Genomic DNA, 137,144 nt, shown 5'->3' on the forward strand with positions numbered 1-137,144 from the left:
CTTTGCTTTCAGAGCATTTTGTCAGATCATGTCTCAGTCTGGATTGTGAGTGCTGGGGCTGAGACCTTGACAAAGTCTCAGGCATGAAGACCCCATCATTTGGGCAGGCCCTCCTGGCTGTCACCCTGGGCTGGGCAGCTGTCCCCAGGGCTGGCCAGGCTCACCTCAGTGGGAGCTGAGCAGGGTGAAAACAGCTGGTGGGCCTCTGTAAAAATAGTTGGCTTGGGTGAAATTACCCTGTAGATCTAGGGAAATCATAACCGAGCTTTAGACACTTCAAACTTGCAGCAGGAATCTGCCTGCCTCCTTTTGCCATCGTCATCAGTAAAGGGCTGTACTAATGCCTTATATTTAAAGGACCTGGGAGGAAGCTGTGTCTCCCTGTCTGTTCCCTCCCACTACCCCCCGAAGGTTATTCTGCTATTATGTCTTAAAACTTTAAATGAAAACAAAAGCTGTACTACTGTGGGTAGTATCACAAACTCTCTTGCCAAAAAGGGACTCCATGTATATCATTTTTTTAATCCCCAAACTTGAAAAAAAAAAACAAAAACTAAAATGAATATGCACAATAGATAAGGAGCTCCATCTTATGTCCATGTGCACTCAGGCACTTTCCTTTGATTTTAGTGGAAATTTTAGGTGCATGAGGACTGGTGATAGGAAAGATGAGCGAGTCAGGCAATTTTGATCTGTGAAACTACAGTTCTGTTGCCTGTATTCTGATTCTGCTCAAGTTCATCAGGAAAGATTAACTTTGGCAGCTTATTCAGTGACTAAATCTTGATATTTTTGTAGCTTAATTCATAACATAACTGTAAGCTATTGCCCTGTGTTTATATTTCCCATCCATTTCTCACATTTCCAAAGCATAGTGATATGTGATCCTGGCAATTTAGCTACCATAATTGGCATTTTTCTAGGGCCAAAAGGAAACAAATTCCTTATCCTCCATACTTCTTTAATTTCTGAAAAACAACAAGTAACATGGTTAATCCTCTTTTTGATCTTTTTCCCCCCCTTTGAGTTTTTCTTATGGTCTTTTCCTTTTAATCTTTTACTTTCTTTTTAATCTTCACTCATTGTCCCCCCACATTTGAAGAATTTTGTGTACTTACATCTCTAAAAAGAACTGGACCACTTTATGGAAATAGCTCTTTAGGATCTTGTTCAAAGCACCATTATGTACTTATAGCTGTTAGGGGGAGGGTGAAAAGAAAGGAGAGAAAAAAGCAACTCTAAAGCAGTGTTTGTTTGCGTAGCCTAACAGAACATCAATTTGTTCAACTAAACACAAAAACAGTACACAGATCACCCTAAGTTACAATGAAACTAGATTGTATTAGAGGAGCAGACCAGTGAATGAACATTTCCCTGTAATTGGGGTTGGGTCATGTAATCTGTCTCCTGATACAGGTGTGTTTGGGCAAGAGCACTTCCGGAAGAGCAAACCTCAGGGCAGCACAGCTGAGTTCTATCAGCCTTTTGCAAACTGCTCTCATCTGCAAGCTCTTCTGAAGCAGCAAGGAATAAGCTATGCTGTGGTGCATAATACTTCCTAAGGCTGTTGGGAGTGCTGTTGAGGCTCTAATGCCTGGAGGCCATATCTAAACCTTTGAGCTTGGAGGCAGAAGAGTTTGTCTGCTATGGTATGTGTATTCCTTGGTTTGTAATGGTCTTGTACATGTGTATGCAGAGCCTTTAAACCTTGCCTAAAGTGGGCAGTGTTAAGGTTGCAAGTCTTCCTTTGTGTGTCATCATTTGTTACATTATGTGGAGACTTACACCATGAGTAGTTACGTGGAAACTGGTAAAATGTAGTATTGATTATGATGGGCTTGCTGTGACCTAAAGTAGTTCCACTTGTGGGGGAGACCTGAATATCCTGCAGTATGTCTGAAAAGGAAGGTATAGAACTGAGTTTATTGTACCTGGATTCTGAGTTAGAAAGCTACCTCTGGAAAGCCTACATATTCAGATTTGTGATCTAGTATTAGCACAGTAATCTTGGTTCCAGGCTCAGGCTAGTGTGGATCTGACCCTGTAAAACATGAGGAGAGAAAGTACAAATTTCTGTGCTGCTCTGTTAAGAAGCATAGGCAACTGCTTAGATATGTGGAACAGTCAGTTCACTGAATAGGGTAGTATGAATTAAAACGCTTCAAGAAATAAGCACTGTGCACCTCAAGAAGTAGGGTGCTGCGGCTCTGAAGGAGCACGGTGAAGTGTAGGCATAGCACTACTCACTCATGGTAAACCCAAAAATGTCAATGCAAATCCACAGGTGTGATTCTTGTCACTTGTTTCTCTACGCAGTTGCAGCATCCTATTGTCTGTCTGTCCTCTTCTCCCCCCCCCCCCCCCCCATTTGTTTACCTATTATTGCTCGTACTAGAAAGCCCAATAAACTTGGCAAACAGAGGTCGTGGGTTTTTCAAGCAAGCAAGAAATTTACAGGGATTAGCTTGTGTCCAATTTAATTTATGTAGAATCTCATGCTCCTTTTACTGAAGCGAATTCTTTAAAAAACAAACAAACAATGAGAGTTTACAGAGTTCTGGAAAAGTTGCAAAACCTAAATGAAAATCCTTTTCCAGTTACATGAATATAAATTGGGCATAGTTCCCCTGAAGTTCTTATACTAGTTTAATAAATGCATTTTGTTTGTAGTTAAACTGACCATAATGCTTTTCTTCTCTGTCCTCAAAACACTATTAGGTCCTCTAAATCTGTTCTCCTTCACGAACGAGAATAGGTGAATAAGATCTCTCCCAATAACTTGGCTCTAACCAAGAACAGGATTTGGCATTGCTCTTTATAAGGATTTTTTTTTCTTTCTTTCTTTCCTTCTTTTTTTTCTTCTTTTAGGCTGATCTTAAAACAAATAGTTAAAATGTGGAGCTGAACATTTCTTCTAGAAGTTGCATATTCTAAATGTACTTATACCATAGTCTGCTACTCATATAAAATTACAGACTTCACTTTCATCTTTCTTTTTACAAGAAACCCTTAATGACAAATGCAGGCTGTTTAGTGATACCGATATACTGCAATCTTAGCATGTGAATTAGTCATCATACAATCAGTTCAGGGGGTCAGGCCTAAAGAAACAGTTCAGAGTTGGCAAACTGCTAGTCGGGTGATGTGCTCTCCACTTCAAAGTCATGGTGCTTACTCTCCAGAATTCAGATCACAGAAAGAAACAGCTGGCATTGTCGTTTGTGGCAGTAAGGACTTTTTTTTTGTAGCAAGATAAGGTTTCACTACTTTGTAAAACAACAATTTACTTTAGAGTGACCTAGCCTGTAAAACACAATAGGAAGCAGGAATCTGCAGAGCACTGCTCTGCTATTATCATGCAAGGAGACATGACCTGTGACAAACCACACTGAAGAAGATTTAACCCCCTTACTCCTTGCCTGAAAATATTCAGTGTAGTCCACTTGTCCGTGACAGTCAAGGTTTTCATTTTCCAGAACAACTTTACAGGCTGTTCTTTCCTGTTTGGGTATTATTCTCTTACATTTTTCCAGTGTGGTCCATATCTGTGGCAACATGCAGTTACAGACTACCAGCCCTAATGCTCACACAGACGTTATTCAACTTCCTGCTTGAGCTCTGAGGCTGTCATATTTCAGCGCAGAGTTAAAATTTCATGTTTAATTTACTGATGGCATCTGGCTGAAAACAACATTATCAGTACTTAAATTGAAAACCCTTTCTTATCCTGAATGCTGGTGTTCGCGCAACAGGCAATGTGTTTTGATGGACTTTCTCTAGGGACTGCGTGGAAGGGTGTCAGACTCTGGGCCGTCTTGCACAGCCTGCCAACTGTGATGCCGAGAGATTGCACCTGAGAAGGGCAGTTAGAGATGCTTGTCTGCAAATGTGTGTGACTTGTTTACATGCGTCAAATGAGAGACAGACTTAAGCACCTTCCTTCACTGAGGGTGTGTTTTGTTTCTGGGTTGCGTTTTGTTTTATTTTATTTTTTCCGCCAGACCTCTACGATATTCAGCTAGAGCTTTTTAAATGTTTTCACTCAGTGACCTGAGCAGATCTGTTCACCAAATATGGTGAGGGGGAAAGGAAAGAAAAAATCCCACGTTTAAAACTGCCTGGCAGATGTACGTCTCAAGGATTTGTTATTGTTCCATTATTGTTATTATTAATAGACTTCACTTCACAGGCAAGGCAGGCTTATCAGCCAAATGCCTTATTATCAAATGACTGAGACCCAATAAGTGCTTAACAGCATTCCTTACCAAAAGAGGAAATGATTAGAGGCCAGATCCAAGTCCTGTTAAAGCGAGTGGATAGATTCCCACTTCAATGAAGCATTGCTTGGGGCCCCTCGGCGCTCGTTCTCCTCCGTGTTTTCTTACATGCTTTTTAATTCACCAACATGAACCAAACAGCTCTAGCTTCTCTCATCTCACAATGTGTTCTGCAACTTTTGGAAAGGAACCTGGACACAAGGAAAAATGCTACAGAACAAAAAGAGCCACAATACAAACCATATGACAATGCCTATTTCTTCATCCTCTTTGTCATGTTGTTTTACTCTTTCCTGGCATTAACTGTCTTTTTTGGCTATGTACGCTCGAAGAAAGCTATTTCAAAGAAAGATCCTTACCAGGAGTTCATCGAGGATAGGAATCGAAATAAGAAGTGGAACATGACCCGGCCAGTGGTGGTGAAATTTGACTTTGAAGAAGAAAGTATTCTTTGAACTGCTTAAACCAAAATACTCTGCAAATGCACTGGACTGTCTCTCCTGCCTACATTTCAAGTGAAGATCTACACATATATCTTGTTCGTCTGTCCCCCTTGCAATAAGTCAAAGCATTGCTTAAAATAGGTAATGGAAAAAGATTTTTTTTTCTTTTAATTCATTTGTTGCTGAAATGTAGCTTTTCTAAATATTGGAAAATTCTTTTAAATTTTAAAACGGCAGTGAAAAGTGGCCATTTTTAGCTTTTGCTTCCAGCTGTGTGGAACAAGAATGGGAATCCATCGTACATCAAGACTCCAAATTTGCTTAAGACAGAGGACTAGTTTGTGTATGCACGTACCTACACAAGGGGAATGCTGTCACTGCTGAGTTACTGAGACCTGGAAATCAGTGGGTAGTGTCCCTGGAAAGTGCTGCCCTGGAACAGCAGAACGCTTTTTACCATGCCTAGACCAGCAAATACTATTTAACATGTAAATATAGTAAAGCTTCTCTTGCATTCCCTCCCCTCAAAAATTAATTTCACATGCTGTGGCAAAAGATTCAAAAAAACATCTGCAAAATGTAATTAAAATGCATCTTGTGGAAAAACAGGTTATGTATTCAGTGAGTTTGGAGTTCTTGCCTTTTCCATCTCTCAGATGTGTTTATTCTTTGCCAGCTTCTCATTTGAAATGTATGTTTCAGTCCTAACAAAGTCCTAACTACAACCGATCACAAACCTAACAGAGAAACTGCCTCTATCTGCAATAAATGTCTAACTGTTAAAATGTTGCACAGACTTCATTCAGAGTTGTGCTGAGTACGTGAGATTTGCTATCTAATTTATTGATTTTTCTATTTAATAAATATTACAGAACTATGACATAGAACGCATAGCTGTACTTACTGTAAAAGAACAGTGCTTATTGCTTTGTGGTACCATGCATGTGATGTTGCACTGCTTAGTGATAGCACACTGTCTTCTAAGACTTTCATTTGTTTGCATTCGTATCTAGGGTCTCTCAATTTATGGTCTTTACTTGTTATAGAACCTCTTAGGTACATTACATATATCTGCATTACAGATGCAGTTGATCCTCAGAGGGCTCTCCGAGCATAGTATGCACTTTCAGGTGAAAGTTAGGCTCTGATTTTCCTTAACATGCATATGAAAATAGAGCAAATTTTCATGAATATATTAGCTTTTCTTTTTCTGCTAGTGGAATTGCAATGCCAAGAATTTGATTTCAAGTGTGTTCATGGTTACTTGTTGACTATTTTAGGGATGTTTGGATTTTTTTTTAATTCTTTCAATATTTAGAAAAAGTTCTTCTATGTATTCAGCCTGGGCTGAGTGATCAGATGTTGTTGTTCCTGTTTCCTCATGGGATATGTTAAGTGTTTCTGGTGTGTATGTGCGCGCGCGGGCAGGGAGGTTGATGTTACGCATAACCCTCTTCACATGAATCTAAAATTTGCTTCCCACTTACCAGCATGAATGTTTGTAGAAATAGCCACGTTGGCTCAGACTGCAGTGCTCTGTCTCCGACAGCTGTGCCAGGGGAAGATAATAAGAATAAGGTGTTACTTTCTCAGTTGTACTTGCCCAGCCTCCAAGGATTTGTTGCTGGGGGGCCATCTGAGCCAGAGGCCACTCCTTTTGTCTAAATGTGAGGGTGGGATACGTGCAGAATACTGATGTGGAAGTGTATGAACGTAAGCATTTTAACAGGCCAAAAAAATGTTCACAGATGTATTTTTGCTGGATTCATCCAGCTCTAATTTAGATGGTTTTGACTATAGAAACAAGACCAGCGTTGCAGACGAAACACTGATTTGTGTAAGATCTATGTTTTACGTGCCCTGGCTCCTTCATCTAGATAGTTTGGGGAGAAAAAATGAAAGTTCAAGTCATGTGTTCACATTGTGCTCACGCCTTTGGACTGTATTAAACAAAAATTGCTCTTAGTTGGGTGTCTTACGATGGATCGGAGCAAGTGGGAAGACTTGCTCTTTTGAACACGGAGTTCTCGATGGCTGTTCTCTGAATGTGCACGTAAACACTGATTTGTTCTCCTGATGGAAAAGCCTTTCCATTTTCATATCGTAGTCAGTGGTTTTTTTTTTTTTGGTTCTGTGTGGTGTATGCTATGTCATCTTAAAAATTAAAGATCAGCTTTTCTGAAACCTCTCTCAAACTGATGTCCTTTACTTCTGTAAGCTGTTTCTGCTTTTGTCTTACTAGGCAATTATCAGATCAGCCTAAGCCCCTTAAACATTCTTTAGCAATGTGCTGCCATTGTCTGGTGTTTAGGCTTTTTGGAAATATTCACAACTCGTTTAACAACAAGACCACAAGCTCTTCAAACAATTTTGAACAGTGTGCGCCTGTGTGTGCGTGCATGCGTGTGTATGCCAACAAGAGGAGGCTTTTTCCCTTCCTTTCTCCATGCAGCAGTAAAAATGTCTCTTTGTAAATGTTAGCCACAGGGTGTACGTTATTGGTGACATTATTAGGCTCCCTTCTACTGTATATTAAAGCCTGCTTGTCCCTGCCCAGGAGATCTTACTTATTAGTGACAAATTAGAGGGGACACTTGATTACTGCAGCCCCCTGGGCACGACCTCAGCCATTACGGTGTTTCTGTAACCTCAGAGCACGCAGGTTGATCTGCACCTCCTGCCTTCTGAAATGGTAAGCCAGGTAGAGCTAGGTTCTAGGTTTGGAGGTGTGGTCCAAGCCATATGCATGTCCTTGGGAGTTGAATTCCCACTTGAAAGAACAAGGAAGACCTCTAATGGACACATTGGTGTCTAGAGAGAACAAGGGGAAAAAGACATGTCTTTCTCTCGGCAGAAGGAAATGTGGCAAAGAACTGTAATTTTTGCTCTCTGTAGCGTGATGCGTTGCCTGCCTGCGCTGGGAACAGAAGGCGACGAGGGCAGAGCGTGTAGGGCTAAATGGCACGCGCGCTGTGATGTGATGCTGCAGAGGCAATTGACTCATTGTTTAGAATGTGAGACTTGTCCACCTCATTTTCTGTCTTCTGTGTATGAAACTGATATTTGTATGGCGCTTCCAGAGCACGCGGAAGCCTGGGATCTGTAACCTTGTCCGTCTCCTTTATGGCTGCTTATGGCTTTCTGTATGTGGGGTGCGGAACATTAATAGGAGAGCCAGAATAATCCCATCCATGGTGTGCTGTGGGCTGCAGAGTGTGATTTACACCCCTGGGATGGCCAGCCCGCTCCAGACTAAGGAGCACTGGCAGCGCAAGGCACTGTAACCCAAGCTTAGCCCAGGCAAGGAACTGCAGGAACAGTATTTCCATCTGCAAGACTCTGTTCTGCGTGCTACTAAGTGCCTTTAGCTTCAGAAAGTTTAGAATCGTAGCAAGAGAAGGTATTCGTTAATTGTCTGTTTTGTATTGTTGTTTCCTATCTCTGCTTACTGCTATTCTGAATTAATATTATTAATCTCTTGATGTGACTAGAACAAGAAGCTGCTTTCCTCCTTGCTAGTAAAAAGCAGGCTAAGACAAAGTAGATCACAGATTGTTTTAGCTCGCTTGCCTTTTGCTGTTTACCGTGGTTCTCTGTAACATGCTGCGGCTGATTTGTGTGGGCTTTTACTTTTTTAGATGGGGTGTCCACTTCGAGCTCAGTTTACAGATTGAGATACTCTGTTAAAGGCTTTACTAAAATACAGACATATTGTAGTTTTCACTTAGCCTTGTGAATTAATATTTTATCTCTCAGACTGGTCTGTAATAAGTAGACCTTCTGATCAAACCCATGCTGATATATATTAGGTTATCTAGTTTTATATGCATAGGTGCATGTACATTCTAGCATGTTAAAATCTCTTCTTCCTTGAATGCCAGAAGTATGACAGACAAGCAGGACGAGCTAAAATGGTAGTTATTTTGGACTGCCACTCATGCTAGTGTAAATCTGGATTAAGCTGTTTTGGCTGTTTAAGTTCTGGTGTTTCCAGGTACGTGAGTTATGTCTTGAACCGAACCTTACATTATAGGTCCGTTTTGATTACACACTGCTCTGATTTCTGCCAATGAAACTTCCTGTTTCCATGGGAAGTGTAAAATACGTGTTGTATATGAGCAAGTTTTCCTGGAGCCTGCAGGCAGCTGTAGACACTGAGCGTTATTTTGCTGTAGTTATTCATGCATGGGAAACTTAACGGCAGCGACTGCTGTTGCATTCCAGAAAAATGAAGTGTGCCTGAATTAAAGCAGGCCTGATGCTCTGCGTGTCTCTTACCTTCTCTTCTAACTTGCACGTCAGGTGCTGCAAACTTTCGTCACTTTGTCTGTCACATACTTGCATGTATTGACGGAGCCTGATATTTTGAAAGAAAGTCTTTTTTTTCTCGTCAGATGAGCATCTAAAATGACTTTATGGAGCTGTTCAAGTATCCTGGCCTGGATTCAGAGGAGCACACCAGTGTATACTGAAGTCTTTAGTCAGCCATGTGCATGAGTGCAGTGGGATGTGGAAAGCACATGCTTGAAATTAAACATATGCTGCAATGTTTTCTCGAGTAAGCATGCTTCCCGAACTTGGAACCTCACTAAGTGCAGCAGTATGTCATACAAACTTAAAGTAAGCAGCTGAAATAGGCTGCTTTTTTTTTTCCCCTTTCCTTTTGGTGTGGGATGTGTAACAGCAAATCCTTTGCTGTGTAAGCAAGCTTAGTGAATTAACAGAGCTCATGCTACTGGGAATAAGTGAATCCTGTGGGCTTGTTTCTAATGAAATGAATGTGAACCCTCCAAAAACTTTTTCCCCCCATAATAGAATGGTGCACTTAGAGGAAGCCTTCCAACTCTTCTAGTTATTCTGAACAAATTGGAAGCCACAGTAAGAAGTGATTGACAGCTGCGTGTAGTGTGACTGTACGCTGCCTTCAACTGGTGGTTTTTCTTTCTTAAGTCCTAGCAACAGAGCCTTCTTTTCAGTCTGGGAATGCTATGTGACCCAGCACATGAAATTGCATTAAATATAGATGACCTTTGGCAGTGACCCTTCCCCTCCATCGATTTGCTTTCATCCCACAAGCAGAAGGAGAACTGAGTGGTCATAAAATTAACACAAAGATAAAGGATTCTGACAAGTGAGGTTACATACCTAGGTATCCTTGCATATATAAGAAGATACTCAGTGAATGTTCAACCATACAAAAGAAAATTGTAATTTCTCTGGCTAGTTTTGAAACCTGTGGTCAGGCCCAGTGTGCTTGTGCTGGAGTAGCTGTCCTTTTCTGTCCTTAGCAAAGCACTCCTTAGCAAGTGGCAACAGATGCATGCAAATGACATTGTTTCCACTGCCTGTGCCCTGGTGAAGACTGCTGTTGGCTGCAGTTTTGTTGGCACAACTATCAAAAGCTTAGAGTGATCACTTTGCCCTTTGCCTTGAGTCCCCAGGATGTCCCAATGTGATAATATTTTAAACCTGTATTTACTTTGTGGTCTGACTCCCCATGGTATGAGTATGACTACTCATAGCTATTACAATAGGATCAAGTACAGATTGTTTTATAGATAGATTTGGAAAAATCTGAATTTGGGATTTGAAAAGGGTGTGATGATAGGGGTAACAGCGTATTGAAACAGAACCCAGCTTCATAGTTTGCTGAGCACTGTCCCTGATCTAGCAAAGCTTGTATGTGATGTGGTGCTTGGTGATCCTGACAGACCAACGATTCTCACACTGTATTTTTGGGAGGGGGAGGAGGGAGGCGGTGTTTTTTTTCTTTCCTGACATAATGCTGAAACTGTAGCTTCCTTCCCCGTCTTTAAGCAAAGCAGAATCAGTTTGATTTCCAGCAGAGCATTTTTATTAATTAAGCCTATGAAACATGTTGATGTGCAGAATCATTAAGTAATCACATAAATGACTTTGACATGCAGTACCACGTGACATGGTTTAAATATAGGGTCAGAAGTATTGGTGAAACTTCTGTCTCTTCTTTTCTCCGTCTCTGTATTTGCTGATTGATGTAAATGGCTGTGTTTTGAGGGAATGAGTTAATTGCAGTGGAGTGCTACTGTCAGAGCCTCTCCTGGGTTCTCACGTTTGCTTATTGGTGTTAATCCTGATGGGTTTGGGGGAGATGGAGCATAATCTGCCCTCAGCAGCGAGTGCTATTAGCTGGCCTGGCAGGGTTCCTGGCTTTCACAGGCGCTTTCTAGAAAATGGCAATTCTTTTTTTTGTGGTAGTTTTAAATAAAACTGCCCTACTGAATTGTGATGTTTGGCTCCAGTCTTGGAATCACAAACAAAACAGAATTCCTGTTTTGCCTCTAATTGCCCTCTCAAGTCATCTCATCTTCTTTTTAAAGAGACTTTTCAGCTTTCATTTGTATGCTTTGATCCTGCATCCTTGTGCTTGTACAGAGCTTTGGTTTCATTGCTACAAGATCAGGATGCGGAGGATGTAAAATGACTTTTCTCTTCTTGCTGGCTTCACATTTGATATCAGCTTGTGTGCACAACTCAGCTCCGAAGGATGCTGATCGTTTCAGCCTGCCGTGGGGAGGCTGTTTGCAGCCGCCAGCTTCGGGCAGCAAGCGGCGTTGATGGGTGTGAGGCTTCCTGTGGGGCTGGGTGGGCTGCAGCTCTCACCCCCTGGACAAACCTTTCTCTCCCAGCGTCCGTACCGGATAAGGACACCAAACCTCCTAATTTCCATCTCTAGGTGGGGGCCTAACCTTCAATGCATTCCTTCTAGTATACAGATATGGTGTCTTTCATTAAACTTTTGTAATCACATGTTGATTGTTTTTGTGTTTAAAAATGATGCTCTAAAAATGATTTGCATCCTGCTTTGTGATATACTATTAGCTGCCTAGTTACACATAGTTATTCTGTATCGGTGGGTTTAATTTAAAACAGACAAACAAAACAAGCAACTCGGCAGCAAAAGAATCTCAGGGCACCCAAGCGTTCCAGACTCTCATTCTTGAAACTGTTTGCCATCAACTGAGCAAAATGAAATGTTCTTCATTTCAAAAGACCATGCCATGTAAAGCACTGTGTTTGGAGTGTCGCCAGTGTTTTAAGCGTATAAGTGAAAGTTATCATGAAAATGTCATCCCAGGTCTGAATTGCAACAATGTCTAATGCAGGAAAAAAATATTCTTTCTAAAGAGAATTCAGTAACTGGAATCTTATAGGGTGAAGAGAGGTATTGCACATGTATTGCTTGCGACCTGTGTGACGATACAATCAAATTAAGAGAGGGCACGAAAATCTCAACACCTCTGCTGATATTCTCAGTGATTCTTAAAAGCTGTTTAAACACTGGGCATCTTTTACTTTTGTGTTGTCCTGGCATGATCCACGGTTAAAATTCTGTAATTCTGACTGGACAAGACCCTTGCCTTTCTGTGTGTGACACACCATGGGATTTCAGGTTTGTGCTTCCATAATTCTGCTGGTAAGTTATTTTTTCTCAGACTTGAGTTACTTCAGGTCCTCTCCTTTATTTGGAGTACAGAGGTCTTAAAAAACAGTGGTTATTTGTGACAAAGCCAATAATCGTGCTGTTATGGCTTCCCTGTGCATTTGCCAGGATTCTGTGCAAGTTCAAGGTCAAGATTTGTTCCTGGGCTTCCTCTACCCACTTTGCTCTGTAAAGCATGGGCTGGAATGAAAGCTTATTGTTCCAGTTGTCCCCTACCTTCTGACTGGTTGTTGCAACTCATCTTTTACAGGTGTAAGGATTTCTTTTTTGGTTTTCCACTTTTATCCACTGGAGCTGGATTGGCAATTGCATTGGCTCGGGAAGCTAAGCTCATGAGCCTGCCTTTCCTGTGCCCCTGCCTGGGACCCGAGCGCTTTGTGGATGTTTTACTGTCATGAGTATGCTTGTCCTTTGTGCACAGCGGCAGTATCCATTTGGGTAGCTTGTACACCGTAAGTACGCATGAAAATCAACTCTGGATTTAAACTTCTGCCCTATGTAGTGCTTTTACATTGGGCAGGCAGGTGAGCCCTATTGTAGTTGTACTGCAACAATCTTAACTCTCACTGCAACCTCTTCACCATTTTGTGATTTTTTTTTTTTGAGTGCCAAGATACCTTACTGGAGCCTTGTACACTTGAAAACAAATTTGCAGGATTAGTCACACTTTCTGGAAAAAACGAATGTATTCACGATGCTCCTGGTACTTCACTATTTTGTGCAGGGCATGACACCAACACTGATCTAGGTGTTTTACAAAGAAATTGCGCTGTCCGTTCAAAATGCTGAGTTGGGATGTGCTTGTCTAAATTGGTTATTCTTGCCATTTGCCAATATTCCTTATTTGTAATCCAAACAAAAAATAATTTTCTGTGGTTGCTGAGTGCTTTCAGGACTCAAAGTACTTTTTTTTTTTCTTAACATTTCTTGCTTTTCAGTTGAACCTTTCAACAGTTCTAATCTCATGGATCGGGTGAGCTCAGGAGGGGTCATCATTGTCTGATTTGCTTATGTTGCAGTTAGTAGAGAGTTAGCATTTTGTACTGTTTTTACAAAATTTTCTGTACTTTTCAGTGGGACGAGATGTGGAATTACACGTCAGGCAGCATGGGAGCTCCGAATCCTGAGCATTCATCATCTCAGCTAACGGAGTGTGACCGAGGGAGGAATTTGATCCATGATTTTTGTGTCTATGCCAGATCCATTTCTGACCATTACATTGGTATCGGTATTGACCCAAAATGACATCCTTTTTAAATGTCTACTACAGGAATTTTTCCAAAATCAATTTCTTAGAGGTGTATATCCATTATTATTTTAGAGGAGGTCTCTCGCTTACTCAGATCTACGCATGCTGTAAACCAGTTTCCTTTCCTGGGACCTGATGTTCCTTCGTTGGTTTACGTGGACTGAGCATCTACCCTGTGTTCCGTCTGTGTGCTTGTAAGGAGTTTCCTTCAGTTCCTTTTAATTTAATTCAATTATTTTGTATAGGGTTGAATTCTGTAAACTGTATGTCACCTTTGAGGAAAGAAAAATGAAAACATCAGGTAATGTTTTTGTGATTCACTCTTATTTTCACCAAATTTCTTGCAAAAGCAAATGTGATCCTTTATGCTTGTATCTGAATCATTTTCTGCCATTGCTAGAAGGTAATTGTTGCTGGTTTTTATTTAATAAAAAAAAAAAGACACCCGCCCCTTCCTCCCCCCCACCATCCCTTTTCATTTTTTAACATAAATTTGAAAATCCTTTTTGAGTCAGTAAGCAGGACACCTGTCAGCCAACTGTGTGCTGAATTTCTATAACTTACAGAAAGACTGGTCATAAAGTGCTTAAAGCTCTGGGGACTTGGGTACCACCCAGTGCAGAACGGATTAATTTCACGGTGTTTTTCTGCATTTGCACAAATTAAAAATGAGAGTCTGTGCTTTGTTTGTTTGAATTTCTTGAATTAAATTTCTTCAATTAGTTTTGTGCTCAGGTTTGGTAACTCAGCATTTTCCAGAAGTCTCCAAATTCCTACAAGTTTAATGCCAGTCAGATCTGCAGACCTGCTTTTGTCCCGTTAGTACCTGGAGCAAAAGGATTTGTTTCTGTAGTCTCTGTTCATCACTAGTTTTCTCCACTTGGATGTCACCCTTGCTCATACGTCTCAGACCTAATGTTCCTACGTTATCATGTCACCTACAACATGTAATCTCGGGCCTTAATTTCACCACATCCTCAAACAGTTTTGGTGCTTCATGTTGGAATCGGTGTTTATAGAGATTGAACAATGGCTTCAGCAATATCTTATGGTTGTTTTGTGGCAATCGTGCTTTGATTAACAATGGGAGATTCTTGGTGATTCCATGTAATATAATTAAACTCGGTTTAACTTTAGCCAAGATTGTCCAGATCTTTTGGAAATTTGCTTTTCTTCTTTCTAATGAGATCTGGTAAGTCTTTTCTTTCCCTCCTTTTTGTTCTTGCAGAAAGCTGCTATGAAAACAATACCTTTTAAACCTGTTGAAAAATGGAAAACCCACAAATGGAAAATTCTGGGTCAGAAAAAATTGCAACAACAATAGTTTGGTGACTCAGAACTTCTTGAGTCACATCTTCCTCTAGGGTTTAGATGTCCCTGGATGGGGTTAGGCTGCAAATTTGTAGCAAGCTTTGCCAATTATAAAATGTCTCCTTGCAGTTTCCATGATTTTACATAAAATCTAGCAGAAATTGTTCTGAGTTAAAAGGATCTCCCTATTGCAGGGACTACACAGGAAATGACCTGACTGTCTTGTTGATGATTGAGCTATAGCTTCGGTGTTCTCCTCACAACTTTGCCTCTAATACCTGTGTGTGTGTGTGTGTGTGTTTTGCTCTTCAGTCAAGTAGGATGAATCTTTTTCTGCTCTGTATTTAGGAGTCTAATCAGAGCCAGCCAGCATAGGTACCTTCTGTGGTTTCTGAAGTGAAATTGTGAGTGTTCCTTAGAGTATTTAAACTCACTTTTAAATCATTTATTTTAAGACTGATGAATCAGCTTCTGGGGTCTCTGTCTACTAATTTGTCCTCTCATCAACCTGATGAAAATGAATTCTATGCATGAAAAAAAGCAATATTTAACACTTTGCTCCTATTTGCTCTTCTAGAATTGCTCCATAATAATAATATATTCCTTTCTGTGCTGAACTGAATCACCATAGTGATTACTTGGGGCATGGAGGAGTATTTTTCTTTTCTGACATCTGAAATGCTGGTTTGTGTCTGCTTAGTTCCTGAGGGCTGGTGAAGCATCCTTAATACAAGCTTGCTAAATATCTAGTACCTGTTGCCTCGTTTCATGCCTCGTCATTCCACCGAAGGATAACTTGGCAAATTGAAGTGTACCTCAAACTTATGACTAGTTTTGTTCAAATAAGAGCCAGTCTGTCGTGGGATCGAGGCCAAAGCAGACAGTGTAAGTTCTCTGTTTCCTGCTGACATAAATCACTTAAATAGATCAGCCCTGCCATGCTTGGGCCATGTAAAGGCAACTTGGAATGACCTACGTTGCATAAACATCTTGAAGACTTCTGAAATTGGGAAATAACTATTTTGCTCTTCATGCCTGTTTAAAAATCACTGCAATTACACCGCTCTTTGAATTAATAGAGAATGAGAAGGTAAAGGTGCCATAGAACACCAGTCTATTTTTAGTGTCTACAAAACCCAATCTGCCTTTTCTGTGCTTGTCCCATAAGGAAAGGCTGTTCTACAACAGTGTTTTTTCCAGAGATCGTGCCTGACTCGCAAATACAACTTCACCATTCTAGAACTAATTAGTTTTGGTTGAGTAACTCATCAACATGAAGTAACAATAAGAATCACATTTCCAGGAACACTTTCCTTGTTATAGAAAATTGGAATCAACTGTGGAAGTGTGGTACTGAATCTAGTTACTTTTCACAGAGCATTCTTTTTAAAGACATAAGAAAAAAGGGCTTCCTGTTATGATACAAAGTGTTTAAATACAGCTGGTTGGACAACTGGATTACAGGTTAAGTTTTAGCCTTCTTTGAATGTAAACCTTCATTGTGCTTTCTTTTTTAACAGGAAGATTTACATGTTCTGAAAAACTTAGCCATCTGAGGGATAGTTCAGGTAGCAAGGGAAGCTTTAAGAAACCTCTTCTCTGGTGCCTGTTAATCACAGGTTAGTTAAACGCTGGCCCTGGGTAGACCAGCACTGGGGGTAGACAAGCACTGGGGGCAGACCGCTGGGAATCCTTCCAGTTTCACACTTGCTGTGAGCCATGTAATCAGGTTAGTCCATTTATGTTACCCAGACTTGCAGTTGGTTTCAGTTATGAAAGTTTTCTTTACCCTGACAGGGGCTTCGATCTTCAATTTATGGGCAAATTCTATCACTGAAGAACCACATACAGTGCCCCTTTCCCTGCAAATCAGCCTGGAGTCTAGTTTTTCATCATCCAAGCATCTAGCTAATTTCTACCACCTGCTGCTCCCTCTGAAGAGATTTCAGCCCTTCTTTTTTTACCTGTTCCCTTTCACTCTCAGTGCCGCAGGATGCCTGTCTCCTGCTAGTTTGCACCTCCCTGCAGGCTGCTTGCCTTCGTCTCCTTTTCACATCTATTGCTGACCTGCTTCTCAGGAGTGTGCAATGATCTGCTTCTGTCCCAAGGTCTGAATTTTGGGGTGTTTGATCGCTCTTGGGTGAATGATTTCTACATATTCTGCCTTTTCTCTCTCTCGAGTCTACTTCCCTTCTGTTTTGATTTCACACTCTGTCCATTTACAGTCAGACAAGACTTCACCAAAATAAATTGATTCCCCTGATGCATGCTGTGGGACATGTTTCTTTTCAATGGTGTCATGTTCTTTGTGACTTGTTTTTTCATTACTCGGAGAAGAAGGGAGAAAGGTGAAGACCTTAGGAGACAACTGAGAAATATAAAAGCCTTACTTTTCATTTCAACTTTTACCTCTTGTCTTTCATCATTATACCACCCAAATGTGCTTAGGTCAAAACTAAGTGCTTTGCCCTTCCATGTTTTACATTCAGGTTTTGCAGAATCCACAGCTCATCGCATTCCCATCAACCTCATGACAAGAGAAATCTATTGAGGAGCCAATGAGCCACATCAGACTTTTTTGTTTTCCTTTGTTGCTTTGACTGTCTGATATTGTTAGTTTACATACCAGGAGAATGTGTACAAGATGAGAGGAGCTTATTGACCTATTGAGGCCTGCCCTTATTAACCCTGAAAAAATCTAATCAGCCAATCCATCACCACTGTGAACTTACAAGTTCACTTGGTGGCTGCAGCTTCTGGTTTCTTCCACAAACAAGGCCCCAAGTCTCTTTTGAACTCACCACCCTTGTTTACTTTCATTGCTGCGTGCGTTGATCTGTTGCACATCTCAGCTACCTGATGGGTGGATAGATTTTCTGTGTGTTACAGCACCATCTTTGACTTTGTATTTTCTTCTTTATAGTGCTAACTTAATTAAAGCAGCTTACTGATGTAAATGTCAGCTTCCTTTAGTGCACGTATAGCACTACTCGCACTGAGAAGCTGTGTTCCCTTCCTGGAGTGATTTTGGTATGCATGAAAATAAATTTTCTCTGCAGCGTTAACCTGAGTTAGCCACACTCATGTGACACCCCTGTCAGCCCAGCAAGTGCGAGCAGTCGCAGTGGCAGGTAGCATGCAAGCTGAGCACAATGGTTTTATTAGCAGCTATTGTCTTGGGCTCTTAGTGCAGATCCAGTCAAAATGGGCTTGGACGCTCATGTCTGAGTTTGAGGTGGTTGTGCTGTGCTGTGCTCATTCCACCTGGTATAGCTCCAGGGAAGGTGTGGGTCAGTTCTCCCCCTGACTTGGCAATGCCTGATGCCTTCCTTAATGTGCAGAGCCTACAGGAGCTGTGCTTGCTGGGGGAGGCTGTCACGGACACAGTAAACGAGTGAGCTTTTCCAAGGAAAGGCAGAGGGAAGAGCTGCATAGCTTTAACCTTCTTATAGCGCTACAAAACTTTACTGCTGTACTGGAACAGAAGTCTCACGAGCGTGAGTTGCCTTAAATCCGGGATAATGTATTGATATACATAAACTCCTGTTACCTCTGGCTGCTGTATGGATGCACTGTGGATCGCAGTCTTCATTTCAGCTGGCGTTGAGAAAATCTTCTTGGGAAAGAAGAAAGAATAATAATTAAAAAAGGAAAGAAAGAAAGAAAGGGAGGGGGCAGGGGGAGATGTTGCAAACATAGACCAGTGATTTCACTGGGCATCATAGGTTTCCAGTACTGCCTAAGATTAGTCATGCCTTATCTGTGCTTACATCTGGGCCAAATTTTTAGCTCATGTAAAAAGGGCATAGCTGCATGGTGCCAAAGTAGCTAGGCTAATAAGATCCAAGTAAGGACCTGACTGCTGGATTTCACTTGTGCTGGTTACTGTGTGTTGCATTTCATGTATTTCAGACAATATGTTTCCTATTTGCATAGCTGTTTATATTTTAAACAATCCTATCTCAGAGCAACAATGTGTACTTGCTTTTTAAAATATTTGTCTTGATATGTTTCCCAATTTCTGGTCCTGGCACATCAAACTTAATAGAACATATTCTAGTTTTGGGAAGATGAAATCAGCCAGTGATGTAATCTGTGTAACTGATGTCTTTCTTTCCTTCATGGCTCCATTGAAGCTGCTGCCTTTTATCTCTTAAACTCTATGATAAAGGGAAGCTAATAAAAGTAAGTTTGGGATTTTAGGCCCTCACTGTGGTTAATGTTTGTAAACATTGGTAAGAAAATCATATAAGTGACTTAGCTAGGATATAAGTCAGTAAGAAACAGAGATAGAAGGAACAACCACTACACTCAATGTCTGTCAGTCAGCAGAGGTGTATTTATCTTTAAATTGGGAAGGAACTCTTTCTTTAAAGAGCTGTTTTGTGAACATCCTATTTTAAATTAACTGCAATATTAGCCATGCACCACTATCAGGAACATCCCTTGGCGTAAGGGTGCTTCAGGGGATGCAAGAATTGCCTGGTGCACAGATATTTCAGGTTGAACAAAGCTGTTCTCTAGTGAATGACCTTTTTGAAATTGATATGCCTTAGGAATAGGTAAAACAAAGGTTATCATACAGTGGCTGTTTTGTTTTGGTGCTGGTGGGTCAAGTTCTGTGGATTGTTATTCTGTGTTATTGCCATTGAATTCACAGCTGATGCTCCCCGTTTTTTTGGCACGCCCTGTCAGAAAAGCGAAGGAGCGTAGAAAGTCCTGCCCAAAGCGATACCTCCAAGAAACAGTAAGCTTGGGCTCTTTGTGGTGTTGGTGAAATCCTGAGTGTTTGTTTCATCTCCTTAAGCACCAAAGCAAGGTGTTGGCAACCTTGAGATGACCAGCTCTCTGTGTGCTAAACACGGCAGATGCAGAAACTTCAGATTGACAATGATGATCGTACAAAAAGATGTGCCAGTGCATCCATAATGAAATATATTTTGGGGGGGAGAAAAAGAAGAAAAAAAGGTGTGTTTTTTCTATTATCAAACGATTGTTCCATTGCATATGTTTGATAAATCTGTTCAGCAAGCTCCTTTTTGCTTATTATTAATTCCCTTATTAATTCTCTTTTACTGTTGGCATGCTGTAATGTAGTGTTTTTGTGCTCTTAATGCCAGTAAGGGCCAATCCTAAGATATCAAAAACATGTTGGTGATTATTGAATCATTTGATTATGCAAAATCAACTCTACCATTGGAAATGTGGACTTCCTCTTGCTCGTTTCAGAAAAAAGACCCTAATCAAGAAAAGTGTCAAGACAATAGAACTTTTCTACTGTAAATGTTTCTACCACTGTTTCCTTCAGAAAGAACTGCCATTGAATTTTGCCATTTTAAATCGTCATGCTTATATACGCATGTCAAAAGCAGAGCAATTCCTTTCCTGCAAGGAGCAAACATCACCTCTGAGGCAACAGGCATATTCTGTGATGCTCAAAGTGATACTTTAATAGCCTAGTATTTTATAGGAAATGACGAAAAATGTGTGCTGTTGTTTTTCTTAAATAAGAGTCAGCAATACAGCTTTTCTAATTAGTTGGAAGTCAATAGAACAGATGTCAGAATTTTCTTTTCCTTTATTTTCCTTAAAAATAATAATAAAAAATCCTAATGTACTCTCATTTAAAAAAAAAAAGTTAAAGAAACAAAAGTAGTATTTGGGCCAAAAGTCAGCAAACCTCTTTGTTTAGAGTGTCCCAAGTTGGTGGAAAATATAAGACACTGCAGAAGGAAACCTGAATTGTCAGAGGCTGTATTAAGAATGGGAGAGCAGCAATTGGTTAGTGATGGCTGAATAGACACCATTCAAATAGATGTCTTACAATTCACAGCCACAAAATGTGGACAAAAATTGGTGTATGACAAATGCAAACCAATTATGTCATTTTGACCCCAGTAATAAGCAAGGTAAATGATTTCAGTCATAGGTGAATGGCCACAGGCGGCTTCTGTGGACTTCAGTGGAACTTCTGCAGGAGCTTCTGGGATCAGCATTTGGTTTGGTGTGTTCGTGGGAGTATGGAGTCTGGGTTTTCTGCCTTGTATTGGTCTGGAGACCACAAGAAGAAGAAAGGGGAAAAAAGAAGAAACTCTTCCAATCGTGGCCTGAGAAAAAGCCACAGAAATATATTCCAAAGCTACAACAATATCCAAGGTCAAGTACAGCAATGATATGACAGATGGAAATGAATGCAGGAAAAGGAATGTGGTCTGGAGACCAAATACATTGTATAAATTTAGATTACAATTCAAATGATAATTTCCAGCAGTCACAGCAATTCCATAATCTATAAGGCTTTTTTATAACAAAAACTTGAATTTAGTCTTAACAGCATTTTTCTGTAATGCTACAGGAATGATACATAGAAAATAAGAATCAGATTTACAGTTGCACTTAGATATTGACAAAAAAGCAACACAGATGCACTGATCCTCACCATGGCAAGCTGTACAGTCTGTGGGCTCTTGTGAAATGGGATCTGCAACAGCTCACGTTTTTCCCCCTTTTGTTGTTGCTGTTGTTGCAGGCTTTGAAAACAAATGCTTGTGCTATGAGGTCAAAAAATCTTTTGAGTAGACCATATACACTAGGTGTAACTCAAGAATGACTTTAGTATGCTTCCTAACCCTTCTCCATCTGGTCCTGGCACCTGATTTATTGCAGCACACAGGTCAAACTTGTCTCTGCTGTTTGACTGGTCATAAACTCCTTTTTGTACAAGGAGGAGAAGAGGAAAGTATTAGCACTCAATAAATTACAAGGTGCAAGACTACTGCTGTTACTAGCTGTAACAACAGCACTGATTTTTGTCTGTCTTTGAAACTCCATGGTAGGCAGAAGAAGTGCAAGTATTTTATTTTTTTTTACCTTGAGAAATGTGAGGCTGCCTGGAGTCCTGAGGTTTCCCGGACTTCATCTGAATGTGGGTGAGCACTCCGCTGGTTGTTTTCACAAAGCAAGAGAGGAAAGAGTCAAGCAATCAGGAATTACATTTCCTCTATCAACAAGACCAACTGCTGTTGCGGTGTATTTAGATACTGAAGCTGGCTTCTTTCAGAAGTGGCCTTTGAGCTTCCAGTGACGCAAGCTGTCAACGCTTCTTTTGGACTTCAATATGGGATTTTCAGAAGAAGTCCACGTAGGCCCAGCTCTGGTCCCCTGAATGTGTTAGTGGTGATGCTTATATTGATTTTCATGGGAAGTACTTCTGCTGACCTCAAAAATGTTAGCGTCTTTGTGGATTTAGGAAGACAAAACAGGGGTGTAAAATGTTGGTATTTGTCTCTCGCTTTGGTGATCTGGTGAGGTGTTTATTTTCAGTTTATTTTCTCATTGGAGGGGTAACTGATTTTTTTCTCAAGCTGTCATGACACAAGCTGAATAAATAGAGCCACAGAGAGCTTTATCCTGAGTCTTTTTCACAATGCGGAAGAAAACTGATAGACTTAGGAGCAGATGCAAAGCAGGGAGAAGTCAGTGGGAGCACTTCTGTTGTTTTCACTAAAATTTGGATTCAGATGGTTCTTGTAAAAACTATAAAAACTTCCTGAACAAAAATTCCATCAAAGTAATGTTCGCTTTGGTTGAGTATCAGATTTTCCTGAAGTGTAATAAAACCAGAAAATCATAGTGATTTTTTGAATGATAGAAAGGGATCAGATTCAGTGGTTAATTCATTTTTCACTTCATCCTCATTCCTATTAAAATCTGGAAGCATTGCATTGCTCTTTAATGTGAAATTTGAAGATAAAAGGTTGCATAACAGAACCAAGACGATGACTCTTACCAAGACACTGAGAAAAGAGTGGATGCTGTTAATTCTGGTTGTTGAGCTGGATGACTATTTTGTGTTTGTATAGCTGTGTTGGCTGGCTGTACTCATTTAAAATAAATAATTATTTAAAAAAAACACTCAAAAAATATGTGGCTGGAAGAGGATTTGATGCTAATTTATACTCTCTTCTCTAAAGGCACTTAAGATTTTCAGATAGATACTCTATATGATAATAAACCAAGCTCATGGAGATGAGTTCTCAGCTAAAAATGCACTTGCAAATACTGCACTGTTGTTCTGCATACGCTGGGCTCTGCCTCGGAGGGCAGAAGCGTAACTGCTCTTGCTGGTGTCCCGTTCACTTTACCACAGCTTGGAAGAGCTTGTTCCAAACTCCGGCTTTACTTGTGCAGCTCCAATGAGAATTTTTTCTTAGGTCAATTTTGGTGATAAAACAAGAAACAGGGTGAGTTTTGTGTCGGGGACTCAAATTTTCTGGGTCTGCATTGCCAACAAGAGGAAAAACCCATAAACCCCTGCATTTGCAGTAAGCAAGGCAGAGCCGTCTTGCTCTTAGGGATTAAATCCTTTTCCAAAGCAGCAGTAGGATTTTAGGCGCTCTCTAAAGAGACTGTGTTTGTGCTGTATGGTACAACTTGCATCTGCTTGAGAGGTGATCTGAAAGTCAGTTGCCCATCTGAGGTATCAGCAAGTTGCAGTAGTATGATGTAGCACGTGGTTTTAAATGATGCAGTGAAGTTGCAGCAAAGTCTGTTTCACTCATAAGCCTGGGCAGTTTTTTTTTTTCCCTCCTGTCTTAGACATTGGAACCAAACATACAGTTATAGAGGCTAAGCAAATCACCGCCACCAGAAAAATCTCCTCTGTTTCCTTCAGTATGAGATGAGGTAGAACACATTCACTTTATTTCATTGCTGGAAGTTGGGCACCAGCTTTGCTGGCAAGAGACCACCGAAGGTACCAGAACTGAGCTGCATTTGGGCTAGGGTTGGTGCTCTCATCTAACTGAAATAACATCCTCTTAAACCTGTGCTTAAACCTATCTAAACCTATACAAACACTTGAAAATATAATGTAGCAGTTTAAGTTGAATGAGTATTCCAAGTTGCACTGGAAATGTGTTTTGGAAATTGTTAACATTTTTCAAAGTAACTGTCCCAGTGGTCGTTTTACTACTTGCTGGACACCAGACCTCAGAAAGGCGAGGTGGGCACTGCGAGATCGCCGTGCAGGGCAGCCACTATTTATGAACCAACACGGCTTGTCACTTCAAATGACGTTTTTGCAGAAAAATATCTGTGTGGACAACATGACTTAATTTTTTGCCAGAATTTTATTTCTGGTAGAATTGCAACATATAATCGTGAGCTGCTGGAGAAACAGCACTTTTACACCTCTGGAATAAAGAGGTTAGCATGTAGCCTTGGTTAAAGGAGGTACCAGACAGATTTCTTCTGTCCTGCTCCTTGACATCCCATTTGAACATGCAACTTCCCTACTTCTTCTCCCTTTCGTAGGGAAAGCAGTGCGCTCAATGTAAAGCTGTGGGTGATGCCCGTGGGCACTGGAGCCTTTCACTCACAGAGAAGCATCCTCTGGTTTTGGGGTGGAAGTCTACGGTTAATGCACAGCTCTGTAATCACGAATGCTTCCCTGAACAAGCTCTGGTGCAGCTTCTCAGTAAACCCTTATCGGAGCTGACAAGGGCACAAGGGCTCAGGTCTTCTGCTGGCTGGAGGAATTACGGGAGCCTTTAATCACTGCAGGGCTGAGGCGCAGCACGTAATTTCTTTGCCGTAAAGCCGTTGCATGCAAGGTGCTACTTCTGCACTAGCTGGGTGCAGTCTCATTAGCTTTTTCAATGGCTGTCCTGACTCCTTGTGGCCACTAAAGACACTTGTCTCATACACAATCTAGTTTCCTCAAAGAGGACACTGCTTTTTTTGTGTTAAGTGATGCTGCATGGGGCAGTGCTTATTGCATTTACTTATTACTTGATCTGCAGCCATTGCCAGTTCTTCAGCTCTGCAGAAGTCTCCATGTACCTAACTAGAGATCGTTGACAGGAGGAGTTGTGTGTATTTTTTTAACTAATGAAGTTTGGCTTGCCCTGAATGGTTTTACAGTGAGTGTGTCAGTCAGCAAAAAGTGTTAGAGCAGTTACCCTCACCTGTCTTGTGTGCTGCTTACACCCCGTGTAGCTGAGCGTCCTCCAGCGGCAGCAGGCACAGCAGGATTGGGATGAGAAGCACCTGAGAGATCTTTGCCTGGAAAGCTCCGAGATAAGAGAATGTACCTATGCTTACGTAGGCTCAAGTTTTCCACTCGTGCACTCTCATTTGATGTTAGTTTGAATGTGGTTGGCTTATTAGCAGCACTCTGAAATTTGGTAGGAGGGAAATGCTCCTTTATCCGTGTAATGCTGAACATTGCTTCTCCTTTCTTTCCTGGATTACTCAGTAGTGGTAGGTGGGTTGTTTGTTTTTCTTCTGGCTTCCTGGCTGTATAGCAACAGTCTGCAAATATTCTGACAGACCCAACTCCTCAAAGCAGCCCCAGCAACAGGCTCTGCCTAACAGTTCTTGAAAATTTCTTAATGAAGCAATGGGGAGAGGATCTGCAAGTACCGCATCTGGAAGTTGCCCCTACCCTTTTGGATGTGTTTGTGAGCTCCTCTGGGAAGAACAGGGGGCAAAGAAAAGATAAAGAGATCTTGGCCACGTTCATTTGATTAAATCTTACTTTCAGCAGTGTGGGGATGGCAGCCCTGTTTTATTTCTGCTATAACGTGGGTTGTTTTTTTTTTCTGTTGTTGACTGTCAAAACCGGTCCTGGATAAAAACTTAATATTCAAAAGCTGCTGATAGCAGTGAGTTACTTGTGTGTCTGCAATAGGATTTACTGTTACTTTAACTTGCCCCAGGTAAATATACGTAAAATATCAGTCTTTATTTACCGTCACATGATTTCTCCTATTTCCTCAGAGAGGCTTAATGTAGCAATTTATGAGAGTTCAGCCTAAATTTGGCATTTTACACTTTTTTGACTCTTATGGGTGTGATTTGTGAACTAAATAGTATTGAGACGTCATTTTTTGTATACTTTCTGAATGCAAGGTGGTGACTGCCACAGATAAATACTTTCTAGCCCACTTGTTTCTGCTGAGGTCCTCCTTCACAGGTATAAAAATGCATGCAATTATAATAGTATCCTGCTGCAGTAGAAAGTATTGCATTATCAACGAGTACTCAAAAATGAAAAACTGTAGCTCAAAATTCAGCTGTCACTGGCATCAACTGACTGTCTCATGATTCTCTCTGTAACAACATAAAAGAATTACTGACTGCTTTTTCCAAGGAGATTTCTATTTGTGATAGATGTTCTAAAGTAGGGTTTGACACCTCATTCTTGGAGTATGTTAAGAGACGCTGGCAGTGAGCAGTGGTGACAGAATGACAGGCTTTCAGGGTTCATCCTACGACGAGGAGGTAACATCTGGGACTCAGACATGGTGATCTGTCACTGCTGTGTGAGAGGGCACTGATGCTACGGGATAGCAGTGTTACAGCGGTCAGTAGGTGTGTCTGTAGGCATACAGATGACCTCTAAAAAAATAAATAAATAGGGTGCATGTGTTAGATGCCAGACTGTGCAAATCCTTAGGATAGTTTCTGTGCAGTGATCCTAACAAATTAATCTTTCTAAAGCTCCTGGGAGGAAGATGTTGGTATTCGTACCCTGTCCAGCAGAGGGGGAGTCAGTGGAGTGTTAGGGCTTCCCCCCTTCCTGCCTAGCACTCTTGTGCTCTACCACAAATTCTCAGGGAATAATCTACAGATGAACTGTGGCAAAAGAAAACCATGTGCAGCACTTGATATCAACACACCAAACTATGTTTGTATTCTGGCTGAAGGGGAAGGAGAAATGCTGTTTTCTTGTGCCAAGAAACGTCTTCTTACTAGACCAAGGATGCCTAAATGGGATTGCTGGGAATGAGATGGGCAGGGGAGCCGTTGTAAATATCTGTGTACTTTTTGGAATCAGAAACTATTCCTTTATTCTCATCTCTGTAGTTTGCTTTGGTAGGCAAAGTTATAGAAATTAAATTCATTATTGACTACACAGTTACTTCACGGTCCTGTAGAAAGGCTCGATTTGTAAGCAAAATGATAGCACAGAATTGCAAAAAAATCCTCAGTATCTCCCAGATACTTCAAACGTCTTCATAGATTCAATTTAAAGATTCACCTAACGAGAAGTCTCACTTTTTTTTTTTTTTTTTGCTGGCCTTCATCTTGTCAGCTGTCAGGTCCCGTCAGCATGTTTTCCTTCCAGCACTCAGCATTGCAGGTGCTGGAGTGCCCCATGCAGTCTGAAGAGCTGCATGCAACTGAGAGACCCAGAACTGTGCTAGCAAAGCCCAGAGATGCGTAATTTGCCTCTGAGTTACTCTGCACCAGTACAGCTGGCAGGAAGCTTACAGAAAATCCCAGGACTGACGCTTACTTTGTTCAGTGAGGGGACCGATGTTAAAGAGTCCATGTAGCAGTGTTGTTCCTGAATGCGATCGAGTACAGGGTTCTGATGAGAACTCAAGGTCTTCATTTGGCTATCTAAAGGAGGTATGTAATCATCAAAAGATGAAAGGCCAGCAAAACATGCAAATTTAACCCTACACCTTCAGTATAAAGATCAAGTGTCACAGCCACTTAGTTTCAATGTTTTTTTGGGGAGAGCTCAAAGGCACTTAATAAGAATCAGATGTAAAAGTTGCTTCTCACTAATTGGATTCAACAAAATCCTGAAGCTTTTTTGTTCATGCTTAAGTGGAATCTGCCAGTTTGGCAAAGACAGAAACTGCCTCCTTCCGTCTGAGAGCAAAAAGTCAGACGCAGGTGGTAATCACCTCTGAGAAAGGTAGGAGAGCATCCAGGATCTGCAGCAGCACTCTAAAAGAAGAATTTAGCTTTGCAAGGTTGTCCCTAGTGTGCAATGTACCTTTGGGTTGCTTGCATTTATCCCTTCTTTGGTTTAGAAGGGGTTTAACTGCATGTTTTCAGCCAGCACAGATGGGTGCTGCTGCCGGAGGGATAGTGCTGCTCTCCTCTCCCACCCACGGCGTCTCGTTGCCGTCGCTCTGCTCTCCTTCCCTTGGCACAAGCCTGTCTGCAGCTGCACGGGGGGGTGAAATGCGGTCAAAAATGTGGCAGAGTTGTGCGTACAGCTTTCCGAGTTCGTGTGCTTCAGGAGGTGTGGGAGTAGCGTTTGCGCCTGCTAGTGAGTAGGCAGGCAAGCGTGACATGCGAAGATGTTGAGAAACTGCCTGGCTCGTTAAAGGTGTGTTGAAGAGTGCAAAGAACAAAGGAGATATGTTAAAGCCTTCTAGAGAGTGGGAAGTAGAGCGGCAACTGGCAGAGGTGTCTGAGCAAGGGCTGGGTACACAAGGAAGCTGGGGAGAGGAAGAAGGAGGAGGAAGAGATTGCTCTTGGGAGTGGGCTTTGGTGTAAGGAGGGAAGCTGGGCTCCGTGCATGGGGGGAAGGTGTGTGTCTGGGAGTGTGTCCCAAATGCCTGACAAGATGCCAGCCAAATCCCGGTAAGTGCTCCAGAGTGAGGAAGATGAGGCTGCCAATGTAGGATTGGATGTTGGTTTTAATACAAATGTTGGGGACCTTTCTTCTTTCCACCACACAGAATAAGAGAGTTAAAATCCTCCCTCTGGTCAGGCTGCATGTCTGTCCACTTCAGGTTCTTGAGAAGGGAGTCACGAAGCAGAATGCAGACAAGGGTGAAACCATGGGAAATGACTGGCCTAATCTTTTGGGGTGCTGTGGGAGGTGTCGCAGCTGGGCCTCGTGTCTAAAACAGCAAGACGAGAAGGGTAACGTTCCTGTGGCAGGGTGATGGACACAGCCTCTGCCCACGGAGCTGCAGCCCGCTCAGATGTGGGATCTTTCGAGTGTTCCTCCTCAGAGTGGGAGCCTCAGCAAAGTGAGGAGGAGGAACTGGGCTTGTGACGTGTGGGAATGTCCAGCTGTAACCTGTGGGTGTCGGAGAGGTGCTGCTCTGGCGTGGCAGGCAATTCCCCTGCAATACGGTGGGCTGCTCTAGCAGGACTTAGCTATCCCAGGAGAGTGCCAGCTTGTGTGCATGGCTGTGTCCGTGCTGCTAGTCAGCTTGTGTGCAGGCTGCGTGCTCAAAGTTCAGGTTTCGTCTGGCAGTGGGTACATGAGGGATTTGCGTGTGTAGCCGAGGAACATGACTGCAGAAGATGAATATGACCACGCTGGCTATGAAAACAGGATGTCTGTGCTGGAGAAGCAGCCAGTGTTTCTGTAGTTATCTGCAGGGATGTCACCTGCAGTTTAGCTGGTTTGAAGTGGCTGCGGTTGAGGCAGCTATAGGAGGAAAACAAAACAAAACAAAACAAAAAAAACACACCCTGATTCAAGTTGTTTACAGTGCTAAATCTATCAGGCTGTCAAAGGGGGGCTGGTACAAATAGAGAGGTGGTGTCAGGCCTCCCTTGCTAATTCAGTGTATATCCTGAGAAGAGATTGGAGCCCTGGCTTAATTTTAAAGCTGTCTTCCTTCTGTGGAGCCCCCTTGGGAAGAACAGCCGTGTCTCCCAACCCTTCCTTGCAGCTGCTGCTGGGAGTTGAAATATGTATCCCTGTCTCAGAGGGTGAATATAGCCCCTTTTATTTATGGCAGTGAAAAACTCGAGGGGAAAAACATGGTTTTAAGAAAGGCTCAAGCTATTAACTGCTCAAGACCACTGTGCCGCGTGTGCAGTTTTCTGGCTGATGCCGCTGGAGGGTCAGGAATCGCCGCCAGCCTCTCTGAAGGCAGCCGTGGCTCCACAGCTATGCTGTGCCTATGGTGAGTCCCGCGGTCCTTCAGGCAGCAAGTCCCGCTGTTCCCCTTGTCCACTTTCCTTCCCTTCTCCTCTCCATCCACTGTGGCTCCTCCTGCCCTTCCTGCTGCTGTTTCTGTTTATCCAATTGAGTCTCTTTTAAGACTGTGCTAAAAATGTCTGAAACCAACCGAAGTTCTTATCAGATGTTCTATGTGAATGCAGGAATTAAAATGCCGTGACTCGCATCGCAAATGGAGGCAATTAAGGCAGCCTTGCCCTTGTGCTGGCAGGATACTCTTCCTTCTCCCTGGCAGAGCTCTGTGCAGCAGGGGCTGGAGGAGCTCTCTGCCAGTGCCCTAAAAATTGTCACCGTTCCTGCCACGTGTCCGTCGCTGTGCTCAGGTTGTGCCGCATCCTTCGTGGTACCTGCAGGCTGAGGCTGCGCAGGCTGCTCTGTGCGGAGCTCCCGAGGCACTTGCGTGATTTTGACAAAAGCTATTCCTGGTTTTTAAAGATTTTTCTGGTCTCTGAATGAAGCTAGAAGCTTATTCAGGGTTTTCCTATCCTCCTCAGTGTCTCCTTGCCCTGCAAAGAATGAGAGGAAAGGGGTTGTTCTTTTTGGTCTGACACCACTGCTTCCAAATACTTTCACTGCTAAAAAGTTCTGAGTAGTGGGAGAGAGGGAAAACAGTGTTGGGGAGGCTGACAAATGTCCATTTTCTTGGACAAGGAAATAAAGCATGAAGCCTTTGTTTGCGGAAAAATATGTATTTTGAAAACAAAACCTGGTTGTTATGGAACAAGTTGCATGCAAGACTCGGTTCCTGTTTGTTTGTTGCCTTGTGCAGTACTGTTGATTTGTTTGTTCAACCATGTCCATACAAACCTTTTGTTGGGGCCCTTTGCTCTCTGTGTTGACACGCAAAGAAATTGTGCATCCAAAACTTCAGCTGTTTTTGACCGCTTGAGCTGCTCTTGTGCTTTAGAAGCTTGCGGCGACCAGTCAAACCACGCAGTCAGTCCTGTAAAGACTTCTGTGCGTGCCTGTTTGCAAGCATGCGGACAGTCTGCTGAAATGTTAGAATGCCTTTGAATATAACCATGGGTATGTGTCCTGAGATCATGGTGTTTTTAAATGTAAATATTACAGAAGTACAAATGTTCTGGGTTTTAAAAAGATACCTTTTTAGCTGCCCTCTCCGATTCTTTGTTAGCTAAGACTTCTTGTTCAGGGAGAGATAGTTGAAAGCTTCAAAGAGACCAAAGTGATGTTACAGATGTGTAGGATCCTGTAGGTTGCACAGAGGAAGGTGCATAGTAGATGGGGGCACAAACGGGCATATCCATTAGGCTAACGTAACGGGCGAATCGGTCAGGGTCAGGGAAGAGGTAGCTATAAATAGAAGTGACAGCACAGGAAGGTTATTTCTGTGACCGACTTCAAAGCAAGGACAAGAAGCTTGAATGTGATGTTGAGCGAGTCAGTCAAGGGAGAGTGATGGGATCGGAGGACAGGGTCCGGCAGGCACGAGATTGGAGCTGTATTAGTAACAACAGGAGGGGAAAAAAAAGAAACTCAATTATAAATACGGTATTAGCTTGTTGAAGCTCAAATCATTACAATCTGGAATCTCTTTCACTGTTTATTCTGGCCTTTTTTTTGGTTTGTTTGTTCAACAAAAAGAAAAGCAAACAACAACAATTTGTTGGCTTTAAATTTCTAACTACTTCTACTTTCTGTAGGGCTCATGTACTACATTCCGCAAATTGATAGCATTTTTGGTGTTTTAAAGATCTTGAAGTGTTTGCCTATAATTTTTGTTGGGCTTTCCTATGGCTTTTTTCTCCAAAAACATTTGGGAGGGCTGAGTCCTCGTGACAAAGTTATGTGAAGACTGATTCTGTCGTGCATCTGGTAATGGTGTTCTGACCTGTAAATGGGTAAACCTCACTTTCTGAGGAGGCAAGGTGTTCTAAGATATATGCCTTGAACTGAAGCGAATAAATATAGAGTAAATATGTATTTACTGATTATGAAATAATTTAACAAGTTCCCAGTATTAACTTTTCTCAGTACGTATTGTAAAAATGCCTTAAGAGTAGTGTGTTAATGCTAGCGATAATAAAATGCTCGAGGAGAAGACATCAGACAGCACCATCTACTGTCCCGATTTGGACTGTGAAGGCATTGAGATGGAGGTTTTCTTCTAAAAAGAATGTCCTGACAAAGTCGTTTTTGCTATTTTGCTAGCAGTTTGAAACCTCCCTTAACAGTCCTATTGTCTTGTATAGAAACGTGGGCATGTTAAGCTTTTGATTTTGGTAGCTTTTATAAAACCCTGAAATTTTGATTACAACTGCTTTTACTTGACATCCAGAAACTTGGTCATGGGAAAGATCAAGACTTCCCTTAAAGATATTTTGTCTAATGTAGACTTATTCTCATATGTTTAAAGCATTCCTGAATTAATCCATTCATTAAGATGTAAAGGAAAACATTAACACATACAATAAAAGTTTGCATCCATGCGTACAATAATACATACGGTCAAGCCTTTGATACAGTCATCATGTGACAGTCTACACACCCTGAAACAAATTGTCTGCATTGATGCTTATCGGCTATAATTTTGGCCATAGCCAGCCTTTGAAATTGTTGTAACTAAATCCAGGTAAATGGCAAGCAGTTAACGTGAAGTCTGAGGGAGAGGGGGTTCTTCCAGCCCTCAGCAATGCCAGCTCAACCACCCCTAGAAGGTGCGCCCGTAAAAGCAGGGTATTAAATGGAACATGAGGAAAGATTGGCCATAAGGGCAGATAATAATAATAATAAAAAGTTGTGAACTCCATTTGTACTCTTGCTTGCCGTGAGTAGGAGATAGATGTGCGAAGAAGTGCTGGCAACCTAGAATTAAGGTTCCCAGTATTGTTGGCGTTGAAACGAAAGGCCGACGTGCCCGAACGCCCTTCTCGGGGGACTACAGCTAACTTCTGCAGGAGCAGCGCCTAGCAGCGAGTGCAGGGCGAGCGCCAGAGCACACCCATGTGCCACTTGTGTGCTGCCCGTAGCTCTAGCTGCTAGGAAGTGGGCTGCCTCTGAGAAGAGCTGCGAGCTGGCTCTGGATTTAAGATGAGACTTTGCGAGAGCAGGGGTGTTTGGCAGAGGAGCCTCCAGGGAGGTCTGGAGGCAGCGTGTAAGCAGGCACTGAAGCAGTTCAGCCATGTGTGCGCGATTCCTGGATGAGGAGCTGCCCTGCCACGGCTGGTACAGGGCTCGCGCTGAGGAGGTGGGAGCTGCTGAAGGGCAAGGTGTGCTGCCGTTGGCACTGCATCCTACTTATGCCAGAAGAATAGCACAGAAGCTGCTTGGGGCGACAGCAAAGCCTGTTTGTATCTGTCTGTGAAAGACTAAGGATGCAACTGTATCCTCGGTTTGGCTTAGAGAGAGAGATGTGTGCTGGGAAGTGCAAAACTGGGTCAAAACTCTTCCAGGCTGGTTGGAAGCTGAGGTCCGGTTTTGGTTCAGTCCTTCTTCCAATAGCAAGCGTGTTCATTCCAGATACTTATTGTTTGGCTGAGATGATAGAATATCTTGTTTTCTGAAGACTGCACAAATGCATTTAACTGGTTTATGATGTGTTTACCACTACAGGGTAGTAATTTTTGTAGCAGACATATAACTTCAGAAAAATCCTACAGCATATAACAATACCTTAATGAAGCTATACTCTCTTTTCACAAAGCATCTATGGTATGTTCAAACAGCTCAGTTTTCATAATTGTGGTCTTATGATGTTCTGGACTGTCCTACGGCTTAATGCTGGATGGAAATATTATCACAAGCATTGGACTGACATAGAGGAGGGAAGGGAAGTTGTAATTTGTACCTTCTCCATCTGCCTCTTGTTGCTGTAGTTATCATCACAATCTGTTTCTAAACGAACGCCTTTGATTAGGGAGAGCCATTGGTGATGATTGTTATTACTTGCTTTCAGTACTGCTACTGTGAAATTTAAAGCAGAGAGGACAGCTTAAAGAAAAGCCTTAGTGGCTTAAATAAGAATGATAAAGAGACAGCAGCAACATGTTTCTGATTCAATGTTGAGAAAGTACTTCAAAATTATAGTTCCGCCCAGAACATATGATTTAAATTAATTGTAATGTTTTAAACTATTTTTTTCAATCAACTGTGGGGGAGAAAATAGAAGTGCTTTAATTTAACTTTTAAGCTCCTTTTCATCCAGCTAGATAGGAAATATTGAATTTTGTCTCAAATATGGTATTTTTCTTTGACCCTCAGAAATATTTTGCTGAGAATAAGGAATCAGAGGGGTCATTTCAGTGTAAACAGATGAAATGCTTTTCAGTTTGGCATACTTAACTTCTTTTATTTTTTTGAAAATGTAGTGTTTGCACAGTTCCAATTACGAGCTCTGACACAGGATCAAATTCTCTGCTTTGCTTCATGAGAGGTGTGCGTAGCTTAATTGACTGCAACATTTACTTTGTCTCTGAACAATGCAGCATTTACTTTGTCTCTGAGTAATCTGGCCCTGAAACTTGAGGTTCACACATCATTTCCAGTAATGTGCTACTGGAATGATAGTGGAGTCCCTTTGGAAAAAGGGGACGGGGGGCAGTAAACATGTACCTAGCACGTGTTTTCAAGAACAGGTGGCTTAATCTTCCACTAAATAAAGCAATAATTTCAGCATATTCTGGTGATTACAGATAATAGTTATTGAGGTAATATTAGCTTTTTCAGGTGTGGCACCTTGTCCTAGGTGTTGTAACCTGTCGTTTACTGCTCCAGTGTATTCAGATTTACTTGGTAATTGCTTTGCTGAAAACCAGATTATATATTATTTAGCTGTCAACCGTATTGGAAAAAGGCCAAATAACTCTTAAATAACCAAATGTTACTCAATACCTAGCAGTGAGAACTGGAAAACAAGTCGGCTGCTTGCTTCATACTTGTTAGATGGTTAATACTTGGAAGAAGTTCTGAATTGCATCTTTCTGCTTCATTGTCCAACTCATTTGACGGCCTTGAAAAAGTTAAACTTTTTGATCAATCAGACAGAAGGATCTTAGACATCGCAGAAAGACCCTCGAACTATTTTGACTCAAGGAAAAGCCCCAGATGATCCTCACTTCAGGTATTTCTAGAGAAAGTGCTCCTGCAGTAGAATTTCAGTGTAAGTCATGGTGCTTCACAAAATTGGTTGGAAAAAGCTAATGGCCAGCATATTTCAAAGACAGAAACACGAATCCCAACGAAGCTTCCCTTTGAGCTAAGCATGGGAGCTGCCTAACCCCCTCCTAACAAACAACTGTATTATACTTTGGACTTACCTAGCAGGGACGAGCTGTACTGCGGGCGCTGGCCATAACCAAGTTTGCAGGTATGCTCTGACAGAGGAGAAAGTTCTAAACCCAAGTTTTGGGCTGCATACATTTATAATAAACGACTGAGCTTTAAATTGGGATTAGCAGGAAAGCTGGCGTATTTTAGGTGTTAATGAGCTGACTACAGCATGGTGCAGGATTTAGTATATCTGTGTGTGTATGATATGTATACTCTTTATGGGAGGGAAATCCTGCCATTGTCATGACCCTGCTGGGCAACAGAGATGAGAGACTGCAAAACCACAAAAGAATCCAGTGGTGGCGCCAAGGCTCAAGACTAGGTGTCCAGTCTCCGAGCCTAATCCTTGGGGCTTCTGAAGAGCTTTTTGGGGCTTCAGGGACCTTGGTTGTAAGCTTGCATCTAAAGTGCGCTTGTATTTTGGTGAAGGATGGGGCTATTTTGGGTCACACAACTGAGCATCTGAACTTGAAGACTGTCTCATTTCCTGCTCCCTTCAGATGTTCTTTGCTGGAAGCAAGCCCCGCAGAAAGGAGGCCGCAGCAGGATGGCTGTTTGGTCGAGCAGGTCCTTGCAGCCTGTCGTGCAGTTCCCATTGCACAGCTTGTGGTCAGCAGACGAAAAGCAAGAGCAGAAACTATTTGAAGAGCACACTTCCCACCCTTCCCTCCTGCTCTGCTCTGCCTGAAACAACTTGTTTGATTCCATATGTATTATTTTCCCTGTCAGAAAATGACTCCCACTCGAAACAGGATTAGGGAGGTTGACAAAGGGAGGGAGAACGTAATTATAGGACAAACCAGCATTCCCTCCCCCAGGACTCTTGGCTTCAGTTGTCACTTTTGATGCTTACTCTCTATAAGTGATATCTGTTTGGCTTGTTCCTTTTCATCTGATGACATCTTTTTTTACTCCAGTGTTGTTGCCCTGGTGTACAGATTTTGGATACTGATGGGTTAAAATAGGCAGTCTGCAAAACACAATGGTTACTGCTTTTTGCCACAATGAGATTATGGCATTAGGTTGAGATCCCATCTACGTTTAGATGCTGTGAGATACCTAAAGCATGAAGAAAATCTCTCCAAGCTTTTTCAGTTTGATGGAGAAGAAGGGTAAAAAAAACAAATTCATGTCAAGTCTGCACTATTCCTTGTCTTCAGGTAGCCTAGGTTGAAAGCCCTATTATCCTGGCTTTTTCTGTGCATAGGCAGAAGGGAGCTGTAGACATCACCTTTTGTATTGGCCTTGCAAAGAAGCTATCTTCATTAAGCAGGTACTGTCTTGCCAGAGTCCACAGCTTCATGGGACTCATTGGCATCACCAGCTTTCAGATAAGGATTTCTCAGTGTATCTCTACTACTGACAAGCCAAGCTAAGAAAAGTCTGTGTAATGTAAAGTAGTAAATCAACAACTACTTTGGAAAGAGGGAACGTGGGCAATAATATATAAAGGAGTGAAAGGTCAAGAAAAAGAAATCAGAAAAGGAATTCAAATCAAATATTGCTTGATGGAACTTGTATGGAGTTCTGGTTTTGTATATTGGGAATGGAGCAGTGAAGGACTGGGACTTTGTCCACCAGTTGATATCCAACCTATAAAATATTACGGGTGAAAAATCCATCTAAGAGAGCAGTCCCTATGCTGACTGTAGAATGACACTTGCAGCAGAACTGGAGAAGGTAAGCTCTACCTACTATCCCTGTCTTTATAATGCATTAAACAGCTATTGGAGAGGATTTAGCTATAGAGAAGGACCTTTAAGACTGTGAGATGCTGTGTGCTTCTTCCATGCTCGTCTGTGTTTCTGTGTCCTGGTCTAGAGTCTCTTGAAATTAATGAGACTCCTCATGAAGCTGGTAGATTTAGCAAAATTGTTGTGAACAGCTGGGTGGGAAGTGGCATTTCTGTCCATTGGTTTCATCCTCAATCAAAACAAAATAAATGTTTACGAAAAGAAATACTGAAGCATTCTGTTTCACCCTTATCAAAACATCTTGATAAGGTTGATGTGGTTAGTTCCTCATAACATAAAAGTGAAATATGGCAGGCTTCAGTCTTGCAAGTAGGAAGAGACATCTTTTGCAGAATGTTTTAGCTTAAATCAAATCAGCATTTTTCACGAGGGAAACAATTGTGTATGGTCTCTTTTTTTTTTTTTTTTTGATCAGCATTGGCTGAGATGTTTTAAAAACTGTCATAATTCAGGAAAATAATACTTAGGACAATACAGATTAGTAATGCTCTGGTTCAGAGTTTCTGCTATCCAGCACCAAAAGTGCTGAGCAGGACAAGAAAGAAGATGACAAAAGGAACCTTATGGGTTCTTTTTGTTTTCATTAAGAAAACACAACACTTTAAAAACAAACATCTGTTTTCTGCTATCTTCATTTGCCATAAGAGGACTTCATTTCATAAGAAATGTCTGTTGGGTACTGTATGTATTTTGTAGTTGTAGAATTGAAGTTAAAAGTTGAAACTTGACAAATCTGAGAGTGTTTAACATCCCTGTTTCAATGAGTGGATAATTGAGACAAAACTGACTTTATTAAACCTCGTTTTATTTCTTTTTACTTATTCCCCATTTTTATCTTCTGCTTCCATATTTCACACTAAATAGCCACAGTTCTTTACATTTACACTCAAGTCAATATTTCCTCACACATAGTAATTACTGTAGAACTAAAATTATGTAAATTGGACATTTGCTTCCTTCTGTCCTTCTATTTGTGTGGTGGAACAGCAAAAACTTGAGAGTTGAGTTTCATCAGTTTTGCTACCAAGAAGATGGCAGGAAGTCTGAAAGAATATTGCTCATTGGGACAGCACTGTATCTTCTTACTTTTAGGTACTTCAGGCAACAAAAAGATGAGTGTCAAACATGATCAATATTACTGGCTCAATAGTATGGATGGGATCAAAGTTCTTGTGAGCAGGGTTACAGACTAATGGACAGAACTCTTTGGTTCTCTTCTTGGCTTTCCACAGACTTTATCTCTAACTTTCAGTAAGTCTTTGCATTTCCTGTCTTCACTTGTGAACTTCTTTGTCCTGTAAGTTTTTCTGGGCACCTTCACACACAGCTGTGCAGTGCTTGGCACACAGCGGTTCCTCCTTTTGCTGCCTGTAGTTAGGGACTTTGCTGGTGTTGGCTCTGATTCCACCCCTTCACTCTGATTCTCCCCTGGAGGGAGGGAGATGGGGTTAGCAGGAATTTTCCTCTGGAGAAGAAAGGAGCAGGATAACAAAATGCAGAGCTACCTGCATTCCTTTTCAAGAAATGGGCTTCTAAATACATTGGTCATTTAAACTGGGCTATAATTGGCCAACAAGGTAACTGGGCATGGTCTGTGATGATCCTGAATGTTTTGCTAAATATTTTTAGTAACAGGTGAAACTTGCTGTTATGATTTAGATGCTAGTGATGTGTTCTCTTTTTTTTTTTTTTTAAATGAACATTTAGGAAAAAATTATTATTCAAATTTGGACGGTCATAGGTTAGCCTAAAATGTGTCATGAGAAACTTGTGTACTAGGACTAGCTGGCTGCTTTCTATCAAACAAACAGTTCAGGATTTGTATTACAGCTGGTTGCAGGGCCCTGGAGGCTCCTGTGCTAGGGAATGTAGAGGCACTCAGCAAAAATATGCTGCCACGTACTGAACATTTCAGTGTCGAACAAGAGAAAAAATACTAGCGCAATGAGTTAGTATTGCTATCTAACCCCAAAGACAGTAATAGCCATATATGTATTAAACCCCCTTTGAACTAAAGTGATAGGCGTGTGATTCTCCTTTTGAAAATCTTTGTTTCTGTCTCTGCTGCTGCCAGAATGTAGGTTATCTGATGGTCATGGTGATGAATTATGTACAATGATGAAATAAAAGTCAGTATTCTTATCAACACAGGAGCTTTTCCTAAGTGCTAAAGTACAAAGCAACATAGAGAATACTGCTTTAAGTACGTGTGTATCTGTACTTTACATCTGCGCATTCATACCTCACATTTCAACAGGCTCTCATACCAGATGTATAAAAATATCAATCTGGGGAAAGAACATCTTTGTATTAAGAAAATAAAGGACACATCTTTCCATTCTATGCCTTTTGAAGCTGTCTTGGACTGAATGATATTTACTGAAGTTACCCCGACCGGAGCGAAGCTGCCAGTAGATCAGCAGTGGGACTGGTGTTGTTTCACCCCCGTGACTCAGGGCTCCAGCAAAAGAGCTGAAAACTCTGCTGCATTTCTCTGGAGACAGGCTTTGCATGTCACAGACTTGCTGTTCTGGGCAGCACTGATAGGTATCCTTTGCTGCCTTCTTTGCAGCAGTACGGTACAACCGTCTCACCGGAGCTGTGCCTGAGCACGGCCAGGCGTCGTGTGAGGACCCTCACGCACCTGCCAGACCCAATGAGCAGGTATCTGCTGGTGGGAAACAAGATTTAGATTCCAATGCTGTTATTTGAGTGCGTGGCCTGAGTTATGTGGGCTTGGATGCACAGAGTATTGGAAAGAGCTACCACTGAAGACGTTTTGGTCTAATTCCCAGTATTGCTGTAAACTCCCTGTATTATTTAACTCTTCTAAAATGAGGTTGCAGACTGAACAGGCACAAGCAGCTCCAAAAGGAACTTGGAACTGGTATGGAACTATGTTTTAAATGCTGCAGTAATACAAATACCCCAGATGAGAAGATCAAGTATGCAGTAAGGATGTGCAACTCTGGGAAGGCTGCTTGGAGGCTGTCAGCAGCCAGTACCCAGAAGCAGTGCAGTGGTTATGCTACCCAGCGGATCTACAGTTCAATCCCGTCTGATCGGACATCTGATATCTTTTCTTAGGGGAGTGCACTGAATTCCCAGAATAGGGGTCAGGTTTTTCTTGCCTTCGGAAAACAGAAGTGAAAAAACAAGCGTGCGGTTCTTGGTATGTTGGAGAGATGCTGCTCTCTAGCGTTCAGTGCTGGGCTAGTGCTGGGGAGCGCTGGAGTCGCGCATTCAGCATGCTGCAGCAGGCAATAATCACTCGTCAATTAGATTTAGGCTTATGTGACTTGCAAAGGAGGTACCGATTTGATGGAGGGATGTTCAGAGGGTATTTGCTGGGATTGAGACATTCTGTGCTGTATACCGGATTTTTGCCATCTGCTTGGTAGCAAACCTTCTCTGAATGTTTCGCAAAAGTTAAATCCTGCTGGTCTCAACCAGTTACCTGTGATTGCAGGTGTGGGCCATGCTAAGATGAGATTTGTTATTATTTCTTTAAATTAAAGTAGGAATAAGAAAAAAAGAAAAGCAAAATGTCCAAACATTCATGTGAATGTTGACAGGGATTTAAAATCCTGTGGCAGATCAGCTGTTTTCCTCAGGGTGGGAAACGGCAAAGGGACAGAGCTCCAGGGGAATCAGGGGTTAAGAACTTCTAGCAGAAGAAATCCAGTCCCTTTCAAAGGCTGAAGTTATAATTAGTGGAAGTCTTCACTTGCTTATGTCCCTGCACTGTCCTCTGCAGGAGACAATTTTTTAAGGGTCCAAGCATTTCACTGTTGCCACTGTGATGGCTATAAACTGACACGAACAAACAATTTAGGAATAAAAATGGGAAGCTTTTTTATTAAATAGTAGCTATAACATAGCACACAGACCTTCAGCTTCACTGCTTTCTTGCCTGCTCGCAGGCTCTGGCCTCAGGCATTTAGAGGCCCAAGCAGAAATTAAGCAGAGTTTAACAGTGATAAATTGCACACAAGGGTGCATTTGCCTTGTCCTCATTCTAACACATTGGTGCATGTCTTCCCAGGACTTCTCAGTGCTACTGAATTATCATGTATTTATTAACATGATTATGCTTCGTATCATATCTGATGGTACTCCACAATGCCTACTAAATAAATTGAGTTAAAAGCTGTGGCTTCTGCATCCCGATACAGGTACACAGGATTGTAGGAGGTGGGACTGGGAGTGGCAACCTGTTCCGTTCTCTTGCCTAAGCTGTAACGAAAAACCTCTAACGACAGAGATGTCATGGTCTCTTGGTGATCTCTTAATTACCCTCACCACTGTAAAGCTTTGCCTGATGTCTAATTTAAGTTGTATTTGCTGTATGTTAAGCCTATTACTTTCTGCAGATGTAAAAGCTGATTTATTCTTTTCCTCTTACCAGCAGTCTTTGTAGCAACGTATCAAAGGACATGTGAGGACCTGTTCCATGTGTATGTGGCTTTATCAAGCCAAACAATACGGATGAGCAATTATGCTGATCTAGGCAGGCAGACAGCTTTGTGAACCCCACTAGCAGCCCTCCTTCCAAGAATTAGGGTAATATTTAAAAGTTCTCTTACAGAGAGAATTCTGCGTGACTTTGATGGAAAGGAGCCATCCTTTGTATTTGGTAGTGTTCTTTCTCTTTCTCCTCTTTTTTAATACTATTTTCTTCTTTAATACTACTACTTCTTTTTCTTGTTAATACTATGTACCCCAAAGGTAAAAGAAATTAATACAGTGGTCATTGAAATGCTTTACCTAGTGCTAATTCTAACACTTAAACAGTTTCCCTCCTTTTTGAGAAGGTGTTAGCTGGGGGCATGCTGCTTTTCTAGCTGGGGTGTCAGGTGTTGCAGGTCAGATGTACTGAAGTCAGAGGTAGGGTAAGTTAAGGGAGGTTTGAGGTCTCAGGTGAGGCTGTAAACATATGGGATCTGGTCTGGCACTGGAAAAAAGAGTGCCTTGATTTTTAGGACGAGCCAAGGAAACTTGCAAAATTGATAGAGAAACGGCTATGTTTGCTTTCAGTTTTTGTTGTCTGTAACAGATTAAAACCAGCAAATCTCTGCTTTTAAAAGCACAGAGCTAGTCAAACTGCCGCTTGTTTCAAATGAAGCAAAAGATTGGTGTGGGGCTAGTGTATTCCTGGCTCCCAGCCACAGAGAAGGGAGTAATCGCTTTGTGATCACTTCATTTTTTTTTTCCCCTGTAGGCTCTGATGGCAAAAAGATAAATGTAATTCAAAAATGTGTTTCTTTGGGGGATGAATCCAGAGGGCAGGCTTGCTTCCTGCTGCCTTGCTCCCTGCTCAGAGCAGAGCTGGGTGCTCCCAGAGTCAGCCAGATGCAGAATCCCAGTGCGCAGAGCTATGTGGTGAGGGAATTCCTGCTGCTGACTGACAGCTGGAGAGGCAGACGGCAGCGGCAGCCGAGGTTGCTCAGCCGGCCCTCTTACTGGAGGGAGCCTGAAGAGTTTGGACGTGTCGGCAAGTAACGTGCAGACCCAGAGCTCTGGGAGAGCACGCCTGAGCAGCTGCAGGGAGTATAGAGTATCTTTACCAAAACAGTACAAATGTTCTGCTGAAATGAGTTGACTAATAGTTTCCCTCTGTCCTGGTTTCCCACACACACGGTCAGCTTTTTATTTGAGTTTGCATGGCCTGGTGAAGTTGGCAACACGCAGCAAGGCTGACTCTAACTTTTTCTTCTCTTGTAGAAAATAAGTTTCCTGCTCATTTGCCCTCAGGAGGTAGAAGGTGAATCCGATTCTCTTCAGGCAGCTCAGCTCGGACAGAGTGGAGGACTCCAGACCTTAATGGTTCTTCATGTGGTAGGTGGCAAAGCTACTGTCATTGCTGACTTCAGAGGTACCATGGGGAATCCTCATTACAAAGGTTCATATCTGCTGATTCCTGCCAGGAGGCAAGCTCTGATCTCAGGATAGCAAATGTTTTTTATAAAAAGTTCAATAATTTTTTAGAATTAGGGAAGCTAATGAGCAAAGCTACTTGACGTATGAGAAGGAGCAAAGGCTTGGCTTATGCTAAATAAGATACGTGATAATTTTCTCTCTCACCTCGAGGATGAGACATTATGTGGAAGACGTAGACGGTGACATTAGAATTAGCATTTCCATATCTTGGTCAGTATGTGGTGGGAAAGTGCCAGGAGGAAAATGTTTACTCCTGGTGTAATTAGAAAAGCAATCCGTAGAAAATCTGAAAGTATCCAGCTTTGGATTAGTTCCAGGCTCTCTTGCTGCCCCTTGAAACAATTATCTGTCCATGGAATGGACTCCAAGGACTCCACTCTTGCTTCACCATGTGTGTCAGAAGTGTGGAGAAGCAAAAACAATGCAGAAACCGTGAAGATGTGTATCAGAAATATTTTGGTTTACAGTCAGTGTAACCTAGTAAGCTTCTGTAGCCCACCAGGGAAATGCATGGGTAGAAGGGGAGGACAGGGGCATGCCACAGAGTGAATATGGGCCATGGGGAATTCTGTTTCCCTAGGCAAACTTGTAACTGCAGTTGCAATATGTTGACTGGTCTGGTTTTGTTACATTGGTGTGAAAAGGTAAATTTCCTCTACAAGAATTCATGAAACACCTTTTGGAAGAATGTCCTAGGCAAACTTCATCAGCTGTCAGAGTTTGGGTCTTCACTAATGAGCATACGTTAATGTACAGCACCACGCCAGTGTGAAATGAAGGTGCTGCTTTGCGAAGGATGCTTTCTCTCAACTCTGCTCTTCACAGTGTACAAAAGACTTCTTAAGAACTGCAAACTCTGGTGATGCACTTGGCTGTCAAACAGTAAAAATTCCTTAGTAACGTGGAATTTCATACAACTAAACTAGTAGTCAAAATAACGATGGATATGCTGTCCTTGTTTTGCCCAATATATATAGGTTTGGGGAGGAGACTGCTCCCAGTTGACTGTTGCCTGAACACACACACAAAAAAAACCAAACAACCGCACACCCGGTCCCCTATGTTTAAGCAGAAACCTGTAGGGTAAAAGCTTGGTTTATCCTGGGGTCTAATTGAAACCCCGTTGCAGATCTTATTTTTGACTTGAGATCATGCCTTAGTGTCATAAGTAAAATCTTCCTTCTGAGGGAAGGACCTTATAGAAAGTTGTTTTTTTTAAAATCAATTTGTCTGCTCTAGCTCTAAATTTGAAGGTGCGTACAGAACTTGAGCACTCTACAAGACCTGTATTCCCTCTGTAAATAAAGCACATATAATATTTTTGTCTGGCCCTTCTAAGCCTATTTATTTTTTCTGCATCTCTGATGCTAAACATCAAACAATCAGTCAATAATTGGAATATAATGTTTCAAGAAGTGTATAAAATTACTTTTCTTTGTTGCCTGTGCTTCTAAAAATAATGCTCTTGATTACACAGAACATCAGGATCTATAACTTTTGCTTTCTTAAATATTTTCAAGTCAATATTTTCAGTTTTAATAGAGCATCAAGGTCAATTGTTTTAATTCATATTAGTAGAGATATGGATTAATTTGCTATTCAGTAAGACATTAAAAAGTGATATAATTTCAAGTAGTACCTACAGCAACAAAACTCCAAGTGGAAGGGCATAGTCTTGGTGTTTTGTTTTGCTTAAGCTTATGCATTTAGATCATCTTATGTCAAATACCAGCACACATTGCGATGATTAATAACCTTGTGTTAATGAGATGAGAAATGAAAAGTAGATGCATTTGGGTTTCAGAAGTAATTGGTGGGGAAAAAATCCTCCTGTGACTTAAATACTTGTAATTTGAAACACATTTATCTAGAAAATGTGTTATTGGCACTTTTATAATAGATCCAAATTCATTTTTTAAGACAGGCAAGTTTTTCACTACATGTTTATTAGAAATTAGAGGCCTATCAAGGTCTATGATTTGGGGGATTTTTCTTTTATACTAATGATTTTTTTAAACACATGGATCATTGTGAAGAGATCTTTATCCTATCTAATTTTCCAACCAAAGTCTGGATCAATTTACATGGAATTAGAACAAATGTATTTTTTTTGAGAAGCAAAAACAGCATGCACATTTTTAAGTTAGAAAAGATATGAGCCTTGATGTGGCAAAGATGTTCTCAAATACTTTTTGCTAGATCAGAGATTTTGGCTTAGTGTCAAGAATCCTAGTATGTTTATGCACTTCTGCAGCCTGCAAAATTGGGTAGGAAATTCATAGGAGCGAGCTCTGTGAAGTAGCAGTGTTGTAAAACAGACATTTTAATTTTGTTATTCTCTCCTGGTTGGAATGACAGTTTCACACTTTGATAATCAGATTAAACAGACAAAAGCAGAAAACACTATCGAGGGGTGCAGTACGAAAGCATGACCTTGTTAGGACAGTTCTTAATACAACAGAAGCCCCTGCTGCATTCTTCTTTGTACTGGTGTATAACGTAAGCTATTGGCTAGCATGTACAGTTGTGCACTTTGTTGGAAAGCTGTCTTTGCAAAGTCAATATTTTCTCTATACGTTATTTGGAATCATTTCTGTCAAGATTAAAATTATTTGCCTAGGGTTGCTATTATAAAGGTTGCAGTAATTTAATTCTTTTAAGTTCATCTGATCTAATTCAGGAGGTTTTGTTTGTATCCACATTTTTTTTAACCTTGTACACATTATATGGAAACTAGTTTTTCAGTGCACAAAAGAAAATGGTAGCTGATGGCAAGAAATGCACCTCTTTCTCAGTTTATTAAGAAGTCTGTGGCAGGGTGCACTAGGAAGGAAAGTCTGCTTTAGGAAACTAAGTGGTCAGGAAGAAAACGGTCTGTTGCTTTATGGGACTTACAGTTCAGGAGTCAGACTTCAGTCAGTATAAGGTTAAGTCGGTTCATCAAAATGTCAATGAAATACATGGATTTCAAAAATGTCAATTGCTTGTGGTTTTTTTTTATTATTTTTTTACAGGAAATATCAGAGCACAACACTCCACTTCCAAAACAAGATATTTATCTTTTCTTGACTTGCTACTATGCAATATTTAGGACACCAAAATGTCAAATTTCTCTGTTTTGGGAATGCAATCAAATAGTAAAATTTTTTAGCATTTTCATAGAACCGGGCATTCCAACTCATGTGAATTGGGTAGCATTATGCAATAATGGGCTATATGTGTTTTACACATATGTTTAAAGAATGCAGTGTGGAATAAACCATGATTCCAGTTCAATAGGAAAGTTTGCTGGAGTTGCCCAAAATAACAGTGAAGAACCACATGTGGAGTTTTTCCAACAGAAAAGTTCATGTCTGAATTTCCTTCCTGTTTTCCAAAGTACATTTGCACATCAGCATCACTTTCATGATTTTTTTTTTTGTTTTACTTGTTTCAGTGACCACACCAGGTAAAAATCATGTTTATGAAATAAGATGCCTTTTGCATTTGGTTACAGCAGGTTCCTGTCTTGGCAGGGGCAGCTGAGAATTGTGGTCCAAGGGTCGTCACTTCAGTTAACTGTGGCTTTGTGTAAAATACATGAGCATCCTTTCAGCAGGCAGTCCAGCTCCTATCTCCCACCAGTGCTGAGCGCTAGGTGGTGGTCATGGACACTTGTTCTCTCGTTTTTTGGGTCGCAACTGTTTTCCCTGTGTGTGAATCCTGTGTGTTAGGACAGCAGTCTCTGATAGTTAGAAGATATAACCAGGGATTATACACTTTTTTTTTCCCTAACAACAATTTTTTTTCTGCATTTAGCAATCTCTCTGCCTTCACCACTCTATTGGTAAAGTGGATTTTAATGTTTTTCCCAATATTATAGGTTTTAGCATATTTAGTGTTTGCTAAGTGAGATCTTCAAAGAAGGGTGCCCGAAGTACTTGAAATGTGACAAATTCAGTTTTAAAGGGATCTGAACATGCCTGTGTGCTGCAAAGGGTTGCTTTGAAAGCTGATCTTGGTTGCCTCCTGCTGCTGACAACAAGGAATGCATTTCCCTAAGATTTATGAATGTTTGTTGAATTAGAGAACACTTTTGCAGCACAAAGCTGCACTGGCACATGCAGCAGGTGCCTCGGGCAGTATTTCGAACTGCCAGCCTGAGCAAATGGACACCTGCAGGAAATTAAAAAGTTGGAATAGTCACAACATAGCAGCCATGAGAAAATGGCCTGGATATCACTTGTCTCCTTTCCTGGGAGAAGGAGACGTGGGAGGTGAAAGCATCATGCTGTGTGTGCACTGAGGGCATCTAGTCTGGGGGCCCAGACTAAATGCAATGGGAGGTAAACCCAACCTACATATACCAGAGGTGTCAGGATCCCAGGCACCAGGTGCTTTCACCTACCTTTCACCTACTGATCTATATTATTGTACTTGCTGATGTGGGCCTGGCCTAATGCTACTAAATCTGGACCACATCTGGGGAAGTTTGGGAAGAGTGGTGGATGAGAGGCTACATTCATAAGTGTTACCTGAATGTTCTGCCAAGGGTAGTGAGGAAAGCATCTAAAAAGATGGTTGTTCATTCAACCTTTCTCCTCCGTGAAGTCAGTTTTTCAGAAAACAAGCTGCTGAGAGAATCACCTCTATTATTTATGGGCTGGTGGGTTTTCTGATGCGCACTCTCACCAACAACTAGATACAGGAATTGACTGTAGTCTAGAGTGACTGGTCCTCCTCTGTGAACTTCAAAGACAAAATGCCATTTTAAAAACAGGTTAACTAAGTAGGTCAGTATTTGTTACAGGATGAGCATGTGTGGTCTTTAAGGCAGCCGAAGGAATTCTTTTTGAAAGTCTGCATTTTACAGCATTGAAGAGTTTGGCAATGGTGGTTTTTAGCATAGGTCCTTTTTAAAAGCTGCATACTTCAGTGCGAAGGGGATTAGTCGAGCACACTTTAATGAACACCTGTGAAGAGAGTGAACCTGTTTAAAAGAATAGACGTGCTGTGCTTCAAAGTAATCCATGGAGAGAAATATGGAGAGCCATTTTAAAAGAACACTACACATTTTAACTAACTAATCCGGCTAAAAGAATAAGCTTTCAATGCACAGAAAGACAAAATACAAGAGAGAGCAGAAAGAGAAGGGTTGTGTTATATGGCTACATCTTTCTCTGTTACACTTTTTTTGTTCTTAATCTGAATAAAAGCAAGAAGCCTTTGAAACACCTATCTGAAACAGATATTCAGGGTGCAATTTCAGTGGGGTTTCTCTATGGCAATGGGATTATGCATTTAATGGGTGTCAGTTGTACCTTCTCTGTGCTTTTTAGCTAATAGTTGTTCTGATCCCTCAGGAAATGAGAAACTTTTGAGTGAGGATGTAATGATCACATTCGCTAAAGGAGAAGTAATAGAATTTTTGCTGACTGATTATTTTATCATCATTAATGCTTCCTTATGATGGTAATGAAAACCTTGAAATATTCAGCTGATGAAATGCTTTATGATGGAGTCTGAGCTGGTCTTTTACAGGACTGAAATTGTGACCAGGTAATGGCTTTGGAAGGCTGGCACAGATGGCAACAATGGTAAAACAGTCTATGAATAGCATACAAATACTGAGGCAAAGGTCTCTAAGGCTCTTTTCATGTTACTAGTTTGTGCTGAATGTCTTTTGTATATGTGAAACAAATAAAACCTCATCTGCATAGGCAGTGCTGCTGGATAGACCTATCTTCTGCAGTAGAAAGAACAGAGTCCATTAGAGTCCATTTTTCAGGATTTTTCTCTTTAATTAGATGTCCTGTAACAGTGTAGCATTTCACACAGCTGTTCATTGTTTCTGTCGTGGCTGATGTACCAAAGCTTTTCCTGAAGTGGAACCTTTTCACAGATGTTGTGATTAAAATCATACGTCATCCTGGCCTCCCCCAGTAACTTGTTGCACGGCAGGTTTTCTGTGTCTTCAAGAAAAACAAATGTATGCAGAGACCAAATGAATACAAAGGTAACGAGATGATACTTTGTCCTTTGTAACCCTTACTGGGTTTCCTGAAGCACTTTGCCAACTTTAATTAGGCCCACCTTGAAGGGAACACTGCTGTCCCTGCTTTAAACACAGGACAATGAGAGACCAAGGAACTGAGACCCAAATAGTTGAGCTGACAGGGGCTAAAGGTTGACCTGACACTTCTGTGTCAGGCAAGGAGGTCAGGACTGTACCCTGTACCTGAACAGTGTGGTACAGGAGGGATCTGATTCTCAAGGCAGGCCCCAAAGTCAGCCCAACCTTCCTTCCTTGACAAACCCTACACTAGTGAGGGACTGGCAGGACCAAGTCACCTCACTGTGCTGACCCAGCCCCCAGGGGTGCCCAGATGAGGGGTGTGAGGGTGCTGAGCCTCCCCACCAGCCCCTAGAGTGAGGCAGGATGTGGCCAGGCTGCAGCCCTGCAGGATCCCATGCCTGCTGCACAAGGGGACCAGGCCGCTCCGGCGATGGGCCTGGCAGGGGCTCGCTCCTGGGCCCACAAGATCCATCCTGCCTTGACAGGAGGTGCTTTGCTTTGCTTTGCTTGTAGGAGTGGTGACAGAAGGAGAAGGTTCCCTGCGTTCGTGCTCAGGTGCTGTAGGTTCAAGTGCTCAAATGCAGTTGTGAGTCTGAAAGAAGAATTTGGAGTCCAGCTATCCTGGAGGCAGTGTTTATTGCCTTTTTATGCTGCAGAGGGAAAACATTGGTATCTCTCTTGTATTTGGAGACATTAATATCTCCTAGTATTCTTTGTAAAAGGAATTTCTGCTGTGAGAACCAGCTCTCTATAAACTGTGATTATTTAGGGCCAGTTTGCAGCAGATTTTCTCTTATTGTCGGGTTTCATGAAGCTGCTCAGATGAGACCCAGTTCACCAGACACAGAAACAAAAGAACACCATAATCCAAAAATGTGTAAAATGAAGGCAATGAAAGTATCTTCTTAGGCTGTGTGGAATCGGCTTAAAACGGGACCAAAATAAGTAGGATTTAACTGAAATACAAAAGATCAAACCTCAGAACAAATTGTCAGGTAATTTTAAATAAATCCTCTTTGCTCCTTGTGCTAATAATGAGACTGCTCTGAAAACCTGGATCACTGCTGTTTCAGAGCAAACATCTTTTTTTATCTGTATAGTTGTTCTTTCTCTCACCTCAGCACATCAAACCTGAGCAACCCGTAGTGCTTTGTGGCTGAAAAATGTCCCTCAATAATAAAACTGATCCCAAAGTTAGCATGAGGTTCCTTTTTGGAAACGTTGATCCTTTGAACTGGAGAAAAGCTCAGTCTGCATACTGATATGGGGGGAGAGATCCTCCTCCAGAGGTCAAGGCATGCCTTCTATCACATACAACTTTTTTTTTTTTTTTTAAAACAATAAAAAAACACCTGCTCTCAGTTCTTATTAAATATTTTTGGAAGACTAGAGGTTATTTACATGAGGAGCTATAACGGAGTTTACTTGAGAGCCCAGCTCTCCAGGCCGGGCTGTGGGACGAGGCCCGGCTGCGAGTCCCAGCAGCACTCATTGCCCTGCCCTAATCAAAGGACCGTGAAATTCAATACATGCTAATCAAATCTTTCGAGAGATTACCAATTATTAATGGGGAAACATGAGAAGAGGCTGCTTAATGTAGATTTGGGGGGGATTTCTGGCCCAGCAGGGCGCGCAGGGGGAAGGTCGCTTTTGGGCTGCGGTTTGAAATACTTGGAATTGTTGCATGGGGGGTGGTAGTCAGGCGCTCAGAAGTTCGTCGTGAGATGTTACTACAAAAGCAGGTCTTCAAATGAGTAAAAACGGTGCTAACGCAGCCGCTGGTCGCTGGGAAGGTTTTTTGAGCCTCTCTCCGCGTTGCTGCCTCCCTCCCTCCTTCCCCTGCACCCCTGCCTGCAGGGAAATGCCCTGCCCGGCGCTGGGAGGGAGGGAAGGAGGGAGGCAGGGAGGGAAGGAAGGAGGGAGGCCGGGAGGGAAGGAGGGAGGCCGCGGCTCCGCAGCGCCTGCACCTCGGCGGCGCGGAGCTAGGGGGCGGCCTGCGCCGTGCGGCCGGGCCGGCTGCGGGCAGGGGCGGCCGGCGGGGGGGTCCCGGGGCTGCCAGCCCTGCTTCTGCCCCTGGGGAGCCGTGCGGGGGTAGGAGGGACGCGCTTGGCGGCTGCTGCGGGATTAGGAGGTGCCGTAGGATTTACTGACGTTGTTGGGGAACGTCTTGTTCTTCCTACACAGGGCGTTTGTTTTTATCCACGAACGGAGCCAGCCGTGCTCACCGTGAATGTTGTGATTATCACCGAGAGAAACCAGCCCTTGGGTTTCCTCTCGTGCCATCCCTCGACAGTAAGTCGAGGGGTGGGATGTGGCTGCGTGCCTCTGCCCTTTGGAGGCCGGGGGCACGGGGCGCCGTGCTGTGATGCACCCACTGGGCTCCATCCCGCCCAGCCCTCGTGCCGCTGCGGCCGCTGCCCGTGCCCCAGGAGGTGCGAGGTGTGGGTGCAGGCTCTGCCCGCGCACCCCCTCGGGCAGCCCGGCTGTGTCGGCTCTCCTGCGGCCCCTTTGCTCTGCAGGTGCTGCCCTCAGCTCGGGGAGGCTGTTGCTGCTCAACGTGAGCAAAAGGGTGGTGGTCTTGACCCAAGTAGTATGTTGGGGGGCGTTCTGGGTATTGCAGGTGTGCTTTTCTGGTTAAACACTGTAATTTGTAATTCACAGCTAATTCAGTGCTGCAGTTTAGGGCAAAGCGTACAGAAAAGAATGTGATTATAATGATTAACTTCTTAGAGGGCAATCCTAACTAATTCCTAACTGACCAGGAAACTTTGATAATTATTGTCTCAGTATGTCTGTTGTTTAACGAAAAATCCTCTCTTGTTTTGCTTACAATATATACATCTTATGTTGCTTTTCCCCCCTGCAAATTAGGTATTAAAATGCAGAAACACGTTATGTCAGTATTTTTGTTCCCCAAAAGCATCCTGTTCAAGTGAATTTTGGGTTGAAAGTTCACAAGTCAGAATGGGTTCATGTCCTCATGCTTGCTTGTATAACACAAAGCTGCTCTCATCCAGTGCAGTTACTTGGCTGCACACATAACAGCATTGCAAAAGGAAAGTATTACTTACCTTGACAAAAATTACTGTATTTAACATGCAGAGGTTACGGTTGTTCCTGCCTTCATATATAATAGTATAGAGATTTTTATCAATGAAAAATCCAAAAGATGCTTATATTTGCATTCAAGTACTTTTTAACATACAAATATGTTTTAGGAACGTGGCTGCTGCATAATTCTGCATTCCTTATTGAAAACATTAGAAAAGAGCAAAGGGGTGTCTTCTAGGCTGCTGTTAGTAAAATAATTCTGTTGAGGGTGAGGGAAGAGGCTGTGGGAAGGACCTTTGCAATAGGTAAGTTCTGCTGTACTTGGGTGAGCGAAAGGAGAGGAGTTCGCTATGTGTTAATACAGTGAGCATCCTGCGGGTGATAGGTTTGAGAATACGGTCAGGCTTGTAAACTTGCTCTTCCAGTGGAAAGATGAGCTCTGGCCAAACCTGGGCTTGTCTGAAACTGGGGGACAAAATCTGTGCGAATAATATGGGTTTGAATTCAGCATCAAACCTGCAGTGCTTGGTAGTTTGGAAGAACTGGGAGCAGCTTTGGAGAAATTCTGAAGGCTTGATACACAGGGAATGGTGCAAAAGAAAAGGCTCACCCCATCTCCGTCGGGTAAATGCAGCTGTGCCATGCAAAGCTCTGGTGTGTGTGCGTTGGCTGAGGCACAGCAGCTGTGCCTCACGCTGAGTCCCTGATCTCTTTCAGGGTTAGGCATGGCAAGGTGTTAGGGTGATCAGCAGTACTGTTTGATGAAAGATCAGTAGGTGTCATTTTTTCCTTGGTTCTGTATTAGGTGTTGGTTTTGTTCTGCTGGGGCTTTATGAAGACATATGGTACAGTCTTCAGCAGTCAGTTCCCTTCTCCCCGACAGCTGACTCACGGCTCGTAATAGTCATATGTTTGCTGTATGATAACCCCAGACCTCAGAAGTTACTCTGCAATCCCATGTACCCAAACTTGGGTTAAGGAACTAGCCTGAAGTTTTACCAGTATAATGATACTAATTGACTTCGTTTTATTAGATGGCATAAATATCAGTGCTGTCAGTAAGCATGAAAAAACACATTGCGCTGAAATTCTAGATGAGCTAAAAGAGTTACTAGGAATCACTTGGCTACAAAGTGGATTTCCAGCTTCATTGGTTGAAGTTCTCTCTGTTATAATCAATAAACCTGATCTCTAAGTTCCTGCCTGCCTTTTGTCTGTCCCGTAAGCTAAGTCTAAGCCAGCTCGGACTTGGACCTCTCTGGGACAAAAGTATTCCTGGTGTAGGTTCGTCCAGTCGGTTGCACCAAGGAGAGGGGAGGAATGACTGGACTTTCTTGCTGCAAGTGAACTTAGTCCCTGGATGGCCCATCAGTGCACTAAGGAAAGTAGCAAAAGGTGACTGATTTTAGCACCTTACAAGTCATGTCTGAGCATGACGGAGGATGCAGGTTTCCGCATGTTAGATATGCCTGTCATTTAGACTTGCCTAGCTGACTCTGGTCCAACCTCTCTGCTCACATTTTATCTAAGCTCGTACCTAAACTCAGCAGCCAACGACCAGCATCAGTGGAGAGCCCGTGTCTCAGGTTTGCTGCTCTCCAGTAGCCCAGCCCCATCACATCTGTTACCCTCAGTGCCTGGTTTTTGCTTTACACTTTTTGTCGTTGGCAGAGCAGTTCTTTTGTTGTCTTAGTTAATGCTAATTTAGTTGACACATGGTTTTGATTTTTAAAAATTGAAAATAAGCTTTTAGGCTGTTAATAGGTATTTTTACAAGCAGCAGAAAAGAAAGACGGGATTTTTAGCTGAGGGATCGCGCTCTAGCTTTATAGAAGGATATTAGAGGAACATGATTTTACAAATGTATTGCACAACAATACACTAATTCTTTGTATGTCTCCAGAGGCCTCAGCCCAAAGGTAGCTGAAATTCTATACCATAATTGCATTCTTTCAAAATTGCAGCTATAAGAGACCATAGTTGTTTCCAGAGAAATGTGAAAAATGGGATGTGCATTTTTCTGTACATACGTTGCATATGTTAGCATTCAGTCATAGATTACTTCATTAACCTTTGCTCTTCAGAAGCCTTCGAAAGGAAAAATATTCGAAGGAAAAATAGATTGGGGGGGAAGCTGCAGGGATTTCATGAAAGGTCAGAGTCTATCAAGTTAGATCCCCCAGCCCCCTGCTCGAGCTAAAAACTCCTGCTCTGTGTCTCCACAGAGAAACAAATGGATCTTGCAGGTGCTGCAGAAGCAGGGGTTGTTTCAGTGCTTATCCCTCGTATTTTGTTTTCCTGTGTTTTACAGTGCTCTTGCATGGTTTGCTCAGTTGGATTTTTCTTGATCTTGAATTAAAGCTATAGTAACAACCAAAACCAAAAACAAACAAAGGAAAGAAGCATTGTACTTTAAAAATCCCTTTGTTTTAAATACAATGGAACAAGGGGTACCTGATTGTGATTTGTGCCTGATATGCCTTTAACATAGATAATGATCAGTGCACCTCATTTTGACTTGGGTGTAGCTGTTTTTTTGTGTATTATTTTTATTACATATTTTGGGATCCACTTACCGACAATAATAAACAGAACACAACTAAATTCAGTCTATATTCTAGATTCAATTTTAGAAGCGACTTCTCATGGCCAGGTTACAAACTTTTGAAATATGGGATCATAGTGGAAAAGCTGACACTATCTTAATCTCTGATAGTGGGTGTTTCTCTACTATAAATAAATGCTGTTAGTGCGCTCTTTTCTCCACTCTCCTTACTTTCTTCCAAAGATAGTTTCATCATTCACTACCTATGAAACCATCTTTTTTTTTTTTGGTTAACCTGCCACAGTTTGTATTTTTGTTTGTTTGTTTTTTCCTTTGAACTTGGAGTAGAACAGGACAGACAGGGAAAGTTTGTTGTACCTGTTCCATCCTTTAGTGTGGCTTATCCAGAAGGCTTCAGTGCAGTCCAATGCTAGTATGGACTTAAGTTCAGTAAGTGGGTAAATAAAGACTTTAAATCCAAGCTTTAAAGTAGATAATCTTTTAAAGAAAATGGCATGACAAGATAATTAAAAGGATGGGCATTTTAAGATGCTGTATATCTGACATGTTGTATTGATGGAAATTAAACCTTTTCTCCATAAAACACTAGCACTAAAAACCAACAACAAAAACAAGAAACAAAACAAACAAAACCACAAATGAAACCCAACACAACCAAGAACAAACAAACAAAGCTTATTTACGTGATACCCAGGGAAATGCTAATCTGTTACGTTCATTTAAAGATCTATGAAGCCAGTGCTGCGGGCAGCGCTTGCACGGAGAGGCGGAGGTGAAGGGGCACGTTCTCCTTTTGGGTGGTTGTGTAGGGGGTGCCCGCGAGCCGAGTGGGAAGTCCTTTTCCTAACAAAGAGCTGGCTCGAAGCAAGAGGACAGAAGTGAAACGAGAGCAATGTTCTGCAGACAGTCGGGGTGGTGCCTGGGCTTCTGCCTTCCTCTGCCTCTGGAAGCACCCGACAAAGTGGAAGTGCCCTTACTGACTGCAGCATACTGCATAGCTTCCTGTAATTACTGTTTTAATTGAAGCGTGTCTGGGTGTTCAAGTGTTTTACATAGTATTTTGTCTTTAAAAGTCTACAACACACTGTTATTAACTGGCACCAGTGGTGGGTTCCTCTTCAGCTATTTCCTTTAGCTAAAAATGCAGAATTGTACTGCCCTGAAGGGTTATTTAGCAAGAGTTTTAATGAAATAATAGAAGCATTGCACTCTAGTGATTTCCCCCATGCAGGGAAATGTCACAGTCCATTGGTCTTTCCCCAGAACATTACATGAAATTACACCTATTTTCATTACTCTGCTCAAGTACAATATTGTTAAGTAAATATTTGCGCAAAAATGTGACTATCCTAAGGTGTGAGCTGTCCCACAAGGTAAATAATTAAAGGATGTGCTTTCTCTGGTAGCAGAAACTGGTGCTTGATACAGGTTTGATCATTTCACATGTCTCTTTAGTAATCCATAACTGTCTTCTGCAATTATTTTCATCGTCCAGCCAAGCAAAGATAAAAGGTAGAACATGCTTCTTTCTGCTACTCCCAGGGAATCTCCATTAGCCTTCAAGGGTCACATGGCTGTGAAAAAGCCAATCTGAATGGGAAGAGGCAGCCCACAAGGACAAGCTCAGTATGAGCAGAAAATGAAGTTGTTACCAGACAGCAAACAGCAGCCCTCGGTTCTTATGAATATTTGAATGAGTAACTAAAAACAGCTCAGCAGACTCTAAGCAACTGTGACAGCTGAAACTGCCTGGGAAACTTGCAGTCTACAAGGACCATGATGAAAAGATCAGCAGTCACATATCCACCTACACCACCATAAGTATATTCTGAAACATTAGCAGATCCGTAGTCCCCAAATATTTGTTGGAAAAGCTCTCTCTCCCTGTGAATTTTCAGAAGCAAGGTACCCAAAGAATCTGTCGAGAAATTTAGAATTCATTAAAATACAATGATTTCTAACAATTTACTCGAGGCAAGAGAATAGCCACATTTTCTAGACATTGAAATATTGATGTTGCTGTTGCTTATACTCACAGAAAATTGGCCCTAGTGAATCTTTCATGAATATCTTTCAGCTAGTTCCACGTGGAAAGAAAGATGATAAGAACAGTTTCCCCGAAGCTGAAGTGTTCTGAATAACCTGCAAAAAAGGGGGGCAAGCACCATAATAAGCAAACTAATGAAAGATAAATTTGTATTTTATAGCTGTTGAAAAGACATACAGGAGTTTTGAAAAGCATAAAGCAGCTACGTCTTCTCTTAAAAAAAAAAAAAAAAAAAGTCTGACACCAAAGGGCAATTTTCTGACACTGATTTTTCTTTTTTTCTTTTTTTTTTTTTTAACGTATATTATAAAGCTGTGTTTAAAACTGCACTTGGTGTGACCTTCCTGATTATATAGACTACAGTTAGTGTGTCCTCTTTGAGTTACCAACTGTATTTAGTAACATGAACGTTGCTCACTTGGTTCTTTTGCCTGGGACTGTTTGCGCAGGGGTGGGTTGCAGATTCATTTTTGTACAGCATTGAGGATGCTGGCTTTATAACAAACCTGAGAGACATCTTCCTTGCGTATTTTTTATTACAATGTCAAGCTTATGCAATAAATCTGACTTGAGAATCAGATTCATTGTTCAGATAAAATGTAACTGGCTTGCTACATATGAATGAATAACAAAGAAAGAGGTGTGTTTTTAAAATAGAAAGATGAAGAGGCTTTTTAACAAGAACCGAAATTACATTTTTCAAGTGGCACTTCATTCTGGCACTTGTACCATTTGGTAGCAATGACATTGGTTTCGGTGTAACATTTGCAGAGCTGAAATAGAGTGCTTGGAAAAACTGTGAAGTTCCCACCAAAGCAGATCTGTCTAACCTGTTCCTAAATGTTCATCAAGAAGGATGTTGGAATAATCGATCCTATAATAAAACACAAAGATTGACTGGCACGCTTCTTGAACTCCTGCCTAGATCGCTTTTTTGTGAGCTCAGGAATTCGAGTGCTGTAGTGGTCATGTTTCTTAGGGGAGCAGTGGCAGAGCAAACTGGCTTAGATCTGATTCTACCTATTCTGTCAATACTAGCAGGGAAACATTGATGTTTCCCAGCAAATGTGGAATAAATCAAAATTTAGGCTAAAAGTCAGCTACGGTATTGGATTAGGAATTCTGTGCACATTTCTTTCAAATTTCGCATTTGTTATGATTTTTTTAATGCTCTTTTGATCTTGGTATTTTGATTACATCGCACACTTCACCTGTTTGTGATTAACGGGTGGGATTTAGTTTGCATTTTGGCATAGTTACTTAATTTTGTTCCGTATTGCATACAGAAGGTCTTGAAACTTGGTCACATTTTTCTTCTGCCTTATGTTTTTAGTAATGTTTTTTTTCCTGCAAATCTTATGAAAGCTTATGGGGATAAGAGATGGTGACTTTACAAGGAAGAAGAAAGATTTAAAAAAAAAAAAGGCAGGCAAAATAAAAAAGGATCTCCAAAACTATTGGAATTATAGGGCCCATAGCGCAGCACGTGTAAAAAGCACTTTCCTGATTCCCAGCACTCTCGGGTATGTACAGACTATAGATTTGTTGTCAGTGAGCCCCCTTCACTGGAGACAGGCTCAGGGGGATCCAGAGTCAGCTCAGCCTCTACATTTAGATGTGTGCCATGGTGCCAGGAATTGGCCCAGCAAAACCCCTATCATCTGTCATGGGTGTGTACAAAGACACTGCCTTTTGGAGTGATGAGAATTAGTGCCCTGACCTTTGGTGGACGTGGGAACTTGAGGAACTAAAATGCTTCATGACTATGCGCTGGCACGTATGCGTGCAAGTATGTATTCAACTTAATGCAAATACAACCACTCTGAAAGCAGAACGATTGCTGGCATCACCATTCTATCTGGGTTTGTGGGCAACACACCTGGTCATCAGTCTTCCCTTCTCCAGACACATGTGAAAGCTAATGGCCAGTTCTGGTGGCTTGAATGGTCCTACCTGCAAAACCTCTGCAGCTGTTGTGATTTTCCAAAATTCATCATCTCTCCAAACCTTTTTTTTTTTTTTTCCAACAACAGCAACAACAAACAACCCCTTCCTCCCCCAACTAAAAATCAAAACAAAAAAATATCCACCACCCACAGGAGTCACTTGTTAAAGTGATGATATAACTCTTTAAAGCCACCAGACATCACTGTTGCACCTCTGCCTAGGGGAATCTTCATTCTGTTAAAAGCTCCAGTTAATTAGCTTGGGATCATTTCTTCATATTTCTGTCACGTGGATCACTGCCTGCATGGAGGAGCGCACCCCTAAAGGTACTGTTCACTCAATTCACATCAGCTCTGACCCAAGTTACAGAACTCTGCAGAACACAAAGGATGTGTATTCTTGGCTTTTATTTGTTTAGCTGGCTTTCAGGATCTCTTCTGCTTTAAGTGTGTCACCCTAAGCATAGCAGGTACAGGTATGGCTTGCTGCACATGCTCTTTGATGGATGAAGACTGAAAGGGCACACAGACAAAGGCTTGATCACTTGCAGGTACTTCTGTGAGATGAGTTGAAGAGTGAGAGTTTGTAGTGATGTGCAGTGAACAGGAGCTCTACAGGGAAACCATGGGGTCCCTGATGCTTTCTTACCTCCTTGCTCAGGCACATCAAAGGAATCCTTCAGCATTGCTAAGAGCAGGTGAAACCTCATTGCATTCAAAACCTCGAAGCATTCTTGAATTTCTTGTTAGGCAGAAGTGTGCTGAGTATCCGCCATAAATTAGAAAGTATTTGAAACAATTTATATTTTGTGTTTTATTTGTTTTCTAGCATTTTAGACAACAAGGGATTACTTCATTCTTGGTGATCTCCTACTCTTGCCTCTCCATTACTGGTCTCGATTTTCCCACGGGGAGGTTGCAGGCAATGGTGATCAGAGGCTGGAGCTTTGCAAGTTGTAGCAGCAACAACAATTTGGTCCTTAAAAATAGTCTTTCTTGCTGTTTTATGTTTTTCTCTGGAAAGAGCTCTTTTTTTTTCTCCTTTCCAGTAAGCGAATGCACCAGACCGAACCTAGTTGTTATGCTGTTATCTGAACCTGTACCTAACAAGAGGCGTGCTTCCACAAGTGATGTTCATTTAACTGTGAAAGTAGCACTCCTGAGATCTTAGCGTCTCAGCATCCTGCTGGAGAATGGTCTGTTTGGATGCACATTAGCGACCTCTTCACCTACAAAGAAAAAGGATAAGGATTTGTATCCTGCTTTCCACTGGAGAAACATTTCAGCACTTACAAGTGACTCTGGAAGTCATTTCCTCTGAGTTTTTCTTGGTTTTGTACACAAAAAACAAAACCTGAGAATTGTTTCACAGCTGCTACATTTTTTCTCTGTAGGAGACAATAGCCTATTTCCTTTTGATATCCTCTCACTAAATTTTAAATGTTTCTTTTTTTTTTTTTAATTAGCTAATAATGGAAGTTCTTCCTCTCTCTCCGTGGTTCTTCACATACAGTGGGGACTTTTGTTTTTATGATTCAATGGCATACTTACTGGTTTACAATACGTGATTATTCTTTGAGTACAGAATAGATTTTGTGTGTGTGTGTGTGTTGTGTGTGGAGCTCCTAGTTTCTTGCTTTTAATTTCCATTCAAAGTAGTCCTTTAAAAAAAATAAATAAAAAATTCTTTGAATGACTGTGAAAATGTAGTTACTTTTTTCCATAGAAATCAGCCATCAGAAGCTCACGTCTGTAGCAGTGTGATTCCAATTAAATGAGATGATGTAACAAGATTCTTGTGTGTTAAATCTAAGCAATTACTCTAAACCTGGGATCACTGTAAAATAGGGAAGGACATCTATTTAAGAGGGGATGAAGTGAGAAGATGCATACGTTATTATTGGATAACTAAGCATTTGCTTCATGTTGATCTTTTTTTTTTGAACAAAATAAACCAGAAAAGGGGATTTTATTTTCTCTTGAGTCTTAATTAAATAATGTTCATAGGAATTAAAAATAAAGCATGCAAGATACAAAAAACAAAGTCCTTCCATCAGAAGTACGGCTATGATTAAGATCCACAAGGAAAGTTTTGATCCATACTTTCTTCTGAGGATTAAAGAGAGTCTGATTTGTCTTTTGAAAAGGACATTAGGTCATAATCTTGAATGGCAGCTTTCTGGAATACCAGAGATATATTCTTTATTATTTGGCATGTGAATGTATGACATTTAAGGCGCTTCTGTCTTCTCCTCATCATTGCATGACACTGTTACTGAAGGCATTTGGGAGGGGAAACTATTCCGTGAGAAGTTGTGTAGCAGTAGAAAGTGAATAACCTGAAGCAAAACAAGAAAGAAATTGGAACAAGTTCAGGTCGGGGATTATTACTTTGGGAATTAACAGCCAAAAGCAAGGCAGCAGTGAGGTTAAAGCAGACTAAATACTTACGAGTTGCAGTCAGACCATACAAAAAGGGTTGCAGGAACATGGCAGTCCTAGTACATTAATCGGCTTTGTGCCAGGAGTGATGGAAGGGCTTGGATACAAACATAAATAGTATAGAAATTTATATTCCATACTATGTTTGAAAAAAAAAAAAAAAAGCTGGTTTAACAAGTGGCGTGGAGACTGATCCAGCTAAACTGGTGTGGATCCTTAACATCAGTGCTTTTAAGTAACTTTGCTTGTTCTGGCAAACAAATCCAAGCTTGTTTCAATCCTATTTAGGTGCATCTGTCTTGACACAAGTTACCTAGGTTGAGTTTTAAATTACTGGGCTAAATGGATGTGGTCCTCCTGGTACAGCCCATGTTACAAACAACTCCTCTGCCAACTTCAGCTGTCGAAAGTATCCCTGATGGCTTAATCTTCTCTCTTATGTGCTACTTAAGGGTGCCTGTGCTCACTTGTTGGGCTTCTCAGGAACGTGGTGTCGCAAGGTGCTGCAGTTTTCCTGCTCTCTGTCCTGAGTAGCTCTGTCCAGCCCAACTGCTGAACTGGCTTTAGTTCCAGATGGGTACAGCCCTGCTGCCCATGAGACGGGACAGCGGTGGGTCTCCAGCAAGCAGAACTGCAGCAGGTTGCACCTCCGTGCTGCTTCCTCCATCGCTTCAGGAATCTTTCTGTTGAGAGACCATCTCCCACCTGGAACGTTGTCCTCTCGCAAAGCTGCAGAACACTAACATCAGGTTCCCGTCTGTACCCTTCTGTTGTGTAGGAGGCAAAGATACGGACAAAGCAGAAAGACGTGGTTTCTGGTGGTGGTGTTTTGGATGCCAGTGGAGGCATTCAGTCACTGCCCTTGCCTTAGCTGCACGGAATGTTAAGAACTGTTAGAACATCGTCTTTTACATTTTCTGATCGTAAGAAAACTAAGTTCCTTCAAAATAAAGAATGTAACCAGTACCTTTATATTGAAACCCAGATACCTTCAAGTGCTGAAGTGAAAGAAGTTTGGAAATGTAAGTTATTTGGAATCTGGGCGGTGAATATTTTGTATAGTGAACCTTCACGCTGGGATGAGTGCTCCTTAGTGCTGCAGTAATGCAAGTAAGAGTAAATATTTACATCTGCAGTGTAAGGGGCATGATGTGGTCAGTGAACCAAAGGGAGAAAATCTGTCTGTACTGTCTAGGCCCATCTGTAAGGTCTGCCATTCTTGATTAGAGGCTGAGTTTTCTCACTTCAAAGGCATTCTTGTGTCACAGATGGGCATACTTTCCTTTATGTAGAGGGAGAAAGCATACCAAAACAGGATATCACAGTTTATGAATTTTAATGGTATCAATAATAGAAAAAAACCAGGCAAGATTATGACTGGAGTGATCCAATGCTCTGTATACACAATTCAATATTACTTATCCAGTGTTTCAAGACTTTGAAAGTCTTCATTTTAAGCATGGATTTCCTAAGTGTGACTATGAACTGCTATTTATTGTATTTTTACTCCTTCAGCTCTAGCACCCTGTGAATACAAACTACAGATTTCAAAATCATTTCCCCTTTTATCACTTAGTGCTCATTGATTTATCTCTTGCTAAGACTGCAAATCAGATATTTTGTCCTTTTGAATGTTAGTTTTCCATGCAAGGAGTGACGGAGCTGGGCAGATGACATTGTATTTCATTCAGGCTGGAAAAGACCTCTAAGATCATCTCATCCAACCTTTAACCTGGCACTAAAGTCCACCACTGTACTATGCTACTAAGTTCTAAATCTACACATTTCTTGAAGACCTCCAGGGATGGTGACTCAACCATTTCCCTGGGCAGCCTGTTCCAACTCAGCACAATGCTTTCAGTAAAGAAATTTCTTCTAATACCCAGCCTAAACCTCCCCTGGTGCAATTCGAGGCCATTTCCCCTCATCTTAACACTTGGTGCTTGGGAGAACAGCCCAATCCCCACCTCACTATAGCCTTCTTTAAAGTTTTAATTTAGAATATTTAATTCAGAATATTCTCCCAGTGCCACCCCTCTTTCAGCAGCTTTGCCGAGTACCTGCTAAAGCCTTGCTAAGCTTTGTAGCTGTAATGGGAAGCCATCGAGCAGCTTGTTGTCACGAGATGTTTGTTCGCATTCTCCTCTAAGCAGCTGTAAATAAACATCCTGCAACGAGACCATGTTTTTGTCTTTAATCCAGGAAGGAAGAAAAGGAAGGGATTTGAGCTTCAGGTTGCTTTTATGGTAAAGCTGGTGTTGGGTGAGGTACCGTTGGGTATGCCTATGAACAGACCAGAGAGTGCTTTTTGCCTCCTTTTCTGTTTCTTGCAACTCTGATTCCTTCCAGAAACCCCAGGAACTCCTCACTTCATTCTGGGAAAGAGTAAGGTGTTTCACCCTTCTCGTTTTCAGGTCAAGATTTGCTTTTATATAACCTGTTAAGAGCTGAATTAAAGGAGAAGATGACTTCAAGGCTTTCCTGTTGCCAAGTCCTTGCCAAACTTTGTGCCCACCTGCAGGGCAGAGCACTTGGCAACCAGCCCCACCAGCCCTCTTATCCCTCACGCTGCTTGTCTAAAAGTCAAACATGAGGGAAAAAGATCACATTCTTCTTATCTTTTTTATCACTTCTTAGCGTGCATTGGGATTTCTGCATTGCCAGCATCATTATAAAAATTCAAGAGCTGGTAATTCAGCCATAGTTGGTATTATACCCTGATGTTCATTCCTTTTGCTTTTCACTCACCTCCTGTCCCCAGGGTAAAGGAAAGTGACACTCACGGAAAAAGAAAAGTTAGGTCAAAACTACTCAATTTTCTACCAGAGCTAAACTTGGCTGCACAAGTCCTGAAGGACGGGTGTCTACTTTCTAGAAAACAAATGATATATTGATTTCCTATTAAAAGAAAGCACTGACAGGAGCATTCAAAACAAAAGCCTTCTTTCAGCAGAGCATTTAAATATGGGGCTGCTTAAATTGTGCACCGTCTTAAGTTCTCTGCTGCAACGGCTCTTCGGTGCCTGGCTTTGAACCCCGGCGTCAGCCATGCCCCAGCCTCACCTGGCTCTGCCCTGCGTGCGGAGGGGCGCGGGGTCACCGCTCACACCAGCAGCCTTCACTGTGCATCCCTGGGCAGGCTGCTGAGGTTTTGAATTTCTGAAGAGTCTCAGAGTCCACTGAGGGTTTTATTTCCTTTCTCTGTCTCTCTTCTTTTCCCTTCTTCTCTCCCCGTTACATTACAGATGTTTCACTGTGAACTTCAAGATTCATTTCAAGTCTTCGTTTTGCAAGGATAGGGATGAGGCTAAGGGAGGTAGTTTTTTTTAATATATATATATATAAACAATTTTATTTCTCCTTTTTCCACTGTTAACTGCTTACATGTATTGCAATGCTCACTTCCCCCAAATCCAAAGCAAAAAGTTGCCCAGACAAAGGCAAATAGGAGTAACGCGCTTTAAGTTTTTATTGCTTTCTCAGGTGAGTAGCAGCAGCTCTGACATGCTTTCCCAATGAGGTGCGTCCATCTATCTGGCTATCTATCCATCTATCTCGCTATGTGATTAATCTGCTCTTTGCACATGTGCAGGTACAGTGCTTGCTGCTAATCTAGTTGATGATTCATTATTACTGCTCATCCTGGAACACGAAACAGGTGGCTTTGCCCCTACTTCGATATTATTATTGCTAAATGTGCTATACTAGCGCTGCTTTCTGTCGGGATGAACGGGGCTCACGGGAGTGTTCCCGGTGCCGTTCCCTGCTGCATTCCTCCCAGGTGATGCTCTCCTCCTCCCAGGTACGGGGTGAGGGGCAGCTCGTGCCTGGAGCTGTTCCTTCTTGCCCCGCAGCGGCAGGGTGACACGCTGGCCCAGTGACTCACGGAGAAAATATCCTTCAGGTACAGGAAATGAGGAGACAAACCAGCAATCTTTTCCTTTCCCATTTGTCATGAGCTGCGTGAATAGGAGGGAGATGATAAACATTCAGGTATTTCTAATCTGAAAAATACCTGCAAGACTTGCTCCAAGCAGATAGATATTTTACTTAAGATTCACAGGAAGCTATAAAACAGAGCAAAGTGATGGCAATAGGATCCCAACCGTTTCTTAAGTAGATGAAAGAATGCTTCAAAGCCTATTTGTTTAGTTAGTCTCTCTTTTAATCTTTGTTAATTGTTGAGAAGGATGAAATGACATTAGTATGCACAGCATGTGAATTATAATCTTTTTTAAAAGGATTTTTTTTTTTAAACATAAGTGTTCACCGTGATCCTGCTTTCTTAGGAGTGTAAGATAGCTGCATGTATGTTTACTGACTGACTGTAAAAATTATTGCCGTAATGATTAAAAAAGACAACGTAAATGAATAGTTTTGGAAATTGCTTTATTAATTGTGGGATACCATTTTCAGACATCCATGCTCCTATTTTTTTTGTTTGAGCCTATTGTAATACAAAAAGTAATTTTGTTAAATGGGCATGTTATTAGAATTCATGTAATAATAGTTCATGATATAATAAATAATAATAGTTCAATTTCTTTGTATGACTTTGTATTGTATGATAACAGTAATATTTGAAAAATTATGTTTTTAGTAAGACAATGGAACTTTTGTGTTTACATACAATTCAAGAGATCTCATTTCTGATCCTCCAAGTGCGTTCATAATAATCTTTAAACTGAGAGTGCTGGCAAAATTTTTAAGTTTGGGCATCTTTCTTCTTCTTGGGGATGTGCTGGTAGAAATAACAGAGCGATTAATCTGTGTAAATCATTCATTCCTAAGATCTGAGTCATATAAAATTAAACAGGCCTTTTTTTTTTTTTTTTTGAATTTTCTGTAGTTTTTCCAGGAAGGTTTCATGCATTCCCATCTCCAAAACAAAAGTATTTTTACTTGTTATGTAACGTAACCATGGCAAATATGGTTAAGGAAAAAAAAAAAAGCCTTGCTGATCTAGCAGAACATGGACTGCCACAGGAGTCTGCTCACTTTTCTAGTGAGCTGGTTTCACTTCTGTGCAGCACCAGAGGCAAAACGATGTGAAATATATACATACCTGAAACATATATATTAAAAACATTAGCTGAATGTCCAAATTATTATAATATAATTTCTGGTGCGCAAAATGGAAAGTAATGTATGAACTGAGGCTCGTTCATCTTTAGAAATTAGAGTACCACGCGGCATTTAGTGAGTTCATCATTGCGATGTTTTTAAATTAGCTAAATATCAGATATGCTAGTAAAAAAAAAAAAAAAAAACGTGTAAAATTTACAATTGGAAATGCTTCAGAGTTGGTTTCTTAGAAGGTGTATCTGACATGTACATTGCCAGTCAGTAGAAGAATTTATCCGGCCTAGCTACAGCTTGCAATGAGCTTGTTTGGTGTCGGAGCATGTTCTCCCCACGGTAGCAGTTTGGAAGCAGTCAGGGTGGCATTATCTAAACAGAGATTTAGAAGGAGAGGGAGAGGGGAGAATGAACTTAGTCGCTGTTGCACAGACAGACAGACAATTTTCTCAACCCCACTTAACCAAAAGCTGCCTGGAGCGGTAACGTTCTGCACATGTCAAGGGCATATCAGTTTGGCTGCACTACAACTAACAACTGAAATAGCAAAAAAAATGATGAAAGCAGGGCTGTGTTCTCCAGTAAGCTGATTTTTGCAACAAAGCTTTGAGTGCCTTCCAAATTTTTTTTAAGTGTCATGTAACCCTGGGTAGGTAGATTAGCAGGCATGTGGGATCCTTTTCCAATAAATTCTTGTAGATTTTTTTCCCCTCTGTACCTAAAGAATCACATTATTGTGCCTAGATCTTTTCCTTTCATTTGGTGTCCCCTCAAACATTGCTAAAAATGCTTGTTTCCACCTTATTTTGTACAATCTCTGCCTTCCCAGGTTTTCTGCTGGGTACAGAAGAGCCCAGTTTATAAAGATATAGAATTGAGAGGCTATAAAAGAGCTCCCTCTGTCAGTTTGTCATGCTTTAAAGGATTGTGGGCCCCCTGAAGAGAAGATTAGTGGAAGATTGTCCAAATTGTCAAGGGTTCTGAATTTTTTTAGCAACTATTTTCTTGTTTAGGCTTAGAAAAGAGAAAGAAAAAGGAAAGTCTTTCTATGGGATAAGGTGATAAAAGGGCAGAAATGGTGAAATTTCCTCTGTATAAGAAGTTGATCACGGGCCACGTGGAGCCCAATTTTTCGATTCAAGACCTAAGTATCTGACACAGTGTTTTGAGACCTAAGTCATGAGAATTGAATATTTTGTACTTTGTACTTGCCTAGAACCTGAAACAAAGGAATGCAAATACTGAACGGGATCAACTTTCTCAGTGCTGTTTGCTAGCATTAATAACATAAACTATGTATCTCTTCATCCTCCATTGGGTGCTTTTTGGAGACACCTTATTTTTACAGAATCATAGAATGGTTGAGGTTGGAAGGGACCTCAGGAGGTCAGCTGGTCAACCCCCTGCTTGAGCAGGTTGCCCGGGACCGTGCCCAGATGGCTTTTGAAGATCTCCAAGGAGGGAGACTCCACAACCTTTCTGGGCAACCCATCCCAGTGCTCCAGCTGTGAATTCTTTTCTCTTTCATGCTAGTCCAAAGTCGTATCTGGACTTATTAGCTCTTATTTTGCCCTCAAAGTTCCCTTGTCCCCAGCCCTGTGGCGATGTCTTGTCATGCCAAGATGTAAATGATCCCCTGATGAAGCTAGGCACCTGCTCATGGCAGGGGCCGGCCAGGACTACCCGTTCCCTTTTGTTAAGAGGAGGCTCTGCTGCTTGCTCTGTGTGCTGTTGGGATCCTGGAGGGCTTCTTGCAGGTCTGGGCCTGTTGTAAGTGCCAAGCTGAGGCTGGTTAGCAGCAAGCCCTGTCTTTGGAGGAAATGATGGTCAAGTTCACTCCAGTGACTTGATCCAGTGACTCATGGGTTAAGCGATTGCAGCTTGCTGTCTTTCCTCTGGACTGGTTAGATCTTTCTGCCATCACCAGCACACACCTTTGACTAATATGTATATCCTCACAGCTTGGGGTGACAGATGGGTGAGGAGGAGAACCAGGGCTGCAGAAGCCAGGTATTTCTCCATGCTGTTCTGAGCACACGTGCTGTGTGGTGCATTTGTGACGGCCCTGACCCCTCCAGGAAGCGTTGGTCTCTCTGTCACACACTACACATATGGTTACCATGTGTGCAGTGCTTTTGGGACATGTCAGATCCCTGTGTTCTCATGAATCATCTGTATGGTGCACACACAGTAAATCCACTGCTTCTAGAAAGGGCCAGGTGTGCCACAAGTGCCGGTGCAGCCGATCTGTACGTACGCTGCTGAAATGGCTGAGTTTGCGGGCGCTGTGGCAGACCTTTGAGCAGGCCAGATGTCCAAAGGTCCTAACTAAATGTCAAACCCTCCAATTTTATTGGGACAAAATTTCTCGAAATGTTCTCTTGGGAAAGCTGCCTGTATAACAGAGGGGAGGTAAATTATCACTTGTGGCTGTGCTGGGGAGGCGTGCCCTTTGGTGTGCTTGTTTTGCAAACCTAGATAAACCATAGATAAAGAGTAACAAAACTGCAAATGGCTAGAGTTTCACAGGGATTAGTAATTCTAAAAGAGCTGATCCTAGAAAAGTATTGTAGGGCTGAACTGCAGGAGTTTACTATAGGTTGTCTTTCAGATCGCTGCCGAAGAGTCATTGTCCCAGTGAGAGCTCTCTGAGCCAACAGCTTCTGCGCTTCCACCCAGCACGGCTACTGCACGTCCTGTTTAAATAGCTGGCTTATTTCTAACATTGCAGCTCGTTGCACTGGGGACAGAAGTGTAACCCAGTCTGCTACTCACCACTGTCATGAGACGGTGGGAAGCTAATGCTGCATAAACCTGGGTTTGGCCACTTGTGCATGCGTGAGTCCTCTTGGTCTTCCTGGGCTCAAGAGGGAAAGCTTCGCCTTCCCCGCCTTGCACTTTTGCTGTAGGCACACTCACTGCTGAGCACCCGTTCCTAGTCTGAACTAGAAGAAGTTCAGGTAAAATACACTGCATCTGTGTGGTGTCTGGAAGAAATGCAAAAGTATTTGTGCTTGAAGAAACTCAGGCCAATAGCCAAGCACCACAGCCATGCGCCCTGCGTTTGCAGCCAAGTAGAAACTTGATGAGTCTTTTATGTGCTTCGAGCAGCTTCACTATTATCTCAGGTGCATTTAACTGTACAGCAGTCACTATAATTTAGAGTGACTAGAAGATTCAGCCAAACAACCTGTTTTGTGGCTAATCTATTCCGACTTTATACCTACAGGACGTTGTTTGATGTTACTTTAAGTAGTTGCTGCCTGTGGGAGATGGTACTTCTGGGAATATATTTCTGGGTCACTAGGTATTGCAAGGCTACACAGGATTAGAGAGATAACCAGCTACATGTCTACAGTATCATTTGTTCCCAGTCTCAGTGGGTAATAAATAGCTTCACAAAAAATAGCAATAGTCGATATACCTACTAAACCATCTGTTCAGGACCGCTCAAATGGAGTTGGTTAAGTAATTATCCCTTAGGGGCTGTTTATATTTTAGAGTATCTGCTTGTCCTTTAGATCCTTAACCTTTAGACAGGTCCACATAGCGATGCCATGATTTATTTTCTTTGTGTGGTCTTGACCTTCTGCTGGCAGATTTAACATTACCTTCTGCAAGAATGTAGCTAATGCTAGAAAGGAATGACTATACATGAATTTCTTTACTTTCCAACCGGTGGTTTTATAGTTGAGTTTTTGTATTCTGTGCTATTAAGCTATCAATTTCAGGCCTAATAATCCACAGGGGCTGGAAGGGAATCGTGCAATACTGTAATGTAAGAACTGTGTTTTGGGATAATACTATTCCAAATATGCTTACTTGCCTGCCTTTATTTCCTCTCCATCTTCTTTGCTGTTGGCTACTTTTCTCAAGTCTTTAAAGAGGCAGAAGTCAAGTTCTTAGCAAATAAATTTTCTCTTTGAGCATCTAAACCTCCTTTGTTTGAAACTGAGAGAAGAAGCCTTATGGGCTGGAAGAAGACAGAAAAAATAGTGTTTTTTGGAAATAGTGTTTCCTGTTGAATTAATGGTGCTGCTGCTGGGTAAATTTATTCCCAGTATCTGAACACTCTACATTTCTAATAGAAATACATCGCATACTGCTTTTGTATTAGGTGGGCATAATGAAAAGTAACTAGTGGTGAGACTCCGCTCCTCTGGTGGCCTCAGAAAAAGGATACCATGCCCTGGGGGAGGCATGAAGAATGGGTTTATTTTCCTGCTTTAGAAGTGGCGATCCCTTACAGAGGACAGCTGAAGCCTACCAGTGGGGTTGTGTGGGAATACTTGCCCTACTGCTGCCGGTGGGGTTCCTAGATTTGAGTAAGGAGGGTGTTTTAATCTCTTCATCGGGTGCTTCAGCTTTTCACCAAAGTAGTGAGGCAAAGAAAGATCATGCTGTCAGTAAGACAACTTGACAGATCTTATCTCTGTGTGTTTGCAAGTGAAATGGAACTGTTTCACATATATTTTAAATGGGTTCTGTTACTCATTGCCTAGACTCTCAGCTTGCTTTGTGCCTTCAACTTTGTGCTTATATGAAAGCTTAGATAGCCTTTAAATCCATGTCTGCGTGCCACTTAAAAACAGACAAATCAGTTGTGACTTCTGCAGTCACCACTTTAATGGCCGATCCCGAGTGCATGACATTTGTGCCTTTCAGTAAAGAATTAGATTTAATGTTTATAAAAGAGATGCTACAAAATGCCTGACAGTGTGTCCTTTTGTGTTCAGGGGGCAGGTTTCTAGTTCTGGGTCTGTGCTGTGGGGAAGTCTTACGCAGGCCCTGGTCTGGAGTAGGTGTAACCCAGGGCTGTAGATGTTGCTTTTGGGACTTGTTGTTAATGATCTTTGTCCCAGTTTTCTACTCACAAAATGAAGAAAAAGGGTATTCTAGCCCCTGCTCTTTATCTGTATGGTAGGAGGCCCAGCTCTTGTGTTACCTGCCAGGAGCTGCCATGTTTGCAGAAAAGAGCACCCAGTTTCTGAAGATTCAGATTTAAAACTTAAGCATTTGCTAAGTACATAAAGAGCTAAAACCGCATCATGAGTTGCTGTTCACTTTCAGGCTCATTCAGGGAAACGAAGCTTGTTGGTGGTGGCAGTCACTGCCCCCCTGTTGCTTGGCTCTCAGGTCATGCTGTTATTTAACAAAGGTTTTCTAAATCCTCTACTAGGATGTTTTCCCCCGAATTCCTCACCTTGTTCTCAAAAACAGCCTCTGTATGCTGAGACAGAAAAATATGATGTTTTAGTTGCTCTCTTGCATAGAAACTTCATGGGATTATAGGCTAGGAGGACTGCATTTATTACGTAGCCTTTTTCATTTCATTTACGTAGCTGTCGCAGGAATACATGAAGAAGGTCAACGCCATTATCTCTTTTGCAGATGGAGAAACTGTCTCTGTGCTTATTGCAAACGAGGAAGCTGTCTCGCCTTGCAGACGTGGCCTGGAAGCTGTGTTTAGCCTGTAACTGAATTTGAACTTGTCTCCGAATTTATTCCTTTCTATTGCACCTTTGGAGCCCATTTAACCTTTTTAAGTGATTGTTTCTCCAACAGTAAATATGAAATATTATTGTAGAGATTGCCACATCCTTTTTATTAATTACATCTGAGCTTTATTATGTGAAATGGAAATGGTTTAATTGAGCTGCTCAAATCTTTAAAATTGGCAGTATTTTCCTACCAGTATTGTAGTAGCCAATGGTCAGAAACACTGAGGACTGAATATTGCAGTAAAGGCTACATATGTCCACCTTTTTGAAATCGTTTTCTTTCTCAACGCAGAAATTTGTCTGGAAGAAATGTAGAGATTATTTTTTCACATTTATCTGAGCTGTAAATATCCAGCAGCTTCAATGAAGGAGCTTTGTGTGGGCAAGCAATGGATGGGAAATCCCTGCCCATGAAGTCCTGCTGAAACATGAGGCTGGTATGCCCCAAGCACCTGGAGCTTCTCTGCTTTCCACTAGCGATTTTTACACATAACTTATTTAGAAAACTGATGGTTTGTTTAGGGTTGGCTTAGGGCAGAACACTTTAAATAAAGAAAAAGATATGAAAAAGATTAAAATCACAGTTGAATATAAATGTGCATGGTAGGGTTAACCACATTTAGAATTGTAAGCACAAGTTTTGGAAGGAAAATTTATTTTCCTGCTTCAGGGACTGATCAGTCCTTGTCCCAAAGTAGGACGCTCCTGTATAACTACATGTCCATATTGCCTGATGCAGGCATTACACTTTCTCATCTTGAAATCTGTCTTTGATTTTGGTAGAAGAAAATACAAAAATAGAAAACCAGCAGTTTGTCTGCTCCCATGCGTTGGCATATGTGGAGGGATGAGAAGGCAAAATGCATATAGGGTAAAATACAGACTACCAATTGGTGGCACTAGACTTAGTCTTTGTAGCTTAGTTCACCCTCTGTAAAATGGTCTTTTTTTTTTTTTTTTTTAATTTTCCCCCAGCTATAGCAAACATGCCATTATGTTACTGCATCTCTTTCCTGTAAAAGGCTGTGAAAATGGGCAGACATGGAGTGGAAGCTGGAGTAAAGGGATCTCAAGGACTTGCTTATTTGGGGGAGGACAGTGTGGCAGGCAGGAGTGGAGCTAAGTTCAGGATCTGACTCAGGATTTCTATGTTCTAGTAAGGGATTCAAGTCATCAATGATTTAAACTCATTAAGTTTGCATCCTATCCCAAATCTCAGCAAATTTTATGCTGTATTTCTCTTTTGCACATTTAAGATAAGCAATTAGTTTGCAATAGCAAGATCTTTTCTGTCTGCTATGAGGCCACTGAAGGATCCTTCACAGAGCTTGTCTTCGGCGAAATGTCTCTGTTACCACCAGTGCTGTTTATGTATCATGTTCCTGTTGCCTGCCTGTCTGCTGCCCCTTCGCCCCAGAAATGACCCGAGAGCAACTTGGATTTTAATAGCAAACATGAAGCAGTCTGTAAGGAGGGCTGGGGACTTTTGTGAGGAAAATGCTGTGTACGTGTAAGAGATCATTGCATCTATAGGGCTGATAGCTGTTTAAAAGGTTAGTAAGCATCTCCCACTCATGCACACGGGGAGTCTGCCAGGTTAGATATTTCTGTCCTGGCATATCTCTAAAATCGTAATGACTTTTATTTAGCATTAATGTGGATGCCTTGAACATTTCTATGGGACTTCCACTGTCAATTCAGCATTAAAGTGCTATTAAAGTAAAGTGTTACTGTAAGAAGCAGTATCTGCCAAACATTTCTCAGAAGAGCACTGTGCTTTACAAGACGGGTAAGTGTTCACTCTTCTCCATTTTCATGTAAAAGTCAAAGATAAGTCTTATTATTGATTAGACAAAACAATAGAGGAGAGATGTGTGAGAACCATTGGCAAGACTTTTTATGACAAGTGGCATATCGGTATATATTAATTTGCTGTTCGCTGCACTACAGTGTCCAAGATGAATGCTCATTGGCATTCAGAAGAACATAATGTGAAACTGCACAGGAAGATAGGATGCTTCCTATATAAAATTGCCAAATTGTTCAGACTGAAATGGTGACTCTTGGCTATAAAACTACATTGCAAAACTCTTCTAACAACTTCTAAGTGAACTGTACTTGATATTTTTATGTAGCATCATATATATTTTACTTCCAAATCCCATTTTCAAAAGCAACGTTAATAATTAGGGACAAGTTCCTCTCAAAGCTAATGGGGGTTAGGCTTCTGTGTCGCTTAATGTGACTTCTGAAAGTTTTAGCTGAAAAGATCAAAATGACTAAAGAGGGCTCATGTTTCCATAGGAATCTTCTGTATTCTGCATCACAGAATCTTATCCTGCAAAAGTGGTGTAATAAATCCTAAGATCATTTTACGACCCTCCTCCACTCCGTTTAGAAGATTTACAGCAGAAGTGGCCAACTGATAAAGACAGAAAAAAGTAACACAAGTGAGATCATGAAATTGACTGAATAAATAAATCCAGTTCTCTGTTTGCAACTCAGTTTTGCAAGCTCTGAGGTACAGTGAGGTGATGCTTTCCAGCCTTCCTCTGCATTGTTTTAAAATGAACGATGGAATATCCTACCCTATAGCATGATAAAAGCATGGGCTGACGACAAACAAGATGTGAAATTTTAATAGGAGTTATTTAGGTAGAAAAACTGTTATTTGTATTTTTGTGCATTTGCTACACAATAATAGGAAATTAAATGATTTCTGAATTTGAAAATGGGTATTTGAGAGGAGAGCAGCACAGAGACCCCTGAATGACCCAGGTGAGATACTCGAATTGTAGATCTGAGACCTGCTCTGTCCAGTTCAGACTGTGACTCTGAACCCACACCTCCCTTATTTTGGCTTTTGGCTAATTTGGTAAAGTGGTCTTTCTCATCTTTTGGGGAAAGGGTTTGAAAGGTCTCAGTTAAATCCGGTGTGGAAAAAGAGTTGTTTTTTTTTTTTTTTTTTTTTTTTTTAATCTTAGTATTGTGAGACAGGAAATCCCTTTCCTCCCTACCTGTAAGTGCCTGATGGGCCTGCCCTCTGCCAAACTGATGCATTGCGAGGACTGGAATTGGAATATCAAACAAAAGAGCCTCTCATGTCTTTGATAGCTCTGGAAACTTCATGTTTTCTACCCTAGAAAGAGTACTAAAAGGGGTTCTTTTCTCATGCCACTACAGCATTCCCAAGGAAGATTCATGATTGGATTGTGTTCCTAGGTATTATAAATCAGAGCTAATGGCAGAGATAGGTTGATGGCTTGAAGTAAGTGGAAAAATAAATTGGGCAATGAGAAGTCCTAGGGCTGAGAAGACATAAATATAGAATTTAACCCCCCCAAAGACGACGACAGACCTTCAGTTCTTAAAACAGCACTTAAACAAACAGGAGAAAAGCCTGTTATACATGGTCTTTGCTCAAGTGATGGGAAAGTTGAAATCTGGGACAATATAAAACCTGTGGGAACCTTTTGAAGAAGTAAAAATTTCTGTTTCCTGAAAAATATAGAGATATGGAACATGAAAGATTTATTTAAAAAGAGCATCAGGCTTTTTCAGGGGAAAGATCAGAGGACATAAAAATCTTTGTCAATATCAGATTAGAATGACGCATAAAAAAAAAAAGCTTATATTCAGCCTCATGGGGTTGGACTGTCAAAGCTGAATGTCTTTGTTTGGCCTTGATAATTGTTCTTTTATCCTTTGTGCATTATTTGGTATGTTTTTGCCCATAGCCAACTGTCTATGTCCCAGACCTCTCAACTGTCAGCTCCCCAGGTTCAGTTCTCAGCTTTATTCTCCTTTATGACTCAATCATGGACTGTAAAATCTCTGCTACAGCAGTGATTCATCACCTGAATGTACTCACTTTAAAATAAAGTATCTTTTTTTTTGTGATACAGAAAAGATGAAAAATTATTTTTCAAAGTAATTCCAGAGGTATTTTCAGTCTAGATACCCTTCCTACTTGTTTTTTGGTCTAAAGCTATATAAGATTTTTTTTTTAAAGATAAAGAAGATGTAAAATATTTTTAATGATTATGTAGGATGCAAAATTATACTCCCAGAAGGAAACTGGAAAAAATAATTCCAAGTGGGTGTTTTGTTGTTTGATGTCATGCTGTTTCTGATCTCCTTTATATTGACAGACATTATAGCAACTTCTGAGAAGGGAATTGAGTTGTTCTGAGATGTACTCGCCACTGATAAGACAGGTTAGGATGTTGCTGCTGCTATGAATGTGTTTGTTGTCTTTTCTGTAGCGAAAGGTTAGCTTGCTCTGTTCTTGGCTCTTCTGGATGCCTTTGGAAGAAACGCGTCTTTTGTTCATGCTTGTGATTTAGGCTCTTCTGTTGAATTTATTGGGAGAAATGAGATACCTCTGCTAATGAATAAGGATGGCAAGAGATAGATCATTAGCTACAGAGCGGTTTTATTTTGGAGAATGCTGATTCCTGATGAATTTATTACTTAGTATGGCTTGGGCATGTATGTGGGGAAAAATGGTGATAGTCTTTCATTTGTTTATTTCCTGTTGTCACTCATGGTATGGTTTTCTTCCAGCCAACTGAGAAACGAGAACTCCTTTAAAAAATATTCTTGTTCTCAATATTTTAAAAAAGTGCTTGCCTCAGTGGGATGTTCTGTGGTTTCTGTAACTAGGAATAGTCTTGCTTTGAATGACTTGAAAGGTCTGTAGCTAATGTCTCGTTGGCATTAGCCAACTCCCACACCATCTAGCAGGGTCTCCTCTTCTAATGTGTACCAGGAGATGCACGGCCCTGGCAAGGAAAGCCAGCTGTGAGGACTGACTTCCTACCAGAGCATGACTTCTGACATTCGTATGCATGGGAAGTGCATGTAAATGTCTCCACAGAGCTCTGTGGGAAGTCTGCACCACTTTTCGATGCGAACTCAACAGAAGCCCGTTAAAGACATTGTGTCTGAGGGCGCACTACCAAACTGTGATCTGGAATTCCTGGGCTCTAAGCCCATCCTAGTACTGAATTGTCGTATTATTATTATTATTTCTTCTCCTCAGATGCCTCAACAAGGTTGTATTTCCCATAGATTTCAGTAAGGATGAATTAACTAGCCGTTTACTTTAAACAGCAGTTGCTACATTTCAGCCGTACTGTGGGTCTAGCATGATGTAAGGGCATGCCCCCACAGGGGCACTGTAAATAGTCTAAGACACTTCAAGAACATGAATTTCCTGGGATACAGGAAAGAGAATCTGGCTCTTCCAGCCTTAAACCTGCTAACCCATTCAGTGCATACCAAATCTGGGTACCAACCGGCCGTACCCTTTACTGTGATGCTTCAGTGCCATGTAGAGAGCACGCTACCCACTGGGAAATGGAGCTGCCTTGCTTCGCTGCTGCCTCTTTGGACAGTCATTTTCCCAGTCCTGTGGTCTAGATGTATTGCGTGGCTCAGTTCAAAGGCAGTTCTTAAAATAATTCTTGTGGTAATGCTGAGAATAAGTACTGGGAAGAGGATGGTGGTACAAAAAGGAGAAGGGCACTGGCTTTTCTTCTGATTCATAGGTTGCTGTTCTGCATCTCGTGGTGGGAGATTACCCACAGCTGTGCTGTTCTTGGTTTCTTCAGCAGAAAAGGCTGCTTGTGAGTTGAATGGGGAAGGTGAGCTCAGGGTAGGAAGGAGGGAGAGAGGAAATTCCGTGTCTGTGTAGCTTTGAACCACTCCACGTTCTCTCCTGCTCTGATGCATTGCGTGTTTTCAGATACTGGGGGCTTTATTGCCCCGCTAATTCCTAGAGATACAGGTGGATCCTAGAGCTGAACTGACTCGAGGGATGCGATGCATGCCCCTTTTTGTTCACCTATGCTCATTGTCAAAGTTGTGTTTTTTGATAAAAGTGATTTAAGGACAGTGACCTGAAGAAGTTCCTCTTCAAGAACAGAGTCTGTGGCACCACTGTGGTAAATAATTCATGTAATGTGAGGAGAATCCCCAGTTCTTTCAAATCGTTCACACCGTGTGAAGCCAGAATGCAGTTTCTTAAACCACAAGCAATTCCTAGGTTAAGTGTTTCACCTACTGTGGCTGGTCTGTAAGTGTTACCACCTATGGGAAGGTTCAAAGGATATGAGAAGGTGTGGAATTCGAATAGCCTTGCACGGATCTAATAGTATTCTGCAGATTCATTAAAAAAATAAATCTGAGAGAGCTGTGTTTTGGAAAACATTTTGCTAGACCTAGGAAATAAGTTCTATTCCCAGCTCTTCTCTAGATTTATGTTGAATCTTGATAAGGCCATTTATTAACCTGTAAAATAAGGAACAGTGATTTTTCTTTTTGTTAGGGCCTTTGAGATATAGGATTGAAAATCCTTTGACGATTTTTCTTATTTTTTTACAAGCTTTTGCTTAAACTAAACACCTGCCTCCAGGATGAATGCTTCTTGCTTTTGCCATGCTTTAGCATGTTACTCTAGAATAGCGCCACAAATATTTTTGTTTTTAAATAATTGTTTGTGCATTTTGTGTATACAGGCTCACCAAACCACACTGGAAAGAGCAGAGTTTTCCATCTTTTTGTAGTGATAGTGTGACAGCACGTTGTGCTTGCTTCTCCACAAACTTGCTCTGGCAGCCAATCTGGCATTTCTTTTAGGCATGTCCTGACAAAGCTCCACTGAAGCCAGGCAGAGCTAGGACCACGAACTGAGAAACCACCTGAAAATCAGGGTGGACTGCCGTTTTGCAAGCTTTTAATCTGGTATGGAGCATTCCTTCCCCCATTTTGCAGCCATAGGAGGCACTTGTTCTCAGTGCTGTTGCAGCAGCACAGGAGGTGGGAGCGTGCCCTCACCCCTCGGTGTGTCTGGTTTTGCATTATTACTGGCACGATCACTGTGATCATTTTATTCTGATCAGCCCTAACACCTCTGTGAAATAAGACCAGCTGTAAATACCTGACAACTGTGGTGGAGCCGTGAAGCAGCCATCTCAGCGGCACAAGTACTCCATTTTGATTAACAGCATTTTTCTGACGGCCCTAAAATGTACCGAGCTGTCAGTGGCATCTCGTACTCTTTCCAGGTGCGGTATTTTAACCATCAGTCTGCCACAAATTGCAGTAGCATAATTTGGGGAGGAGATTTAATTACAGTATTGATTATGCATACATATATTTATACTCTGCACAAATCGAAACGCAGCTGCAAGAGAACCTGCAGCTAACAGTTTTGCTCCCTATTTACAAGGCTGCTGGGATGCTGGCGTGATTGATTACCTTCACAATGCGCCTGTCTGTGCTCTTCAGAGCATACCCTGTGTGTGGAGAAATGACTGTTCCCTTAGGGAGGATGGAGCTCATAATGCAAATGTCACATAATTTTTTGTATTAAAGACTAAATAAAAGGCCTGAACGATTTTTATTAGTAGCTTCTTTAATTAATTCACTGTCCTTTGAACCCAAACAATTTAAGCTTTAAGCACAAAACCCAGGAAGCCTATTTTCTAATCTTTGAGAGTTTTCTCTTCTAGGTTTAATAGACTTAAAATTGTTGACTTTTGATTCTTATTTAATCCCTATCAGACTAAAAAGCTTTCTTTTTAAGAAAGAAAAACAAACAAAAGAGGAGAAATAGGCCTTTAAAGTGAAAGATTCTTTTTATTATTTTTGAGCTATTTATTGACTTGAAAACATACAAAGGGTTTATTATTTTACTGCTGGAAAATTGCCAAGGAGAGAATGAACTGCCAATGATATGGATTATATATCACACTGTATAATTAAGACAGCAAACAGTCTGCTGGAAAATATTTTATAGACTACTTTATATAATGGAAAGTTCACAGCAGTCTAACAGAGACCACCTAATATGTCTTTTAATATGAATTCTACCAGAGATTTAAATTAAGGTTCGAACACTGGTGCTTTACAGTCTATTAGTCTTGGTAATGATTACACCTGCCTGCACAGCCTAATTTTAAAACTTTATTATCATCCAGAATTAACCTACTAGAAAAACTCAGCAGAGATTTGATGCGGTTTTCTCCATTTTCTTTGCTACGTGAACAGATCTTGCAGACACTGCCTTGGACTTTCTCCTTTGCCTTTTTTGTCTAATTTATGATCACTGGTATCCTTTAATTTGATACTTTTCTGTTTTGTGATGAGGAAACTGTTGCAAGTTGCTGATTAATGAAGCTACTATTGAAGGAAGCCAGGCACAAATGAGCTCCTTAAATATACATGTATATTCATTTTTAGCATATGCGAAATATTTAGAACTTGCATGGGGCTCCTCGTGGCTACAAACCTGTTGCCACTGAAATAATTAGGAATATTGCTACTGACTTGGCTGGGACCAGATCAATAGCTCTGCGTGATGTTTTATTTCAGTGTCCCTGTACAGAGCTCCAGTTTTCACGTAAAAGTGCATTCCATGGCATTCTCTAGAGCTTCTGATCTTTGCCATATCGTGCCTTTATTTTTGTTTCAGGCCTTACCAAGGGAATGGTGTTCTTGCTACAAGGTTGTACTCCCTGTTTAGTTGTAGGTCTACTCGCACAGTATTTCAATAACATGATTAATGGAATGAATTCTGGTTTTGCCTCCACTCTCAGTATGCTGATGTTATTTCAGATCTTTTCAGTGTTGACGAAAATTTGACTGTGCAAAACGGTAGTCCAGACAGGGAACCCTCCCAAGAGAAATGTCATTTGTTTGCACTCATTTCCTTTTTATGGTTGCATTTGGTGGCAGTATTCAGCCTGCTTTACTGGAAAATACAGTATGGAAAGAATTTGGGTTTTAATAAAAAGGGTTAAAGAAACCCTTGTGGCTAGGTTTCCTGAGTCTTGATAGTCATGAGACCTCACTGACTGCTTGAAATCCATATAAATGCACTAATGCATCTAGTGTTTGTCATAACACTGAGATCTCTGGACTTGTTGGCTCCAAAGGGCTAATAAGAGTCTTCATATTAGCTTTCATTGTCAGAAAGGGAAAAAAACAGACTGAAATGCGAGTTCTGACTTGGTACAGCTGGCTCCAGAAGGAGAGCTCTGAATAGAGACTTGGAGTTCTTCGTCTGTCTTCTGGAGCAAGCGCTGTCGTTGCCTTTGCTCCCAGGCCAGGTGGGTCCCGTTTCTTTGGGCTGCTCCGGCAGGATGCGTGCCCCGGCGGGGAACTGCACACTTTGTAAAAGGGAGCGATGGGAACTTCCTCCTGCCCTGATGGATAGATCCATCCTGCTGAAGGCTATCTTCATTCCCACCAGGTCCTCAGAACCAAGGATTTCAGGCAATGTGAGTTAAAAAATAAAAAATAAAAAAGTACAGCTCCCTCGCACACAGTCTGAATTGACCCACATGCTTTAAAACTGACCACTGATGAGATCTGAAGCACTTTGGTACAGCTGCCTTAGAAATCTCGGCACTCACCCTGAGCTGATGGCTAAGGGGGCAAGGACCCCCTCTCAGATGGTCTTTCTAAGCCAGTGCTCTCTGACCAGCTAATTATGCTGGAGAGCTCTGCATGTGGTGCATGGAGGCGATTAAACGGAACGTGGCTTTGGGAAATGCTCAGAGATTAAATTCCCTTAAGTTTAACCGATGTTTTGGTTGTACTATTTATAAAAACTAATAAGAACTTGAAAAGACAGGGATAAAAAAGAATTATTTGTCTATTGGCAATTCCCAAGGCTGATTTACTTCATGAGATGGAAATGTATATACCCAGGAAAGCTTTAATACACATCTATATTGATAAAGTTATTGAAAAATCAGACCATTAAATCCTTTGGCATGCATAGCTTCTATACAGTAAGAGCTCTTGAAACTTCTTCCTTTTTAAACCCCTCTTGCAAGACTGCTGTAAGCTTGTCAGTAACAGAAAGGCAGGACACGTCCCGGGCTCCTAGGCACCAGAATGGCCTTGCTGTGTGCACCACTGCATGGTTTCTCTGCTGGCTCCTTGCTCGGGTTTTGGCAGCTCCATGGTATCAACCCTGATGGGAATGCTTCTCGGCACAGGGATGAGCTTCAGGAGCCTAGGAGGGAAGGGGTGAGACTTGGAAGGCACAACACGTGTGGTCCTCTGCTACAGGCTGAACTTGCTGGCAGCTATCTCCGTGCAATAAATGTGCAACTGCTTGTGCTGAAACTGCAGGGCAATACTTCGGAAGGGACAAGGATCTTATGAGCAGGACTAAATGCTAGTTACTGGTTATGTGTCATCCTGGTAGCTGCATAAAAACTCTTGAGGTAGGGGGAAAGAGCATATTCAAGTGGCAGAGAGAGAAAAGAAAAAGAGCAGCATGGTTTAAGAATTGAAAGTGAAGGAAGATGAATTGGAGATTATAATTAGAGAGCAAAGGAACAGGCAGCTTTTCCAGCCTCAGTGGGAAAAGATGATTGACCTGAGCAGCAGGAGAAAAGAAGAGGAAATATTGCTGACAGCTAAAATTCAGAAGTTATTTCTTGAGAGACTGACCTCTAAAGGGAGGAAAAAAAATGAATAAAAAATCCCAGCCAGTGAATTCTGCAGCGTTCATGTTGGACTCAGCTTGCTTGGAGAAGCCAGGGAAAAACACTTGAAATCTAGAGGAAAAACATGTGAAATCTAGAATATATTAAATAAAATTGCTAAGGTTATTACATACATGTTGTTTCATGCATTGTGCAGACATATTTGTAATGCTTGTGTTCCTTTCCCTGTGTTTATCAGAGGTTGTCAAAACACACTTTGCAGTATTTGGTAAAGATGCTGAAGATGCAGAATTAGAATAGTAAATAAAGCAAGGCAAAGGATAGAAGAGAATGGTACCGGCTATTTAGGGCCTCCTCTTTCCATGCTTTCTTTCCCCATTTTTTGCTGGGCTAATCAGTGTATGAGGAGTGGTTGTTCAATGAAAACCTTCCTGTAGTCATCAGGTATTTCATTCCTTCAAAATACCTTTCTGTGATAAATAATATAGTGATTTGTTTTATCAAAAATAGAAAGCAACGGCTCAGCTCTTTAGCCAGGGTGGGCTGGACTCATGCTGTAATATCACACTGGACAATGTTGTTTCTTTCCTGATGCCTGGAGCGCTCCTGGGAATCCACGGGGCTTTTCCTTGGGGCTTTCTGTAAGCTCCAGTTTAGTGGTGAGAACTGGTGGGAATTTTCTGAAGAACAAGGTTGAGTGATTTAACTTGTTTTGTTACATCCCTGTTATGGGAGGGCAAAGGCTGAGTGTTGACAGCTGAACGTGAGCTGGTTTGTCTGTCCAAAGGTTTGGGGAGACACAACTATACTCTGGTCCTCACCTTGCAGCCCTTGCCTCCCTCCATCAGTTACTGCCCTTGGCATGAATCTGCACCAGTTTTAGACTATTTTCCTCCTCCTCCTCCTTTTTCTTCTTCTGGTTACAAATTATCATTGACAGCTTTAGTTCCCCTTACAAATTACATATCATAAGAAACCATTCTGGTTACTGCTCACTTCCAAACTTCCCACTTGTTTTATATCCCTTGTAGTTCTATTTCCTTTGTCCCTTCTTTCCTTCGTCAAGATTTCTCTTATCTGAAAAGGTGTTGGGCATAAACAGAACAGTGCACTGAGGTGTCTGATAAGATTCTTGTAAACAAATCCTGATTTTGAGTAACATTTTGGAGTATTGTTAATGATTGTCTTCTGCTATGGAAAATTGGCCTCCTGAATAAGCATGTGAATATGTGAGCAAGTAAAATAATTACTTGTCATGCTAGATTCGTTTTTTCAGATAGCAAATTAGGTCCCAGTAATTAGGTCTTGATTACTGACATCTAAGTAATCGTCCTCCCCACCCCTCTCCTTCTATTTGCCAGATAAAAACGTAATGGAAATTTACCCCAAGCATACGTTCAACTAGGTGACAGCCTGACCACGGGGGCATTCCAGAGCATCGCACGTGGACCGCATTCAGGATCACAATCAGTGTGTTTGCTTCCTCAGGCCATGGTATTTGGAAGTCTAATGATGCAAAAAGCTCTACTAGCTGATTGTTAGGCTCCAGTATCCCTTTAAAAATCAGCCCGCTTGTTATCCCAGACCTGAGATTATTTTTTAGCACGTCTCCTTCCCAAGATAACTCTGCATGTTTTGCATATCATAAAATCAACTGGGCTCGTACTTAGCTGCCCGTCTGCCCCCCTGCTCTCGTACAGTGCCTAACGCTCGAGAGTCTTCAGCTGTGGGACAGGTTTTCTTTTGGCAACTCACTGGCCTTGATCCCCATCCGGGGTTAATTTTCATGTGGCAGCCACATCACTGCGGTGAGTAATGCTGACTGCCGTTAATGTGAGGGGAAAAAAATGAGTAAGGAGCCTGGGCAGTCCAGCCGCTGCGCAGGCTGTGCTGGGGGGCTCAGCCGAAGGCTGCTGTGGGAGTGTCTCACCTTTGTGATTCCAACCTGTGAAATTATCTGAAAATCGAGCAACAAAAATGCAACACCTGAAAATGACAATGGCTTGCTTTTTTTGCTGCAACGAGAGAGATTTGCGGGTAGCGGGATGTAACGCCTAAATCCTCACAGCCCTCTTATCTGTCTGCACGGAGCATGCAGCACAATCCCCGGCATTCCCCGTGGCTTCGGTTCAGCAAAGTAGCTAAGCGTGTCCTGAATTTAAAGCGTGGCTCCAGAAGGGCTGCTCATATGCTTAATGTTACACAACGCATGTGATTATCTTGTTAGGAGACGGAGGGAAGTATTAATCTTGCAAGATTCCAGGCACAAATGTATTTTCTTCACATGCAACCTGTGTGTAACCAGCGAGTAAAGCGAAGCTGGTGCTAACACACGTCGGGGAGACTTCCCTGATTTGTGCTGACCTGTTAATTTCACTAAGATGCAAGATGGTCTTTTTTTTTTTTTTTTTGATAAAATGTTTGAATTCTGAAGTGAAACTACAAAGTGAGCAGTGATTATTTGTTCTTTGTCAAGGACCTGTTTTCTTCTATTTGTCATTAACATTTGTCAGCTGGTAAATTATGCAGTTTTTTCTTCTCCCTCTTCTACTTTTTAGCCAGCCGTAATTATGCTAGCTGATTCCCGTGTAGACTTGTTTTCAGCTGCATTGCTTACATGCCTTTTTAATAGACTGCAATTTTTGTTAAGTAAGTTATGTCAGATTAACTACTTCCGATAAGATGGGGTATTATACTTGGGTTTTCTTTTCCTCCAGCTGGATGCAGAGAATATGTCACTGCTGACTTGCTTTCTCCTGCCTCCCTCTAGCTAAATGGCAATATGCTACTGCAGCAAAACTTCTGTCTGAGGATTCATTGGCTTTTTTGTTGGCTAGTAATGAGGCTTTGAGGTAGCTCGCTGCTCCTGATTAGTGGCAGAGCACGTGAGAAAAGGCATCGTGCAAACCGTTCATTAACTCCTAGTGAAAGCCTCAGCATTTAAGCACATAAAGATGAGCAGGGACTCTCTTAAATCCTTCCCTTTCAAATTTGGCTCTTTTTTTTGGCACCTTCCTTGTTTTGCAGAAATAACGGGTGGAAGCATTGATGATACTCCTGTTCTTGCTGAATTTGTAGCGTTCCTGCTGCCAGCAGGACCCCCTGCTCCTGCTAGGGGCCCCGATGCACGGTGCCATGCAGGAGGGTTGGTGCCTGCTGAAGCTGGCGCTGGGCTTCGTCTCCTGGCCCTGGGGGCCCGAGGGCAGCAGGGTGCAGGGTGAGGCTGCTGCCCCCTCTCCTCCCAGCACAGGCACCCTTCTCGGGGGCTTGGAAGGCAGGAGCGAGGTGGTGGCTGCGTGTTCAGCAGGCTGCAGCCTCTCTTTGCTAGGCTGGTGCCGCTCCAGGCTGCAGAGCATCCCGGGGGCCTTCATGCTAGGGGCCGTCTAAAGCAGCAGAGCCACAGACCGAGTAAAGAAATCCCCAGCTCTTACCCTTCCTTTGTTTTATTCCTCGAACAGAAAATGAAAGGTTGTTTCACAGTACTCGATGTAAGGGCCTCTGAGTAGTTGTGCAGCCTTACAGCTGAGTTCCTATATCTCCCAGATTTCAGTTTCAGTCACGGTGTTAATAGCTTTACCAGGCTTTGTTGTTTTAATGCAGCACAGTGAATTATATTTCGGAGCGCTCATATGAAAGAGGATTAGCTGCTGGAAACTCTTTGTTTGTCTTAGTTTCTTTAAAGAAGTAAATAAAATGTGAGAATAATGGTACCGTATATTGCAAGTAATAGGCTATTTTCTGCCCTGGTTTCATGCTGGAATGGATGTCATTTGTCAACTGTGAGGATGATAGAATGAATCATATAAGTCGTCTTGAATGTGATTTGCCACCTGCCTGATTGTTCAGAAGTGTATGCATGCTTAATTAATCTAATTAGTCAATGCATATATAAGAAGCAAATTTACAGGCTCTCTGTCATCTTAAATAAAGTATTTTTGTTTTCCTAGGATAAATAATTCATTATAGAGCTGAGTACTAGACTGTAATCCTGGAGAGCTGGTTTCTTGTATAATAAAAAAAATAGAATTATGATGTTTCTTCCTTTTTCCTTCTGGATTTTATTTGGCTTCTCTTTAGACAGGGATTCCATGGAAGGAAAGGGTATACCTCTGCATGGGAGGAGCATAAAATTCATTTCTAAAGGAGAAGCAGAGTTCCCTAGCTTCCCCACCGTAGGCACTTTCTTGTGAGAGAGGGTGTCTGTTTTGGAACAGATGCAAACTGCAACATGTGCTCAGTTATCCATGAAAGTAAAATAATTAACATGCTGAAAACTGTGTCACGCTGAAAAACATGACAGAGTTCGTACAGTTTGGATTTTTCTACTTCAGAGGTTGGTCCACTGCGTAAGACAGTATCATATAACCGACAAGGGCTTTATCTCTGGTAGGATCAATGCTGTGCACACATACCAGTACAGTGCAAAAACATGTAGATAGATGGACAGTCTTCAGTTTATAAAATCACACTGTCATTAGCTGCTGTGAGAATGCCTGTATTAAGGGAGGTCCTGAAGGTCAAAGGTAGATCAGAAATTGCAGATTTTAAATAGCTGTTGGTTATTGGTATACGCCAGCCTACCAAGCGAAAACTTGTCCAAGTCTTCAAACCTTGGTATGAGAGGGGTGTCCATAACCATGAGGTGCTGCCTTTAGCAGGCGTGTGACCAATTCTATGAATGGTAGCTATTCTCTTGTAAAGATTTCTTTAGGGACGTCGTCTGACAATGAAGACCCTTTCCAAGGTTTTTGTTGTGGTCTGCTATGGGGAAGAATAAAGTCTGGTCTGAAAATGGGAAGATAATTTACCAGCTGATCATGTTTTAAAAGTCTATGCTATCCAGAGTGGACAGAAATTCAGTATCTTGGTTTAGGTTTAGTATTTCTTTTTTCTTGCTGGCTCTCTAAGTAATAATACAACATGAGAACATTATTTAATAACTGCCAAACATTGCTTTCTGAAAATGCGTAAAGACAATTCCTTTCTCAATTGTCAGGGATAATCCTGCTTCCTGGCCTCCAGATCCACAGGAAAAGTCCCTCAACCTGACTACTCATCGAAATATATAGCTTGACGTTGTGAGGGCCAGTGAAATTACTGGCTGTAATCACTGGCTGTAGCTGTAGGAGGATCGAGACTGTTGCCTGGGTGAATTTGTACTCCTGTGGTATCTACCACTACTTTTATAGTTCTCTTCGCACCTCCTCGGCATGTTTGGCCACCAGAGCAGAACCTGTGGTGAGAGGGTACTTAAAGATGTTGACTTTGCTCAGTTTGCATGCAGAGGTTAGTGTAGAGTTCCTGCAAATAAATTATTGTGAAGCTGTGTTGTGATACGTTAGAGCTGCGACGACTGCTGTGACTACGGCCAGAAATGAAGGGCAGCGTGTTTCAGGGCAGCGTGGCCCTGTCCCTGTGAGCACGGTCCCTGTGACTGGGAGGCGGGCAGGGAGGGGAACTGTCCCCAGGGCTCGGCCCCCGTGCACCGGGGTCAGGCTGGTGGATTCGCTCATTTGTCTCGCTGGCATTGCTGTCAGTGAAGGATGCTCTCGTGCCCCCACCGTACAGTTTAACACTGCTTGCCTGCCATTTTAGTGCTCTTGTGGAAGCCCGACTTGCCCTTTCCTTAACAATTTCAGCCTGAGTTGAAACTGCCCTTCGCAGGGCTTTCTGCGGGTTTGGAGCTGATGTCCTTTTGCACTTCATGAAAACATTTTATCAGCTACCCTTGCAGTTTCCCCTCCTGTATCCGTGTGGTCGGCAGTGTCATGGGGCTGCTCAGAGGACTGGGAGCGCGGTCGCTGTCCCTGGCAGTGGGCCGAGCCGCCATGTCGGGGCCAGTGCCGCTGGGCCGGGGGCCTGGGGCCTGCGTGGGGCCAGGGCGAGCGCCAGCGTCCTGGGCTCTTGAGAGAGGACGTACAGGTGCTTTTCTCAGTGCTACCAGGAGGTGCCTCTCTCTACTTGGGATTTATGGCCCGCAAAGAGAATCGCCTTAGCCTTTTCTTGCAGAAATCTCTTGGGCTCACTCCTCATTTCTTTCCAAGGCAGTTGTGTTGGTGCTACGGGCCTGTTATATGGTAGCCCAGTGGCTAGAAAGCGTGTTGAGGGTGGTGAAGGCCTCCCCTTTTTTTAGTGGGGGAAGTGAGATGCTCATGTTTCACGTTTGGGAGCGTGTGCCCACACACGGCTCAGTGATGTGCCGGGCACGGCAGGCGGTGGGCCAGCTAACTAGTATTCAGGCTGCCGGGCTGGCTTCTGGGCTCTCCCCCTGGATCTCTCAGTTCGACCCAGAGGCACGCTGACATCTCAGGGCATTGCATTTCTTGGCTTCTTGCTTTATGTTCCTGCTTTATTGTCTCCACCATTGAATTTTAGGCCAAATTTGGGACTTATTCTGTTTGGCAACGTTACTTTCCTGATGCAAGATCTCTTACTATTTCTGTATCCCCAGTGCTGAGCTCTTCCTGTGCGTCTGATCCCATCGCTGCATTTAACCTATCAGAAATGCAAATAATGATAATTAGATGGTGAAAAGGGGCTATTACAGATGCAGTTCAGTGCATATTTCACTGATTGGGCCAAATCAGGAAGCTCTGCAGCGCATAGCGTCAGCTTTGTGAGTAGAAGTGCTTATTACTTATCTCAGATCACATCGCGCTATCAATTAATTGTTCATAAATCTCTGGTGTCAGTTGTGTGGGTGGTGAGGAGCACTAAACCTTTAACTCTCCGTGGCGCAGAGTTTGAATTACAATGTCCGTCCCACAAGATAGAAAATCTGCGAGTTTAATCGGGTGGAAAGAAGCCCTTTGTCTACCAGCATCCTGCCGGTAGGGCCAGGAACAGGCACTGTGCACCCGGTGGGTGTCAGCCCCCGCACGCGGGGGTGTCCGCAGTGGGTAACCCCGGCCCCTGTGCTGGGTGCCTGGCGCAGGGCCCTGCCTGCCACGCATCGCAGCAGCACCGCCTAAATCAAGCGGTGCCCCCAGCCCCAGGCTGCTGCGTGATCAGCGAGCGCGGCGCTGCGAGGAAGCCAAAGCCAAGAAACCAACCACGACAAGAAAGCAAGGTAGAAAAATTAAAAGTGTCTATGATTTGGCAGACAGCAAAAATGCTGTGCAGCGATCATGCTGCCATGAGAATGGGACCAAATCTAATTCTCAGGGCACTGATAAACTCTAACTATGCATTTGTCTCTAGAAGGCAGTGGGGGCAATGGCCATGATTAACTTGCCTCAGAACTGCCTTAAAGCAATAACATTTTTTATTTTTGTATCAAATGTTAATTATGTTAAGGGTGCCAAGAACTGATTTATGTTTTACCAGAATTGGAGGCACAAAGAGAAATAGGAAGCTTTTCTTTCCCAGAGCCTAAAAGGAATCCTCTCACAGAACTGGTGGAAAAGAACAGGTCTCATGAGTGTCAACTTCTCGCATCGACTACAAATTACTTTTTTCTTATTTAATGTTCTGAAAGCAAGTATTGGAAATTAAATCACTAGCTTTTTCATTTCCAAATATCACAGTTATTTTTAGAATGGGAGCCTTGCTTACTTTTATTGTGTAATGGCCCGCATGTATCAGCTGTCTTCTTGCTAAAACCCAGGTGAAAGCACAGCACTGTCATTTTAGCATTAATGGGAGGATGAAGAAAAGACTCTCTGAGGATACCACCAAACTACTTTGTGAAGAAGTGATAGTGATTTATCTCCACAAAAGCATCTTGCTATAGGTAACAGTTGGCATTTCTGGTACGCTCTTTGGCCCACAAATTGCCAGCAGATAAGCTGCATTGGATGTCCTGCAGGAGAAGCAGCCCGTTAGGAACATGCGTGGAGCCAGCGCTCAGTCCACATGGCTCAGCTCGGCTCCCTGTGGCCCCCAGGCACTTCTCCTAATTGAGTCAGCTCAGAGCAAATCTCCCTTTCCCCCTCTGCAGCGATTACCCTTTCTCTGCTATCCAAACACTGCATCTGCTGTGACTCTTTGAACGGTATCCAGTGCTCTCTTTTCCTTTTGCTCTTCTCCCAGTATTATTTGAGCAGATCTTATAGCCTCCGACAGAGTTTGGGGGTGGGTGTCTAGTGGAACTCTTTCTTGATGCATCACATGATGGGACTGGGGTCTGGCAATGATTCTGCTGGGCCTTCAACAGCATCCACGCTCAGGAAGGGTCCAAAGTCAGTGTGTGGCATTTTAGAAGGTAAAAGATGCTCTGTTTCTGAGTTGCCAGCTGAAGAGTGAGCGATCTTTTTGCTCACACCTCAGTTGTAAGCAGCAAACACTGTTCTGTCCTGCAGGTCTGACCTAGGCTGCCGCACTCACGGGTGCAATGTGCTAAAATGCATTTTGTTGCTTTTTAGCCATGTCTTTCCCACGCTCCTTGTAATCAGGACCTAGAAAGAGGTCCCTGTAGGTTGAAACAAACAAACGAAAAAAAAGAATTAGAGAAGCCAGGTGCAGCAGGTCTCTAGCTGCAGAATCACTGTCTGTCTTGTTTAAAGCTCACCAAGCTCCGTGCATGCAGAGGAAGCTCTGGCCTGACCTTCCACAGGGGGAGACGCCGTGCTTGCTGCTCTGTGTTTACCTTTGTACGGACTGTTGTGGAATAATTTATTTTGCTCAGTTTGTCTGGCCAAACAATACATTTGTGCCCTGTGGCACTGGCGTGTTGACACGAAGACCCTGTTGCAAATTATGCGCCATGGGTCGAGGACTTCAGACCAGGCGTGCTTTGACCTGAAGTAAATTCCTGTAGAAACAAGGTGGGAATATACAAAAGCAGTGTATTTCTACTTTTGAGGCATTTTGTTGATATAGGAAGAGATAATACTGAGCCTCCTCATGAAGGGCTGTGTTGCAATTTTCTGCGTTTGGAGGAAGATGAGCTAAACCTTCAAATGTCATTTCAGTATGGTGCAGGTATTTTCGATGTTATCTGATCTCTGAAGAGGAAAAAAAAAAGACTAATCAGAATAAGGACCGCTTTGCATATATGAAAGCTGATGTGCCTTTCAGACATGTCAGTCAAAAGGGAGTGCTTACTAAACAGCAGCAGTGATTATTACAAAATTTGTGCATGTAAGGGATTTCTTTTCGTGTATAACTACAAGGCAGTTGTAAATACCTGCAATGCAAAAAGCACGTGTGCTAGGGGAATCTCTATCCTTTTCTCTGCTTTTAGCTGTTTTCTCCTGTGGGCACTGTGTGCCTGGTCAGACTTGGGGTAGTTTTTCCCCTCTTCTGAACAGCTTTTGTTGCGTGTGCCACCCTGCGGAAGAGCAGTGGTGGCAGTGCTCACCTCTGGCCCTGGGGCTCACGCTCCCAGCTGATGCAACCAGGTTGAGGTGCTCTGCAAACGGGCTGTGGGTCGGTCCCCCAGTTTGAAAACCTTGCCATACACTGCAGCATCTCTTGTCCTGTTTGCTTTTGTCTTGTTTCTGGCACTCCTTGGGCTGAGTGTAGTTAGGAGCGGAATGTGAGATCAACTGCGCTGTCTGCAGAAAGGAAAGGTGGGCCGCTCGTAGCAAGTCCAACCCCAATTCAAATAATAGAGACTTTTATTAAAATGTAATTCTAGCCATTCTTGTGCTATTAAACACAATAAAAATGTTTTATTCTATCTGCAGTGTCTCCACTTTATGATACATCCTAGGAACTCTGATAGGTTCATTTATTTGTCATTTGAGCAATGAAATATGAAGGAAGGGCTGGAATCTATAGTGTTATTATGTGGGAGTTATTTTTGCCTCGTGTTTCAATATTGTGGATCACAATGACTCTCCTTTGGTTCCAGTCTTTCATCTGGCATGAAGGTAGCTGAGCTTTGCAGTCATTTTCTGAATGAAAGGGGAAGGGAGGAGTGCTGGCATGTCATGTTTTTTATGGCCATGCAATAATAATACCTATGCTAAGCATGTGTTAAAAATTAACTTAAACGGTTAAATGCAGTGCATAAGGACTTCTGTTTCGTGTGCCCCATGGTATAAGCTAGACTTCTTCCTTCGACCCAACCAGTTTAAACAGCTGACTATTGGGGCTCAAACCATGGAGTTAAGGCAGTTTCCAAGTCTGTTAGCTGAATTCTTTCCCAGCAGGGAAAAAAAAAACACACCACTAAATTTGCTAGCTAAATTATTCATTGTGAATCACTCACTTAATTCTCATAATAAATGGTTTCCTACCCTTGGTTCTATTGACTAATTACTGTGCTTAATGATTTTACTTGCTTTTGTTTTCCATGCAATTTAATTTTGCTAGGCTGAGATTGTCTGGAAAAGTCCAAATGAGGGAATGAAAGCTGTGCCTGTGCTGGTGTAGGTCCCACTGAGCACCAGGATTTCAGCTGCAGCCATTCCCAGCTAAATGATGCGCAGGACTGTTACGGGAAGAACTGTGGCTGGAGCAGTGTATCCTCCCCTTAGGCTTCTTGCTGCAGGGGAGACCACGCAGCCATGTGTTAGGCACCTCAGCTGGTACCATTTTTCTGCTCTTTGTCCAGTTTCAGCTTAGAGCTGCAGCCCTGCTCCCTTTCTGCTTTTCTTCCAAAGCTTTGCAGCTCGTGTGCTGATGTGCGTGTGGAGCTCCTGCCTCCACGGGACTCCTGGTCCCTCTCCTCTGCTTCCCAGGTGCTACCCAGGCGGCTTGGTTTGAGCTGAAGGGACAGGGACTGGCAGTTTGAGGCTGCTTCACAATTATGCGAATGTGCTTGAGAGCTTATCTACAAGCTGCTTTTATCAAAAGAACTTGAATTCTACTGGCTGTTAGGTATCAGTGTCACCAAGGGCTGGCACGCTGGGCTGGTCTCGGATCGCCCCAGCCAGGTGGAAGGCTGCTTGCCTTTGCTGGGCAGCACAAAGCAGAGCCGTGTCCTGCCCCAGCGGCTGCAGCAGGGCACCTCTCACACACAGCCCTGAAGTGCTTTAAGGAGAGATTCAATGCTGCACTCTGTAGTTGATAATATTGGCGAATGAGCTAGAAAAGCTTGAAGGAAACTCTTCAAGTGTGAACTCACAGTCTGACACTTGAGCAGCTGAAGGTGATGCTGTAACTGCAGCAGTTACAGCTCTCTCCCACAGGAACCCGTGAGGATGGGTGGAAGGGAAGGGTACTACAATTGCTTTCACTGTTGCCTTTGTGCTAATAGATATTGTACAGATGGATCTATTCAAATGAGCACATGATGTGACTGATAATTGTCCAGTAATGAATATTAAAAAAAAGTTTCCATTTCTCTCAAAATGCTGGTAAGGCCGCTCTGCACCACGCACAGCAGTGAAGCCCGCCCAGGCGTTGCTGAAAGAGCACTGAATTGGAAGAAATTAAAGGAATGTGAAACTGGAAGTGAGGTTTGAATAGATCTTATCAAGGGCTCTTCGCACAAAAGTACCTTTGACTTCTGCTGCACACAGATTATTTGCACTACCTGAGGAAAAGTCTCGAGATTGTTTACGATTTAGGTTACTGAGTTCAGTTTGAGTTTCCAGCAAAATGTGCCAAAATAAGGCAGATACGAAGTAAAATAGTAACAGATTTTCACTGAGTAGCTAGAAGATGCCTTTGTGGCTTTTTACAAGCCAAGGTGCATTATCTCTAGCCCATTGCCAGGAATATGATTTTATTTTTTTTAATATAGTCTTTTATCATATTTTATTTTTTTAAAAATTCTTTTTATGCCAGTCTTACAATTCTAATGTTTAGGGCTTCATGTCTGAAGTGTGGTGTTTCCTCTCTCCCTCTCCGTTTCTGTGTCCTCCCTACCTTGTAAGATGATCTATGGTAAACCTTATAAACACCATTTCACACATTTTGTGGCATGCGGGCAAGCACTGAACCTGGCCTTGCCTCTGGAAAGGGAAGGGTCAGCGTCTGGGGCTGGCTCTGGAGGGTAACCAGCTCCTGCTCTGCGGTAGGAGGGCTCCTCTGCGTAGCTGCATCCCCACGGAGGGATGCGAGCAGGAGCTGGCAATACTGCACCGTGCTCCCGGCTGAACTGGCGACTCCAAGTCATGGGAGCAGAGGCAGTTTTTAGTGGATTAGGGCTGAGAGTCTCTGGCCTTTGTATCTGAGACCCCAGGAGTTCTTTGGAAAACCTGTAGGGCTCTCCTTGCTGCCGGGGAGAAGAGACTTGAGTTCCCCATTGTTCGCAGGGCCTCATTCCTGGCATAGCTTTCCGTGCTCTGACCCAAAAAGCTAAATCCCAGCAGTTGTGCTGATTTGCTTCATTTTTATGTTGATTTTAATAGATCTGTTTCCTGGGTGAACTCCTGCTTAACATCAGAATGGCAGCAAGATTGAGTGTTTCTGGGTTTTGGTGTGTGTGAAGGTAAAAATGAAACCTATAATAGTTTTAACCCAAGAGAGCATGGGGAAGCTCATCAGGTAGAGCACTTTTCAGCTGTTAATGACAATTAGGAAGTACCCGTGCTGTTGCCTCCCGAGACTGGAGAGTTGAGGCAGATCCCAACAGAACAAGTTACCGGCTGCTTCTAATAACAAGCAGAGCAGTGCTGCAAATAGTGCACCAAATCGGACTATTTTAAACCCATGCTCTGCTGTGCTATGAAATCATGAAGAGAGAGACAAGCAGGGCAAACCTCACGAGAGTTTTCCTAACGTCTCTTTGCTGTCTTCTCCTTCTTGTCTGAGGCTCTATTTGCAGCAATTCATGAAAAAAAGCCCTGAAGAGCTGACATTTGGGCTTTGGTCCTTGACACCTAAGTAAAATACTTTAAAGTGTAGTTTGGGAGCTTTAGACTCCTTCCTTCCACTCGGTCTCTCAAACAGCACTTTTGAAATAATGAAAAAAGCACTAGCGGATGTTGGTTTTTGGTTTTCCTTTCTTCTGACTTAATCTGTTCTCTCGGGTCCTTGTGGCCAGCGACTCGTTTCAAGGCAGCGCTGCCAGCCCACTTGTAGGTTGTAAACCCGCGGGGTTCAGGGCTCTGGCAAACACTGCCACTTTGTTCAGCCCTTTGAGGCAGGGCTGCGAACACAAGGGTGGTGTGAACAGCTCTGTCACCGTGAGGGGAAAACAAGGGCGAAGAGTTAGCGTGCAGGAATGCACAGTGAAATTAGTAGGGCTTTTCCACTGCAGACCTGCCTATGAAACTAATAAAGATAGCTTTTAGCGCCTGTGCAGGGCGTTGTTCTCAAAGATCTGTTGCAATACTGCCTTCTGAAACCTCTGGATTCTGGAACAGCTGGGGCGGTTGTTGAAAATAAAAATAAGTCCAATTCTTTGTGCTTTATATATGGGGAGGAAAAGCTCTTGAATGCATAAACAGTGTTCTGCTATTTCCACGTGGCTCTACGACGAGCGGGTAGCAGAGCAGAGCCAGCTTGTGCCCAGCCCTGCTGTTTGTATCTGCGCTTCTCTGCCAGCTCTGTGTGCACTGCACCTAGAGCAAATAGCTGTTCAGTAATGTATTCCTATACACAAATCACTCTTACTGGAAATAATTAATAATAACGGACCAGACCATGATCGTAGTTACACTGATGTAACGCTATCATAACTCTACTGACTGCACCATATACATTTCCCAATTAGCATATCTTTTTGTTTCACCGTAAAATAGTGTGATATGTTGTAGGGGTCAATAATGTCTCATGCTGACAAAGTACTTTTTCAGCCTGCTTTATTAGTAAGGTTGTAGGTACCGCGTTTCCACATGTGCATACATCAAACACGTTTGGGAGGCTGCAGCTCAGCAGGAGCTCTGGAGAATAACCCTTGATCCTAAGAGCATTAAACAAGAAATACACAAGGGTTAATTAGGTGGCAGCAGCTCGAGTTTATACAAAGCGTCCTGCAGCTGTATCAACCTAATTCTCTTGTCAGTGTTGGCTCCTATAGCTGCCTAATCTGCTCACAATGCAGCTTTTCACAGAAGTCAGCCACAGTTCTTGCGGAAGTGACGGGTGAGCCACGGCGCTGAGACGCGTCCAGCTCTGTCTTCTGCAGCCCGGTGTCACTTGTGCTTGGAGCTTTTGCTTATGGTGACTCCTGGATTTCGACACTGAACAGCTGTAGGCAGAAGGAGGCACCCTGTCTGATGCTGGAACCAATGTTTTGTTAGCACCGGATCCGTTTGTTTCCTGGGCAGAACCCAGAACCTTATTCCTACAGATCTGTTTCTACAGAGCAAATAACTTTCTGTTGTGGAGTCAAAGACTTAGTAAATAAAATTGAAGTGTCCTCAAAGGGCCGCAAAGCTATTCAGAGCTGAAATGACGAGCCCTAGGTGAGGCAGGAAATTAAATGTGCTTTGTCAACATTTCCAAAGTGTCATTTTGGAGTGATATTGCTGAAAATAAGCTAAAGAGAAGACATCAAAGTAAAGAGATCTGCTCGGATCACATCTGCTTGCATGCTTGTTTGCAGTCATTACCTTTCCATCAAAGATGCCAGTCATGTGAACCTCAAAAGAAAAATCAGAACAGTATATTCCAAACATTTTCCAACCAAATTCTGCTTTTTTTCCCCAAATTTTTTTCTAGTGTGACTTGCCTTTTGCTACATGGAGGTTTAGTTTGATTCATTTCATTACACAGAATTTAAAGACAGATGAGACAAAAATGTACATGGATTATTCTATTTGTAGATGGGCACTACAAAGGCGAGGACATGACATAAACTAACATCAATGCTACAGTAAACAGCGCAAGCTACTGTACAATGAAGAGAATGTCAGGAGCACGCTGTATGTGTCAAAACGAAATAGGACGTCCATGTAGTAAAAAGTGCTGGTAAGAAGGCCTTTCAAGTGTTTAATGAGGGAAAAGAGATCGTTAAGTATGGATTTGATTTGGGAAAGAACAATGCTTGCCGCTTTTGACAATGGCTCTTGGGTTGTTCATAATCAATATGTTATCACGCAGCTCTTTCAGGCCTGTTCTGCGGTGCGCCCGTGTGTCAGTACCTGGTTCAGGAGGGAGCTGAGCTCATTTATCAGTTAACTGCTTTGTGTTGGGATCATCACCTGTCAGCCTCCAGTGTCTGGAGGTCAGCAGACAGACAAGGCCCGGGAACAGCTCGGCTGTGCCTGGGGGCTCCTGGCAGGAGGGAGGTGAGAAACAAGGCCCTGCTCCCAGCACGGGGCTCCTTCCACTTTGAAAGAAGTTCTGTTTCAATTGCAAAAAAAAAAATAGTTTCATGCCTTCCACTTGGTTTTTGTGCCATGGAATATGTCTCTGACTAATACCCCTCATTATGGATTTCCTTAATTATTTGATTTCCCAGTGGCTTAGTAATCTAATATAACTCTGGGGACAATTCCCTGCCTGAGATCACAGCATGAATATCTAATGTTATATGGGATCCAGAGACTAGCAGAACTAAATCCTAAATCCTCTGGGACTAGGGAAATTGGTGGGGAACTGCCACCACATGGCTGAAACCGCAGAGAACAGGGGGATAACCGTGGTGCATCAGCACAAGTGGGACGCACCCGCTCAGCCTCACCCCAGCCTGGCCCAGTCCTCAAGTGTTCCTTGTTAGTGCAGGGTCCCAGGGCTTTGAAACGAGCCCGCGTGTGACAACATGTGGCTGGAATCCTCCGGTGCTGTCACCAAGAAAGGTGTTTCAGGGGACAAACTCAAACTGAGGCTAGAGCATCACTGCAGGTCATCCGTAGGGGCTGAAAAGAGATGTCTGTTGTGATGCACAAAGCATCAGTACTGGAAGTGTGAGAGAGGGGAAGGGAGAGGCCCTTTTTTCTGCGCTATATTGCTCTTCTCGCCTGTTTTCTGCCTGCTGAAACACACCCATTATCTCAGAAAGTGTTACTGCTATTTGTCTGAGGCAGAGCAGTAAATCACATCCCAGGCAGAGGGAGGGTCCCAGGTTTTGATTGAATCCCAAACCAGACAGGTCCTATTATCCTTTTTGTCTCTTATTCAAATATGCTTGAATCATTATAGATTTTAACATAAGGTACTGAAAAATATGCAAATTTCAGTAGGATTTCAAGCTTTTGAGATTTAAATTTTGCAAAACCAGCTAGTAGATTTCAGTATCTTACCTTAATGAAATCCTGTACCTGCAAATCTGGTTGCTAAAATGTGGACTTCTGTTTTCTTTTCTTTTTTTTTCCTAGCTCAGTTGCAATTGCAGTTTTATTATTCTGGATCTGCTAAGCCTTTAAAAATCTGTACACGTGCAGTTGTATTTATTTTATTTATTTTATTTATTTTATCCTATCCCACTTGATAATGTGGGAAGGAATTGTTTATGGAGGAGAGAGTTTTCACCACAGTAGTTGTGAGGTTAGAGCTCTGTCATCCTGCGTGTGTATGGAAGAGCTGCAGATGTGCAGTGTGTGCAGACGTGCTGTCAAATCCCATATGGATTTTTTCAAATCCACCGTGAATTTTGACATTTTCACCATCCCAATTGCTGCTGGTTTTGGTGGTTGCTTAGGTCCCTCCGACTCCTGCTAATACAGAGTAATCCTTCTGCTGGAGCAGTATGTATGGAGCTTTGTCCCGAAAAATTGCTTTGTATCGGTATTATTGATATAGCAGCACTAATATTTTTAGAACTATAACGAGGTGCAAAAGAATGGAAAAAAAATGGATTCCCTCCCCCATTAGTTATTAGTATAACTTTTCACAGCTCATTGTAGCGAGCTTTGCGGCTGCCTCAAGATTTGCTCTACAGCAATAAGAGAGTAAAGCATTAGGCACATCAAACAGTGTAAGAGCTACTGAAGTGTTACCCTTTGCTCTTGCATTAAAAGCTTGTTGTTACTACCTGTTTTGAGAAAATACGAGTGTTTGGTTCTTCAAACCTAATGAGTACCAGCTGGGACACATTTCCGTTTCTATAAATGAAAGTAGATTTAACCTTTGTACAGTGGTTTTCACCCAAATTATTCAGCCTCGGGGATATTCTGCTGAGTGGCAGGATCTTGCCAAGCTGTGCCTTGCTTATTTCTGCCCCATTTGTCATTGCAGTGCAAGGATGTCTCAATAAACAACATCTGGAAAGTGACTTGAAGTTCCTTGTTAATCATTTATTGGTTATAGGCCGAAGAGCATTTGGTAAACAGGGGCTGATGTCAATTACCTGGCAAGAATTTTGGTTTGCTCAGAAGATCTAAAGGACGCTGTGATCCTTAAATTCTTTCAGTCTCTGCTCTGGGAAAATATTAACTTGAGAGAGGCAGAACTGTTAAGTGAGAAATTTTAACAATCGACAAATGTATGTGGCAGCCTCTTCACAGACTTGTCTGCTGAATAAAATGTTTGCACGTTTTATCGTTAGTATTGAAAGCCTCCTATGTGGAGTTGTTTGCTCAGTCTCTGGGGAACAATAAGTTTAGATCAGTTACTTTCAGTCCTTATATTGTACTCTGAGCGCCACCTCAGAAGTGTTGCTGATGTCTAACCAGAAGCATGGATGGGAGTCAAAAATCTGGGTTGCATTCTGCTTGGGCTTTGTTCGTGCTGCACGAGGAGCGTTTCCCTTTGGCTTCCCACGGCAGCGCTGATATTACACGTTGCTTTCCATAACAGTATGACATTGCTCTCGGAAGCTTCGAACTTCTTAGGGAAAGCAGTGATGCAAACACATTTCCACTGTGTCACTGCGGCTAACCGCGGCAGGGTGGGCATCAGCAGGAATGCTCTTTACGGGTCTCACTGCTGGGAACTTGGGTGTGGTGGAGCACAGCAGCCCTGAACCCGCTGCACACGCTGTCTTACAGGGCAACTGGCCATATAGAAAAAAATAATTAAAAAAAAGATCTAAATAAAGCCACACAATTGCTGCAGTTTTAATTTGAAAGAAGTGCAGACAGGATAGTCCTGGTAACGGGGAATTTGTTTAAGCTCTTTGTATCAGCAGCTTTCTTAGTGTGTGATTTTATCACAAGGGATACTCCATCTCCACTGGCCTCTAGGTACTACTGCAATATAAATAATCACTCGCTGCTAGTTAATTGATTACCGTCACCTTTTCATAATCTTTGACGTCTACTCTTCTAATTCATACCAGCGTATTGCATCTGTCATGTGTCTGGCTCTGGTGGGCTTGCCCTTGATCTACACCTACCAAAGACAGGTCACCATTCATTTCTGAGAACTGGTCTCTCCTCTGTTTCCTGAGTGGTTGGTGGGAAAACATCATCTGTGGGGCCTGTTTGGGCATTGCAGGGCTTGTGCTATTGATTGCAGAGAAACTGCATGAAAAGAAATAAGGAAATATTTCAAAATTATGGATTTTTTGTGGGTTGTAGTGTTATTTTTATGAATGCTCTGTAAATCTTCACCATGGAACTATAATTACCCATTCAAAAAGTAGTAAGTTGATCTCTGTTTCTTTAAGATGAGAAGAAGAATTGAGCTCAATAATTATTTTAATCCCTCCTCAGTCTTTTCTCTCTTTCATAATTATATTTAACTGTATGTGGATGCTCTGAGGTTATAGCTTGGGTCTTCAAATTACAGGAAGGGAAAGGAGGGAGGGTGGCTGGAAAGCAGGACCTTACGATTGCCAACTTGGCACTGAGTTAGCTTAGATTATATCCAGGAAACACAATTAGGACTCCATGATGCCTATGCTTAAGCTACTCAGATCTCGTTTTTTCTATAATTAGAATGAAATGCTCTGTGATTCTCTCACCTACATTATGCAAAGTCATTTTTCCCCCCGTTTTATAATTAAATCACAGCTTAAGACACTGCCATGTGCTCTGGTTTACGTGGTACTTCTTCCCAAGTTCTCATGGGTTTGGTTTCAATTTGAAAGTATGTTGAGGTGATGGGAAGGTTATTAGGAAATCAGGTATTGTTTAGAGTTTTTCATGGAAGATGGAACTCTGAGAAATATGCACATAGGGCTTTTCTATCTTTATGCACTTTTCAGAAAGGGTAAAGATTTTAAATACAACTATATTCTAACAGATCCAGGATTTTACAGCAGTTCAGAAGCTGTGTTGATAAATCGGACTTAACTATTCTTGCTGCTTTTATTTTTTTTTAATTTGCTTTTGTAAATCTCCTTACAACCGTCTTGGCAGAATACTACTTTAACCAGACCTGCCAAATCTACCGTTGTGAGCAAAAGAGCATGGCTGTAACAGTGTCAGGCAGTGACCTGCCTTTTCCCTACATCTCCACCAGCCGGGGATGCACTGAGGAATAAATGCTGCTCCCTTGCACAACTCATGCCAGCGGGGTGAATCCATGTGGTTTTGAGCCCGGGGCACCCATGGGCTGATGGCTCCAAGCTCAGGGCACTTTGCTCTGGGCTCACAGGGGTGCCTTGGTGCAGCGGGGAGCAGGGGGCCCTGCTCTTTGCCTTTGCTGGAGTTCCTCAGCCGTAGGAATCAGCCGAATCACTCGTGTCAGAGAGTGCTTATGGTATTTCCTTTCAGGAACAACCTGTTTGCCTTTGGAAAGGCCCAAAAGGCACTTATTTTCAAAGCATTCCTAGGGAAAGGTATAACAATCCTACTGTGTTTTCTTCCTTATTCGGGTCAGTCTCCATCCCACAAAAACAAACAGACCTATTGACAAGCTGCAGGCATCCAGCATTTGGTGAAGCTTGATCAGTTTGCCAAATGGCGGTGGCTCTTTTCATAGGTGACCTTGCAGGAGAAAAGGGAGTTTTGATTATTTCAAGTGGCTAGACTTTGTTATCCCCTGCGGCCCCAAACTCGTGTTGTTATTTGCAGTAAACCACAAGACTTTCCGTAACGGAGACAAGGTTTTCATGGAGTTTTTGACCGAAGTATTGGCTGCTTATGATAATGTTTTCCTCATTTGTCTGTGGTGTAAAGTGGGGACATGGAGTTTGCCCTCGAAAAGGAGGGGAGCTTGTCTGCCTGTGGGGTGCTGGTGCCCGGCCCAGCCGTGGGCAGGGGATGCCGCTGTCCCCCGAGGGCGAGCGGCCCCAGCCAGCGGGGGACAGGAGTGCTGGGCATGGGTCCTGGGCGTTGTTGGGGCGAGAGAGACGTTCAGGAGAGAAACGCTCTTCTGCCCTGCTGGGAACACCCAGCACGTGGGGAGGTGAAGTGTGGGCGCGAGCTTTTTGTCAGGGAGCTGGGAGATGGCTGTAGTGAAGGAGCCCGCCCGGCATCCCCTCCCAGGGAGGCCCTGCCTGCAGCTGGCAGCGGGTGCTTTTGTCTTGCAGGCTGTGCTTAGGTGACAGCAGCTCGGTCACTCAGGACAGTGTCACCGTGACGGGCACACGGGAGGTGAGAAGGGTAAGTAGGCTGAGAACGAGCAGTGTGAAGGGAGATACCTCCTCTTTCTGGCTGCAGCCCGTGTTGATAACTAGATTTTTTTTTTTCGTCTTTGCTTCTAAGTCATCACTGGGCAGTTACGTAGCCTAAATGTCTCTGGATGTGTAAGTGAAAAGGCAAGAATCAGACTTCCCCCATACAAACGAGAGGTGTCTGTACAGGTATGTACAGCTTTCTCAGCCCTTTGGTAGCCACTTCTGCAATGAGCAATCTCCAGGCGAAGTGCAGCCGAAGCATGTGTGTGTTCCTGTGGCAGTGACCACGCTGCCTACCGGCCTGAACGAGTGCGCTGATTGAGATTTCACAGCTCTGGGCTGCTCGCGGCAGCTGCAAGGGCTCTACGCGGTCAGCACACATCGCCTGCCCAGCATTCGGGCTGCTTGTCCCTGCTGTCTTACTCAGGATGCTGTACTGATAATTAAGGCTAAGGATTGTTACTGCCAGGCTGCAGACAGCCTACCGCCCGGACACAGCGTGTCCTCTGAGCTCGCCGCAGCTTTCCGAGTGCCCGAGTCAGATCAGTCAAATGCATGTCGTGATTCAAAGTGTTTTCCCATTTCATGATTCAGGTTCTTCTTGCATGCCTTGTTCTGCATCTGTCAGGAAGGGGAAGAATTATATCCTCTGAACATGTTCAGGGTTTTCCACCAAGTTCAAGGAACTGTATTAAACTGAACCAATCAATCTGTCCTAAAACTAAGCGTGTAATAAGGCAGTGCAGGTAATTTAGTTATCTCAGTGCAAACCTCCCTGGTATCATCATACTTGCAGTAATTTCAATGTCTCCAAAGTTGGTCTGGTGAAATGAATCCCTTTATAGTGGGAATGTGGAAAATATTGGAGCCCCTCTGTATGAGGGCATGGGGGGATACCAAAGTCTTCCTCTTTTGTGTTTGAGTGAAGGACACATTCCCACAAAAACAAACCCGTTTCTTCCCCTGTGTGCCTAACCCTACCTGTGGCTTTCCAGTGCTTTTGTACTGACCGGTCCCCTTGGGAACCTCATTGTGATCTGCGGGATTTGCAGTGCCTGAGCCTGGTGGTTGTTATCACACAAGGTGCTGGTGATGAAGAAAGGGACAGGAGCTTTTGTTCCATTCACATCTCCGCAGTCCCCCACAGGCTGGAGGCTGACAGGGTGGCAGCCCACAGGCACTCGGCATGTGCCAGGTGAGCTGGTGTCACTCCAAAGTAACTCTACTGCATTGGAGTCCGTGATGTTGTGGCAAACTTGTAGGGGAATAGCTGAGAGCAGAGCCTGTCTTACAAGCAGATATTGGAAGGTAAATAAAGCTTACTTCTGCACTGCTTTACAGGAACACGAAACATTAGAGAAGAGATGGTTTGTGTGTTTCTCCATTATTCCCGGGCAGAGGCACCAGGTGTGTCAGTGCTAGGGTGCTGAGAAATAACATCCCGTAACGCTCTCCTGTAGGGGAGAGTCAGTCGTCAGCATAAACGCCCGGAGCTCATCAGGCTCGGAGCGCGGGATTGTGTTTAACCAATGTAGGCAGGTAGTGGAGGTGTGAAATTGAAAAAGTCATGACTGCTTCCTTCCTTATTCTTTCCAGACAGGTTTCTTGTACATACTTAGAGACCGAGAGTCTCAGGGGACGGTGTTACCACCTTTATTACTTTCACTCTAATGAGATTTTTTCAGATTTGTCGCAAAGCCACATCCTGTATCACAGATGAGGTACCAGCCTTTGCTGCACCAGCCAGCTTGCTTTACAGCGGAGAAGCAGCGGTAACTCTTGCCATTCTGTATTTTCTCAGCTTTCTTCACTGTATTTGAAACTTAACACAGAGATGCCCTTTCTGAAGGGACACAATTCAGCCTCGACAGAGCTGCTATATCAATCAGGTCCTCGGTAAGAGGGAAGTTTGCTCAGAATCATGTCTTAGATAAGACTTAGGACTAGCCTGTGCAACCTTTGCTTGCAAACAAAAGCCCATTAAAATAGGCAGAACCACTCATCCAAGCCCGTACTTACATCACACTGCCCTTAAAGGTTTTAATTCCCTATTACTTAATCCCACAAGCATTTATATATTACACCACTTCACTTCCAACTTCATACACCTGCAGCCTTTGGTGCCACTTTTTTTTTTTTTAAAGAAAATTTAACATGAGTCAAGTGAAGCCAACTGCAGCTTAGTTCTTCAAGCTGCAATAAAGTCACAGGGGCATGAAACTGCTCAATACTCTCGGAAGTATTTAGCACAGGGCAGAATGGCAACCTGAAGTTCTAGAGCCAGAAAAAACAGGAGCATGATTAGTCTGAAATTGTCCTTCCAGAGAGCTATATCGGGGTAGATCTTGTGCGGACTTGGAGGTACTGTTTGTGTAATGGAGCACCAGCGGACTGACTCCTTAATTGGTGCTGTAAATGCATCAGTAAGTCTTTTAGTGTCCGTGAAATCAACAAAAATGCCACAAGAGGAACATTTGTTTTCAAAAGGCGCTTGACTGAGGAGACGTCGTGCATTGATCCATGGCTATTGCTCTGCTAGGCCTTTTTTCCTGTGTAGTTATCAGTAATGAACTGTTGACAAGGGGGAGTTAGAATACTTGAGAAGACTGCAGACCCCTAATGTCAACCTCAACACGGACAGAAAGGATGACTCCAGCACCCATAAAGGTAGGAAAAGTGTGATCTGAAAACGAGGTCTTGTCGTGTGAGAGGCTGCTCTCAGCCACTTCATCTCTGGCAAGTTCCCGGTGCTAGAAAGTGTCAGGCTGTGCTCTGCTGAGCTTAGGGGAGAAGCATCCACAAGAAAGACGTGAAGTTTTAAAAGCAAAAAATAATAATAATAAAAAAAATCCACGACTGAAAGAAGAGCAGATAATTGCAATTTGTCTCTCTGAGCTTTTGTGAGCAGATATTGAATAGAAAATGGCTCACATAATTGTATTTTGGGGAGCCTAGCTGCACCAAAGATTTATAGGTGGTTTTATTTTTGCTTGAAAAAAAACTGCTCTTTTCTATTTTAAAAGAGGGACTATCACCAAGTGTCACCCTGAAGAATTGAGCCCACTACAGTATTTTGTTACATATCAGAAAACAAAGTGCAAGGCTGGTACACTATTAAGAAACAGCAGCGGAGCTGCCGTTCTCAAACTCATTATTCAAGCCTCTCTTTAGTTCAATTATACACCTCTACAGCTAAGGAAGATAGATGAAGGTCATTTGGGAGCTGTAAACCACAACGCATTGAATGCAGAGCTATGTTCTTAAGCTGATTTACACCTTGTTCTCAGTGTCGTACAGCATGGGGCTTCGATTGAAATGCAGAGGCAGTGATTGAAAAGCCTTTTTCCTCTTCTTAGCTCCAGATCCACTCCTTGTAATTATTACCTTGATTAGATGGTGAGAGACAATGACTTCTGCTTTCAGTATCTGGGTGGAGACAAAACCCCAAATCCTGCGACTATCAGCGCTCAGGCAGAGAGCGCGCTGGGGAAGCACAGTGGCGTTTGCAGCTGCAATAAGTTCATTCCCTGTTGTGTGTATCGGCCCAGTGAGGAAGAAAACGTCTAATTGAGAGAAGCAACTTGCCTTTCCAGGAGAGACAAAGAACTGCCATCTTGTACTGATTTCCCTGCAATACAGCTCACAGCATGGGGAATGTTGTGTACATTGAAGAAAGTTAATTAAACAATGCAAATGTGCGCACACAGAAGATCTTTCATGCTATTGACGGATGACTGTAGGCTTAACTCATCTGGAACAGAGACATTTTTAAAATAACTTTGTCCAAAGTACACTGTACAAAACATCTGGGACTAGATTCTTAGGGCAGTGAGTCTGTGGGTACAAATGCTAACAGCCAAACATCTGGTTACCCAGTAATGCCCGAGGGGGCAGTTTGTCTTGTCTGTTTTTTTTAGTGTGTTTTGTTTTTTTGGTTGTTTTGTTTGTTTAACAGTAAATCAGCCTCATGGTCTCTAAACATTGTTCCAGAGCTTATGCAATGCAGGCACCTTGCTTTATGTCTTCAGGTTGAATGGCATGTTACTTAGCACTTCTACTAAAGTCAGTGGAAGCAGATGCCAGCTCTGAGGGAGCTGGGTCTAAATATCACCGCGTATGCCAGTGGTGTCTTGGGAAATGTTTTGTCAGTCTAAGCTAACGAGTAAAGTAAGAGGGGGAAAAAGGCAATAAAATTAGTGATTCAAATTATTTTCTGAAATGTGGTTTGCTGGTCATCCTGCTTCTCTAGCAACTCATCTTTATATAGAAATAAATTCTAAGACTATTCATGATATTGCTCCTTTAGCAAAGAGAACAGGAATTAGCACAGACCTACATGCACTTTTGATAAAGAAATAAAGACTACTTTAACAAGATTGTATTATTTTTTTCTGTAGCCCAAAACTTGCTTCATTAGCTTTCCCTCTCTTTTGATGGTAAGGTAGCAGACGAACCACCATGAATACATTGTTACTTATGTCTCCACCTGAAACAAGTTCTGAAATATCATTTCTCTGGTATTTTTAGTTAGTGGAAATAATTACATAAAACTCCTTTAAACACCAATATTCTATGATAATATTTTATTTTGAAATTTTTAGTGTTTTTGTCATATATATATATATTTAGAATTAGTCCTTTCAAGTTAAAAAACAGAATTGCTGTCTAGCTTGTCCTCATCTTAGTTTCAGGGAATCCTTTAGGGGTTGTCCATGACTTCAGTATTCTGGCAGTGTAGAAAAACTTAATTCTGCCCACAGACACACACTTGTGATCCCCACTAATTTCATAGCCACTTCCACCTGAAGGCTAGTGCTTACTCTGTGCTGTTTGCCAGGCATTTTGGTAGTTGTAACACCTGGAATCCTTAAGAAAAGAGCTTTCTGCCCCTGTGCATGTCTGGATGTCCCTGCTGAGTTTGGTCTAGGCACACATGCAGCTCCCCTCTCTAGCACAGCACCAGTGCTTTATTATCTGTAATTACACGCAAATCCAGTCCCGCTGTCGTGCGAGTCACTGAGAGCACTGAGCGGGCTCAAGGCTGCCGAAAATTGGAATCTCTAGGAAAGGGCCCATCAGGGATAAAGGTAATGATAGATACATCCAAAGACAATAAAACTATAATTATATATAATTTGCTACTAACTTAATTACAGATACTCTAAATGAACATCTGGAATGCCCTTTTCTCACGGGAGCAATCCTCCTTTTGTCAATAAGGCCGGGGTTTAAAAGCAAGTGGGTCTTGGCCCTGATGCTGACATTTTTTAACCTCATGTTATGCATCAGCTGCCCGAATGCCACACCAGGTATTGGCATAGGCAGGCTCTAATTGTGAGGGTGGAAACCAGCCACATGTTGCAGGCTGATAAACATTGATTTTCTTTCTCTCTGTTCTCCCCCAGTGATTTTTAATTGTGCTTATGAGGCAAAATTATTAACTGTGAATACTACTGCCTCCTCATTTGTTCCTTCTTCTGGCAGTGAATGCTAAATCTACCATACGTCCCATTCTGGCTGAAATACTGCTCTGAGCCTGTACTGGCATCCTGCAAACTCTTGGAAAGGGCAAGGCATGGCTGTACTCCAAAAAGAGGGGAGCAGGGAGGAGGAGAAGTACTCGCTCCAGGGTGCATGTTCTGTACCCTGTGAGCACAAACTCCCCGCAGAGAGCACTGCTGGGGAAGGGTGTCCACCTCTGTGTGAGCTGAGTCGTGTCTCAGGTCCTTCCTTCAGAGGAGCTTTGGAAACCCCAGGATGGCATGTGCTCTGGCTCAGATGTTGCTACTTACATCTGTGCTCTTAGAGGTAATTGTCATTTTTATTTGCCAGATAAGATGACATATATGAGACGACAGGCCTTAAGGATTGGGAATGCAAGATATAGAGATTCCTAACATTTCTACAAGCCATGGACAGACCAAGTCTCTTGCATCTTATGTTCTCGTTTTTCCCCAGCTTTTTTACATATCCTAAATCCCAACAATGTCAGATCCAGAAATTATTGCAAGCAGGCTCAGAATCCTTGTAGAGAAGGCAGTGAGTACGGAAAACCTGCTGGTCCTAATATCTCCTTATGTGGATCTCTGTAGTGCTCTCATCCACATTCCTTCTGCATGTCTCTTACATGTGCAGCATAGATAAGGCAAACTGTCTCCTGTCTTTTGCTTTCTCTTCTCTTTCTGTTAAAATCCCTGTGGTTTTGTTGCTGTTGTTGTTGTTTTTATTTTATTTTTTATTGAGAGGAACCAAAGGCTTAAATCACCCTGCCAGTTTATTGGAATGTATAGCAGGGAGGAGAGCTTTTTCCATTTACACATTTGGACCTTGGAAACACTGCTTGCCAAGACGGGATACCCACTAGCTCTCCTAGCTCTCAGCTGAAAGCTCCCAAAGTCCTTAGGTGATATGGCAGCATCAGCTGATTCCAAGAACTACTGGAAATAACAATCTCATGCAGGTGTCTAAGTGCTCAAACAGAATCATTTATTTCAGTGCTTTATGCAGTGATCTTCTCCAGAAGCAACATCTGATAGCTTTATGCGAAATTCTAATCAAGTACTCAAGCAGATTATCCAGGTGGACTCTCAATTAGCTAAGACATCTTGACCTATGAATCTGAATAAAAGGCGCTGAGCTTATTGGCATGACATTTCTAATAAGCATGAAACTGCCGTGGGTAGAGGAGTTACTGAAATCGCCATAATGTGGGGCAGTAATTCCGAAGGCAGATAACACCTCCCCAGATCCCTTGTTTGTTCCCTGTATGCTTCGAGAGGGTTTCTGAGCTTTGTTTAACAATCCCGGCTGTTCCTGAGGAATTCAGAGCCTCAGACACAGGCTTGGAGTGAGGCGCCTATCATACGCAAGCCTGTGTATCTATCATTTTTAGTCCAACTGACTGTAAGGCATTTTGAGTGGCTTGTACGCAGGGAAAAAAAAACAGTGAATGAGTGCAATTAGTGAAGGCAGATATATTGTTAACCACAGACATCAGTGTAAACCTCTCTACTAATCAGAATTGCTACAAGAGGTTAACCTGAAAGGGCCTTTCTTAGTTTTCTCGGGTATTATCCAAGAGATTCATATGCTCTGTACTGTTTGGTACTCCATTTATTTTTCTTGGAAGGTGCTGTGCTGATCCAGCCAAGGCCTCAGTCTGTTCTCAAGCAGCTACGCTGTACTAGCAAAGAGCTGTTGGTTTGAACATCTATGCCTCCTTGCGTGTGCCCCCAGCCAAACCAGAGCCTGCTCTGACCACTAATACCTGGTGCTACCTAGTATTTTTGATGTAAGGTAGACTTAGACATTTTTTTTTGGACTCTTGCTGTCCAGCCTAGACCAAGTTATCTGAGAAACAAGAGACTTGTATTACACACATTTTTTAGTGTCCTTGCTGCTGAGCCGTAACGACCTGCATTGTTTTTCCACATTTCCTGGTCCCAGTTCACGTTTTCATTTGCGCCAACCATTCAAGCCCGAGTGTCACAACGGGGGGTTCTGTCCTAAGTGGGTGAGGGTCCCGATGGCAGGACCCCGCACCTCCTCTGCCAGCAGGCACCGTGTGCTCTCCTCCTGCGCAGGGCCACAGCCTCGGGTGGGAATGGAGCTCCCCCAGCCCATCGTGCAGTGACTGCAGGGCTCCCCGAGAGACGTGAGAGCTGGGCTGCAGCATTAGGCAAAGCAGGGCTTAACATCAAAGTCCTGCAGGTCCCCTTGGCACCCTTCTGCTGTATAAACTACAGATAGCAGGGATACTACCTCTTCTCTCAACATGTCTTTTTTTAAAACAGAGCCATTTTTTAAAAGAGATGCATTTTGTGAAGGCTTCATTCCTCAGACCTGCTCCAAATGTGGCTAGTGGAAGGGCACCTTGCAGAGGGCTGCGTGCCTTTGGACCTTGGCCAGACTTTATCTGGGGTTAGGTTTGTTCACGCTGGGTCAGTTTTGAGTAAATGCAGTAAAACTGAGGAGAGGGATTTGCTTTCAGATGAAATAGAGAAATACATACTTTTACCTGTTCCTGTGTTGAGATATTTAGAAAAATGCTGGTTGCCAGGGGTTTCTGAGGCTCATCCAGCCCCATCCCTTGCACAAAGAGGGGCTAACACCAGAGGGTCCTGAGCTGACGTGCTTACAGCTCACGGATCCTTGCATCCATGTCCATAGTCTCTGCTGGACATTCGGGATGTCCAGTTGTTGGGATCATCGGGTTACCTATTTACCAGCAAATAGACAAATAGACAGAGCAGAGCATTAACAGCTGTGTAGGATGAGCTTTATGTAACAGAAAAAGAAGAATCCTCACCAAATTGGGAACACAGAATTGCAGCAGTGTATAGTCTGGATAGTTTTAATAGAGTCATAGATTTCAAGGCCAGAAGGGACCATTATGATTGTCTGTTCTGACCTTCTTCGTGATGATACAGGGCCACTGAATAGTCCTAATGCCGGAATAAAAGGGTCTGCTTAGCACTACTTTTCTAAAATGATTTCTAACTATTATAACATTTTTCTGAGTTATTCTCTAACCCCTAAATTACTCTTTTTCATATAAGGCTGTCTGTCAATTTCTTCTCTGCTTCTTCTCTGACAGCCTCATCCCCACCTTCCAATGTCTTAGGTGCCTTTTTTTTTTTTTTCTGCTGTCAAACTCAGGCTAATTCATTTTCAGTTCCCTTAAGAGACCTGTCTGAGCATTGAATGATCTGGACTCTCGCGATTTCATTAGCCCTCATTATTTTTCAGTTAATGGTTGGCTGGCAGCATTGGTTTTGATTTTTTTTTTGTAATAGAAATGGAGCAGGTTTGTATTTTATAGTCATTTCTCATCAGTCTCGGGGAGAAAAATCTATCTAAAACGTCTACAAAGATACTACTGTCTCCCTGAACCCAAGCTTTATTGTTATTTGCATCACTTTCAGTTATACATAATTTTACTGGGAAAAGTATATGAAGTTACAGTGTACGCAGCTGTTCAGAGCCCCAGCAAATCCTGCTACAGATGTTCCCTTACCTCCTTTGTTACCGGACCATAATTTTATCAAGACACCAAAGAGCAGCTACCGGCAGAGACAGAGCAATAATGCTTTATTTTCTCACAGTGCTGTATATTTTCTGATACTTTCAAGGTACAAAGGAGCTTTTCCGAGTAACATTATTAATTTTGCTACTCTTCTGGAATAAAGCGTAGGGAGTTACAGACTTCAAAGTGTCATTGTTCAGCCTGGCTCTGCAGTCAGATGATGATGAACTGCAGCTTTCAAATGGAGGAGGGGGGTAGTGTGCTTCCCTGCTTACTCTGTGCCAGGCTTATTAATTAATCAAGCACAAGCCGGTTACAATGCCTGACTCAAGAACAATCATAACAGAAGATTGTTGTGGAAGAAGGGTGAGAGAGATGTAAAAAAAAAAATAATAAAAAAATCACAGTAACATGAAAATATTGTCCTGAAGACCACAGACCCACAAGGAAGGAGATTTGAAATATTCCAGTCATCAGCCTGAAGTTTTCAAAATGCATGGGGGTGTTGGGTCCCACATTTTCTCAGCAGCTTTGGTAATTTCAACTCACACAAAATCCATCAGAAAATCAGCTAGGCATATCTCAGCTCAGAGCAGACTAACAGTCCTGTTGAATTTACCTACATAAAACTGTGTATACGCAGGGACTTGCAGTCACTGGTCCAGCGAGAAACAGAGCGATAGTCTGAGGGTTGATGGACGCTGCCAATAGCCATGGCCTTGAGCAACGGCCTATGACCAGCTCCACTCAGAAGAAGGTGATTATCACTTGTCCTCATTTTGTTAATAGACGGAGTGATTATCTGTACATATAGAAAATAAAATAGAAATTCTCTTTTCCATCCAGACCTGTCCAGGCTGTATATGAACTTGTATTTTTTGTTCCTTCACTTACTATACATCAGCTGTCAATTTACCATCGACAAACTATCTTCTCTATAACTGAGTTTACATGGAACTTAAAATATATGCAATTAACATTTGTTATAATTAAGCTTCAGTGCTGATGGGGGAAATGTCAAGAAATTTATACTTAACGTAGAACGGAGGAGAAGGAAAAAAGATTACAAGAAATAGTGTTTGGTAATGGAGTTAGCGACTTAAAAGAATTAGCCAGAATTAGCAGCTGGATCAGCATTCGCTTTCCTGTTTTTCCCAGAAATGGTTCTGCTAATAAAACAAACACAGATGTGGAATGGTTTTATAGCGCATCCTTAACTATCCTCGTGCAGTGTCTGAAACCTAATCATTACAGTGTTTTGCATGAAAGCCAGAAAGTGAGCAGGTCATTATGTTGCTACGTGTTGACATGGTTCCTCGGTATCTTCTCCTGAAATAAATACAGTCTCTCTGTAGATTTGCTATAATTGGATTCTACTGCACTGTAATATGTAAATCATAAACTCCAATTACCAGTGCCTAAAAATAGAAGATCATGTAAGTGTCTTAGGGAGAAGTATACAAGCAGCTGTGAATGTTTAGGATACCAAAAATATATATGATTTTGTTACCGTCCTTGTCATGGCCCTTGGTCTTCAGCTTTTTTTCTTTCCCAAACAATTTCACAGTCCTCTCCTGGGTTGCTGTTTTGTCAACAGTGGCAATTTGCTGTATATCACCCACCTTGTACCAGATGCTGACTGGAGGTACATTGGCTCTTTTGTCTGTCTGTGACATGTTAATCATGAAATACCTACCTTACAACAGATGAGCGTGAAGGTCGTTCAGTTTGTTGTGTTTCAAATCGCACTTAGGGCACTGTAATAATCTGGGTATGTAGCTTGCCTGTTGCTGTTTCCATGTGGTCTGTGATGAGTGAGTTCAGCAGTTTGTAAGGACAAAATACGCCGCAATATGCAAGGCTTGTGAAGGTGTGGGAGTGAAGGGGGCTAATGCAGCACCTCTTGAAAGGGACATCAGTCCAGCGAACACGGACACCCATGCTCGTTTTTCCCTGCCAAGAGGCGATATTCCACATGTGGGTTCCTGCAGCAGAGCAGATGTGGTCACACGAAGAGAATTAAGGAGGCTGGTTTGCATGTGACAGCTCACAGAGCTGGGCTTCGCTGTGGCTCGGGTGCGGCGGCACGTGGGGAATCCCCACGCCAGATCCAGCTCTCAGCAGATCACTGCTCGCACCAGCGAGCACTAGGGAACAGCCTGCTGGCTCGTGGGCCCTCGGCAAGGAGCAGGTGGGAACAAAGCCTGCATCTGGGATGCACTGGATCAAACGACGGAGCTTCATGCATGAGGCTTGACTTGCTGACGTCATTTGTTGAGTGCAGTTGTTAGAGGCAGGAAAATGAGAGAGAAGTGAGTTCATCGGTGCCAGCTGAGTTAATACAACAAAAGAACCCGTCTCTACTCCTTTCATCTTTTTTCTTTTGTCACTGAAGCTCACTTGCTTTCATCCCTTAAATAAGGAAGACCAAACAAATTCAATTTTCATCTTTTGCACCAGCTCAACTCTTTGTTTTCCTCAGACCCGTCTGCTCCTGACTGTTCTGCTGCCTGAAGCTAGTTATGGGTAGAGACGTGTTCCACATTTACATTGCACTGACACTGTACCAACGTGCAGGATGCGAGCAAATGAGCTGTTAGAATATGTCCTAAGGTGAGCATTACAACTAGCGTCCATCACAGTCATCCAGAGAGATTGTTCCTTACCATCAGGATGCGCTTATTGATACAGGTAACATCACCGCTCCTTAATAACATCACCAAGACTTCTTTGGGATAGATTATTCCACCTCAAAGGGTCTCGGAAACTTGCAACTTATTTTCTCACCTGCCTAAAGGATTTCAGAAATAAAGAAATCAAGGAGAAAATGTGAATTTCTTCCACCTGCTATTTAGTTTTAGTCTATCTATTTTTATTTTTGTAAAGTTTAATGTTATGATGAAGAAATTCATTATTCTCTTGCCATAGAAAGGGTATCGATTCAACTATTGTCCTTTTTTCACCTTATGTTCAGTGTATAGGTGCAAGAGAGCATTAAGGCAGAAACTTTCACAGACACCTTGGAAGCGTAATTGCTTAATTTTTGTTGAATTCTAGGGTGACATTGGTGTCTCAGTCTTAAAGGCTCTATGAAGACTCCAGCTTAAGCAAACATGTATTACATCCTGGGCAATGCAAGTTCAAATACCTTTAGCAAACTCTTGCATTGATCCATTATTCATTAATGCTAGATGGTGCTGAAACTTGCACTTTGAGATGATCGAGTGTAACATCACTAATAGAAATCTTGTGTCCTCAGTAAGAAAAGAGAGGCCAGGAAATCTTGCTTAAACAACAGTACTGATTTCAAGATATTTTACACTAAAGTGAAAGAATAAAAAGCCTGCAGCTAGCTTCAGGAAGGCTTACAGAAATGCTTAAAGAGGAACATGAAGAATTACATTTCCAGGGAAATGCCTTTGATACTTAAAAAAAACAACAACAACAGCAACAAAAAAACTGGTTGTGCAACGCTGGAAAAACCCCATCACTGCTCTCCAGCTAGACGTGAGCCTATAATACAATGGGATCCTATCGAGATCTTTCATTTGCTGAGCCCACTATATTTTTTCTTGACACAGCAATTACTGCTTAATCTTGTTAGGATAGATGGTAATGGAGCCTAGTTGTAAAATACCTCTTTGTATTTTTTTTCTTTTGTTTTGTTTTGAATATATTGCCTTGATTTTTATCACATTTATGTGCACATCAAAGCACAATTATTCATTGTTAAAGCCAATCTGCAATCAATGTCATTTTCTGTATTTTGTTTACACAGATTAGTGGTTTGATCCCGCTCATTGACTTCAATAAGAGCTTGACTTACCCTCGCCCCCCTCTCCTCTGGGTCTCCATTTTACAAAGGAGCAATTTGTCCTTGGCCCTGGCCTTGGTGCATAATGGAAGGTGCCTGTGACAGGGGCTCATACGTGCTCGCAGGAGAGACTCGTAGACCCATGGTATTTTTCCATGCAGGTGCTGGGGCAGGCGAAGGGTGACACCAGCACGGGTCCCGTAACAGCTTGTGGGGGGACAGCGGCTGGAAAAGAGGGGAAGAAGAAATGTAGGGACAGGGAGGATGGCAGAAAATCACTGCCAGATTAATTGCAAAGAAGGCACCAAACTGTGGTCATGCCAAGAGCTGGACTTGAGCTCTGCTTGCCTGTGAGTATGAGGAGCTGCCTTAAGCCCTCCGGGCAGAGGCCTGCGTGCATGGGAAATTCAGTTACCGAAGACAACTAGGTGGGGGAAAATGAAACATACTCAGAAGAAAGGGCAAACGCAGTCCTTTCTGACCTTCACGTATGTCTCTGCTTCAGAGTGGTTCCAGTTTTGAGCAATCTCTGTGTATTCACTAGAAACCTTCCTCTCTTCAGCTGATGGGGTATTTGTGCTCTCCACTCTTTCCTGTGGCTTTACCACTTGTTATATATCCTCTTCCTCGAGTTAGGAATAAGTAGTTATTTCCCCTATGAGCTGCATTCCTGTTCTGACGAACAAGAAACTTAATGCAATATTAAGCAAAGAAAGAAACTTATTTTCCTATCTCTCTAACCTGACTCAGGCTATCAGTTACCCTTGAGTAAAGTGGAGATTGATCTGCCCCATGTGTGCTCGCGGTGTTTAACAATAGCAGGCTGCTTGCCTTATCAGTCTTCCCGTGGAAGTTCTGATCACAGCACTGGAGGAAGAATAAGCCGATGTTGACCCTTGCTGAGGGTCTTGACGCCCGGCGGAGTGTTTACCTGCTGGGCCTGTGCCAGAGCACCGCAGTCGCGGTTGGCTGTGGGAGGGAGGGATGGGACAAGCAGGAGAAAGCTCCCATTAAGGACCGCTGGCAACAAGAGCCTGTGGAGGGCCAAGGGCAGCTTTCCTGCCCCCATTTAGTGGGGAGAGGTTGTGTAAGCAAAGGAGGGTTGTATCTGACGGCGAGCCCTGCCTGCCGCCGGGACCAGCCCAACTTAGTCATAACCAGGCTGCGATTTTTGCATCAATGGAGATATTTTGCTTCTTCTTCCTCTTTTCTCCTAAAGATAGCCTGCTTTCTGGGGCCACAGGTGAGACCATGTCCTCCCACCATGTATCTCAATGTGGAGAATAACCAGCTCACTTGGTTCTTGCATACCAAAACCAGTGCCCTTCCTTAGGTGCTCTGAAAATAGAGAATCCTCTCCATCTCTAAATCCTGCCTCAAGAAACCTCCGTAGTGTGCTGTGTACCAGAGGTCAGCTGGTACTGACCTGGTCAGCTGGTCAGCTGGTCAACTTTGTGTAGATTGGTGGCATTCAGGATAGAACATCTTTCCTAGAGAGTTTTTGCTTATTGGATGACAGCAAGAAGTGTCCAGGGGGTTGTGGCTGCTAACGTTGTACTTCCTCAATCACTGTCCTCATTTAATTTCCTTAAAAAATACATTTTGAACATTTTAAGGAACTGGCAGTACCTGAAGTTGGGTATGTGGAGTTTGCAGCATTATGGGGCCCTAATTTTGACCTGGACCTTGTAACAATATTTAATATAAATAACAATTAACCTTTGGAGAGGAAGAGAACATCCTCATTCTCAGATGTATGGCCAGAAATCTAGACTCAGCCTGTCAGAGGTGTCACTGTGGTTTTGTATGGATAAAGGGGAGTTATTTTTTCCCGTTCCTCTTCTGTAGTAGTTCTGAGGTCAAGATCAGCTCCTCTCCATGGACCATCTGCAGAGGGACGTGCACCCTCTGGCGTTTTGTGGGCCGGGAGGAGAGCAGTGCAGGCTGCCAGGCTCAGGGGTCTCGCGGGGCCCACGTCTCCCTAACAGAGGAGAGCGAGAAGGGGAACGCGGTGGCGGGCAGAGATGCTGCCAGCTGCTTCAACACTTGTGTGGAGGGACCCCCCTTTGACAATTCAGGCCCAAGAAGCTGCCTACACCAAGTTTGCAAAGCCTTTTTTTTTATATATTTATTTTTGGTGTGTGTGTAAGGATAAAGGGCACTTAAACATATTTTTGTTCATAATTATTTGATGCCTAACAGTAGATTTCTAGTATTTTTTTAAATTAATCTTTACCCTAAAATTCAACATTACCAATATATCATTTTCATTTCAAGCTATAGCTATTCTGCCAAGTTCTACTTTTTCCCTTTATTGATTTTATTCCTGTCTAAAACCTCTTTCTGTTGTTCTGTAATAGAATAAAAATGGGCTAAATCAAGCACTTTATCCAATCGATGTCTCTTCATACTTAACCAAGAATCTCTATGCCAGAAATAACATTCCACAGTCTGGAAGTGATAAGGATGAAAAGGTCCATTACAACATATTAATCATTGTTCTTTCATTTTTCTTTAGGCAGGACAAGTTCCATTGCTGTTTATTCTGCGACTTGTGATGGGAATCTTTGAAGCTTGCTTTACAATAGCAATGACCTTAGGCTCTACGTGCTTTCTTTGACTGCTGCGCCAAAATATATGCCCGTTGGTATGCATAATTCACACGTGCAATTGCTAGAAGTGAACACAGTGCTAAGTGGCAGCCTGCAGAGGGGAGGTTGGTTGTTTCTCTGTGCCTGATCTGAACGAACAGAGGCGGCAAGCATGTGGTGAAATAAGGTTCACAACCGCACATGGAAATGCTCAGGTAGTAGATATTCCCTGTGCATTGAGACAAGTCAGGAGGCATGCTCTAGGGCTGAGAAGACTGCTGAAATCCAATCTTCTGCTTGTGGCAGGAGATGGGAAATCAGCAAAAAGGTTTAGAGGTCTGTGGGTAGGGAGAGCTCATCGCAGAACATGGCTCAGCGACTTCTGTATCAGACAGGACAGTAAAACTTGTGCGTGCTTAGGAGTAGAGTTGTTGTTGCTACAGAAGAAGATGACAAAGAAAAAGGAACAGTAAATATTTTCATTCTAAGTGTTCATCTTCTACCATGCTACTTAGAGCTCTTCCTACAGTGCAGTTGCTGACAAGGCCCCGCAGAACCACGTGTTTACAATATCTGATCAGTTAGGTTCACACCAACACTGAGATTTGCTCACCTCTGGACTAGATGCAGTAAAACACTTCAGAGTGGCCTCGAGCTCACTGACAGTTCACAGGGAAAGTGCAGTGCTGCTTCAGAACGGGCTGTAAACCATGCAGTCTGCCAAGCATGGTAGTTTAAACCAGCCAGCAGGAAAAGGGGAGAAAGGTGAGTCCTTCAGCCATCGCGTACGGTTGTAGAGAGGCTCTGTGCGATGTGATATCCAGAGCTTGGAAACCTGTCCTGAAGGTAGGGGCCTCTTCCCAGATAACTAAGCAGGGCTCTCACTCTTTCCTTCTCCTACTGCCCCCTTTTTCCTAGAAAAATCACTTTGAAAAGTAGAAGTAAAAATGATGGTGCTCATTCTACAGTAGGTTAACAGACTAACAATGATCAGTTCCTCCTTCTGCCAGAATAAATTCAACTGCATATCTTCTGGAAGGCTGCTCTGTAGATGGTTGTAGAGTGCTTTCGGATGTTTTTTCGGACAGTTGCTTTTCTTCATGTGATATCATGAAGAAAAGAAGTCAAGGGTGCTGGGGTCAGGGAAATAGGCTGCGTGAGGGACTGCAATTGTGATCTGGTAGGGGTTGTACAGAGTGGGATCCCTGCTCTCTGGTGAGCATTTCCACTTCTCTTGTCCCATCCCGATTCTATGCTTTTGGGATACATCCAGATACATACCCCCAACCCTTGGGGAGGACATTTAAAAAGGGTTACCAGTCTCCCAGCAGGAAGGCAGATATGGCTTGGAATCTCCTCCTGCAAAAGATGCTCAGCTAAGGCAAAGTGCTGGGCTGTGGAAGAGGCAATTCCTAGCCACATCTGTCCTCAGAGCAACTGCTGTCTTTCAGGATAGAAACTTGGGCATCACCTGAAATGGAATTTCAGTACTCATAGTCCAAACTCCTTTTTTCAGTAGAAGGCTTATGATCAGTGCAGAATTAATGTGTCTTGCAACTGAAATGGGATCTTTTGAAACACAAAAGTTATGCTGCGCTTGCCAAGTGGAAAATTTGGCCCACAGTTATTTTTGAGATTTCAAAACCTGGCATTTTCCTTCCAATGTTCATTCTCCCCCTCCTTCCTCCTCAAAAATAGACTTAAAACAGCTTACACTCCACTTCCTCTGTATGAAGCAGCAGTACTTACAAAGTAGGTAAAATTGGAAATTACATGGTATGTAACTGAGATCAATAATTAGAGCTACTTTACATAATCTCAGACTAAGTGCACCACTGCCGGGGTGTTTCTCATTAGAAGTTTGTGAAATGTTCTCGCTTGCTTGTGCTTTATGTTGCCTGTTCCTTGGTGTCTCTGCTATTCCCTGCCCAGACTTGCTGAAATAATTTGTTGTGTACTCTGCCATTTCCCTATCTATGAGGATCCACATTTCCTGTATGTTCAGTTAAACGGAGGTCTGAAATGACTTTTATGCAGCACACAAAATTCAGGTTGAACATATTCTTAAGGATCTGGCATTTTAAAATGGTATGGATTTTTTTTTTTTTAAAGCCAATGTTCTTGGTATTGAATGAGATGTTATGAAATGGAGATGCATAATGTGGTGGCACTTCTATTATTCATGACAGATCAATTTTGTATGGAAGGTTATGGCAAAAAATGCAAAACAGACTGCCACAAAAGGTTATAACAAAGATAGATCACAGGTGACATTGTTTTCTGTAGAAACTACAGACAGATAAAAACACATAAATTAGCAGGAGAATAAGTTTCTCTTCTGGTTTTGTTGGCAGAAGGATCAGATAAGTTATTTACTTGTTATTTTACAAGTAGATGAGCACACAGAGAAAATGTCATCAGAGAGCATTTTGGACTCTAGATTACGTCCAAGCACTTCCATGGTCCTTAGAAGGAAAGCAAGCAGCAGCATTCAGGATATAAAATTGTGGCTTATTTAAACAAAACCTTCACACCTATATTCTTGCATGCTGCTTGTGCTGGGCGGAGTCTTTAAGGAGCCCTCACCCCCAAATCCAGATGCAGCGTATAGTGCTGATCAAGGAGAGGGCAGAGAATCTGGCCCTTGAAAGCTCGTCCCTCTGACCGCCCCAGTCTGTCAGTCAGTCTCCTACAGGAGCAAACCTGTGCATTGTGTCTGGCCGCGCTTAGCACCAGCTGCCTGCCTGCCTGGTGTCGCAGCATCACTTTAACTTCGGCGGCAGGTTGGTATGGGCTTTTCTTGATGAGAAAGGAGAGAAAGAGGAAAAGGGAACAGGACCCAGCTGAGCAGCTGAGGTTGGGGTGCAGAGCGGGCTGGGACGAGCGGTCTCTGCCCCACGGGCTGGGCACTTCCCCTGCAGATATGGGTGCTGTGCCTCGGGATTTCATGTGGTAATGTAAAACCTGTTGCTGTTGAGGGAGACAGTCGACAATTTCTCCTCCACATGACTTGTGATCATCAGTTCTCCTATGACTAGAAGGTCCTGGTTTTGTGAAGGATGTTTCTTCACACATAGCGAAACAGATATCAAATTGACCTAAAGGTTATTTGCTCTAAATTTCCTTTGGGTTCTGTTTTCTTCAGCTGGCTGGAAACAGGTTGCTTCAAATGAAATTAGCCTCTCATAAATCTTCTTTCACTTCCTTTCCTGCCACAGGCTTTTACTTCGTGTCAGTGGTCTTTGATTTTTAAAAATATATTTATTTTAAGCTAGACTTGGAGGAATTTTTGTAGATCTTAGGTTGATCACCTCAGGAGTATTAATTCAGCTTCACATTGCCACAGCATCTTTCCTGGGGTGGCTGGCACCAGGAGCTTGCACCCCACACCTAAAAACTATGTTTGCTGTGTTGCCTCGATTCTGGTGTGAACGGTCACTTCTAGGGTGTCCGTATGGGGAACCGTTGCCACTACCAGGTTTTCGTGATCTTTCTGAAGTAATTCAGAAGGAAATCACTGAGTTTTGTAGCGCAATGTCTTTAAGTGAGGCAGCTATGCGTGAGCTAAGTGAAAATATTACAGCTGTTGCTTTATAGGTCATAAGCGCTTGGTTTTCATCAAAGCCTTAAATGTTAGCCTATCCCAAGGGGCTGACCTTTATATTAGGTATCGTTTGTCAAGGATTAACACAAAATTAAGTTTTAATTGTAAGGTATGATGGAAAGTTGGCTTTGTTTAAAAGAGGGTAATAAAAGGAAATTTATGTGCTTAGCTGAATAGCGGAGAGGGATTGGGTGACTAGAGGACGTTTAATGTTTTTTCGGGGGGAAAAGTAAGGAGGTGAAGGGCCAAAGGGGAGACAGGCCCTCCGCTCGCTGATAACCTCCTGAGCTGGCGGGGCTCGTGCTGCCCGATGGAGGCTGCCACTGCCGTGCGTTTTCATTCAAGCCAAGCCTCCCGCAGATTAAAACCACTTAGGGAAAGGCCGGCCAGCCAGCCCCGCTTACATTTTCAGTCCAGGGTAAAGCTCACTCTTCACTGGTATTCTCAGCAATTTAGGGCTTGACTGAGATTGAGTTTGACAGTAAAAGAGATAAAACTTATCATCTGGTGTCATGATTCAGTACATAGCCCAGAAGATAGATGGCTCGTTTCAGAGGTTGATAAAAATGTATTTGTTCGTTTGCCATCGTACGATCTGTTATATTTTCAAGCCATCTTACAATAGGAGCAGCATCCATTAGCTCGCAACAGCTGTGCGCTGTCTGCAGAGTTAAAAGGAATTAAAGCAGAGCCGTGTTTAAAAAACATGTATATTTTTTCAGACGGCGGCAGCAGCTGGCTGAAGCACCATCAGACACTTGGGTGGCCAGAGCAGTCACTGCCGAAAGGGACGCGCCGGCTAATGGCAGGGCTCTCCGTAAAGTTGCTGTGGGACACGCTTCTGCTGTGCTGCAGGCAGGTCAGAGCCCGGCCCGAGCGCAGGCAGCAGCTGGAGCTGTGCCGAAACCCGGGGGACCCTCTGCCTGTGCCTGTTACGCAGCCCTTGTGGGAAAGGCGTCAGAAAGGCCGCACAAACGTGCAGAGGTTACAGGGGACGGATTGCCAGCAGTGGCAGTTAGGCGGTGTTAGTGGGGCAAACATCAGGCTCTGAAGCTTAAGTGCAAACCGAAGGGAAAGCACTCATTCCAGCAGGGCTGAAGAAAATGGCTTCTTTCCTGATGGAGAGCTCCGTGCCAGTTTCTTCCTCTTCTATGCACTCCCTTTTTTTCTGTTCGGTTTCCCTTCTGCCTTCCTAACGGGCTTTTGCAAATCCTGCCTGTGCAGAACGAAGCAGGCTGGTACTGACTCCTGTGCTGGTTTCCGAACCTCTTAGAATAAGGGAAAAGCTGTCCTGTCCCTCTTATTGATCAGCTCTCTTCAGTGTCATTCGCACAGAGTTTCTGAATCAGGACCCAGCATCGCTCTGCTGAAACCCGGCCAGACCAAGAGGAGCCTTGGCCCAAAGACCTCCTTTCCTGCTCTTTGGAGTCAGGCATTGCACACTTACAGGGTAGCTAACTTAAAGCATCAAGGGAAGTTTCACAGGATGTATTTTTATACCTGAAAATCATTTTCGTGTAGCCTGCGAGATACGGTATTATTCAGAATTATTATGCAGAATTATTCCTGTTGCAGTTTTTTTTTCTCAAATGTTTTTAATACAATCGTTATTATGAATATAATTCCTTGAAATGAGATGATAAATGAGTAGAAATTTTATGGATTCCACAAAAAATCAAAATGTTTCCATGAACATAGTATTTATTAGCCCCATGTATTTGCATTTATACAACCATTGTCATCAGCTGCCTTAATTATCTGTTCAAATACTGTCCTTTAGGTCAGGAAGTACCGTATTTTCTCTGAGAAGAAATCCGCTGGGGATTTGGTTTCATTCAGTTCTTGAGACCACTTTTTTTTTCCCCTTCGGGCAGGCTGGCTGTGGTTTTCCGCCAGGATTGCTGGTGCCTTTTCGCTTCTCACATGTTGTGTCACCTCTTTCTTGTGATACTAAGCAGGGGTGACAGAGCTGAGCTAAGATTGACCTTTCGTTCAGCTGCGCTTCTCCTGGATGATTTTTAACTTATTTTTGGATGAAAAGGGATTTTCTTTCACTAGGAAAGGCCTCTGGTTTGAAACTGGAGAAGATATTTCTGAGCCATCACTGAATGTTCAAATTAACTTTCCAATAGTGCCTAACTTTTGTCTGCCCCAAATTTATCCAGGCAATTACCTAGGTGCTTAATGAAGCTCTGTACTGAATAAAAAGCAGATTTTTGCTAGTGGAAGAGAGGAAAACCACTTACTGCACACTCATTTTTTTTTCATTCTATGTTAATCCTCTGAACCCTGGTAGCTATTCTGTAATATTCAGTACATGACACATACGCACCTTCCTAACCCACCCAAAAACGCTCTCTCAAAGGCTTTGCCCCCCAGCTCCTGTCCTGGTTGCTCCATCCGCCTGCAGTGCGTCTGCTGGGCAGGGACCTGCCTCTGCTGCAGGCCTGGCAGCGCCAAGAGCAGCGTGACACCGTCCCTGGGACCTTCCCACAGTTCAAATAACACTTAGCAGTCAGATAGCCGTTTAATTAATTGTGAGCAGCTGCTGTCTTCTTACCTGTATTCTTTAAGGAAGGTGGACACAAGAAAGAGGGTGTTAGGGAGATGAAGTATATATACATTCAAATGTAAAAATTTAAAAAAAATATATTCATTTTAAGGAAGAACTGGGCACGTCTCCTGTGATGCGTGTACCTGGTACGTCTTGCTTTCCTGCTGTGCCTGCTGAGATGTAATTCCTTGTAGCGCAGTTCACCTCCAGCACCTTACCAGAAAACCCAAACAAAACTTCTTGTGTGTACAGCATCCGTTAACCCAGGAAAAAATGTACTGCCATTGAGTGTGGCTTGCTTGCTAAGCTAAGGCACAGTACAGCCATCCTGGAGAAAGCGCCTATTAATACCCAGCGCGAGGTTGTGCTGCCGTGAGGGACAGCGGTATGACACTGCAGGCAGGGGACGAAGGCAGATGAAGATGACTTCTGCCCAAGCGCAGCAGCTAATGTCCTCAGCTCTTACTGGGCTGATGGTGGGGTGGTCATTGCGGATGCCAGCAGGGAGCCGGGTGTTTGTCCCCAGCAAGGTTACAATCCTCGAGTGAAATCGGCATAGGGAGTTGTGTCTGTCATCCAGTCTGTACTTAGCTACCTGTTTCTTTACAAGCTGTGGTTAACTGCCTTGCGTCTTATCCTTACCTTGGTCTCTTCTCCATTAAAATAAGTTAAAAAATAAAGTAGAATTAGTTTTGCAGCATTCACAGACTGCTACTTAGCATATGGTGATTTCCTCCAGAAATTTCAGAAATACATTTCAGTTCCAGCCTGTTGCCATGCTTGGTACCATTTCTGTAATTTTTTTTCTGCAACCATAAAATGTGGATTTTTGATGAAAGGTTGGATTTTATTGTGATAATATAGAGACTGAAGAAATGGTTATTGTGATTCTACTGACATGACCGTATTTCTGAATAGGCAGCAATAATGATCCCCCCACCCCAAACAGAGCATGTAGACACCATACTTTAACACAAACATGCAATCCCCCCTCTATTTCACTATCCCCAGATTGAAGAAGCACATCTCTCGGAGGATATTTCCCACGGGATGCGGATGCATCTTAGAGGAGCTCATCCTTAAAAGAGACGGGAAGGTCCCTCAGCAGTATGTGCTTCCCCCCTTCCCTGCCTCTTGCTACCTGTACATGGTGTACAAAGCGGTCCTGAAAAGATGGAGCCAGGAAAACTTCAAACTTAAGCCTTCTGTGTCATCTTTTTATATCCCAAAATAAGCTCAACAGCAAAGAGACCTTTAAAGGCTTTTCTTTCAGTTCGAATGCTTTAATGAGAAGTGTATAAACTGACATTGATCTCTTCCTGTTAGGGTTTATTACGCCAAGACACTAGAGATGTTTTTAGATGATAAAGTTCTGCTCAAGTACTCTGTAAATAAATGCAGTAATAGAGTGATTTGCCTTATGTCAAGAAGAGATGAGCTGAACAGAACAGGACTCTAATAGGCAACTTTTCACAAAAACATTGGAGTATTACATGAACACTGGGGTTGTCAGAGTCCTTTGAACTCAACCGAGCACGTTGCATGTGGGCTTATGTCAGGGACAGGGGAAAATGGATTGAATCTAAGACAGCCTTTCTAAATTCTCCTCTTGGCTCTGTTGTCATCCTTGGTAGATGCTGCTCACCCAGATCAATGTTTCTGTTGATATAAAGTATTCTTGCCACTGGAAGAAGTCTCATTTAGATGCAGCCTAATTTAATTTGCTCTATTTGGACATGCTGTGTAATCTGGTGTTGAAAACTAAATCTTGGAACAGCTTTTCTTGACTGTACTGACAATTACACAAGTTAAGTGGTTTTGCCTTTTGGGATAGCATGTTCACATCTTTGTGGCAGGTTTATATTTGTTTTATTTAGGTGCTATTTCAAGTTCAGGGTTTACATGATAACCACTTGGGCAGACAAATTAACTGTTTCTCTTCTAATTAATATCAGATAAATTTCTTTGGAGGCCTTCAGGAATATTACTAATGAACATATTCAAGATAGATTACTCATAAACAAATACTTATGTCTTTATGCCTAAAACATCATTTAAGTCTGAAAATATTATCACACAGCTTCAGAAAGTTGTGTGTTGCATCCAGTGTAAATGTAATGATTACATTAGCATCACATTTACAAGCTGTCAGCTGTCAGATTTTACTGGTAAATATATTGAAGTAAATAGCAAAGCAGCATTGCAATTTCTTATGTTAATATGGTTCTGTAGCTATTAAAACAGTCTAAATACAAACAGAAAATAAAGCTCAACTTTCTATACAGGAGCTGATCTGTTTTCCTCTAGGCTGGCTTGTGGCATTAGTGGAACCGTGAGGTCAGCACCCCCCACAGGAACGGATCAGATGTCCTCTGGCATGGGACGCACCGCCTGAGGATCTGCCTCACTGGCTCAGAGACATTATGTCATAGTTTTAGGTGGGGTTTGCCTTATGCTGGCCTGTTGGAGGGGGTGGATTTCTCTCTTGCTGAGTTTCTTGGGGGAGATGGCAGATAGAGAAGGGAAGTTTGCATTGCAGGGATGACAGAACTACAAGGCAATTGGTGTTCTTCTGACAAAGAGGCCAAAGTCAGGCTAGCAGAGTCTTTGGATGAACAAAACTCAGGGCTCCCTCTTCGCCTTCCTCCCCCCAGGCAGACCCCTTCCTTACTACATGGCTGAGCGTAACACCGAAGTGAACAGTAAAATATAAAGTGCACCATCTTACAGCGCGACATATCATTTTTCCTTGACATCTCATAACTTACCCTTTTCTACAGCTTTTTGTTCTGAGCCAAATGTCATAAGTTAATGCATGAATAAATGAGGACGGTTCTCACCACTTTCATGATATGTTGCAAAATATACACAGGTGGTGCTTTAAAGCTTGCCATTTGCCTCAATAGCTAAGTACCATTTGCATTTTACGGGTTTCTATGTGTGTCAGAGCCCGCACCTGTTCAAGACCGATTTCAGTAGGCATTATACCAGATCCTATATTTTACTTCTTTCCAGTGGTAAATAGGTCAGTATTTCATGACAGAAATCAATTAAAAGAAAGAAAGTGTTCTGTCTGAAAGGAAATATGGCACATACGATTTTAAATCAAAAATAAATTAGGTAATAATCAGTCAAAAACGATAGAAGTGCTGAAAAAATCAGTCCAAGCAGGAGGAGTAAAAAAAACACCAGAGAACCCCCTACCTCAAACTCTCATGCCTTAAAATCATGTTTCCATAAAGTTTTTAAGTACTTAACTTAAATATATGGCCTGCCCAGCTGTAATCAGGGGTGAAGCACATATGCTTGAAGTTTTACCTGTTCGCATGTACCTGGCTGATCTTTGGCTGAAGTGGCCACACTTGTTAAGCATCTCTAGAAAAAGTCCTTCTTCTTACATGTATACAATAAATGCTATTACGTTCCCAATATTTGTTACACTGAATATTCTTTAAAACACAGCAAATTTGACCATGCTCACAGGCCCATGGCACTAGATGTTGTGACACCTGAAGAACAATAGGAAGATTTAGTAAGGCTTATTCTGAATGCGTAAATGATGCAAAGGACTAGTGGCTTTAGGAAGAGGTAATTTTTAATATCCATGTCAATGCAAGATGTTGCACATAAGAAAAACTCCATGCTGTCTGAAGGCGTTACAGTCTGCCTGGAATGACTGCTGATGGTTTTCAACTTGCTGTATTCTAGTAAGGTGCTCGGAGTGCACTGGTGTTCCAGTGCAAATTTGAGCAATCCCTGCCTAAAGCCATCCATCATCGTTTGCAGTCATTTCATCTTGCGCCTCTTGGCCCCAGCTAAGAACTTCGAATCAGTCCGAATGAGAGTGTTCGTGATGTTTACAGTTTACATTAAGTGGCTTTTAGAAAGGAATAAAAGCTTTTACTTCATGTATTAATCGTTCTGTATATATTATTATGATGGTACTAATAGAAGCTAGTATACACAATAAAAGCAGAATCAAAACACATCAGCTCTGGTTGTCAGGAAAATCAAAGTTTTTAAGAGTTGCATGTACGCAGATTAAATTGTGTTAAGAAATTTGTAATGCTATTAGGTGGCCTTTAAAGGCTTTAGATTTATAAACCAGGGCTTAGGTTTTCCCATTTCCCATTGTCAGTGGGCGTGCACATGCACTCACAGCTGAACTGGAGAAGTTGGAGACCGAAACATACACGAGCCCAAGAGCATCATTTGACACACAGTTAGAAAAATGAACTACCGTGGGCTTGAATGGAGAAGTGTTTATTGCTCGTGTACCCAGAATTAATCATAAGCACCTACTGTGGCATTTAGATCTCTGGCTGTCCTGTTCACAAGGTATTTCTGCACCCAAATCAAGCTGTTTGTCACGAGGGCAGGTTCGAGCTGATCTCAGCGGGGGTGAGCAGGAGCTGGGTGTGAAGCAGGGCAGCACTGGAGCAACCGGGGTCTTGTGCTGCATCTGGCCTGGGGGGGCTGGGGAGAGGGCATGGAGATGCCTTCTCTAACCTCCTCCTGCACAAAATGCTCGGCTGATTCGATGTGTTAGCATTTTGGATGACTTATTTTACGTCATACTCCGGTTATTTTGGAGGGAGAATAAAATAGAGGATAGGCTGGGTCTCTGCTGCTGACCTCTGCTGATACAGCCTGGGGGGATCATGAGTGTGAAGAGCTCAGACCATCATTAGCAGAAACCCGAGTGTGGATGTGGGCGTTTGCCCAGACTGGGCTTTCCTGAAGCAGTTGGTCAGTGCTCCCTGGGGGAATCTGGCTTTGCCGGTACCTGTATTGCTGTTGCAGACATGTTTCCCCAGGATCTGCTCGTGCTGCTCGTTGTGGCTAGAGGCCCCTTCAAGCAGTGCCAGAATACAACGGGTACCAAAAGGAAGGGGTCAGACAGTGACCAGGGAAAAACAGTCACTAACCTTGAAACCGAGATGGACCACTTTGAGATCAATCTTCTGCTATCACCAGTAGCTTTATAATAGGTGTCCAGAAGAGTCCTCAGGAACATCAGAGCCACAGCACTCTACCCTTCATACCTTTCCTGAGAGCACAATAAGACAATATATTTTTTCAGACCACAAAAGTGGGAATAATATAATTTTCACTCAGATGTTTGCTGTTTGTTCTTCAGCTCTAGACAAATGTAGTTCAGAAATGTGTGGCTTTTTCTGTAAGAAAGTGTGGAAGTTGTATCTCAACTAAAATGACAGTATTTATAAACTAAAAAAAGACAATGAAAGAGCTTTCACAGTACAACATTTTGACTTTTGTTTCCTAAGCCAAATATTCATTTGGGAGTGCTGAAAAATACCACTTGTTGAAATCGAATTTTCCATCTCGGTTGGCTGAACCAACATCTTAATTGCTGAAGTACCTATTATACCTCCTACAAGAGGAAAGGTGTTTTCTAACCTTAAATCTATGTTTGATTTTTTTTTTTTAAACTACATTTTCCCAACTTCCCTGTAGTAGGAGGCAGCACACAGTTATGTTGTCCAAAGAGCAGACCTGGGAGATGTGTACTCTGGGAATAGAATTAGGATTATCTGAAGTGTGTGACAATCTTTGTGGCTGAGTGTCAGCGGTACTTTAACAGGTGATGTTTCAGCCTGCTGCTGGATCGCTGCTAATGACAGACATCGTTTCCCTCTGCTCTGTACTCCCTTCTGGGACTGGCCATGCGTGCCCATCTGCTCGGCACGCTGCCACGGCTGGTCCCCACTCTGCCCTTCTCAACAAGTTTGCTGCTACTTGCTCAGTGCAACCCTCACCATCACCTCCTCAGCACAATAAATTAGAAAAGAAAGCCACCTATACAAACAAAAAGTACGTGGTGCTGGGCTGTTATTCCTAAATGTGGTGTTCGCTATCCCGAGCCCACATGCTGGCACCACCTCGATGGAGGCACAGGGCTGAAGGGCACCGTGCCGCACCGCGTGTGTCTTCTGTAGGTCTGACGGAGCTCAGCTCCGCAGCTCCACTTGCTGCCCCTGGAAGCTGCATGAGTGAAGCGCCAGTCATTCTGCCAAAGATTTTGCTTTAGAAATATCATAGCGTGAGCCACACAACGCACACAGTGCACATCAATCACGGCTGCCCCCTGGCTCGATGCCTGCCTGCTGCTCCATTCAGAGAGCTGGCAGCATGCAGTCTCTCTCAGAAGGTACCTGCTCTTATCTGGGTGGAGGACTTACAGGCTGGTTGTACAATGCGTGGATCTGCTGGCCCAGGCCACATGCCATGTTTTTGAAACATCGGGAATGAGCTGGAAAGGAATTCCCTCCTCGGGTGCTTTGGGTTGGGAAAAATGCATCACTGGACATAGCACAGCATAAATTCCAGATAACTGCTGTCCATAGTCCATGTCCGTCTGAGGTATGCACTGATAATTACAGCATCATTAACCTACTGCCCTGTGCTGCTCGTTGCTGTATTATACTTTCAAAAGACACACCACTTGGCAGAAAAGAGCATTGGCTGAATCCCTGATTCAGACAACTTGAATTCCTGCATGCGTCCCCTCTGGCTGTTCCTGGGGAGTCAGTGCCTGTAAGTCACCACTCAAGCACGGACACTTCCCAGTCTGTGTTAAGCACCTTAAAAAAATGGCTTCTTGGCTAGTGGGCTTACCTGTAACTTCTTTTGGCTTAAAATGATGAGTTCCTGGTGTTAGACTAGTTTTTGATTCCAGCATTTTCCAGCATTTTCAAGCCTAGTGTTGCAAAATGTTCCTCATGTGTGTTGACCATAAAATAGGATATTGATATTTTTAGCTATAGGGTGATAGCTCAGTGACAGATTTTCCTTTGCAAAGTTTGGCTTTTGATGACTTTCCGTTTTCCAAATAAAATCAATTTTTACTCTTCCTTCCCCTCGTCCCCCCGTCACGATACAGATTATGGTGTAAATGTTCCTTGAGCTTAACGATTGTTTGGGCCATTGTGTGCATCCCCTGGTGTGCAATGGTTTTTTGGACCATCGCATGCCAGACCTCAATGTCTTTGGAGAGTCCTATCATATGAACACAGCTGTGTTCACAAATACTCTCATGATTTGTAGATGCCAAAACCATTCTGGGTATTCACCTACTCTTGTATTTATGAGGCTTTTCACTAATCACACATTTCTTACGTGATTGTTTGCTTTGAACAGCAGTTTTTTTTAATAAACATCGACTGCCATATTGGAAAGTATTGGCATCACTCTCATAGGAATTAAGTCATATTTTTCCTACGGAGATTTATTATCTACATTTCTGCATCAGACTGGAAAACTATACAAAGATAAGCCCTTTCAGATAGACTGTTATAGACTGAGTGTGGTGGAATGTGGAACGAGCTTTTGTGTCTGCCATCAGCTGAGGACTTCTGCAGAACCTCAGGCGAACGGGCGGATTGACGGCTCTGCTGATGGTGCTCAGATGGTGCTCTCCTGCTCCAGCCATGCAGTTGGCTTCTAGACTTGTGTTTGTTTGAGTTGTATGCTAAAGGAATGCACGGGGACATGGGCATTGTTCTGTTGGCACGGAAGTTACCTAGACTTATGTCTGTGTAGTTTTCTGAACCTATGGGATGAAGTACTTGATACGGTTAATTTATTATGAGACATAAGTTTAGTAACATGGTAAAGAACTTACTGTGAAGTGATGGACAACTTGTATTAGAATTCCTCTACTAATGCTGTACAACACTCATTTATTATTATTATACACCCCAAAGTGCTTTTGGCACAGTTTTGACACACTCTACTAACAGACATCCAGACCAAATTTATTGCCCAAGATAGATCCCCATAGGAATGGCAAACTATCCACGCCATTCCTGTACTGTCAGCTACACGCTCTGCCAGCTATCCAAACAACCACAGGCAGGCAGCCAGAAAAAACATATTATAACATGTTATAAAACTCTATTTTGACTTGCACCTTTGTTAAAAAAATAAATAAATAAAAAATAGGGGGCTGAATTTTTAAGTAACAATAATAGAAGAGAGGCTTTTGAATGTGGGACCTAGTAATCTAAAAGCAATTCAGTGACCCATCAGACTAATAACATATAAAGACTAGGCATAAGCATTCAACAAAGTTCTGAAGTCAGTGTGGGGAAGTGAAATGCTACCTCCTACACCTCACCATTCATTTTTTCTTCCCCTTATGACTTAATATTGAACAACGATGAAATATGTCATCCATAATGGGAGAATTGGCTGAAGTGATTTTCCAGTAATTAAAAAAATGTATGGAATCTGCGTCAGTCTCCCAGCAAAATACCCAATATAAATTGATTCAGAGAGAGCCTAATCCATGAAATATATGATTTCAGTTCATTATCTGATTTCTGAAATGCTGTAGTACCTGAGGATCTTGTTTTCATTATCTGGGTGGATGGAGAGTAATCCAAAGTTCCCTTAAAATCAAAGGGTGCATTGTAGCTTCCCCGTGATGGAAAGCATACTGGACGTGATTGAAGTGAGTGTCAAAACCTCAGCAAATTCAACATGTCAGCAGGGAGAAAGTGTGTCGTGTCTCCTCCCTGCCTCTTCTTCCCGTGAAGCAGTTTTCTTAGCTGCCATGCTCTGCTCTTAGTGCGCTCAGCAGTGATGGGCCAAATACCACTTGCTGGAGCCACGCACTTAGTTTGCTTGAAGCCACCAGAATTGCATTTCTGAGTACAGAGAATTGTCTTTAGTTACGTTAATTGAAACCATTTTTATACAGTTATCCAAAAGACCGTCCACTGATTTCAGTGAGCATTAGATGCATATTTTATAGGTTATTTCTTCTGCCATTTTTGCTATAGTAAACTCCTCTTGGCTTCTGAGATGCTTTTCTGGCAGGAAGCCTGCAAGAACATCCAGACTGCAAGGATGGTAGGATATTTATATCTTTCTTTGTGTGTGTGTGTGTGTGGCACCAGGAACGATAATCTTATTTGAGGCCAGACTGTTCCCCTGTTCCATCTTCAGTAATTTCAGCAAAGTAGATTTTGAGATTTTGTTGTTTTAAAATCAGAATCTCTTTATTCCTATTTCATTAGAAGAAGTTCAACAGATTTGTAATAAAGGATTTGAAATCACTCTAATTTAATGGAAGCTCTTTCCAAATATGAATGATAGAACTGGTGCATGACTAATCAAATATATTAGTGCACGGAATGGAGATTGCATAGACTCATTTGTCTTTTTGTTCATGTTTTATATTGTCTATATTTTAGTTCTTTTTTTTTTTTTTTTCATTTTTCCTTTACCTTTTCTCTGAGTTTCAACTGGGCAAATTCACTTAGGGTTCATTGCAAGATGGTCCTGGAGTAGATTGCATAGTGCTTAATGGATTGTATTTCTGCAAGACCAGTTAAATTATATTTATTAGGGAGCTTAGGTTTATAGAAAATTAATACAAATATCAAAAGATGTGTAACATTAAATATGCTTCTGTGTTCCATAATTTTAACTGTTCCACGTACTTGTATGGAGGTCTACCATCTTTGTAGGCCTAGGAAGCTATACGTCAAAGAAACACATTTACAGCTTTCTATGGAGTTTTGATATTACACTCCATTCACTTAAGATATTTAAAAATCAAGAAGTCTTATAAAAGTTAATTAGGTCTTTAAAAACGTGAAGTGTAATCACAGAGTTTTGCTTCATGTCTGGATTTTGGTGCTAGACTATTGGCATCATATTGCATGATTAAGAGTCACTCTCCTAATTTAGCTATTAGACAATCATTAGCCTGATTACTACATATTGACTGCTGTACTTAGCTCTCAGATCATACTACAGGAGGGAAAAAAACACACCAGCAGAAAGGAATAATTTACCGATGACAGCTTTGCTTAACAGTTCTCAGAGCTGTTTTGGTTTTTAAAATGTTTTCCCTTTCAAAGTAAATTCTCACCTTGGCATTTAGAGATGTAAAAGCCTGTCAGGTTGTTATAGCAGGCTCTGCGACTGGGGCTGGCTTTCATGCTCCGAATGAGACCAAATGCTCCCTTTGTACCGCGGGCTCTGAAGGTCACTCCAAAGTCAGGCTGTATTTTCGTAGTCAGAGATAGAATTTAAATCTGCTTCTGAGACCCAGAAAGCTTGAAAGCTCTAGTTCAGAAACATTTAGGTCCCCAACTCCTATTGAAATCCTTCTTTGTCGCAGCTTCCTGCTTGAGAAATAGGAATGATGTTAATTCAGGCTGTCTAGTCTGGTTCGGCTGCAGACCCCGTGGGGAAGGGGCTGTCTCTGACCATGTGCCTGTGCAGCGCCTGGCACGGTGGGCACCTGATTTCAGTGGAGGCCCAAGGAAAATGGCAACGCAAACAGCAATGATGTGAAATCAAAGAGGAACGTTCTCCTCCTAAAAAGCGGAAGCAGTGCTGTGTGATCCGGGTGGTTCAGCTTCTCTCAACTGCAGTGCAGTGCCCGGGGACAGCCAGCCCGCTGTCCTGAGCGATGGGACAGGGAGCAGCATGCCACCTGCCTGCAAGGCATCTCCTCCCCACGTATAAAGGCAGGCCCCACAGGATGAGAGTGAAGGGGAGCCCCTGCTGAAGGGGAGGAGCCAGCAATCTCTTCTCTTCCCTTTTCCTAAACATCCCCCTCTGGGCTGCTCTGAGCTCATTGAAGTCCTGCTGTGTGGGACACCTCACCAAGCAGCACGTGTCATTAGCGTAGGGGTGCATTCCAGAGAGATCCAGTCAGTGCCTTGATTTCATTCTGGGGAGATGTCTTTCTTCTGAGGTAGTTTTGGCATAGTCAGGCTTTTGGAGGATGAAGTCCTTGGAACGTGGCTCTGTATCATCTTCGTCATGGCTGGTGGCCAGTTGTAATAGTTGGTATTTACATCATTCCTCAACCCAGCCCCGTGGCCACCTTCAGTGCCAGCCTGTTTGGTGCCGAAATGGAGCTCACAATATTCATGATGAGCACAGAAAGCATTTATCATCTACTACTTCTGTGAGGGTTGCTCCATGTCTGCGCTCTGCAGCATGGTGAATATCATCCATAGTAAGTAGCTAATTTAGATCTCCTATCTGAAATTGCGGTAGTGATGCATAATCAGTGAACATTGAAATGAACAGGAACTTAGCTACTTTTTGAAAGACTAAAAGATGAAGCTCAGATCTTCTGTTACGATATTCTATGTGCTGTATATAATGCTAAGTACCTATACACACACTTATGTTAAAAGATAACACGAAAGTTGTTGGGACTTAAACCCATGTAATGCATTTTTGTTCTCCCACCAAGTAATCTTAAATTATTTTCCTTGTCAAGATGATTGACTGGTCATGATTGAGGAATCTTTCATTGTCAGAGAATACCTTTTTGTTTTATAATTTCCCTAATTAACTCTAAATCCTGCTACTGCTCGCTGCAAAGAACTGACGCCTGCCAGAAGTAACTGCCCACATAAATGCAGACCCCTTTGAATGCCGCCTCACAAAAGTTTCTTTTCCATATCAAAAGACATATGTCCCTCACAATAAAGCTAAATCACTTCAGCTAGAAAAATGACATTACGCCTGGAAATACTGACTCAGATAAAATGTCAACCCACAGGGCCCTGGCCCGCCGCAGCCTGCACGCGGTCTGCGGCCTGGGCGAGCGGCGGGTGGGCGCTGGGGGTGCAGCCTCGCTGAGAGGCCAGCCTAGCCTGCTTTTGGGGCTGCTGCGGGGCCGCCTCTGCCATTGCAGTGCCAGAGCGTCCTCCTTGTGCTTGCCTTCCCTTCAGCTTCCTACAGCGCCCCGCAGGGCTCTCCCTTTCCGGTGTACGGTCCGTAGCCTCAGAGCAGGCCCATGCAATGGAGGCAGGCCGTGGAAGCCGTGGGTGTCAGGGCTGATGGTGCAGTCAGGGCTGGTGGCATGGCCGGGCACTGGGGCGAGCTGCCCACAGACCCCGTCACGCTGCAGGGCTTCGGGCAGCTCCAGGTCACATCCCCAGGTAGGGCTGGGGACGGGGAGGTGACCGGCCTGGCACGGGAAATGTGGCCAGGCTCGGCTCTCCAAGGCTTTCAGCTGCAAAAAGGGTTTAGATCGGCTTTGGACGAGTTTCTGAGCTTAAGCTTTTGTGGGGCATGAATCTTTTTTCTACTCACGTCAATGTGTTTTGAATCAGGCCCTTGTTGGGACAGGCCGACTCTTTTGATATATTAGCCTGTTGCTGATTAAATGTATATTTCACTTTTTAATTTTCACATTTCGGGATAGCCACTGCTCTAATGGAGACCCATTTAGCCATTGCTATAGATCAAAAAAGCCAAGCTTCCTCTGTGCCACTATGGATTTTCCATGGAGCTGCCCATAAGAGCCTTGAAGTTACTAAATCCTTTTGTTTTGCTGTCAATTAAAGACTGGTAAACATCAGTCAAGGAAGATATATATATGTATTTTTTTGGCTTGGTAATTAATCAGTGAGCCCCTTCACTCTCTCTGCTTTCCCTCTCCTTTCTGTGCTTCATTTTGTCTGTCCTGGTTTTCAGCAGTAGCAGGCAGCTGTACAGCAAGGACCTGAGGCTTTGGTAGCAGAACTCTGTGCCTGGATCAGCCATAGCCTTACAAAGTAGAACAATCCCTGTTACACGTGTTGAAATATGAAATAAAATGGTCCCTATTTTTATTTTATTTTATTTTATTTTATTTTATTTTATTTTACAGTGCAGCTTTGCACACAGAACACACAATGTCCTTTTACATTAAGAAATTAGTTACATTTCCTTGATGGCTCACTTTCTTATTAGGTCACATTTGGCATAACTATTCAGGGCTACTTCTAATTATTCGTATAATATCATCTTACGCATGAGGATGGCCCATTTTCCACTGATTTCTCAACCCTGTTTTTCTTTCTCTAATGGCATATGACCAGCTCCTAACGTAAAATAAAAGAAAGGAGGGTGAATAAAAGGATAGGAAAAGAAAAAGAGCTCTGCTGTACAACCGAAACGGGTAATTATGCTCCTCTAAGCACATCGCTAGAGCCCAGCTGGCACAATTAAAGAAATAGCTGATCAGTTCCAGTTATTGATTCTGCTAACATGTTTGTTCACGGTTGCTTCTTGTCTAATTAGTTTTTTCTGCTTTCTTAGTCTGAAAGCATACCTTTTCAGTCAAATCTGTTTTCAGGCATCAGATAGCAATGCTTTATTTAGACCACTTGCTAGCCATTTACTTTAATGCAACAGTACTTCTGTTCACTTTTTTTTTTTTTTTTTAACCCAATGTGGGGCTGGTTGTTTGGAATTGTATTGAACTTTGTAGAGCAGTCGGACGTAATCTGAAATGTAAGGTGGTGTATCCTAGCAGTGAAGTAACTCATCTGAAAGGCAGGGTTAGGGGATCTCGTGGGAGCACCTGCCTAAAATGCGGAGGCACCTCTCGCAGGTTGTAAGGGGTCTCCAGCTGTACTTGCCAGCTAGGGAAGAGTGAATGTTAAGGCCCTGTGCTCGCATTTTGGTGTTGCGAACAGACAGTGATAACTGCTCAGAGGCTCTTCTTGTGTACTTGAATCTGGTCAGATTTTTTTTTTCCTCTTTTGACAAAAGCTCCTATGTAGACAACAGGACTTTGAAAAAACAGCCCTTCTCCACAAAATGGGGACTGGGCAAAGAAAAGGGAATTGCGACCTTAATGGGAATCCAAGGGTACTGTTTTTTGTCATTTTTGAAGTGCAAATGTGTAGCTGTAAAATGCTTT

General features: G+C 42.6%; 4 long non-coding RNA genes across 6 annotated transcripts; 2 read left to right on the forward strand and 2 right to left on the reverse strand.

Moving 5' to 3' along the window:
• The first annotated feature begins 555 nt into the window (after positions 1–555).
• Positions 556–71,696, forward strand: LOC310904374. Of its 2 annotated transcripts, none has more exons than XR_014588264.1 (3): positions 556–1,649; positions 42,265–42,378; positions 71,058–71,696. It is a non-coding gene; the product is annotated as an uncharacterized lncRNA (long non-coding RNA). The 2 variants fall into 2 exon arrangements; XR_014588265.1 differs by lacking the exon at positions 71,058–71,696 and adding an exon at positions 59,195–60,601 and having other exon boundaries at positions 559–1,649.
• LOC310904375 lies at positions 12,071–14,651 on the forward strand. 2 transcript variants are annotated; one of them, XR_014588266.1, is made up of 3 exons: positions 12,071–12,152; positions 12,454–12,655; positions 13,278–14,651. It is a non-coding gene; the product is annotated as an uncharacterized lncRNA (long non-coding RNA). The 2 variants fall into 2 exon arrangements; XR_014588267.1 differs by having other exon boundaries at positions 12,142–12,176.
• Positions 59,543–61,033, reverse strand: LOC310904376. Its single transcript, XR_014588268.1, has 2 exons — positions 60,597–61,033; positions 59,543–60,484 (listed from the first exon to the last, which is right to left on the reverse strand). It is a non-coding gene; the product is annotated as an uncharacterized lncRNA (long non-coding RNA).
• On the reverse strand, positions 61,048–66,480 carry LOC310904377. The gene is made up of 3 exons (XR_014588269.1): positions 62,883–66,480; positions 62,648–62,755; positions 61,048–61,458 (listed from the first exon to the last, which is right to left on the reverse strand). It is a non-coding gene; the product is annotated as an uncharacterized lncRNA (long non-coding RNA).
• Positions 71,697–137,144: the final 65,448 nt, after the last annotated feature.

This window comes from Anser anser (assembly GCF_964211835.1).
Source record: "Anser anser genome assembly, chromosome: 9".
Lineage (NCBI taxonomy): Eukaryota > Metazoa > Chordata > Aves > Anseriformes > Anatidae > Anser > Anser anser.